The 127,864-nt window shown below is 41.4% G+C and overlaps 1 protein-coding gene and 1 long non-coding RNA gene across 5 annotated transcripts; one reads left to right on the top strand and one right to left on the bottom strand.

Moving 5' to 3' along the window:
* Positions 1–16,611: 16,611 nt before the first annotated feature.
* Positions 16,612–36,555, top strand: LOC119889337. 2 transcript variants are annotated; one of them, XR_005442044.1, is made up of 5 exons: positions 16,612–16,902; positions 17,012–17,035; positions 30,880–30,973; positions 31,334–31,440; positions 35,628–36,555. It is a non-coding gene; the product is annotated as an uncharacterized LOC119889337 (long non-coding RNA). The 2 variants fall into 2 exon arrangements; XR_005442043.1 differs by lacking the exon at positions 17,012–17,035 and having other exon boundaries at positions 16,629–16,902.
* A 30,126-nt stretch (positions 36,556–66,681) lies between these two features.
* Positions 66,682–77,244, bottom strand: pcdh18b (protocadherin 18b). 3 transcript variants are annotated; one of them, XM_038699703.1, is made up of 4 exons: positions 74,388–77,244; positions 73,866–73,954; positions 73,387–73,502; positions 66,682–68,188 (listed from the first exon to the last, which is right to left on the bottom strand). In XM_038699703.1, the coding sequence occupies exons 1-4, from the start codon at positions 76,809–76,811 to the stop codon at positions 67,230–67,232; spliced, it is 3,588 nt and encodes a 1,195-aa protein (XP_038555631.1). In that variant the 5' UTR covers positions 76,812–77,244; the 3' UTR covers positions 66,682–67,229. The 3 variants fall into 3 exon arrangements, with proteins under 3 accessions (XP_038555631.1, XP_038555630.1, XP_038555629.1); XM_038699702.1 differs by having other exon boundaries at positions 73,333–73,502; positions 73,866–73,921; positions 74,388–77,243; XM_038699701.1 differs by having other exon boundaries at positions 73,333–73,502; positions 74,388–77,242.
* Positions 77,245–127,864: the final 50,620 nt, after the last annotated feature.

The following is a 127,864-nucleotide window of genomic DNA, read 5'->3' as shown; positions in this document are numbered from 1 at the left end:
CCCTCTCCTCTCTCTCCTATCACTTCCTGCAGGTTTTCTGTCTCTGGAGCTGTGGAGTCTGGATCTGTGGTTTGCGGGTCACCTGCTGCCCCCGTGTTCCTGCTCGGCACCCTCTGCTGCAACAACTATTGTTACCAGTCTATTGTTATTATTGTTATTATAATCATTAACATTATGATTATTATCATTAACACTACTTTAAATATCTGTACCATTTTCATTTAGTCTATAGCAACATCACCTTTACTGTCTGTACCTCTGTGTGGATATTGTGTAGGCTGCCTCCCTCCTCTCTCTCTCCTTCCATCCCTCTCTCTCTTTCACTCTGTTCCTCTCCCGCCCTCTCTCTCTCTCTCTCACTGTTGACCACTGCTTCCTGTACGATAACAATTGGCCACATAGTGAGAAGAGAAAAAAAAATCAGTTTATAGATTAATTAATTATTAACTACAATAACATGGTTAAGGATGAGAGACAAATATTTATCACCATGTAATGGTATAAACAAATTCTTTGCTGCCACGCTTACATCTAAATTGTCTCTTGAGTTAAAACCTGTAACCATCAAGTTTACACTGAGAACATGTAGTTAGGCTTTTTTAGTTTTTTTAATATAACCATTATAACCTTAATCCTCTAGCGTTTAGTCTTGTTTTGCTTGTCTTTATCCGAATGTTTAGAACTGAGTATTTTTCAAATGTTGATATTGTGGAGAGAGAGATTAAATGAAAATACCACTTCCTCCCACTCTCCAAAGACATGCAGGCTAGGTTAATTGGTTTCTCTGAAATTGTCTTTAGGTGTGAATGTGAGTGTGAGTGGTTGTCTGTCTATGTGTGGCCCTGCGATGGACTGGCGACCTGTCCAGGGTGTACCCTGCCTCTCGCCCAATGTAAGCTGGGATTGGCTCCAGCCCCCCCTCCAGCGGTTGACAATGGATGGATGGATGGATGGATGGATGGATGTTCCCACCACCTGTCAGCGTTGGTTTCTTTTAACCATATCCACGACCTTTCCCTAACCTTAACCAGATAGCTTTAGTTGCCTAAATTTCAAATCTAAAAGATATGGAAGATGAGAAAACAGTACTGGTCAAAAATGATGCCTTCTTGACAAATAGGGGTGATGTCAGAAAATGCTGTATGGGATGTTTTCACTTTTGTCGTTGAGTTTCGAAGACTTGTAGCTCCTACCAACAGTCAGCGTTGGTTTCTATTAACCATGATTGTGATCCTCCCCCTACCACAACCAAGGTGCTTTATTCATGTTAACCAAACATCCATAAGGTGTACAATCAGAAAATTGTGAATAATATGAATCGTTTTGTCACGGTCATTAATAAACAGTGTATCCACCAAAAAGTGTGTCAGATAAGTAAACACTCATGTGGGTCATTATCTATTTTCTCATTTAGTTTCAAGGACTACTAAGAAAAAAACAATATTATCTTCCATGCCAGGAAGTCAAACAAACCAACTGCATCCTGCCTTCTTAAGCTACACAAACTGTGGCATATTGTGTTTCTATTTCTGTCTGTTTCATCTTGTTAATCAATTGCGATGATCAATAGCATGGTGGACCTTGCTACATCATGTTTCCAAGGGGGACTATGTATCAGCATAATCAACATGGAACAGAAGCAGACCGAGAACAGAGAGAAGGCCGCCTCTCCTTAATGTTAATGAATGAGGCGAGTTGCTTGTAACACATCACAGTGTAATTAATTGATACGGGCTGAGCATCAACGAGCACAGGGCATATTAGATGTGCTACTTAATGTGACCGGGCAAATCCAAGCACCTTATCGATCAGCCGCTTAATGTTCTCAAGCTCAGCTTCAACCCTCAACCTCCATTTCATTTTACAGTCAGGCAGGATTTAGTGCAGCTGCAGGCAATACAATGTTAAAAAAAAAAAGTATATTGTCACCTTTATCCCTCTCCTCCCAGGTTCAAATCAATGAGTGTTGCTGATGGCTAAATGCTAAGTATATCCACTGCTACAAGAGAAATATGTATTGATAAGTCCCTGATTTGGGGTTCTGGAGGGTACAGGAGCAAAGACTGATGGTGAGGAGGAGACAGACGAGAAAGGAAAGGTATTGATTAGCACTCCCGTTCAAAAGGTCCAACGACAGTGACTTCTTGGCTCCGCATTAAACAATCCGATGAGTGGAGATCAATGAGGTGTCAGGGAGGGAGCTACCTCTAAGAAAGAGGTGGTGCTGGTGTGGTGTGTGTGTGTGTGTGTGCGCGTGGGTGTGTGTGTGTGTGTGCGGGTGTGTGTGTCTGCTTATACACAGGTGGGAGCAGTGAGTCATGACAGTTACTAAGCTTTATTCATTAATTAGGCTAGTCTTTTTAATCAGGACACATGGCTGGATTACGGAATGGGCCAACCCCTCAGAGATCCAGCGGCCCCATGGGATCAGGTGGCCCTAAGCCTCAGCCTCTATGAGAAATAGCAATTTTTCACTGGATAGTCAAAGGGCACAGTCAAAAACTGAAGGAACAGCATTCACATTCACTTCAAATATTAGATTCTTGTTGGGCGGTACGGAGGCCCAGTGGATAGCACTGTGGCCTCACAGCAAGAAGGTCCTGGGTTCAAACCCGGTCGTCCCGGCCTTTCTGTGTGGAGTTTGCATGTTCTCCTCCGGGTGCTCCGGTTTCCCCCACCATGAAAAACATGTTAGATTAGACTGCCCACTGCTCCCTTCAGGGATGGGTTAAATGCACAGGGTGAATTTCGCTTGTATACTTGCTTGTATAGATCTCCTCCTAACTCAGACTATTAGCACAGTGGGAATGCACATGTTGAGCCATGCTATACGTGTGGTGGTTAGTCAATATCCCCGTGTTCCATCCCGCCCCGCACTGTCACACCTTGGCCATGCCTCATGCCGTTGTTGCCCTCCAACTCCTGTTGCACTTTTTGTCATGCTACTGCCACCATCATATCAAAATGTATTTTGTCCAGTAACATTCTGCAAAATTTACATTCCCATCTGCCTCACCTGTAGGCCTACTTATAGTTTAGTGCTAATTAGCAAGTGTTAGCTTGCTAAAATGCAAAGCTAAGATGATGATGTTATGAGCCAACAGTATCTCCACCGTCACACCACACTTCACATCGATGCCCACACATGCAGGAAAGTTTGTGGTACCAGAACAGGCTTTTTCAGGACCCCCAAGGTGGACCATCATACTCTACTTCGAGTGCTTGCCGATGATGATGTTTGTGTGTGTGTGTGTGTGTGTGTGTGTGTGTGTGTGGTCAGCCCAGAAAGAGACACTGGGTGTAGCTTTACTCTCCGGTCCCGCTGCCAATCATTCTCCTGCACACCTTGCCCTGCATTCCTCTAATCAACCTCTGCAGTATATCAACCTCATTTCTTCCCCTATTCTCTGCCAGATTGTCAGTTTCCCTCAGTAAGCTAAACATGCTGCTCTAGAAGTGATAAATGTGTGTCTTTATTAGTATTACCACAGTGCACATGTGTACAGTCTATGGTGCAGACACAAACCATCAAAAGTCTCTACAGCGGTTACAGACAACTGACAGCTGATCCAGCTGCCGGCATTATCAGAACCACACGTGACCCTTTGGAGGAAAGGACTTCTCACTTCTCTAAAAACATATTTCCTTCCTATTTTGCTTCTCAAGTCTCTTAATTGCATCCACGTCTCTCTCACTTGCGTCTTTTCCAAGCCAGGAGAGAAGGAACAAGAGAATACGTTTGTAGAGACATGAGACGTCCTTTCCTCCAAAGGGTCAGGTAAAGCGACGTCCGTTTCTGATGATGGCGGCAGCTGATCACAGCTGGATCGGCGGTCAGCCGGCTCTAACAGCTGTAGGCCGAGAGACTTTTGCGGAGTTGGATCTACTGTGTTGGTACTAATAAAGTCTCACTCGCGGAGCCGCCGGCTGCTTTCATCAGATGCTTTGCTCGCTTCATTAGATACTTTGGTGCAGTTTAGTGACTTATCCGACTCCTTACGTTATGTTTTATCGTCGTCTATTTGGACTGAACACAGGAATGAGCAGCCTCACATGTGACTGAATAGAAATGGTGATAAATGATGTAAAACGTGTTTCTTGCTGACAGACTCTCCGACTCTCTCTGACTTTAATTGTCTCCATAATAAAAGTTGATGGGAGAAATAAAATAAAAATAAAATCTTTCTAATAAATGAAGAAAGTTGTGTGTGGGGCTTTTGTTCAGATCAGTCCAATCAGCTGCAGCGTCCGATCAATATCACGGCTACCCAATAAAAGGGCGTGTTGGTCAGTAAAAGACTTCTGTGAAGGCTGCACTAGTGTATCCTCGCTCATAGCTCCTCAGAGATCGCTCCTCGTTCCTCGGAGCACAAATAAGAGCTTTGGGACGGCCTGCAGAGCGGAACAACTTCCGGTTCAATGAGGAGCGAAGAAGCACCCCTTGTTTCCCTCACATGGTTTTTCTTTCTGTGGTGGGACTAAGATGCAAGGAAAAGACACACGTTAGGGAAATGTGAATGCATTTACAAGACTTGAGATGCAACCTATGTCTGGCACTTTCCCTCTCCCCTCTGCCTGATCATCAGTGTTGCCTATGTCCTGTATCACCTCACCTGAAGCAAAGACCCCCTTTGCCAACATCAACTTTAATACAAACTTTAATGGAAAATAAAAATATTCATCTTTAAAAATGAGCAGAGGTGCTATTACACACAGAAAAAGCTGTTTCATGAATAAGGCTAGTGGCTGGTTTAGGCCGTAATCTACCAAATAGATAACAAACTCAAATTTTGGGGTTTCAAGTTTACCATCTTGGCTGGAACATCAGATCCAGACTTCTGTTTAAGAAGACTTCTGTTTTCCTGTGTTAGAAACAGTGTGGTTGTTCACAGTAAACTTTAAAATTGTAATTTACATCAGGAAATAATACTTTGCCCAACCAGTGGCTCCTCTTCCTTTAATTCTGCCAGGCAGGTTGAGAGAGGCTGCACCAGTTATATCAAATAACTAGAGTGCTTTCCTTTCTGCAAGAGCATGATTATTAATGAGGCTCCTCCAGGCAAGTACAGGCATGAATGTACAAGTGTCTCTTTCTGGGCTGGAAATTTTGAAGCTTTGAAGCAAAATGTGTAACTTTTACATATTAATGGTGACTCGCAATGAGAGCAATTGCTGTTGACATCTAATAACTGGATGTTGCTGTTGTTGAAAGAGAAATCTAGTGCAATAAAAGGTCAACTTTTCAGAAACTAATCTTGATGAATATTACTTTTATTCACTCTCAGAAATCACCCCACTTGAAGTAACTGTGAGATGAAAATGTAGATCAGACAATGAAGGTCAGATTCAGGGGCATCTCAGCCTTAATAAAAGTTATTGTTATTCCTCTCCCGTAGTTGTGTGCTTTCTCGCCTCTCTCCTCTCTCCTTCTGTCGCTTTCTGCAGGTATTGCTTGCACTGGAGCTGTAGAGTCTGGATCTGTGGTTGTGGGCTTCCTGCTGCCCTGTATTCCTGCTCAACACCCGCTGCTGCAATTGTTATTATTGGTCATATTATTGTTGTCATTACTGTTGGGAACGTGTACTTGGTGGCCAACGGATTTTCGCTTTGAAATGAAAAAAAAAAATAAAAAATGAAAAACGTCTTGTTTCCCAATCACCGTTAGGAAATAGGGAAACAAAAAATAGAAAACAACCCATTTTTCATTTTGATATTAAAAGATGGTAAAGGTAAAAACTTTTAAAGTTTTAAAATGTTAGCACAGAATTGAAGTAAAAACAGAACCCTCCTGCTTTGTAACTCTATTTGAACAAACTAGATAGCCTATTTGGTCAGTGATTCAGAGGTTTGGAGCCAGGCTAACTTATAGCAAAAAACAAAAAATAATTTTAGATGATGCTGAGATGGCATAAATATAGAATTAAAATGAAAATACAAACAGTGGGATGAGATGTTTTGGAGCTTAATGGAAACATTAAAGCCGATATAAACTCCCCTGCCTTAGTGCCTTGTGGAAAAGAGAAGGAAACAAAGGTTGTATCTTTGGGCCAATTATATATTATATCTATTTTAGCACAGGAACATTTCCCAAACCAGAAATGACTGATGCAGAAAGAAGAGGTGAGCAACATCTCCTCCCCTTCCTGTCCCAATGTTCCAGCAGTCATCCTGTTGGAGACGAGTCTGTGCGAGAGATAATGCCAGCTGGAGTTAACATACGCAGGGAGGAACAGGGAGGAAAGACAAAGCTAAGTGAACAAAGAAAATACACAGTTAAAAGGGCAGTAGGCCAGTCGATTGTGCTCAGTCACTTGAATATTTGTGATGCTGAAAAATTTCTTTCAGTCAGCCTACTCACGTGGAAAAGAATGTATGAGAATGTAGAATATGCATTAATGTTATTGTTTGGCGTCTAGGCTGACCTCATCGATCCCCATGAGGAAGCACCACAGCAGGTAGACTCAGAGCCTACAAGGTGGAGGTAAAGCTTTTGAATGGGCTCTATGAACAGCAGCGGTGGAAGTAGCAGTGTCAGCATAGCTTTGAGGTTAGCAGTGTGGCAGCAGGCATGCAGCTAAAGAATGAGCAGTGACGCTTCGAGACATCATTTTACCGCTATTTATTTAGCAATTATTGATGGGTTTTTGCCCAACTGTGGCCACTACTTCAAAATCACCTCATATATAGAGTGGTTATTTGAGTGACTGTTGCCTTTCTGGCATCTCGAACCAGTCTGCCCATCCTCTTCTGACCTCTGACATCAACAAGGCATTTTCGTCCAAGCAAATGCCGCTCACTGGATATTTTCTCTTTTTCAGACCATTCTCTACAAACCCTAGAGATGGTTGTGTGTGAAAATCCCAGTAAATCAGCAGTTTCTGAAATACCAACCATGCCACGTTCAACGTCACTTAAATCCCCTTTCTTCCCCATTCTGATGCTCGCTTTGAACTTCAGCAAGTTGTCTTGATCACGTCTACATGCCTAAATGCATTGAGTTGCTGCCATGTGATTGGCTGATTAGCTATTTGTGTTAACAAGCAATTAAACAGGTGTACCTAAATAAAGTGGCCGGTGAGTGAATGTTCTTTGGTAATAACAGCGGAACCTGTTAACATTAACACAAAGACTTTGTGTAGTAATATATAATTTTACAAAACTATTTTGAATACGCTTTGGCAGGAGAAACAAGTGAGGAGTCACAGAGAAAGGGACATGCAGTGAATACAAAGGGTGAGAGAGAACAAAGAGTAGATGGTGTCTGTGGTGTGAATTATTTATTATTATTAAATTATTAATGTTGTCAACATTCATTTTTAGATGTTTCGTGATCATGTTGGCATCTTCTGTGTTTCCAGATTATAATGTGGATCATTCATTGTAACATTTAACCAGATTCTCGTGTATTACTGCTTGACAGATCATTTATGCTTGTCACAGTTTGCTCCTCAGTCACTCTCTTCAGCCACGCTCTTTCCTCCCCGGCCCTCTGCATTGATCTCTGTCCCTGTCTCCAGCTCCAGTCCTCAAGCTGTCCATCTGATGCCATGGTCAGCAAACTAGTTACTAGTGGTTTTGGCCCTGTAGGCAGGTGCTAAATCCTGCTGGAACAGTCTCCATAAAGGTCGTCAGCAGATGGAAGTGTGAACTGCACTAAATCTCCTGGTAGATGCTGCATTGACTTTGGACTTCATAAAAGTGGACCACCACCAGCAGATGAACTTCATACTGGACTTTTGGATTCAGAGAAGTCCATCCCTTCTCTACTTGTCCTCTAGACTCATTTCTGAATGAAATGCAAAATTTACTTTCATCTGGAGGATGGAGGACTTTGGACCACTGGCTCTGGTTCAGCAGTGGCTTGACACTTGACACTAGACTATGCTTTGCTTGACAATCCCCTCAATGCTGTGGTCATCCCTGTAGCTTGTGCATCTTTTTCGACCACACCTTAACCTTTCTGTCAACTTTCCATCAATATGAATTGATACAGCACTGTGTGAACACCCAGCCCTTTCAGCAGCCAGCAGTTGTGTGTACTGAAGAAGTTCCAGTAAACCTTGTCAGGTCGATATTTAATTCTTTTTTCTAATATTCTAGTATATTGGGATATGGATTTTTTTCAGCTGTAAGCCGAAATTGTCAGGATTAAAACAAAAAAGGCCAGAAATATATATATTAAAGTTTCACTTTTTGAATAAAATTACCAAAATAAATAAACTTTTCCACATTCCAAGAGATGCGCCTGTTCACTTTCTTTCTACATCTTAGTTGCCTTGTTGGTTTTTGCATTTAAGTTTTTGTTATTTACATCTGTATCTGCCTGCCTATCAGTCTGCCTCTTTGCCTACTTGTTCTGCCTGCCTACCAGCACCTGCCTGTAAGCCGGTAAACAATAAATCATTGCACTATACAAGTTTGCCTGTTCTGCTTTTGCCCTGCATAACCCACCATGACAGAATGAACTGGTCAACCTTTTTCATGGATTGACTTTGGTATAATAATAGTAATCTTTATTTATAGATGTCTGTGAAGATTCTCAGTCATCCAGGTCATAGTTATCCAACGAAGGTTAAAGTCAAGGGCAACTGGACTTGGTTGAAGATACTGGTAGACGTTTCGTCCCTCATCCAAAGGACTTCTTCAGTTGTGCGTCTTTTTCGACCACTCTGTCAACTTTCCATGAATATGCTTTCCATGAATTTCCATGAATATGCTTTCCATGAATTTCCATGAATATGCTTTATTTATAGAGCATTTATCAAAGTCCATTTTACAAAGTGCTTTTACAATGGCAAAAACAGTAAGACACACAAAACAGACAAAACAAGAAACAAGATAAAAACAAGAATACATTTTAAGTGTCTAGTAAAAAGGCTGTTGCAGTATTTGCAGCAGTTCTAAGATGCTAAAAACATGATCGCACAAGATTTGTGGTGTGTGCTCAAAAGTCTAATTAGTGTGAAACCAGACACCAAGATTCTGCAACAGGCTTGATGTGATCCACTAGGGAACCAACAAATGGCAGAATTTGCTTTGCCATTTACTGGGACCCAATGTCCAGGATCTCTGTTATGTTGAGTTCAGCTGGAGGAAACTTTTTGACATCCAGTTTTTGACCTCACAAAGGTAATTAGTGAGTGAACTCAGCATTTCTTGGTCTGAGGCTCTGATGGGCATCTATGTGTCATCAGCATGAATATAAAAAGAAACACTATGTTTCTAAATAAAAAGTGGAAGCACATACAAAGAAAATAATATAATTCACAATCATCATCACTTTCAACGGAAGCACAAGGAGGGGCTGGATGTAATTAATGGCTGATCCATAGTCTTCAATAACAATCTAGGGTGATGTTGGTGTGCAGAAATAAGTTCAGAAAAACAGTGTTTCCTTGCATCCTTAACCATTACATTTATTCATTTATTCACACTTCAAAGCGACCTACAATAGCTGTAAGTGTCAGAGGTCACACGCCTCTGGATGGACAGGTCTCCCACAGCAAAATCATGGGTCTTATCCAACGCAGCATCACCACACCCCTTCATACTAAGGTAATGTACTTGGAGATGGGATTTTTTTCCCTTTTGTGTTCTGCTTTCCTGCATTCCTTTTTACAGCTGCTAATACTGCCATTTACCCAGGGCTGCTTTCTTGCTGAGGACTTCGACCTAACATTAAGAGTTGCAATAATGTTCAATGAAATCCAGCTAATCAAACTGAAATGGTCTGCCAGATCATTGGTGTGGGAATCAAGACAGGTATAGGCTTTGACTATCAAACAATGTGTGGCAGGTTGAGGGTTTTTCTCCCTCCCGCCACTATATGGCACTGCGCTGGTGCCTTGACAACCGGATGCCCCTGCCGTGGCCTATAAGTACAGGTGGTGATGCCCTGGTCAGTCTGGACTGGGCATTTTGGCTGTTGGTGACGGTGATCCGGCATTGCGGTGTGCTGATGCCAGTGCTGTTACAGCTGTTATGGCCTGCAGCGCAACAGTTTAGCCGGTGGTTAATACCCCTAAACCTGCAACGTCGCCGGGCGGCGTCCTGTATGCACGCGACATTGCTCTCGGTCCGTGTGGTAAGTGTGCTGTCTGCTTGCATGCTGATGGAACTGTCTGCTGTGAACAAACATGATGACACAATGCTCCCTTGATTGTTTTAGAGCGAATCGTTGCTGTGCGGGCTGTCTCGATCTGGCCTTTGGCTGGTTATGTGTGTGCGCTGTGGAACCGTGGGGGGTATGTATGCATGTCTCGTATTGTATTCCATTTGATCGAATATATACCATGCGAAATATAATATAAATGGTGTGAAATCTTCTGCTGCACTGCTGCCTCGGCGGGGGTTTGAACGGCAGCTCGGTCTGTTTTTTCGTGCCTTGGCTTTGGGTGTCGCTCTCTCTCCCCTGTGGGATTGCCCTCTGCCTGGTCGGCCCAGTTCCGGCTGTGTCTTGGCTCTAAGCAGGCTGCCGGTTTTAGCTTCTTTTTTTTTTTTTTGTTGGTTGGGTCTAGTTATTGTGTATTTAGTTTATACAGTTGGCATTTTGTGGTGTGTTTTCAATTTTGGTTGGTTTGAATTAATTGATCTGTACGTTTTGATTAATTTTGGTGTGTTTTGCTTTATCCTTTTAGGCACTGTGTATTTTAAATAGTATATTGTATATTAAATTAGGCCCATACTTTTAATTTTATTCAGTAATGACATGCCTTCTTAATTAGTATATGTAGTTGGTGTGGTCTCTTTTTTGTTAAGTTACTTTTGGTTTGTTTTTTTTAATCAGTATTTTGTTAATAAAATTATTTGTTTAAATGTGAAACACTCTCTGCCCTGGCCTTATTTCATACGAACCTGTGTGACCTATCAATATTTCCTAGGGCGAAATTCCCTAGGTGGCGTTGTTGGCAACTTATTTAAGTTAGTATTACGTATTTAAATAGAATCACACCCTCGTCTTGCTACAAATGCACAAAACTTTGAGGTGCTGTTGAAAACGGACACCCTTTTCCTGGAAAAATGCCCCAAATAAATCAGTAATATCTACTCAACCATTAGGCCTAGATGCATAATTCTGGTCTCCTTTGAAAGGTCAGAAGCAAAGGAATATAAATCCATTTACATTTATTTTACCATTACAGACTACATGGAGATGCAATACAGAAAAAATATTTTCATCCTCACCTTGTAAAAAAAAGCTATACCGTAAAACTTCAATTAGTAGCCAAGTTCCAAATAGCCGCCTCCCTCCTTTACTGGCCTGGTGTGGGAACACATTTTGACAAATAAACGCCTGCCTCAATTTAACGCCTGGTCTAGTTTTATAGAAGTTCTTTGGATGTATAAAACCTCTTAAACCCCGTGGGGTTACCTGCTTTTGTGGCTTCTTCTACACATCGTTAGATCGGTTAGATTCTCCACAATTCAATAGTTAAGTTCATTTACAACAAGCCCCAAAGTCTAATTCTGGTGTAACCTGCCTGGTACAAGAGTGAATGCCGTTACCTTTGAAGCGCTCGTTAAGACTGAATGAGTCCATTCCTTGATTATTTACATTCCTTTAGTCTATAAGGGTCCACTGATCAAAAGAATCATAACAGCTTTTCATAAAAATTTATCCAAGTTGTGAATCCTGTCATGTGAAGTCCATTGCTTCTGTCTGCAAACTTCTGGCACTTCTGTTGTCGTGATGTTACTTCAAAATAAAAGCGCATAAGCCGTCTGTCGGAGCTAGATCAAATGAATGACGTGTAATTGATATATGATAGTTTTTATATAAGTATTATTCTGTTATAAATGTTAAATAAACTGTTTCATAGTAGTTTCAGTTTTGTGCAAAAGGAATTAAAGGCCTGTCCCAAATATAGGCAAGGTCAATTCAGTGATTTTAGCAAATAAAAGCCCGGGCTGCTATTCAAAGTTTTACGGTATTTTAATGTGTTGGGATTGAGGATTATGTGCGGGGGTGAGGCAGTCCCCGTCAGTCTCTCTTGCAACAACGGACCACTACTTCTACCCAGTTTGACAGGTGAATTGGTGTTGAGCAGGAGGAATGTTGTGGACAGGTAGAGGGGTCCCATAGCATTGTGTCCTGGATGGCAGTGCTGAAGCAGGCAACTTGTTTGGCCTGTCCTAAATCCACATCCATGAAGTCAGTTGAGAGAGTTTCAACATCCAGACAACTGTGTTCCCATGCACCACACATGGCTGATCTTCCAGACCCAGGACAGAGAAATAGACAGTTTCCCCACACAATATACAGACAGTTTGTAGTGTGGCAATAAGGAGCACTTGGACAGGGTCACAGAGTCGTGATACTGAGTTGCTGTGTCTGGAAGATAAGCGACTATTATCCTGATCCACTAGAACAAAACAGCGGTGATACCCGAGTAGGGAGTAAGATGTAATGTCATTAACTGCTATACAAATAGTTTCATCAATAGATGTTCTGGTAATATTTTCATTCTTTTTAAATAAAATATTTTCTGTACACTTGCAGCATAAACAATCAGAAGCTACATTTATATCTTGTGTCTCAAATAATGACAACCAAATCATATGTATCACATATTTTATTACTACACTACTAATACTACAACCAATATCCAGGTACGTGATTGGCAAAGGGCAAAAAAGCAGGAAAATATACTGAGACCCCCCCCCCCCTCCCCTTCCACATCAAAGTGGCTGCGGCTCTATTATAACATGGATAGTAAAGCAGTCAACTCTGACAGCGGGCGTGAGACGAGAACGACCGCGACAGTTTCACGGGATTGCGGCAGTTACGCAGAAGCCGTTGCCAAGGTTACCTCGCGGAGCGCTTGTTTGCCTGTCTGTTGATGAGGAGCGCGGAGCAACCCGTGTGAAAACCCTGTCACAACCATTCACAAGAAATTAATTTATAATGAGCCAAAACCTTTAACATAATGACGACTAAAAAAGCAACCATTCATACAGAAAAGTGTATGTAGCCTATATGACTGATCAATCAACAACAATGTCAAAGTAAACAATAGCCTATAACAAGCAATAATTAAAACATACCCAATTTATCCGATCCTTATTGTCAACTCAGTGTTAGGCAAGTTACACAGAAATAATATAGTTATTACCTACTAGTTACTTAGCATATACTCCTTTAAAAAAAAGTAATATTAGCTACTCTGCTTACTACTGGGTGATATAACGCCACTCTCTCCCGACGAGTCCAAGCATCACTGGCAGCAGCGGCCGGAGTTTCTTTCTCAGTTTCACGGTGCTGTGTTGCTTTAGCTGATGCTTTAATTAAGTATAGATGTAGAATTGTTCGTGATTGAAAGCTTTTTACTGGTCGCACAAAGTTTACAACGGACAATGTTCTTTGCATCTTAGACTGTGACACAATATTGGCCATAACGTTACTTACAGCAGTCGAAAATACCGGTCTCTTTCTCCCTGTTCTCCAGTCTTCCTTTATCATTTTGGCTAACAGCTGACTTTTACAAAAGGTCTGGTGCCGCTGAGCTGCCGCGCAGTCGCACATTCACGTCAGAGATGGTGCGTTCAGTAGCGCAGTGTTACTGATTAGTAACTGTAATAATATATAACTGTTTAGGAAATGGCAATCCGTTACATTACTCTTTACTGGAAAAAGTAATATTTCTATTCAATTCAATTTTATTTATATAGCGCCAAATCACAACAACAGTTATCTCACAGCGCTTTTCATAAAAGAGCAGGTCTAGACCGTACTCTATGATGTTATTTACAGAAGCCCAACAATTCCCACCAAGAGCAGCACTAGGCGACAGAGGCAAGGAAAAACTTCCTTTTAAGAGGCAGAAACCTCGAGCAGAACCATGGCTCAGGGTGGGCGGCCATCTGCCTCGACCAGTTGGAGAGAGAGAGAGGAGAGGAGAGAGAGAGATGTTGCTATAGACTAAATGAAAAATGGACAGATATTTAAAGTATTGTTAATGATTATAATAATAGGACTAGTAACAATAGTCGTTGCAGCAGAGGGTGTCGAGCAGGAACACGGGGGCAGCAGGTGACTCGCAGCCACAGATCCAGACTCCACAGCTCCAGAGCCAGAAAACCTGCAGGAAGTGATAGGAGGAGAGAGGAGAGGGACGAGAAAGCACAAGACTACCAGAAAGGGGAGAAGTTGTGTTAGTAACATGCAATAATGGGATAAGGTTGCATACAGAGGGAGAGAAAGTAGAGGAGAGAGGAGCTCAGTGCATCATGGGAAGTCCCCCGGCAGTCTAGGCCTATAGCAGCATAACTAAGGGATGGTTCAGGACTCACCTGAGTCTCTACTTTTAGGGACAATGGTATGGTCCAGGGTTTGTTTTATTATTTATTATTTTTACCGTATTCCAAAATGCTTTTGAATTCGCACCACAAAGTGTGAACTGTTCTTAAAAAAAAGCCAGCTTTAGCCTCCCTCACTGCTTGTGTGGCCTTGTTCCTGATTTGACGAAATAAAAGGTTGTCTTTGGCAGAATGTGACTTGCGTGCTCTGCGCCATTCTATTTTTTTTTTTTGCTGAAGCAGAACAACTAGATCACAATTAATCCATGGCTGTTGTGTTTTTTTATGCGTATCTTTTTGCTTGGGGCATGTTTGTTGATCACAGCAATAAGAAGATCTTTAAACAACAACCAAGCATCATTCACAGTGGGAATCAGGCTGACTCTATACCAACTTACTTGGGCCAGATCACATAAAAAAGCTTGAGCATCAAAATGTTTCAGAATACGTTTAGTGGTGATTACGACAGGCTGTTTGACAGAAAGGTGTTTTCTAACACAAGCAATGAAACAGTGGTCGCTGAAGTCATTGCAAAAAACACCCGATAGGTACATGAGTAGGGCATTTGTAAACATCTATCAATGTGGCCTTGTCACAACATTTTGGGTTGTATCTGGTAGGTAGATTTATGATTTGGTGAAGGTTTAGGCAGTCAAATTGTTGTAGAACTTTCTCAGGGGGCTTAAGCAAAGCCCAGTTTAGGTCGCCAAGTATAATCAACTCAGACCTAGTGAAAGGCGCAAGAGCTTTGCTTAAGGCCTCTAGGGTGCATGCTGGTGCAGATGGAGGACGATAGCAATCAGCCACAGATAAAGAAAAGCTGTTTGATAGTTAATTTTAAGAACAAGTAGATCATGCTGTTTGGGTATAGACTTTGCCAGGGCTATGCTACATTGAAGATGTTCTTTGGTGAAAATTGCACCCCACCACCCTTAGATGACCTATCCTGCCGATACAGTTGGGTCAGAAGAAGGATACCTGACAGAACCCCATGTTGACGAGGATCACCAGATCTCCTGGTTCTGCTTCTAGGCATCTCCTGAGTAGCAGACAACCATTGGAGGAGGAAAGCTGTAATTCTTCTCCACCTACAATGAGTACAAGTCCACTGGACTTTTTGTTGTACTCCTTGCTGTACCTGGCAATACACAAAGGACAGGTCAGCTTAGTGAAAAGTCTGCAAAACCTGAAATTGATCTCTTATACAGCAGTTAGCATTTCCGTTTAATATTTTTTGACTCATCAGTTATAAATGTATTGAGTAAAATATACTGATGAAGTTCATGGTTATAAAACAACAAGAGTAGAAAAAAAAAACATACAATACTTTCTGGTTATATAATTCATGTCATAACAGCACCAATTACAGTAAAATATTTTCACACATTAGGTTTAACAGTATATAATGTCAAACTATATAATAAGTAGCTTACATACCAGAAACGCAGATACTTGGTGACGACCTGTAGCCAGAGTTATTTATGTAACGTTACACTAAAGTTGATGTGTCCTTCTCAACTACAAAAATACCACAAGTGTCAAATGTCTCGTTCAAAGATATGACTGATTAACATACAGTCAAACAACACTTGCTCACAACTACATTGCAGACACAAGATAATATTAAACGCACAGATTAGATACAACATAAAGGTAGGTGTATACATAGGTTGAATAAATAAACCAGTGCAGGCACCGACGAACATATACACACAGCTTACAAAACAGATGACACTAGGTATAAATAAAAATAGCTGTTTGACAAAATCTGCTAGCGTACATCTACATTGTCTTACCTAATGTATGTGTTGGATAACTTCTCCCCCAGCCCTCAACTGGGCTGCTGTTTTCTAACTCAACTGCAGCTCCTGAGGATTCATGGCATACTTCATGGCTGGCCTCACCAAGTACACCAACACTGTCGTAACTACCGTTAGCGGCAACTTACACTAGCTACAGCTAGGTAGCTAAGTTGGCTTGCGATAAATACTTAAAAGAAATTACCATCAAAATGAAAAAAAGCTAGCTTACTTGTCTAGCCGAAATAAAGCGACCATGGTGTCACTTTTCAGTCCCTTGGGGTCCCACAGTTATAGCCTTCGTTAAAATAAGTCCTGCACATATTGCCTCGGGTTTGACCTCTCCCAGCCTCGTCAGAAATTGGAGAGCTGATGTAGGCGGGTCCACTAGCAGCAGGCTTGGTAGCCTTGGTAGTGAGGTAGAGTGACAGTCACACAGCCAATAATTAGCATTTGGTCTGAATGGAACATGTGTCTGTGTTTATTGCAGCCCTGTGAGGACTACAGACACTCGATTATTTTCTCTCTTTTTCAGAGCACTTAAGCTTAGCCACAGCAGTATTTAAGTAAAGAGTTGTCTGATAAACAAAAGCAGTTCCAACTCGCCAGGCTTCTCTCCGGCCTGCTAGCAACCAGCCTGCACTCCAGTCAGTTAGGCCCACGTTGTCCCTGCCTTTCCTGAGTTGGCTAGCCAGCCCACCTGTTCTTGATTTGGCAACCTGATGCTTGCCTTCCCTGAGGAGCCGCAGCCATTGCCCTGCAATACACCCTGAGACAATGCTACTGCCCACTGACATAGTTTTAAAAGGTATTGAGATCCACTTTTTGCTCTTCAATAGTCACAGAATGCACATACCTAGATTAGGCTAACTAAGAACCCCACTAGCAAGCTTTATGATCCTCTGTTTTTCTTAAAGCCTGCATGCTGCTCTGAAAGTAAGGTAAGGCAAGTTTATTTGTATAGCACATTTCAACAACAAGGCAATTCCAAGTGTTTTCTATTAAACATAAAAGCAACATAGGGAAATTGAAAAAATACACATTAAAATATAATTTTGGTGAAATAGAAAATAAAAACAGGATTAAAAATATAACAATAGTAATTATAAACAGGGTAAAACAGGACAGTAAAAGTTACAGTGCAGTGTACAATCAGGGTTAAAAGAGTTAAATTGAAAATAAAAACAGGCTAAGTGGTTGAGCAAATAATTGAGTTAGGGTGCTTTCACACCTGTAGTTTGATTCATTTGGTCCGGATTGCATTTCAGTTCTGGTCCGGTTCATGTTCACACTGCAGTTTTACAAACCAACCAAGAGAATTAACCATGACGTTACACAGACATACAGGTGACTTATTGACAGTTGATTGAACAGCTTTGGCAATTGTCATCCTGCATCATCAGGACCCACGTGGGGAAATCAAACTGTGACTGACAGACATTTGTGCAGGACTTTAATGCTTCTGATCTGTATCACAAAGAGTTCACAAAGTAATAATTTATTATAAGCATGAATGGTGGCCTAATGTTAGATTGACCGCATAATAACGTAAAAACAGGACATGTACAGTAATAACTCTGAGCTTATTCGCCTATAGTATAGGCCTACTGTGGTATCGCTGTCACACATTTTTTATGGACTTAATGAACTGACAGGATAAACAGATTTTAACCTATTAATCAGTGAAATACCTGCACTGGCAAGTAGGCTATACCTTATAAAATGATTTTCATAAACATAGTGACTTACCATTAACCAAACTAAATGAGGTAGGTGTGAAAGCACCCTTAATCTACTCTCTATAGCTAGTCTGTACTCGGGTCCAAAGCAATCTTCGGGTCCACTGAAACTCCAAAAACCCTCGGACACTACAGAGAAACCAGGACATGTCTGTCCGCAGGCCACTTCGATCAAGTTATACTCTGGACCCACCTGCGTGTTTGCAAGTGGACAGAGGTTCCTGCAAATCACTCAGGCGTGAGATTTAAGACCACTTCCTTCACTCTGTTCAATCTCACTCTCATTATCTTTTCACTCAATTACCTACTCATTTCTCACCGTGTAAATATTCAATTAAAGGCAGTGGTAAAAAGAAAAGTCTTAAGTCTTAATTTAAAAGAACTGACAGTTTCAGCAGACCTGCAGTTATCTGGGAGTTTGTTCCAGATATACGGAGCATAATAACTGAACGCTGCTCTCCTTGTTTAGATTTGACTCTGGGGACAGAAAGCAGACCTGATCCCAGACAACCTGAGAGGTCTGGATGGTTCATAACGAAGCAGAAGATCAGAAATGTATTTTGGCCCTAAACCATTTAGTGCTTTATAAACAGCAGGATTTTGAAATCAATTCTTTGACATACAGGAAGCCAATGTAAAGACCTCAGAACTGGAGTGATGTGATCCACCTTTTTGGTCTTAGTGAGGACTCGAGCAGCAGCGTTCTGAATCAGCTGCAACTGTCTGATGGATTTCTTAGGGAGCCCTGTAAAGACACCATTACAGTAGTCGAGTCGACTGAAGATAAATGCATGGATAAGTTTTTCCAGGTCTTGCTGAGACATAAGTCCTTTAATCCTTGATATATTCTTCAGGTGATAGTAGGCTGACTTTGAAATTGTCTTAATGTGGCTCCTCAAATTCAGGTCTGAGTCCATGACTACAAGATTTCTGGCTTGATTTTTGGTTTTTAACATTACAGATTGAAGCTGAGCACTGACTTTCAATCGTTCTTCCTTGGCTCCAAAAACAATAACTTCAGTTTTATCTTTGTTTAATTGAAGAAAATTCTGGTACATCCAATTGTTGACCTGCTCAATACAGTTACTCATTGCTTGTATGAGATCATAGTCCCCTGGTGAAATGGTTATATAAATGTGTGTCATCTTCATATTTATGGTAACATATTTTGTTGTTTTTCATAATCTGAGCAAGTGGAAGCATGTAAATGTTAAACAAAAAAGGCCCCAGAATGGAGCCTTGGGGAACTCCACATGTCATTTTTGGTAGCTCAAATGTGTGATTACCTATAGACACAAAGTAATCTCTGTCCTTTAAGTAGGATTTAAACGAGTTTAGTACTGTGCCAGAAATCCAACCCAGTTTTCAAGTCTGTCTAGTAATATGTTGTGGTCAACCGTGTCGAATACTAAGACTGACATTTTGCCAATGTCAGTGTTTAAATGAATGTCATTGAAGACCTTAACAAGAGCCGTCTCAGTGCTGTGGTGTGGTTGAAATTCTGATTGGAAGACATCAAAACAGTTATTTAGTGCCAAGAAAGCATTAAGCTGTTGAAAAACAGCCTTTTCAATGATTTGACTTAAAAATGGGAGATTTGATATGGGCCTATAATTGCTCATTAGTGACCTGACTAGATTGCTCTTTTTTAAGAGTGGCTTAATGACTGCAGTTTCAGGGCCTGTGGGAAAATACCTGAGGAGAGACATGTTGACAATTTGTAGTAGATCTGAGGCCATGCATTAAGAAATATATTTGAAAAAAACCTGTTGGCAGAATATCAAGGCAGCATGAGGAGGATTTCAGATATTGTATTATGTTCTCCAGGTTTTTATGGTTAATAGAATCAAATTTTTTCATGCTATATAAATTGTTTTTAAGTGGACACAGGGACAAGACATATCCTGTTACTGACATGGAGGCACTGATTGTTTGTCTAATTGTTTGAATTTTGTCTGTGAAGAAGGAAGCTATTTCATTGCAGGCCCTGGTGGATAGAAGGTCAGAGGCCACAGACACAGGAGGGTTGGTTAGCCTGTCGACAGTAGCAAACAGGACACGTGCATTATTAGTGTTTTTGGTGATGATGTCAGAGAAGAAGTACCGCCTTGCATTTCTCAGTTCTAAGTTATAAATGTGAAGTCTCTCTTTATAGATGTCATAATGAACCTGGAGATTTGTTTTCCGCCACCTGCGTTCAACTATTCGACACTCTTTTGAGTTCTAACCAGCGTGGTATTTCTCCATGGAGATCTTCGCTTACCAGAGACCACCTTCATCTTGGCTGGTGTATGGCATCAATAACATTTGTAATTTTGGAACTGAAATTATCTAAGTTCATTCACTGAGACCTGTGAGAGGGCGGGTGTCGAGGAGAAATCCTCAATAAATTATATATATATATATGCGGTTTTGTGATTACCTGTTTGTACATTTGTGTGCAGATAGCACTCTCAAAGAAAACACAGGAATGATTAGAGAGAGCAACATCAGTCACCACAACCTTGGAAATGTTCAGACCCTTGGAGATGACCAAGTCCAAAGTGCGCCCCTTATTGTGTGTGGGCTCTGTCACATGTTGAGTCAGTCCATAATTATCAAGAACACAAGACAGTTCTTTAGTCCCTCTGTCCTGGGTGTTGTCAACATGGATGTTAAAATCACCAACAACAACCACACAGTCAAAGTCAATACAGATTATAGACAGCAGTTCACCAAAGTCATCAAAAAAGTTTGCACAGTATTTAGGGGGCCTGTAGATATTTAGAAAAATAGCTTGAGAAGAGGAATTCAGCTGAAGAGCCACATATTCAAAAGAAGCAAAATTCCCATAAGACATCTTTTTGCATTGGAAAGGACCCAGATAGCAGCTGACTCTGGGCCGGATCCGCCTCCAAACCGGCAGATCCGTGTAACAGTAACGCCCGTTTTACTGCCCCGTTCCAGATACGGCCCGCATGTAGTCTGTGTACACTCAGGAGTGGGCGTGAGCATCCATCAGTCGGCGGAATCATAATAGTTCTGGCCCGGACTCGTCAGAACGAGCGCGCGAATTGTTTCTTTTTTTTTTCTTTTGAACCGGTTCATACCGGAGCAGAAGTCAGTCAGCGGAATCGTAGTTGTTCTGGCCCGGGGCCGTCGGAACGAGCATGCGAACTGTTTCTTTCTTTGGATCAGTTCGGACTGGAAGCTTTGTGGAAAGAGTTTATAACGGTAAGTTGAACGATGTTACAGTCAAACAGTTTAGTGAGATTGTTTTTAATAGTGGTGTAATGCTTGTTAACATCATTAACATCATCACATCGGAATGTTTTGACCGGGTTTTAACTTCTTAAAATGGCTAAAACTGTTGAAGAGGCATTGGCTAACGTTAGCTTTTTAGCTGGGCTAGCTAAATTAACTGAATGAACGGATAGCTAAGCTAGCTAGCATTAATAAACAACTTTGTGTGCAGCTAGCATAAAACATTAATGCTCTTTAACATTAGTTAACTTACAACGATGTAACGTTAGTTTCCAACAGCACCAATTGACAGCACCTGTCTCCTTTTTAGGTTCAATCTTTTCTTCACCCCTGGCTGAGAGCCCGGGATTATAGGGTAAGTTAATTTAAGTATTTTTGGCTTTGATTTTCAAATCTTGGCTATATTTAAGCATAATGTTATAAAGTTATGATAGGTAAGTTAAGTGTTTAAAAAATCAAAGCCATCTAAAGAAGTTGGAATTTTCATCTATTAATCAAAACGTAAATTCATTATGACAAATAAGGTCTATGGGCGGGAAATCGCATCTCTCCGTGTCTTTTCATTGACTTTGTATGAAATCACACCACGGCAATATGGTTGAGGAGCAAAGAAAAGAGAAAAGAAATATTTTAAAGAAATGCTAACAAGAACTCTGTTGATATGTAAGTATTTTAGTATACGTATTATATGTGGAGGTGACTAGTAGATGAGAACGATTTTTATGTAAAATAAAATATTTAAATAGTATATTTTAATATATCAGGGATGTAACTTTAAAGCCAAAAAATAAAAATACTTTGATAGCGGTGGTGAAATAGATCTCAGTCATGACAGCACCGGTTACTCACATAATCACTTCCTCTTTGTAGATTTGCCAGCAAAATAAAAGCACGAGAAGCTTGTTTGCTGTAATGTTTTACATGGAGTTGAATTGAGAGCTTTTACTTTTTTACTAAACGTGATTCCCCTAAATGTCCTCTTCCTGGAGATACTGGGGAAATGTTGGTACCCGCCAATGCCTTTCCATGACCTGATACAGAATCCACACAGATAAATTTGTAATGATAAGATGCACTTATTTAAGGCTGATCCAATACAATCCAGATGTGATTTGATAATTGTTCAGTTCATAATCAGTATGATTTTTTAATAATTAGTTATTCATGAGTGAAATTCTATTTGTTTTGAGTTACTAAATTAAATGCTATAGAAAATTAGGTCTACTGCCACACCAACAATAGTAAACATGGGCATTGAGTACTTTTTTCAACCCTCTAAAGCATTTCTCAAAAAAGTTGGTTATTAGCTTGGCTTACAGGTAATTTTCAAAATGTCTGTTAATGACAGCTCATCAACCAATTGACTTTCTCTCTTAACAGAGGCTGTATGGAAGAACCAAGCTGCTAGCAGCGCATCGGACAATGAAATTAACCAGCACGCCATCCGCTGGTTCAACCTGGCCTCTGACCGTGGAGGTGGCTGCAAAGAACGTGCCATGGCCAGAGAGGCATTAACCGTGGTAAATCTGTATTTACCCTCTTTTTGAAACGCTCCATTTTAGCACCTGTCTCGTTAAAGCCCCCATCCTGAAAAAGCTCAGTCTGCTCTGATTGGCTTGCGAGAAAAATATGCCACTGCTTTGCAAAGATGGTACTTAACCTTGAGTGGGGATACTCAGATGGGGAAGGCTGTGGTTTAATAAAGTTGTATCTTATTTTATCTTATATTCTAATAAGCCTGCATGTGACATAGGAAGGAGAACCAAATCTGAATGGCTTGTTGAAGCACATGTTTTGTGATCTAGGCAACCCACAAAAATCTGTCTGGGTTGTCTTATTTCACAGTTTGATACCCAAATGGGGAGAGAAAAGGGGAGTTTTTCATGATGTCTCCCCTCTAGGGCTGGACGTCTAATTGAAGTAATTGAAACCCAAATTCCGAGCTCTAACGGCTGTAATTTTACCATTTCAGTTATTTAGTTGTTTTATTTCCTGTTAAAATGTCCCCCAGTGTGTGTGTTATGTACTTTCCCCTTAAAAAACTGTGTGTGTAGTCAGTGACTCCGCCCTGTCCTGCTCAGCTCCCAGAGTCTGGAGCACAGGGAGATGTTAGCTAGTGCTAACTGCCTTAATTTTCCAGCAGCATTTATTTATGAACACACTTTGACCCACACTGATCATTTACTGCCACACTTACAACAACCTCGCTCACTTTCACCGTCACTTTCAGCTGCTCACTCTCTCACATTTGGTCACATGCACACAACACTGTTACACGAGATTAATGCACATTGATATTAATTGATCATGTGAAATATTAGTAGCGGCACTCATTCAGTGAGCAGTGGCGATATGCCAAATTTAGGGGGAGTACGTCTGTTGTGTGCACTTCAACATTATCTTATCAGTTAACATTTACTTAATCGTTTTTTGACATTTGTGAGTCTAAAAAACCACCCCACCTACAATAGTTGAGCATGTTTGCGGTACAAGCCTGGTCAGTGAACTAGGAGGGCAAAAACACGAAATAATCATTCATTAGTTGTAATCGCGGTAAAATGTTCACTTAATCGGGATTTTGATTTAAGGTCAAATCTTCCAGCCCTAGTCTAGTCCAGCCCCCTTTAAAATGACTAATCTCTGTGGATTTTATGTAATTTGTGATTGCCATTATCAGTTGAGTAATCACCCATTCTTTTATCCTTCGCAGAAATGAACACATTGGCCATCCCCCACTCTTCCACTACTGATGATTTGTTGGGTGTCATGTGAGGGTTATGGCATTCCCACTTCTCCACTTGCCTCATCAATGTTTCCCGTAAAGCCACCAAACAATGTGTATGAACATTTTACATTTTTTTCAGGGTTTCACATGACTAGTTGCAGTTGGATATTGTATTTTGGCTATAAAATCTTTGTTATTTATACCAGGGTCATGGAAAATGGTTAAAATCTAAATGGCTGGCAGTAATCATCTATCAAGACAAACTTATTGCTTGTCGCTAATTAAAACGTTATCTTGTGTGTTTAGGCCGTAGAATCTCGTGTGTCTCCTGGCTTTAGCTTTATATGATTCTCAGGGAGAAAGAAATCTTACTTTCTTACCATCATCATTATTAATGGTACACTACACTATGCAAGACTGATAGCAATGTCAATGTATTGAGCTTTTTAACTAAGCCACACTGTTGCTATTATTAGAGTTTAATACTTCTGCATTCATTTAAAAATAACACCTGTGTCATAGGTGTGTGGTTACTGTACGGTTAGTAGAAACTAATCACCTGCAAGTCAACTAGAGTGAAGTTTCTTGTTCCTACAGTTGTTAAAGACAGAAATGAGCTGTAAAATGTGTTTATTAGATTGATTGTTAGTTTGGCAATTATCTACTTTGTTTTAAGTTTCTGTCCTCTCTTTTTATCTCAAACATTTCAAATAAAATTTAAATGTGTATTTTAAATAAATTTAAAATGTGTCACTCATCCGTTCTATCACTTTCTTTGTTGAAATTCTGTGTAGGACAAATAGAAACAGTCTTTGTAACAGAGTGTAACAGTAGTTTTGACTGTCCATGCTTTTTAAATTCAAAAGAAAAAAGTAATGGAGTTTAAAATGCAAGGAAAAAGAAAACGAAAGTTAAACAAGAAATCTTAGTGTACCTTAGTGATATACAAGTCACTATTTGTTATACATTATATAGACCAGCTCCTGCCATAACAAAAACCATTTTTGTATATGTTTTGTGGGTATAGATCAAGGTTATGAAAGAGGCCAGAACTAATAAGTGGAGCTGGCCCAGTGCCGGCCCAGTGCCAGTCCAGATGTGAAAACCGATCCTCAACAGTATCTTAGAGACTCTGGGCCAGATCCAGTATGGAACTGGTCCAGATCTGGCCCACATTTGGGCCAAATGACTACATAATAATTGTCATCCGTTCTGGACCTGGAACAGTGCCGGCCCAGATGTGAAAACCGGATCCGCGCCGGCATTGGCCCGTTGTGCTAAAGGACACCGGCCCGGGTCCGTTTTACAGATCTTTCATAAGTTCTGGGCCAGATCTGGGCCGCATGATTTTTGCTATCTGGGGAGTCATTAAACAAAATGGCAACTCCACCTCCTCTCTTATGCACTCTAGCTTCACTCATGAAACTGAAGTTGGGAGACTCGATAAAGTCAGCTGCACTGTTATCTTGGTCCAACCAAGTTTCAGTTAAAAACATGAAATTAAGATTGTGAGTTATTATAAAATCATTGATTAAAATAGTTTTTCCTGCCAAAGACCTAACATTTAACAAAGCTAATTTTAGTGTGTTAAAAACATTATCTGGCCCACTTTTCTCGACAGGCTGCGGCTGACGAGGAATTAATACTAAATTTGCAGGATATGTTGAGTGCTTCCTGTTTCTTAACACATTCACCATGCTTTTTCTGTTACCTGTCAAGACAGGAATCCTGGGAAGAGTCATGAGTGCCATTTTCCTTGTAGCCTGGACCCAGCACATATCAGACAGAGCTTACTGGGCTTTTTCGCCATTGTGGAGCTGGAAGGCGGGTTGGGCGCTGTATTTGTGACACGTGTCAAACCTGGAGGACTTAGAAACAGTGGTGGTGGTGGATGGTGAGGGGGGGTTATGGTAGAGAGGATGGGAGTAAAGCGAGGGAAGGTGCGGGGAGTAAATTTGGTCCCAGCTCTAACCAGGTCTTCCATGTGATCAGTGAAGTCCAACAGGGGGGAGAGAGGGATGTTCAGCCACAATATGCAGGATTCCTTCTGCCAAGTCAGACACAGAGTATTTGGTGTTCTTACTGCACATGCTTCTTACATCGTTTACAGCAGAGTCACCCACAATCAGAGTATGAGGCCCAGTCATTAGCTTTCCCTGCAGCCTTTTACTTTCTGATTTACTCTCAGTCCTTAAGGTCCTGGAATAGTGGTGAAAATCTGTTCTGCTGTTGATCACTCGGTTGTTGGGGAGGTTTGTTGCTAACTCTCCCTTTCGCAGCTGTCCACGGCTGTGTCCTACTAAGAACAGGGGTTGAAGAGGCGCTCTGCCTGGATGATAATGCAGGCCAGCCAGTCGCATCACAAATCAAAGGGTGCTGGGTTCTGCCTGTTACTCATCCTCCAATTTCCCAAGGAAATTATTTACTCTTACGCTTTGCACCAAGAGCATTCCAGGGAGGACTCCCCCTTTCAGATTTATTACCCAGTACACTCCTGCTTCTTGGTAGTATTGTTGGTGCTAATTAGCCATAGGTTAGCATGCTCTTGTCCACTGTTTTGGGTCCACGGTAAAGTGGTGTCATTCCCACATAGTCCATTCACTTCCACATTCACTTCTAACCTGTGGATCTTAGTTTCCAGCACAGTAATTTTCTGTAGAAGTTTGTAGAAGTCGTCCTAGGAGAAGGGGGGCATCTTGTTGCTAATTAGCATTAGCTATAACTCCAGTCTCTGCAGTACAGGCTAGTGCTATTGATAGGCTGCACTCACATAGCACTAAGATCATAAAAGTGTTTAAAGAATGACAATAGCCTACTTTATCTGAGCAGAGGTACAGTAAGAGCAAGCAGCAAAGTACTGCACTGTAAGAAAGCAGGAAGCAGTCAATAGCCACCAGTTCAATAGTTATCAGGGACATTTCACTCAAAACAACAAATGTTAACCTCATGGCGGAGCTACGGGAAAAAGACACGGGATCCAATGTGTATTATGAATGTCTGTAACAAATTTTTACTGCAGTCCATGTAATATACAGTAATTTTCAGTCTGGACCAAACTGGTCGGACCAAACTGGTCATACCATTCCTCGCGAAAAATCTGGCCTTAGCTGCATTAAACTGTGATGATCCTATAACGTCCTTATAAACCCTCCCATGTCCAATCACACATTCCCTCAAATTGCTGCCTGAGGCAAATTTGAAAGCACACAAATATTCTGTGGTGACGATTCTGGCAAAGGACCTTCAGCCTCTGTGGATTAATCTATGATTCCTCCCTCTTGACTCACTCTGCTTCATCTAAAAATATATCTCCTTCTATTTGTTTTCTCCTGTATGTGACAGCATCAATCTGAGGCCTCAGAAATATTGTCCAGGCACTTTGTCCATGAACTTTTGCATTCCTCCTGTGACACTTTGTCAAAGAATTTAAGCTCATTCTGATGTTGCACTCCATGTACGTCACTCATATAAATGCCCAAATATATGTTATATATTATAAATATAAAATACAAGGGAAACAAGCAGAGAAGCCATAAATTTGAATATTAGGTAGAAAGAAGATGGGCAAGAAAGAATAGGGAGAGGTTGGGATAGAGACAAGTAAAAGGAATGTTAGGAGAGGTTAGAGAAAACATCTTGCAGGGTTTTTAAGTGTGTTTTGAAAGAGTGAGGGAGAACATGGTTAGAAGATGAAGTGAAAGGCGAAGAGACAGAAAGGCAGTGAGTGGAAAAGGGCTCAGCTTGACTCAGAACATGCATTGGTGTAGTGGAGCACAAATGAGACAGACGGAGAGAGGAAGAGGAGTAGTAGGCAGAGCATGGAGGGAAAGAAGAAAAGGCCTTTAGATCAATGTAAGATCAGAGTCTGTTACCAGGAAAGGTGTGTGTGTGTGTCTGAGAGAGGGAGAGAGAGAGAGAATATGGGCATGCATGCTAATGTATAGTTACTAACCAATACGGCTCTTTGAAAGTTGATTCTGCATCACAGTTGCACCCATTTATTGGGTTTTTTTTAACAAATATGTATTAATTGTTGTCTACATTACGATTACTGGCAATGTTTTTCCAATCAGAAGTCATAGATGGGAAGTGGGGATTAACACAATTCTTTGACACCAATGACTGTGTTGTTATGGTTTAGGCTACTGAAAAGTAAGTACTGAAAAATTTAGTTAGTCTCGTCTTGTGACCCAAGCCACAAGGAAGAAAGGAGATAAAAGGTCATATGACTGAACATAAATTAAGGTCACAAGACCAAACTAAAATAATATGGAAAAAGTAACATAAAGTCTGACGACCAAACATAAATTAAGTCTGGTGACAAACATAAATTAGGGTCTGATGACCAACAGAAAATACCATGAGCCACAAAATCATCAGTCAGCGACTGTATTGAATTGGACTGAATGAAAAGGTCACGAGGACCGAACAGAAGTATGTCATAAGTCCAAACAGAAATTTAGATCACTTGACCAAATTAAATCAAATTGTAAAAATAACCTAAGGTCCAATGACTAAAGATCATTTAGGGTCCTCCAAAGAATGGCCTCTCCTACAGCACATCATCCCTGTCGCTGCACTGGGGCATTGGGATCTTATTATTAGGACAGAGGGAAGACTATCCCCTTACTGTACTTATCAAGGTACAAGGTTGTTTATTAGTCATTATACAGCTGCATAACGAAATGAAATTTGTAGTTTCTTCATGCTATACCCACAACATATAATTAAGTTCAATTTTTGGTATGGCTGCCAGCATAATGTAAATAATGTTGTCATTCAAAGTAACATATTTACACAAACATTACATTCATCTTTGCATGTACACCAGGACCCATGTCTCTCAGTACATGACAAATCACTCGACCTCACTTTGAAAAGGCACAATCAATATTATTACTGTATACGTCACCATGCTACAAAGGAAGCAGATTAGAAAGGCAGGTGTTCTGCCGAGGACACATATTTATAATGCATATTTTGCATATTACTTACATACATATACTTCTATACAAGCCTTCTGTAATAAATGTGAAATCTATGAGGGCCAAATCGACCCTCTTAAGAAATGTCACTTGAGTAATCTTCTCAGACTTATCAAAGCCCACTTCCCCAGAGCCACATAAGACATTAAACTGTGTTCACAGGTTGAGTAGTACTCTTCAAGACAAGGAAATTGTGATTGACATATTAAATCAGTGGAGTGCCCTTTAAGCTTAAACCAATGGACTATCAGTTATGGAGAAGAAGGCATTTTGATTTGGCTTTATAGGAAAGAGAAAGGTAGCATTGTTTGTATGTTGAAAGGCAGGAGGCCTTTTTAGACATGAAAAAACAAAACGGAGATTGAGGTAGCTCCAGTTAAAATGGGAGAACAAAGTTTTCTGTTCTCTCACAGGCCACATCACAAATGGATTTTAAACACTTCCCAAAAAAAAATAAATAAACACTTAAACAACACAATGTAACTCTAAGTCAATCACACTCCTGTGAAATCAAACTGTCCACTTAGGAAGCAACACTGATTGACAATCAGTTTCACATGCTGTTGTGCAAATGGAATAGACAACAGGTGGAAATTATAGGCTATTAGCAAGACACCCCCAATAAAGGAGTGGCTCTGCAGGTGGTGACCACAGACCACTTCTCAGTTCCTATGCTTCCTGGCTGATGTTTTGGTCACTTTTGAATGCTGGCGGTGCTTTCACTCTAGTGGTAGCATGAGACGGAGTCTACAACCCACACAAGTGGCTCAGGTAGTGCAGCTCATCCAGGATGGCATATCAATGCGAGCTGTGGCAAGAAGGTTTGCTGTGTCTGTCAGCGTAGTGTCCAGAGCACGGAGGCGCTACCAGGAGACAGACCAGTACATCAGGAGACGTGGAGGAGGCCCAGCAGCAGGACCGCTACCTCCACCTTTGTGCAAGGAGGAGCAGGAGGAGCACTGCCAGAGCCCTGCAAAATGACCTCCAGCAGGCCACAAATGTGCATGTGTCTGCTCAAACGGGCAGAAACAGACTCCATGAGGGTGGTATGAGGGCCCGACGTCCACAGGTGGGGGTTGTGCTTACAGCCCAACACCGTGCAGGACGTTTGGCATTTGCCAGAGAACACCAAGATTGGCAAATTCGCCACTGGCGCCCTGTGCTCTTCACAGATGAAAGCAGGTTCACACTGAGCACATGTGACAGACGTGACAGAGTCTGGAGACGCCGTGGAGAACGTTCTGCTGCCTGCAACATCCTCCAGCGTGACCGGTTTGGCGGTGGGTCAGTAATGGTGTGGGGTGGCATTTCTTTGGGGGGCCGCACAGCCCTCCATGTGCTCGCCAGAGGTAGCCTGACTGCCATTAGGTACCGAGATGAGATCCTCAGACCTCTTGTGAGACCATATGCTGGTGCGATTATCCCAGGAGCCTCATTTTGACTTGTTTTAAGGACATAACATCAAATTTGGATCGGCCTGTAGTGTGGTTTTTTACTTTGATTTTGAGTGTGACTCCAAATCCAGACCTCCATGGGTTGATAAATTTGATTTTCATTGATAATTTTTGTGTGATGATGTTGTCAGCACATTCAACTATGTAAAGAAAGTATTTTAGTAGTTGAGTATTTAATGAGATTATTTCATTCATTCAGATCTAGGATGTGTTATTTTAGTGTTCCCTTTATTTTTTTGAGCATTGTATTTTGCCGTTAAAGTCTTAATTAACAACCAACTTAAAATATACTTATCACAGTGTTTCATGGTTTATTTAACAGATTTTGTCTAGTTAGCTTGTCACTGATTTTATCTGTCTGCTGTTTGGTGCTGGGCAGGTAATGTGTGCAGTGGGTTCATCAGTAGTTTTTTTTTTTTTTTTTTTTTTTTTTTTTTTACTGAAAACAGCTGGCTTCTGCTGCTGTCCTGATAGTAAATCACGAGATATGCAACTGTTGAATGTGTGTGGATAGTATTATATGGGATACTGGGCTTACTTGTCATTGTGCTGCTGCAGCCTTCACATTACTATGAGCTGATTGTGATAACTGAAAGGACCTGGGCCCAGTGTCTTGTAACCTGTTGTCTCATTCTGCAGGAGGCTGCTGTGGAGGCCAGGTCAGACCTCCCTGCAGGCCGGCTCCCTGGTTTCCCCTTTAGTTTGGCTTCTTTGGTTGGACTATTGCTTTGTGGTATTTATCTTGTTTTTGCATATGCACCTTTACATTCATGCAACCATCATCCTGCACAGACACTACTGAAACTACAGACTACATACCTCATACTTTAATTATGTTAATTCGAAATAACTATTTATTTGGCTTATTTTTGTTAAATAAACTTATGTTAACCGTTTACCCTGGTGTGTCTCCCTTTTGTTGTGGCCCTTTGATCCAGGTCATAACATCATCAATAGATATATAAAAATAATCAAAAGTAACTAAGTAAAATAAATAGTAACTGTAAAAAATTTAATAGACAAATCATAAGAATAAACAGTCTAATCTAAATAATTTCATGAACGTCTTTTACCAGTTGGTTTGGTTTGTCAGTACATGTTTGACCGCAAGGGTCGCTTTCTGGATGTCCATGTGGGCTTCCTTGACTGTGTGCACGATGCCAGGTTCCCTTCCATGTGCACCAGCCTCCAGGATAGAAGGTGAGCACACGACTCTGCCTCTCTTCTCTTACTCTTCCCTGGTTCCATGCTAATGCAACAATTCCATGTTGTTGGTTGATTTATTTTGTCTTGAGTGTGTGTGGCCTATCCAGCTCCACTTCCTTGTCCTAATTTGAAGTTGAATGGGTTCTTGCCTGATGCGCTCCCACAGGTTGGTGATGGTGTCTCGCAGGTTAGCAGGCCTATCAAGCTGAACAAGAACCCCGTGTTTAATAGGAGTGCTTACACAACATTTTGCACACTTCAATGTCTGTATAACTTTGGGCTTTTTCTATCCCAAAAAACGTTACTTCAGTAGAGCCAACTTTTACTTAAAAGTGACCAGGCCGGTCGAAGACTTGATGCTTCGATGGGCGGAGCCTGATTCAACTGTCAATCTCAGTCGAAGATTTGCAGCAAAACAAGGATCATTTTGGCGATATGGGGGTGCTCAACGTATAATTTTACGTAGAACTACCAGTTTTCTCCCAATAACTTAATTTACTGCTTATTACAATATCCATTTCAACATTTAAAGCTGTAAAAAAATGAGAAAAGAAAAAAGCTTTCAATAAATGTTTTTAAAGTGCGTTAAATCCAAAAGTATAATCCTAACCTTGGGTCAACAGTGCGCACGTGTAGGCGTAGCGTGTGTGTGTGTGTGAAATGGCAGAAGAGGAACACTTGCTGACGGAGCCCCAGCTTCACTGGTGTTGTGCAGAGTTGTCCGCACCATGCGGATGAACCACACAAAGATTATTTTATCCTTTTTAAATAGCCGGCTACTTGAAATGGACCCGAGATAGCTGTCAGCAGCACGGCATGCACACAAAACTCTGCGAAAGAGAGAGAAAAGGGTCATTAATAAGCCTCAGTTTAGCTGGAAATGCACAGTGTAAATTGAATGAATAGAGAGCTCTGCAGCTTCTCAAGATTAAAGCGCAGCCACCATGTGTCGCCGTGCACAGAAACCCAGTCGGGGACAGGCCTGAAAGTGACTGAAGGTACAGGACAGGGTCACATTAGATAATAATGCAGGACCTGCCAGTTCATTTTATTTTAATGTTACATGTTCTTAAATAAATATCAATTAATCAAATTACCAAAGCCCAAATTCCATGAGTGATGGTTTCAGAGGTCTGGGAGGTCACCCGCTTTGTCCAGTTGGAAATTCTACTTTTTCTAGAACCCATGCGATTCTGTTACATTCAGTAATATCTTTTCAATCTAGATTCAGTAGATATTCTTAAAGATTTGATGGTAAATTATATTGGATTCAGGGACTATAATCCACAGCTGATGGTTTAGTGAGGTAAAACAGAAGTCTAGTGTAAATGTGGATATGCTTATTCTGGCATTCACACATACAGACTTTCTATATTCTTTACCCAGATTTCAAATTGATTGAGGTGAACTGTGTATTAGTGACGGTCATTCTGTGGAGCCTTGTAATTCGTCACAGAAATCACCCTTCATGCAAGATTAATTTCCCTCTGAAGACCCGTGCTGTGAAAGGTTATAAATTGACTTTAATATTAACTGGCCTTGCCATAAGGATACGAAACTCATTCTGGCTGGTACATTTTCCCATTTTTCCCCCTTTCACCCTCCCTCTTTCTTCTTTGTCTCTCGCCCGCTCTCCCTTCTCCAAGCATGCATCACAGGCGTGCAGGCGTTCTTGTAATAGAATGTGATAACAAATCCAAATTATACTGCAGAAAAGTGCTTTCATTTGTCTAACAGTCGCTGAGCGGGAGCGCCAAAATGGAGCTTTAGTAAAAGTAAAGACCTTTTTTTGCTTAGTGTGTATGTGTGTGTGAAAAATAGATCATTGTGAAATTCCATGTGTTGCATTTTCCCTCCTAGTAGATTTATAATTTTGTGTCCCCTCTGTCAGCCATTATTACCTCAAACAAAGACAAAGGAGAATGCATAAGAATGACAAGGGTTTTCTTTGCTGTCTGTTCCCGCTCTACGTGGGGTGGACGTCTATGCTTCTCTGAGCTTCTGAATGACTTGTGCTTGGAGTAAATACAGAGCTTTGTTTTGGATTTTTTGAAGTCTCTTGACAGAGCACATCAGCCGACTGGAACTCCAAATCCCTCGCTGTGTGTGAAAAATGATTAGAGAAAATGTACTTACATTGCATTTCATCACTAATGCTCTCTGTGTGCACTTGGCTGAGGTCTCGTAGTCAAAGCCAGAAAAATACCTGGAGTCTCTCCTTGAGCAGATACACAAAAACATGCAGACAAATTCAAGGCAGAGCCAGGATGGTGAAGTGGGCGTAAACTTGTTGAGGGTCACAAAGTGTGTGGAATCTGAGTGTGGATTAAAGTAGTCAGAAGATTCAAAGGTGTGGAGCTTATCACTCTTTCTTTGGCAGCAAAATGCTTGCACGAACATCCAATTAGCGTGTCAACATTAAAGAGCCATTGCAGCTCATTTGACTGGCAAAGCGTTTTTTCTTTTCTGCTCTCATTTGTCAGGTTGATGGGAACACAAGAAGAGGGCATTGCTGCCGTTCACCCAGAGCCACTCTTACTGGCTCGTTGGCATGACAATAGCAAGTGTCAGACTGCCTGGATTAACAAATGAATCACACTACTGGGCAGGGGCGTTTCTAGGATCTTGAAACATTGGGGGCTTAGCCCAGCCTGCAGAATCTTTCATGTTTTCACCTGTTTTCATCCACCATCCAGCGGCTGCTTAATCAAAGTAAGTCTTTAAAGCAACAGTAAATGACCCTGCAAACTGAACCATATACCTTCTTTAGCTACATTACATTTTAATTAGTAAATATCATAGGCCATATAAATACACTGATAATATTAAGGGGGGGGGGGCTTTAAACACTTAATTTCCTGCATTCTGCACCAATTCATTGAGGAAATGTCTTAATTTATATAAAAAGAAACACAAAATTCAGGGGATAATTCAGAATGAAAAAACATAGTGTAATATAATGTAGTAAGGCTCCCAGGCATTCTGTAGTGGATCAGATCTGTTTCTCCTGTAGAGCAATTTTTCTCATTTAATTTCATCCCAAACACACATGTAGGCGTGACTGAAGTAACATCTTTAAATGTGCATGTGACACATATTCACGTCAATAATTAATTAATTAATTAATTTTACTAACTTTATTAACTCCTGTTATTCAGCAGGTCATGTTCAAAACTCTCTCCATATTCAAAATCTCTCCCACATATCTGTGTTCTGACATTTGCAGAATTATATTTTGAGACAAAAGCCATAATATTACGAGAATAAAATGGCAATCTAATGAGAATGAAGTCATAAGATTTTAACAAAATCTACCTACCCCTCTGCTGTGCATTACCCTGCGTTATTGCTCTGCTGATATGGTTGTAGGCTTCTCCCTTTAGACCGTCTGACAGACACAGAGCCCGTCTGGGACTGTACTGGATGACATGAGCACACTGCTCTTCATCAGAGGTGGAAAACCGAAAACTGAAAACACAAATGTTATCTTCACCACCTCTGATAAAGTCCAGCTAACAGCCACTTCAGAGGGAAACATGCTGGAGCAGAGAGACAGTCCAAACAGACCAAAGGTGTCTCTGAGCGAGGGGGACAGACAGCAGGACACAGAGCGACATGATGATCATGAGGATAATTGCATATTAACGGAAAATATTTCTGACGTTGTCGTGTTACATTCGGGGCTACAGTCAAAACATCCGGGCCTGGAAAAAATGACACCGATGCTACTGGGTCAGGGTGCAGTTAGCTTAGCTCTGCATAAAAACAGAAAGCAGGGGAAAACAGGACCGAAAGTTCAAAAATACACCTACCAACACCTCTCAATCTCAGCATTGTGTAACTTGTTCATTTAACCCTTTAAAACCTACAGGAGCGCCCGCGCTGTTTAAGAGTCAATAGAATGGTAACCACGTGGGTTGCAACAATATTTCTTTTTGCATAGGAATTCGGAGACGTTACACGTTCGTATCAAGTCCCAGCATGGTCCTGTTGCGTTGTTTTCACCCTTTAATGAGTCTTCACAAATTACATAATATTCGCTTTGGAGTTGGAGAATAAATGAAACAAACATAGAACTAACTTAACTGCACGGCGCACTATTTTACTCTTTGTCATTACAATATTGTTTTCGCCTCAAAAGCATCTAACTTACTCACCATTTTACTACGTCTTTGTTTCAGGCTTGTGGGAAATGCACACCATTCCTGTGTGAAGCATGCCAAGTGCCCCTCTGTGTTATTCTGGACAGAGACTGTCACAAGTATTTTCACAGCTAGGGTGGCCTGTGTATATGTAGTGGTGTCTTTCTGTTTAGTTCTGATGATGTACATTATTTTTTATTTACACAAGACATGGTCTTTGTTTTTTTTCACCATTTAATTGTTTAGTCAACAATCCTCTCAAAAGCAATATGTTATCTTTTTGATTATACAAATTTAAAGGCACTCTTATCACAGTCTTTTGCATGTTCAGTTCCTATAATGTACAGTTTTAACCCCTCAATTGTATAGTGAGTATATATGTATATATATTGAGTATAGTGCATAATTGAATATATAGAGTATTGTAATTGAATATTTGATAAGGTCTTCTGTTTTTACCGCTTAATTGTGTAATCAACATTGCTCTCAAAAGAAATGTATCATCTGTTTCACTACACAGCTAAAAAGGCGTTAATTGCACTGTTTATAAAAATGAATGTATCTTACAAACTAATTTATGTACATAGTTCAGTGTTTTATGGAGGTTTTTTACACTGACAAGTTTGAGGTTGGCATTTGTTATATTTATGTATTTTAAAAAAATGTGAACGATTAGAAACGATTAGAATTTCTTTGGGTGTTTATTGCAATTTTCAGCTATTTATTGATTTATTAGTAATTTATTACATACATAGCTTTCAAATTGGGGTTGTAAAACGCCTCTCAATCTCAGCATTGTGTATCTTGTTCATTTAATCTGTACACAAACAGAAATGTACAAATAAAAATTTGTAGTTTTACAAGAAGTAAAACCTACTAAAGCCAGGTGCAGTGACTTTCTGTACATTTGTTTTCACTGTGAAGTTGCCAATCCTATGTTCTCTTACCATTAAACAGCATCACTCCTGATAAAGTTTCAGAATTGTGGTAAATTTTTTGTATAAGCCCCTTATATCAAGGTGGGTGAACTCACCTTATCCAGAACCACTATAATTTTCTTGGTTTTAGCAGGTTAGCTGAGAAATGAAACTCTGGCTTTCTGTGAGTAGAAATATTCTCAACACTTTCAGCGCACTTTCATCCTCTCATATTAATTGAAAACCCACACATCTGATTCCCTAATCATTCATTGGAGAGGAAATTGACTTTTCACTTTAGAAAGAAGGGAAGAGTAAATGTAGAAAATTAGAATAACAAATAGTGCTCTGTTAGAGATATGCCCCAGGATATAGGATCATTTATCGCATAGATGGTTTTATATTAATAATATGGCAGAACAGGCTCTGCTCTAGAGGGTGCTCCCCATACAACCCAAGCAGCAGCAAGAAGTTCAGCAGGGAGTGTAATAAAGCCCTGAGGGTTCTACAGAACAGAAGCCAACAGACACATATCACTCATATATATGACATACTCCCTGATTTGATGGAACATGATTGGTGACTTGTTTCACTGTAACTGATGAATAGTCAGCCCATTTTGACTTGGGGCACAGCTGCTCTCCTCTGCCAGAAGTAACAGTTTCATTAATAAAATACAATTTCTGTTTTTTTGAATATGTTATGGTAATTTAAATACATCACTCAACATCACTGAACAATATTCTTAAGTAAACATGTGTACTTTTATTTGCCTGTGTACGTTACTGCAGTCTATCTCCTGGTTCCTTCCATCCTTAACTTCCTCACCTAGTTTTCCCTTTAACCCATTTCCCTCCCCACTTCCTGAGTGGTGCATGATCAACAAATCTAATAAATAAAGCAAGACAAAGATAAAATCCAAGATATACATATAAGGGCTTTCAGTGATAGTAACCAAAATTGTATTACAGCCCGCAGCTAAGCTGGTCCGGACCTCCCTGGGGCCCTAAGCTACATTCTGCTATGGGGCCCTCCTACCTGACTCATGAGCCATGTAAACAATTTGCCATTGCTCACTACAATGCTCCCTCCTTTGAAACAGGTTTACATTAAAAATGTTCATCATTTGGGAAACAGCGTCGATCCACTGTCTGCGTTCAAGCACCAAGCATTATTGAAGGAAACACAGAGTCTCCCTCTTCTCCTCTTGCTGGAGTCTTGAGCTCTGTCAGCTCAAACTCAGTCCCCCAGTCGAGTGCTTAATAGGGGATGTTGATGGAGCAAGCCCCTGTAAAGATGGCACAACAGTCTCTGATTTCCTGTTGCTTGGCCAGTTCCATTTCGTCCACCCATACATTAGCCAGGAGCAGCCTGGCTAGGCCAGCATGCCAGCAGGCTGGGCCAGCATCGCTCCTATCCCGGCTATCTTTGCTTTTCTCCTGAAACGATCCCCACGCCTGTTGTGGTGCCTGGTCCAGTTGATCTGGCAGGGCGGCTCATCTCAAGGTCCATTGCTTTAATCCAAACTCTGGCTTTCTATTCTCCTAAACCCCATCCCAACTAGGCTGCTTATAGAAGTTTTACCCTTAGCACTTCTTTACTAGATATGATCAATCTGTCTTAGCAGGCTATGTACCACAGTCCTTTAAAGTAGCTGTTATTAAACCTCTTCCAAAAAAGCCCTCTCATGATCCAGGTGTTTTTGCCAACCAGATCTAACCTTCCCTTTCTCTCTAAGATCCCAGAGAAAACAGGAAGCAGGAAAGATTTAGGGTGCACCATAACACAAAGACAGCACTGGTGACAATTACAAATGCGTCAGACAAAGGACTTGTCTCTGTTCTTGTCTTGTTAGATCTTAGTGCTGCCTTCGACACCATTGACCAGCACATCCTATTGGAGAGACCGCAACATTTAATTGACATAAAAGGAACCACTCTAAGTCCTGTTTAACAGATCAATCTCATTTTGTGTGTTTGGTACATGCCTCTTCAAATGGTCACAGTTTGGTACATTTTCTGAGGATACTAAAGAAATGATAAAAGATAACATTCATTTAATAAAGTAAATAAAACATTGTTTCATTGGTGGTGGATCAGCTGCTAGAGCAGTAGACTACAGCTCGTGATTGTTTGTACAAGGCAATGGGCAATTCTGGGTTGTTTGTACTCATTTATGCAAAGCACTGACGGCAGTGGAGAGCTCCTAGATAACTGAAAGTTGTATTTGTTTATAGCAAGCCCCGCACCACACTACACAGCTCTTGGCTATGAAGTGATTTTGGAGTGGTGGCATTGCAGTTTTATCTGACACCCAGTGGCCCAGAAAGACCTTTTCACAATCATAAAATGAATGGCTGTAAAACAAGATTTTTCTGAGTCACAAGCAAGCTGAAACCATGCTTTTAGGGAATTGCATAATACCTGGACAACTGCATCTCATGCTTATTTACACAGAGCAGGCATTACAGCAGGAATTAATCCCTGTAATGGAAGCACTAGCGTGACGTAGTTGCACATGGTTTATGCATGTTTGATTGTGTTTTCAGATGCTTAAATAATGTCGGTTCAGCAAGGATGAAAAAAAAGTTTTTGTCTGATACGCCACACTTTGTCCAATGGCATTGTAACCTACTGGGAAACCATAACAAATACTGTCATTGTACCTAAATGACCAGAAACCAGAAAATGATCAGCTCTGGTTTCTAATTTGAGTTCACCATACCATCCATATCCTATATAACTCATCCCTTGACGACATTTGTCTCTGATTGGCTGGCCATTTATAAATTCTGCAACATACATGATGCAGCGCTAAATATGATTGTTGCACCATTCGGCAGTAGCCTCGAACTCTTTTGACTTTTCTAAATTTGTGTCCAGGCAGATTCAATGTTTGCAAAATACACCTGTGATGTTTATGCGCTGACACCAGAGTGTAAAGTCTCTGAGTGGTCAGAAGACTAGAAAGGCGCTATAGAGGTACAGTCTATTTACCATCCCATGCAAATGAATCCCAAATCAGTTGTGAGAACACTACATGAGAGACTTCCTGTTTGTGAATATTTGACTTTACATGGACTGCTGTGATGCAGAGCCATGCTAGGTATGGCCAACAGAGCAAATGTTCTGTCTTTTCAAAATGGCCCTATTTGATGTAAATGATCAAATTTATACAAATATTGTGTTTGTATTCTTGATAAAGCTTTTGTTTTTTTATTTATGAAAGATTTAAGAGGGGTATGTTAATTTTAAGCCTTTGAACGAAAAATGTTTAAATCAATGTCCTTTGTAGGGGATGGAGGCATTTGCTTCCACTTATTTTCAGCCATTTTCCATATTTTTAAGGGAACAGAGCACTGAGTGAGGCGCAACAGATTTTGATGACAATCAATGAGGGAAAGTCATCCACTGAGCTGTCAGGAGATGAGAGGAAGATGGTTTGGCAGTAGAGCAGGATATTGAACTTTAAGAGGAGGACTTTGTGTCTCAAAGACCAAGAATTGCTTCCTAATGTGCCACATTGAATGTGTAATGACTCATTCTTTTATTAAAAAGGTTGCAATATTAAAAAAAAGGTTTCTTAAAATTGGAAATGAATTTTCCATGATAAAATGTGTTTTACATTGTTTTATTTTTTACATTTAAATTTTTTTTTACTGAAAATGTATTCGAAATGGATAGCAAATGAGTTCAATCAAGACCAAATTTGGTGGCTTATAATTTTTTATTTTTTTTTTGCATCAAATGAGACCTGATGTCAAACATAAATAAATCATCATCAAAAAAATCTGTGATATGTTTCCTACATCTCAATAACTGGAATTATGAAATACAAATATGTTGAGAATATGTTTTTCTTCCGGGTCTCAGGAGGATAACTTTTGGAAGGTCCTCATAAGCATAAGACAACACAGCTTTTTGTATTCGCAGATACGTGCAAGTGTAAAAGTTGTATGGGTGTGTTTGTTTGTTTAAATCCACATGCACATCTGTGCATCCGCTCTGCTTGAGTATACAGGAGCAAAAAAGAGCATGTATGCCAAGTCCTCCAGTGGAGAGGGCAGAGCAGCCATTTGTGGTCTGGACAGATCGCAAGAATCTGGAATACATCTATTTACCTATCATACTATGATATTAACACAGTCACACTCACTGGTGTTGATTGGTTTTCCAAAACCACTCAACTCATTCCATTACCCAATGTACTTACCATCAAAGAAACTGCTGAAATCATGTTGCACCATGTGTTCCAGCTGCATGGTCTTCCCAGTGACGTTGTCTCTGACCAATTGACTTCTTGCTTTTGGTCTGATTTTTGCAGGCTGCTTGGGACCGCCCTCAGTCTGTCATCTAGTTTCCATCTTCCGTCTAATGGTCAGGCCAAGTGTATGAACCAAGAGATGGACACAGCTCTGCGCTCTACCCTCCTCCTGGTTGAAGCAATCCCTGTAGATCTAGCGGCTGTACTAGAAAGGGTTTTATGGGCATAAAACCCTTTCTAGTACAGCCGCCACCTTTCTAATGCCAACTACCAACTACCGCGCTTCCCTGAACGTGAGCCCAGTGTCCCCTCAGACTAGGCGTTTGTCTGGCAGTGTCAACGCACTTGGATGCAGGTCTGCTCTACACTCCTGCACTCCTCCAATCGTTACCAACATCCCACCAACCAACGCCTCTCCTTAGCGGACAGAGCCTTGGCGCTTCCAGACTCGCTATGTGATGATGATGAGTTGAACATAAAGTAAATGACAGTAAAGTGCTGCGGCATGTGTGGATGTCTGCCAGTTTTTTAGCCATTCTCCAAAAACTGCCCAAGACTAGTTATTTTTAAATTAGCTTTTTTAGCAACAAGAGCGAATATGAAGCTGATGATACACGGGGCAACTTTTTAAGCAATGTTGCTGGGCAATCTTGCTAGTGGCAAGTCCGACTATGTTTTGAACGGATAGCAGCGGTGTGGGGCGGGTGGGGGAAGGGGATTATGGTAGTAATCTTTACTCATTACCATTGACGGCAACGTTGCCCTGCTCTGGCAGAAATTAGCTGTGCCGACAACACTGCCTAGCCATCCTACACCAGTGGCTATGACAATAAATATTTCATATTTAGTATTTAATATTGAGTACTCAGTAATGTTCCATGTTTCAGGGATGTAATGTGGAACACTATTTCCATATTTCTATATTGCATATTTCCCTGGGCCCTGGATACATTTTTATAACTGGAGATCAATCAAATATCAGAAAATATGTTTTGCAGAGCGCTAGGAGGAGGGGCCGGATCCAGCAGCAGATCCAGTAAATGAAAACATGGACAATTGAATACTGATTGTTGATTACTTAGCCACAATGATTTGTAACACACACCAGCACACCAAATTAGTAGCCAGTACACAAAATACAACAAAAATCAACAAAAGGCCCCTTTAAGTGGTGGCTTTATCGCTTGCTCCCCCTGCTATCTCTCTCCCCGCCTGACCTCTGCCTAATCTCTGACTTTGGGTCTATCACAACTACGTCCAGATTCACCCAAACTGCGGTTTTGCCTGAAGCAGTCCGACACAGTCTGCTAGACTCTCCTGGACATTTTGGATGTTAAATGTCTATTTCAACTGTCATCTGGTGTGAAGTGATTAAAATACTTTCATCAATGTAGGACTGGTTTGCTAATCGCTTTAGTGTAAGTTAAGTGTATATATTCGTAGCATGCCTTTAGTATGACACTGTGGCATATAGTTACATTTACTTTGGGTTAGTTTGCAGTGTTACTAATATTAATGCACTGAATGGCTGCATCTTAGGTGCAGGATGGAACTCAACAGCTACGTAGCCAAAGGTAAATTTACCTTGCACATAAGTGTTTGGCCAGTAGAGAGCAGTGCTGCTTTGCTAATGAACATGAACCAGCGGCTAACGTGTGATTAGGCTGTTTTTAGTTTCAAAGATGTCACGATGTTATACTGCTGTTAACCTGTTCGCACTACGTTGCACAGTGTAATCTGCATATACTTTTAGTTGCATTTTACATGTACTGTATACATTCCTTGTGTTCTTTACAGCTATCTCTATTGTGGTTTTACAGATCCCTTATCCACCACACAGATGTGTATAGGAGAATGTTGCTATGGCTTAATAAAGCCATTGGAATTTCAGAAATCTGTGTGGTTCTAATCGTTCACCTGCAGTGGGAAACTAATTAAATGAATCTAGCATACACACAGCGGGAAAGGTTTAACTTCCTCGTTGTTTGCAACATCAGACTAGAGCAATCAGAGGACAATGTGACTAACTGGCTTCCTTGATCACTCTGGAAGCTAAAAATACTGAGCCAGAGCCTATTCAGCTAATTTTACAGTTCAGGGAACGGAACTCATCCGTGTCCTGTGTACTGCTGAAGTGACACTGTATGAAGAGCCAAAGTAAAAACTAAAACTCATAGACTGAAATACATTTTGTAACTGGAGAAATGGAAAACATTAAAACAGTGAGGGTGAAGCAACTCCCCATTTTTACTATTTAACTAATTGTATTATTTTTTGTGTATTCAGTTTTTTTTTTTAATTATCTGTTAACCTTTTTCAGAAGGTGAATGTCTCTGGTTTTTGCCTCTTGGGTATTTATTTGTATTTCTTTGAGAGAGAGCAGTTCTAATAAAACTGTTCACAGTAGGGTATGTAGACTATCCAGACTCTAATGGATATCTAATGGATACTGGTTGACATTATTTTGTGCTGTGAGCACCACTTTCTATATTTCCTTTCACACCTATTATATTGGGGTGGAGTCAGAAATCTCACAGGTGGATATCTCACCTTGGCCAATAAAATTGTATACTACTAACAACAAATAAGAACACATGTTTCTTTGTAATTTCAAAACAAAAATGACATGTAATCCTCTTACAAATGAACTCAATGTGTACACAAACTAAGGGTTTTAAAAAAGATTTATCTTAATGAAGGTTATTGGTGTGTGTCATTTGATGTATCTCTTCATAATGAGGTAGGGTAAAGCCCTGTGAGGCTCAAACAGTGATTAAAACTATGTTTGTCAAGATGTTGTCATCAAGGATGGATTAAGGGATGAGGATGCCCCTGGACACAGAGTCTTTACTCCACTACACCAGCCTGCGACTGCTAAACCCTGCCAAAGCCCAGTCTGACCAATATCCATCTGTCATTCAACACTCTATAATGAAAAATTGAGAAAAGAAAGAAAAGGAAGTGTCACTTTGTACACTTCTTTACTTTCTTTGGGGAAGGAAACCCTTTGCATACATCTGTTACACAGTTACAGTGAAGGTCCATCAGTGATCCTAATCCCTGACGACTGTCTGCATTTCTGCAAGTAGTTGAAAGTATTAATTTCTTACAAGCCAATAAACTACTGAATTACTTTATAAATTGTTCTTATTAAGGCTTTATAACTAATGTGCATTAATAAAACAATAAAAGCAAAATCAAAACAATTAGCCATTAATAAAGCCATCTCTTCCATCATATTTAAACACTTTAAAAGGGTTGCAGAGTCAGAAAGTGCCACTCTAAACTCAAGGCTCACTTGCTAGCTTTTTGCAGAGCCTTTGACTCGCAGCATCCTTTGAGTCCTGCAATGACCTCCTGTCAGTACATGAGCACTCTTGTTCATGTATAGTATGCACACTTCTTTAAGTACTTAAAGAAAGCTAGGAGATATGGCCATACGTTTATCTAGAGTATGTTTTCCCAAAGTCAGTAATGAACCTCCATTCTCAAGTCAGGCCCTTAGACACAACTGAAAGCTAGTAAGTGAACCTTTAGTCTACAGTATGTTATTACAGATGAGAGTTTTTTGTATTCAACCATCAATATCATCAAGAACTGAAAGTCGCTAAAAATCATTAGCTGAAGAAAGATGGTATCACACTTAGTCCGACCATGGAACACAGGAGCTAGGGCTGTCCTGTCTCTACTCATTCAACTGACGCTGTAAGTTTCCAGCTAAACTGAGGCTTGTTGAAGACCCTTCTCTCTCTCTCTCTCTCTCTCTCTCTCGCCTGTCATTCACTGGTCTTGTGTGAGTTTTGCGTGCATGCCATGCTGCCGACAACTGCATGCACGTCGCGGTTCCTCGCGGGTCTATTTCAAGTAGCCGGCCATTTAAAAACGATCAAATATTCTTTGTGTCTTTCATCAACGATGATAAATTATCAAAAGTCCTGCGAGGTGGCAACACCAGTGAAGCCCTAACAGAAATACAAGGGATGGGACCCAACTGCAGACACCAGAGGCAGAGCAGTTAAATTATTAATGTGATTTATTTACAAAAAGTGAAACTGACAAGTGATGTGAAGTAAGGTTGGCAGTCCAGACAACACAGGAAGTAAACCCAGATCAGGTAAAACAGGAAACATGGAACACACAAACTCCAGAACCGTGACAAATGGGAACCAAACACTAGGGTGCTTCTTAAGTCTCTTAATTGCATCCACGTTTCTCTCATTTGCGTCTTTTCCTTGCGTCTTAGTCCCGCCCACCGGGGGGGAGGAGAGAAGGAACAAGGAAATGTGTTTCTAGTGACATGAGACGTCCTTTCCTCCGAAGCGTCACGTGAAGCGTCACGTGAAGCGACGTCCGTTTCTGATGGCGGCGGCAGCTGATCACAGCAGGATCAGCTGTCAGTCGACTCTAACAGCTGGAGAGACTTTTGATGGAGTTTGTGTCTGCACACATGTGCACTGTGTTGGTGCTAATAAAGTCTCACAGTCATCAGTGCAGAGCAGCAGGATTCTCTCTGTAGCTGTTACCTGTTTAACAAACACCTGCACATGAAGAATTATACTGTCCTACTCAGAGGCACTGGATCATTTCTACTGGCACAAAGCTGATATTATCGGCATTTTGATTTAGTTTTATTTAGTGACTTGTCCAAATCCTTAGGCTAGGCTTTTAGTACGTTTTATTGTCATCTATTTGAACTAAACACAGGAATGAGCAGCCTCACATGTGACTGAATAGAAATGGCGATAAATGATGTAAAACGTGTTTCTTGCTGACAGACTCTCTCACTCTCTCTGACTTTAATTGTCTCCATAATAAAAGTTGATGGGAGAAATGAAAGAAATCTTTCTAATAAATTAATAATAATATAAAAATAAAGTTGTGTGTGGGGCTTTCGTTGTTCAGACCTACAATGAACACATATTTTAACTAGACAGTGAATCATTGAATCATCTGATGTATCAGATCAGTCCAATCAATATAACAGTGTCGGTCAGTAAAAGACTTCCGTGAAGGATGCACTCGTGTATCCTCGCTCATAGCTCCTCAGAGATCGCTCCTTGCTCCTCGATCTTCGGAGCGCAAATAATAGCTTTGAGGCGGTCTGCAAGATGGCAGAGCGGAACAACTTCCGGTTCAAGTGAGGAGCGAGGAAATGACAAATAAGAGACTTGAGAAGCACCCTAGGAGAATGACTGCAACATTGCGACCTCAGAACAGGAGTCCTCAGGCGGACGGCCAGAGGGATAGACCAAAGGCCTGAGCAGGTCTGAAGGGTGACCAGGTAGCCAGACAAAAGGGCTGAATAGGACTGGAGGCTGTCAGCTAAGGTGAAGCCCCTCTGGAGGCTGGTGGAGAAAGTGAAACTCCCTGAAGGCTGGCAGTGAAGGTAACACTCCTCAGGAGGCCGGCAGCAAAGGCGGTACCCCTCTGGAGGTCGGGCAGGAGGCCGGGAACGAGATCAGGTCTGATGGCATGCAGAACCAGAAACTGGCACCAGTGCAGCTTCGTGGAAGCCCGAAAAAAAAAAGGGCAGCAGGGCTGTAGAGCTGATCCGGAGGTTGACGGCTGAAGTGCAGAACTGGAGGCCAGTGGCTGCTGCTGTTCAGCAGGAGATTGTTGCTGCTGCTGTTCAGCAGGAGATTGTTGCTGCAGTTCAGTGAAAAACAGAGTTGGCTACAATTCTGGGGCTTGTAATGAACTAGGCAGGACTGGTGGTATCTCTGTGGTACTGGACAACTGAGACCTTGGGGTGCAGCTCAACCTCAATGGAGCTGACGAGCAAGGTTTCTGAGGAGCTCGGTGACAAATTCTCTGGAAAGGACGAGGAGCTGGGCAGCGATGAGGCAAGACAACGGTGAGCGCCACACTTCCTTCTGGAGGGCTTCCCTGAAGGTGGCTCTGGGGCAGGATCAGGCAGAACACTGACTAGATCTGAGCTAGCAGAGCCACTCAGGTGGGAAGGTAGCAGGCTAGGAGTCAGTTTGTAATCCACCCAGGAATTGAACCAGTCGGCCAAGGCTTAGAGGACGATGTCTTTTGTGTCTGAGCAGCCTCTCTGACTTCATCACAAGGAGCATCACTCCAAACATCTTTAATGCACAGGAGGAAAGCAGCCCAGTCATAATCCAAATCATCATCTTCTGGGTCCAAACTGGCGAGCTCATACTATCACACTACACGTGGGGGGCAGAGCAGGTGCAGTTCAGTGATTTATTCAAACAACAGGAGTAAAACCGGGAGGAAGAGAAGCAGAGAGTTGATAACAAAGTAAAACAGAAAAGAGGACTTCCCAAAGACACAAAAAGAAGGGTTTAACAAAATAAACCAGGAAATAATTACACTTAAACCCAAAACCATGAGAGTTGTAGTGTAAGTTTTAGTCAGATGTTCCTGAATGCTAAAAAACCCAGAATGACATCTGGCTATATGAATACAAGTGAAGGGAAAGCTGTCACATACACAAAGATAGTAAAATAGAGCAGAATTAGCAACACTGGATTATCAACAGTAACATAATACAGTATACTAGTGGGAGAGTAACAAAAGATATTAATTATTAATAATTGTTTACAGCCTAAAGATATGAAAGAAATGTGTATTTGGATTAGGCAGTGTCAGCATTTACAGAAACACATACTCTTTGCTCCTGACCTAACTGTTACATAGTTATTGAGTACAGGTAACACCTGTGCCTTAAGTTGATCTGGAGCAGAGGTGTGTAAACTGTATGTCACAGTTGAACTCAACATTTATGCATTGCTGTTGATGTAAAAAGGGAAAACGACAACAGATGTGCACAGCAATCTGTTGAAGCTTTGGAGAGGGGAACAGAAATCCAATTTAAGTGTGTATACCGGAGATGCATTTTAACACCAGGTGTAAATGTAATCCGGCTAAATCAGAGCAGAGACACATGCCAGATATGAGACATATCCTAGTGCCAGCTGGAGAGGAGGCCAGAGTTGGAGAATGAGGGGATATTGAGGGATCATATCCATCCTTTTCCTTTTGTTATTCCACCGCTGATCCATTTGCTGCTTTAGTCAGAGAGCTGGCAGCCACATCCACAGGGAGGGAAGGGAGCAGAGAGTGAGGGAAGGCTCCTGAGGAATAGGAAGAGCTCCACCTAGTGGCGGGAAACATCTGTTAATTAATGCAAACACAAAGCGAGAGAGAGAGAGAGGAAAAGAGAGTGACTACACACTCCTGCCATATAATGGCGGTGGCACAAATAAGATGTGAATTCCAAAGACTCTTTAAAGCAGCAATGAATAAGTCTGTGTGTTTTGTCCAAGTGCAACCTTCGCTTGCAACACACACGTGCGTAGGCTAAATAACACTATCTTTTTCCAACACCCTCTTTTTCCCCCTTCTCTTTGTGCTTTTTAATAGCAACCAATTTGCTCATCAGGCCGGGTTCAGCCCCTGCTTTTTACACAGACACATTCCAGCACACATATAATTTCATATCACCATTACACACAGCACTGTAGAATGTGACAGGCTGGTTTGCTTTGGCTGATGACAAACATGTCTTTATTAACATGGGAGGCAACTTCGTTAGCTGATTAAGTTCTCTCTAGCAGGGAGAACAGTTCTTTGGCAATTTATCAGGCGCTGTTGATGCAGCGCTGCGTGTACAAATGTATGCTGCATAGCAGGTTATACTGTGCAGAGCTATGGTTTGCCAAGTTTTATAAGGGGGCTTCTTGGCAAGTGTGACACTCTGACTCAAGTGAGAGATAAATATGTTGGTGTACACACATAAACACACAGTGTTTGAAGCAGATCATTCAAGCTGCTGCTCAGTCACTGCTGATGTGGAAGCTGCAAAGTGGACAGCTAAACAGCAGCTCTGAGCTCCCATTACGTGTGACTGGGAGAATACTGGGAGTGTGGAAAAGAGCATGTATGTGTATGTACTGAACTTGCCCTTGAAGTGTCAGTTCACCTAAATGACAAAAACAAACACATACGCTCTGACCTCTAGTGGTAAATTTTGTACACCCATTTTAATGCAGTGATTGCAAGGTGTGTGGAGGGTGAGAAAGCAAGGTTTGAACTTCTCTCCCATGCTGTGTTTCTTATTCTTCACACGACTCCTTCCATCTCTTCCCGTGTGCACAACCGAGTGCAACACCATGAATGTCTTTGAGGAGACTACAAAGTCACACAAAAGACAGGGAAATGTATGAATGCCGTTGTACAGACTAGTTAGTTTTAAGCATACTTTACTTTAAGCAAAATTCCAAAAATAACATGTGTTTAAAGTAATAAAGCCCTCTAGCAGCCACTTGAATTTTGACACCTGTCCTATGGAGCAAAGAAGGAATTAGTGCGAGTCCACAGAGACAGGGGGTCGGGGTTGACGGATGGGTCAACTAACGTTGGACCTACAAACAGTCAACGTGATTTCTTTGAACCTTAACCAAGCAATTATTTTGTAACCATTAGACAGTCCCCCTATCCAGAATGCACCCTAACCAAGTGGTTTTTGTGCTGAAACCTAAACAAACCTGAACCTCATAGGTACAAGCCTAAAAAATATTTTAAAATTGTTTTTTTGAAACAATTACTTGTTACGGTTGTGGACAGCACACGTGACTGTTGGCTTCCTCCCACACCTGACTCACTGGTGTTGTTGGATAAGGAGGCAAAAGATGAGTGAGATTTGAATAAATTATAGCACAATCACACTCTTTTTGAAAATGTTGTAGACGATGGAAAACTTTTGTGTAATATTTTTACTTTGTTTTAAAAAATTGTCATCATTACTATTACAGTGGTTTAACTGGCTATTACAGGAAGCCACACACAAGGCTGGTGTCCTCCAAGGCTTTTTTCCCCCTCTGCAATTCAAGGCTTATCACACACACACAGTGAGAAACCACATTCTGTTCATATAAGGTTGGAAAAGCCCACACACACAAACACACACATACTTCCATCAGCGTTGTCGCCCCACATGCGCACACACACACACACTCAAACAGTGATATCAGACAATACTATCAGGCAGATAGCAAGCTAGCAACCCAGGAAGGTGTTTACTGCCATATACTGGGAGATTACACTGGTTTATTGAGCCCTACTAATACACAAACACGCACACTTGCACTACCACCGCTGCTGACGCACATGGATGCTCACAAACACTCTGGTGCATCAAAGCAAATACATACTGGACATTGTTCGACCACACACACACACACACACATAATTACACACAAATGTGTTACACAAAACAATTGAGAAAACAAAATCGCTCACATTTAAAATGGACACAGCAGCTATTGTTCATCTGATGGTCCATTATCAAACCACTGCCAGCCCTTGTCACCAGTGTGTATGTCTGTGTCTGTCTCATACCCACACACACATAAATGGATTTACACACAAAACAGCTACTGCTGCAGCTATAATCCAAGTGAAAAATATCTTCTGGTATAGCTGGAATGAAAACAGGAGCACACTGTCTTGACAACAAAAAAAAGCTGTTGTTTTGCTTTGTCAGAGGTGGACAACAAAGTGAAATGATGCATGCCACAGTAACATGTTCACTATAAAGCTTGAGGTATCTCAACAATATTATTATTACAATTACATACTCCTCTGTGGAATTAATGCAGCAGCTGCAGATGTCATATCATGGCACAACATACAGTACTTCACACTGCCTATGGTATTTATGATAAGATCTTTGGACTATAGTGAAAATGTGTGAGTGGAAAGTGTGGAGGTTCATTCTTCCCCTTGGTAACGCAAATACCTTTAGGATACAGCCAAATGCTTCTGGAATAGCTAAGTGAGTGAAGCTTGAGTTTAGCATTTTTATCACAGTACCCTGATTTAATGTGTTAACATGTTTTTTATGATTCAGATGTCACAGTGCTGCAGTGGTTAGCACTGTTATCTCTGTGTGTATGTTCTTTCCATAGGGGTTTCCTCTGTGTGCTCCAGATAGGTAAACTACAAATTGCAGAGATGACCAATCAAGTATGGACAAGTCTACTGGCAGCAGAGTGGCATATATTAAAAATGAACAGCACACTGTAGCCTGTCGGTAGTGTCGGCATTTCTACATTAAAGCCTCGAGCACTGAATAATTGGTCGTTCCAGCTCACTTTTAAGAACTTCTCGTCACTTCAAAAATCTGATTCATTTATTTAATGCAACTTTGTGTTAGAAAGATTGTTCTACATAAACTTCATAAAGCAACTAAACGAAAAATGCCTTCATGCAATGGAAGGTGCTCAAATAGTGGTCGAAAGACTGTATCACATTACCCGCGCCCAAACTGCAAAAGCATGACCACGCTCCATAATAGGCTACAAGACACCTACTAACCTAAAATAAACATATTCACATTAAACTTAATTTCAATAGGAAATAAACTAAATGCTCATAATCTTCAGCCTCACATCAGAAAAATGAAACCCATTTATTTTAAAGGCTGCAACAGGCAGTCTGTGTGAAAACCAGATGGTGATGTCATTTACCAAGAGAGCTGATTGGTCAGTAGGTGGTGTTTTTATAGAGTTGATCTGCTCCGGAGCAGGTTAGCCATCCAGCATAAGTTACCATGGCGATCTACCCCAGTAAGAAGTGAACCACTGCCGTGGTGCTGAAACCCAGGGTTAACCCCAAAGTTATCTGGAGAAGCTCAAATCCTGCTTCGTGGTACAGGCCCCTGCTCTGCCTAAAGCGTGATTTATACTCTGCGTTGGGTCTTCGGATAGCCTACGCCGTAGCTACATGTATTTATACTTGTGCATCAGTGTCTGCGTCGTTCTCCAATTACACCGTCAAACGCGTCCACTGTGTGGTTTAGCCCTCGGCTGACCTGAATGGGGGTAAAAATGATATACGTACGGCTGTTATAGTTCTTTTCATGTTATCGACCGAATGGATCACATTCCTGATAGTGAAACGAGTCATTTCACCCGGGTTGTGACGCTCAGATAAATTGATCCAGTGTTACAGCTGTTGGACTAGTAAAATTTACTTCAAAGAATGGGGCACTTCCTGTCAGCTCAGAGGCATTGCGAGGCTACCCTGCTGACCAATCACAGTTCTTACGGCTCGTGCTGTCGATTCGACGCATAAGAATACATCAGGCATAAGTGTCCTGTATTTTGGGTCCCAGTCCCTCATTACCTGTCTACACTTGACACCTGGCAATGCAATCTGCTACATAACAACCAATGAGCATTCAGCATTGGAGCAAGGAAGAAGGTGGAAACTAATTCACCACAAAAAATGTGAGCATTGTTCATTTGACTTATTATTAATCCAACAAAGTTCTTTACATTTCAAGTAATACACATTATAATTAGAAATGGAAAGTTATTGCAGTATCTCTAAGTGGCTTGTGCAATATCTACAACCTTGTAAAAAAGATTCTCTAGGATCTAAGATAACACTCTGGAGATCAGGGAAAGATCATGGACAGTTGACACAGATGTCATAGAAAACCTCTATTGGATTAACAGAGTTGAACAAAAGTAAAATATCTACTCACAGCTGATAGAAATTACTTGCATAATTATGAGTCTCTAATGCACCTGTGTGAACACTTCAATCAGCAATCAGTCCCCATCCGTCTATAAAAGATGCCACTTCTGTGTTTCTGTTTGCAAGTATGATCAAAGAGGCCAAAGGCACGTTAGGAGAATAAAGGCAGAGGGGGCCTGATTGCACTGCAACAAAAGTTTTTGTTTCTGATTTGGTTTGAAATTCATTATTGGTTCTTTGGTGAAGAAAGAATGCATTAAGGAAGCTTTACCATAATTAAAGATTTTGTCTAGTCTAGGTATTTACTGTATTTCTAAACATGTCAACGCCAGTTAATGGTCACCGGAAGATCTGCACACAAGAATAAAATGAATAAAGTTGTTCTTAGCAAATGCCTCCTTTTTACAGTATTTCAACAGGGTGTCTCAAAAATAATACAGTTCATGCTCGCTTGCCTTTTTTTGGCACATACTATAACTATGTAAATTATCAACAAATGGCACAGGTCTATCCAACACATAAATTAAGGTTGAACTGGTTCATATTGATAGCTGTATTCTGTTGTCCAGTGTGTAATGATTGATTGGAAGTTGTGTTGTTTGATGGATATATTAGCTGTTTTCGCATGTTCTTAATGTTTTGCAACAAAATGTGTCAGTTTGGCCAGCGACATTCACTTTAGGCCTGTGTGTGAACCGTCACGGTCCATCCATGACTCGTGTTATATTTTAGCGGTGTGTGTGTGTGTGTGTGTGCGCATCCCTGGCTCACCGGCACACCTACTGATAATAAGTCAACTTTCTGCTGAAATACCCCAGAGCTTCTGTCGACGCCAGATTGCTTCCCACTCATGTGTTTTTGGTACCAGTGTTGCCCACGCCATCAGTCACACCATGTGAAAACAGCAGGACCTTCTCAGCGTGCCTGCCAGCAACATCAAACAGACACACTTCCTCAAATCCTCAATTCATCTTTTTGTCGTTAAAAACCTTTTGCAATGTCCACCTGTGAGTGTGTCTGCTCTTGGGTCCAAACAAACTAAAACTTAACAGTAACTGCTGAATGTACAAATGTGTGAAAGCAAATGAGAAACTGTATTTCTTAATGAGATTTTATTTCACAATGTCCCTTTTCATGACAGTGATATTGTCACCGCCCTCTCACCTTTCAGCCAACCACATCTCCTCTGCCTCGCGTAAGTTAGCAAGCTCAAAAACTGCCAATGGTATTCTTAATCGACAATCTAGAGGCAGCTGCTGTAAAGCCAAGTCAATAATCAAGATCAATGATGAATTTTTACAGCCATCAGACATCACAGTCTACATCGGGTGACCAAACAAAACCAGGGTATCTGGAGATCTGAAGAGAAAAAGAAGAATCTGCAATTTAGTGAATTTATGGAGACATTTTTGTTGCTAAAATGTGGAGTCAGAAGGACGAGTAAAGAGAAGACAAGTAAAGAAAACAGAAGGGTCCTCTGAAAAATGGGACACTTTCAGGAGACAGTGAAGGATTAAATATGATTGGATTTTATCCCCCCACGTATATTGCTAATGGATGCTTATTGGTGATTTGAATTTTATATTTATAGCACTCACCTCAAGGGCGTAACGTTGGTTTGAAAATGTGTGTGTGTGTGGGGCGGGGGGTTCCTCCCCCAGGGGAAAAAAAGGATTTTTCTGCATTTCTACATGCTTTTATCATATTCTCAGCTACTTAAAGCTTTGGTAGGAAATGTATTTCATAAGTATTGTCATATTGAAATTTGTGTCAATCAAATTATTGACACAATAATGAGAAAAATCCGGTCTCTGTGGCTGTCACAGGACGGTAATAAGCACGGCCAAGGGGTTGGGTCACTACTTTCAAAATATCGCTGTCTCTTGCTAGTTTTTCCAACATTGCCTACCCCAGCTTTATAAGCAGCACATTATGACTGAGATGGCTATCAAGCTAAGTTTAATCATTCTGCCAGAAAATGGTAAATATACATCTGAAGTGACTCACAAATCTTCTGTGAAGCCACCTGCTGTGCTATTCAAGGAATATAAGCTACATTTTAAAGAATATGGCACATTATTTATGACACTATCAACAGATAATGTTCCATTTACTTCAATCATCAACATTTATCTTTGTTATTTTAAGGTTAATCTTATTAGTTGTATATTTGTGTAATAAAACTTTACCATTATTACATTTTTAATTATACACTGCAATGAAAACACAATTTCACTTCAATGAATTAAATACAGCCTACATAAAAAACTAAACATATTTCTATTCTGCCGTTTAAAACAAGTCATCATTTATAATATGAAAGTTTGAAAATACGTCTTTTTGGAAGTGCTGCTGCTGCGTAGCACTGCTAGTAATGACACTTGGATTATCTGCCTGCCAAATTGTTATTTGGAGCAAATTAGTTGCAGGATGTCAATGCAGAACAAAAGACTGGAGTTGAGTGTTTAATACACTCCATAGGGGATTAAATAGTGCTATAGGTGGATAAATATTTGTCATTGTGTTAAAGTAGTTTACTGAAATCCTAATTGTTTACAGATCACAACCTGATCCCAGAGGGCATAAAGTTGTCCATCTTGACATTTTGTTAATTCTATTGGTTATTACCAACTTGTCAGCCTAATCACTAAGGTAGAAGGGTGGGATGTCACATGATAGTGAGACAAGAACAGTGTTAGTTGTAAAAGCTGCCCAGGAGTAACTTCATTATGCCCATTAAGAGTTTTCTTTCACATATTATATCCTGCAGTAAGTAAATACCTCTGTGTGTGAAGGCCCCAGGTTGTCCAGGTGTTGCGAGGAGTAACTTATTAAAATCACCTGGGGTGACTTTCTTGAAACCAAACAATGGGGATTTTACTACAGAACAGAACAGAAATTGAGTAGTTCCCACAACATTTGATTTGATGGAAACTTAAAATTAGCTTTCCTTTTAAACCCAGAAGTGGCTCTCCACAGACTATAGGTAGTCAGTATTTATTTGACAGAAGCCGCGTCAAGCAGCACAGAGCAGATCGAAGCAGGCAGGAAGTCAGACACAGAACGGCCCAATCGTAAAACAACAAAAACAGACACAAAAACCATTTAACTACATAGCCTACTTAATCATAGGACAAGCACAAAAAGCAAACACTGATTACCAAATCAACAAAATATAAACATGTCAGCAAAATCAGGCAGGCAAAATGCTCTGATTCTGAAAAGCTCCTTGTGGGAAATGCAGCCTGATGTTGACGGAACAAAACGGGGTTACAGAGAGCTGTGAAGAAGGTAGTAGAAGCACGAAAATGACAAATTAATAACAAGTCAATAACATGGGGCAGGCGCCAATAGACTCTGACGCTGGGCTATGGATGCATCAAAACCGGGGCGCAGCCGTAACGTGCCGTAGGAGCAGAAGGAGCAATCAACGCTGACATTAACATGATCAGAAAAAAAAGGTTTACATGTAAATATAAACACAGCTAGCTGACTGATGGCTCATATAGCCAGAACTGTGTGTAGTATGTCCTATAATGGCATGATGATTATTGACAAATCAGATAATTATTGACAATTACCTCTAGTTCACTCTGCAGGGCAGGTCTTCCCCTTAAGTGCTTTGACCGCAAAAAAGTAAAAAACATAAAATAGAAGTCCACAATAGTGGGCAACATGTTTCAGCGTTTAGGTTAATCCTTAACTTTGGTCAGTTGTTCATTCATTCTGTATGCTCTATTTTGTTCTGCTGAATTTGTCCTCATGACTGTTTAAGTTTTACTTAACCTCGTTGATTGGCGTTTTTTCCTCTTCCGTCTGAGTAGTCCTCTTTGTCTTACCTGTGGTCAGATACCCTGCACCCTCTGTTGCTCTATGCAGGTTTGCTTGTTCCCTTTGTTCTTGTCAGTTCACTGTAGCTTGTTGTTGCTCTGTCATCCCAGTAAAGTGTGTCCTTGCCTGTTTTGTGTGGATTTTATCGCACTTTTGCCAATTCTGGATTTTGTTTATTATATATATATTTGTTTATTTGTTTGCACTCTGCTCTCCTCTGTAAGAGTGCTCACCCTTAGTTAAATAAATCCAAGAACCGTACCTGAGCCCCGTTTCAGAAAGAGATTAGTGAAAATTCGGAGTATGTTTAGCCTGAGATGAGGGAAACTCTGGGTTTTCTGTTTCAGAGAGCGAGATCAGATAAACCCCAGATCAGTAACTCCGGCAACCGTCAAAAGCCGTCAGTTTCTCTCTAACTCCTCCCCTCCTGCGGAGCCTGAGGCGCGTCTGTCTGACACACGTTTCATTTCCTCTTTCATTCTGTCGATATCAAAGCACACTGAAAGCATTTAAATAATTCTAGCGCCACAGGAGTTATAGGCTACTGATCAGAGCACTGACAATATAGGAAGGAGGTCGGACATGGCATGTCCTTTTTGGAACGATGTGGTTGACATGGAGATTAGACCCCCGTTAGAAATTTTATTATTCTGGAAGGAGTATTTATGTGAACGTTACGGTTTCTCTACAGCTTCAGTAATCTACTTAAACAACATTCTGCACACTAGGGCTGCGCAATTTAATTTTTTTCAATAACAATATAACAAATGTTCAATAAATATTTAATAAATGATTGATTTTAGGACTTAATATTTCTTATTAAGATGTTTATTCTGTTGAGGAAAAATGACTTATACTTAAAGATATTTGTTGACAAAGATTTTATCATAAATATTTTGAATGTTCTGTCTCAGATTTGTGATGTGATCCACTGTTTGGCATCAAGTGCTGACCATAAAGAAAAGTTTAAACCACAGTTAACCATCAGGTTTCTTCAACTTTCACTCAGGAGCAAAAATCAGCCTTTAAACTAAAAACTATTTGATACTTATCGTGATAATTATCGATATCGAAAGATTTGAAACTTTTTATCGTGATAACATTTTTGTCCATATCGTCCAGCCCTAGCCACACATCGCGGATTTGCGCTGCCTTCTGAACAGACTTTATTCATTGCCCTTAGGTTCTTTGCTAATGGCAGCTTTCTGTACAACATCGGAGATGTTGAATACATTAGTAAAGCAACTGTTGGCCGGGACATCAGAAAAGTGTGCCTGGTGCTCAAACACTGCACATTTGAGGTTTTCCCTAGGCATAGGCCAGTAAGGCTCATTAAAGAGGAATTTCACAGAATTGCAGGTTTGTCATGGTCAACATTTTCAGCTCCATGAAGATATTAGGCAATGATTTATAAAAAGGCTGCTTATCATATAGTTCCATTGCAGGGTTTCCCTGTGTAATTGGCATAGATGGATCTCATATTCCTATCACAGCTCCATCAGTCAACGAGGGTAAAAACAATATGCCTATTGTCTTTCAGAAGTGTTGCTGTACAATGTAGGCCTACTGCGACTAATGACAATTACTATTCTATACTGAAGGTAATATGTGATGCAGCGCGCATCATAACCAATGTTGAAGCCAAGTGGCCAGGCTCTGTACATGACTCACAGATTTATCGTGAGTCTACACTGAGCATTAGATTTGCACAGGGTAAGTGAATATTTCCTTGTTCTTCAATTCTTGAGGAAATAACCTGTCCCTCCAACACATGATTACAGGACAGTTTAATGGCATATTACTTGGGGACAGAGGGTATCCCTGCCTGCCTTCACTCATGACCCCTTACCCTGACCTTGGACCACAGCAATGCTATAACGTGGCTCACAGCAGGACTCGAGCCAGGGTGGAGATGACAATTGGCATTCTGAAGGCCCGGTTCCGGTGTCTGCGCAGGCTCAGGGTCACACCGGAGAGAGCATGTGACATTATTGTGGCATGTGTCATAATCCACAATATTGCAACATTGAGCAGAGAGCAGCCCCCTGCCATAGAAATGAATGAGCCCAAAGAAGACCCTTCAGAGACCATTCAGAGACACAATATGTCAGAACCACCTCGCAAATTAATCCAGCATCCCCTTTCACCAGCTCCTCTCTAAATAAAAGACAGACATTGTTATTTGTCTCAAACAAACTTTGCTTTAACTTTCACAACACACCTTTACTTGGTGTTCAAGTAATGTAATTTCGACTCGTGTTATCTTAATTTGGAGTTTGATATGGTCCATTTGCAGATCACATTTTGCTATTTGTTTGCTTAAATGGACTGCACGGCTCCTTCACAGGAAGCTAGGGAGAGACAAAAATGACACACTGTTAAGGCTACCGTGCTCAATTGTGCTGTGGAGGTCGCTGGACCCTCCTCCTCATGGTAGGCGTCAGGCATGCTCTGTTATAGGATAAGGACGTGCGAGTTCTCTCGTGGGACAAAGCAATCTCAAATTGTCATAGCCTACATAGATTCAATATGGATACTGCCTCAGTATAATCTAGCAGTGGCAGCGGATATAGTGTCTTCATCATCCTCCTGTGGTGAAGACGAGCATTAATGTTCAATATAGGCTACTATAAACCATCCCAAAATCTGTGGAATATCCAATTACTTACAACCACATGGAGCTCTGTTGTGGCAGGAAGCTCTATGAGCCCAACCACTCCATCAGTAACTGTTGCAGTAACTGGGCTTGGCTAAACCCCTTTTTCTAGCTGATAGTTTACTTTCTTTTAATTTTCTCCCTTTTTCTTATGGGACATAGGTAGGCATGCTGCTTAATTGAAGAAGCAGAACCAACATCAATAGCCATGTTTCCATCCAATTGTCATGCAGATTTTAAACAGACTTTTAAAATGTTGCAAAAAAAAGAAACAAACAAGTAAATGAGAAATAGTTGCATCAGCTGGTTTGGAGCAAAGAAATCAGGCTGCGTCGAGCATAGTTACGTCAGTTGTTGACGTTACACATGGCTGTAATAAACAAGACGTATGGGTTCCAAACCAGAAACAAAACCAGCCACATAGACCTGAGAACCATTGATCTTAGAAAAAGGGAGAGAGGTCCTCAGCAAACAGCTGATCAGACGTGAGTTACATATTTGCTACGTCAGAACTTCGGGAAGTGTTTCCATCTCCCATTTAGGCCATACTTTTTTGACAAAAAAACACCACCTCAAGCGAACTTTTTTGCTAAATTAAGGTTGTTTTTTTTCCGTTTCCCTCAATCATTTCTAATGCGATACTTAAAAATGCGCATAAAAAAACATTGATAGAAACACGGCTAATGTCATGCTGTAACACAATAGGAATGATTTGAACATACTAAGCAGGTCCCCTTGCTGGAGTATGCTAGGAGAGATGTGACTCTGCACTAGACAAAAACTCAGAGTCAGATATATAATCTACCACACTGTAGGCTATCAGAAAGCGCTGACAAACCATCATCAGACAGAGACACCCCACAACAATGGAAGCAGAGATTGAGGTCAGGGGCAGCCATCTCCAGAGTGTGTTTTTGTTCCCCCTGTGCAACTTCTCGGAAATGATAAGACTTTAGCATGTAAATATGACACAACCGTTTTTTTCCCCTTGTGTGTTCAGGTGTATGGATTACATAATCTTTATCTGACACTTTGCTTTCCACTACATAAGGGCCTGAAAAATGGACGGTGAGAGCAGAACCATCGTAGGCTTGAAGAGCCAGACATAATGTGGTCCTTCAACATGCCACTGACGTTGTGACCAGAAACAGGTTCAGCTGGGCTGATTCCTGGGGACCCCTTCTTTGCATCAGTAGCATGACAAGACTAGCATGCTGGAGTTTTGGAGGCTGGAGGCTAACTAGTTGGATGCTAGGGCTGAATCAGAATCAGGCTGGCGGACGGCAGGCTGAGGTGCAGACTGCAGGCTATCATGCTGGTGGCTAGTTGGCTGGGAAGCTGGCTGAGGTGCTGAGGCACTTTGATCGACTTTAAGCTTGAAGGGAAGAAAGGTTAGGAGCAGCCAGGACAGGAGCGCTGCAGAGGAGGGAGCATCAAAGGCATGGCCACATTCATCCGTCCACACAAAAGAGACAGCTGGACTGCACACTTTAGTAAGAGGAGCCACCACAGAGAAGTTCTTATGGAAACATTTGCAGTAATCAGTCATATAAAAGAACAGCAGCTAGGACACTTCCCTGTGTGCAAAAGACAGAGTTGCCTCTCTGTATTCTTCAATAGGGACCTTTTTCCAAAAATCATTGTATGCTCAGAAGTTCATAAAGTTCATTAGTGTGTCTGCTGGGTCCTTCCTGGCCAGTTCGTAATGTCACGCTTGTGTTAGTTAGGAACAAAGGACACAAGGAATAGGACCCAGACACAGAGGCAGAGGCAGAGCAGGTGCAGTACAATGATTTAAGTAAAAGTCAGAGCACAAAGTGCTAAAAATCAGAAAGTGATCCAAATCTGAAGGGGGGGAGGCAGAAAATCCAAACACCATAACACAGGCATGGTCCAGGAAAACAGTCTAAAAAACACTAGAAACAAACACTGGGGAACTGGACTAGGGACACAGACTGACACTGACTACACTAGAGAGGTGATGCAAACTAGACACAGGCAAAATTAATCAGAGCAGGAAAACAAATAAAGGCAGGAAGTAAAGTAACTCAAGTCCCATAAGGATGGAAAGCTAATGATAATAATAATAAGAAGAAGAAGAAATAACCAAGCTAAAACCAAAAACCATGACAGATTTGTTGTTGCATTAAAGCTAACAGGTATCAGGTAGCAGTTGTTGAGCTAACTAGCTTAAGAGGCCTGGAACATGTGCTTAAAGGTAAGAGGGTGGTGCTTACACCACTCTCATTAAAAGTGACATTATGAAATAAAAAATACTGGATAACTAAATAAATGCCATTATGAAGTCAAAGCGGAATTTCACAATAAATGAAAATAAAATCCTAGGGTCCAAGGGTGAAATGACACTTTGAAGCACCATCTGCACGAGACACCTATCATTTTTATTATTACTATTATTATTATTAAATAAAATATGGTTATTTTGACTCTCAAGTGCACAAAACTATATGTATATGACTTTTAAAAAGACTCGCATATTATAAACAATCAGTAACAAATAGTGACATGTAAGTTTTAAAAGAAAACAGATTATAACAGCATGCCGTACTTTAGGTTGGATGAGTAAGCCAACGGGAGTGGGGGCGAGGACTCATAATCTCAGTGTTTCTTCTGTTCTGGCTGTGGCTCTATCGTCACTGATCACCTGTTGCAGCATTTCCCAAAAAGGAGAAAATATGAAATCTTGTCATTGGTTAGACTAATCAGACTTGGATAGCCCTCTAATGGTGCCAACTCACATGAACGAGCAAAATCCAGGGTTTCAGCATGTTTAGGTCTAGGGTTATGATAAGGAATTTGGTTTGGTGATGTTACTATACAGGCGTTTTGCGCAGGTATCACCTACAACTGCCACCGGAGAGGAAAAGATAAAATAAGCCCGTCCAAAATCCTTGAGACAGCAGAGTATCTCACCAAGATGAATGGCTTTAATCGGCTGCTTGCTGTCATCCTCTGTCTGTTGTTGGGACAATCAGTACAAAGTTGATAATGGCAGCCTACACACCAATGATACATATCCATACACGCACACACACCCTGAACAACACTGCGTTAAATCTCACATTCCGCACGCATACAGTGTGTATCAGAGCACCAATGACAGTGGTAACATTGGTTGCATCATTCCTGCTGTCATCGAGGTGAGATAACAAAATGTGTAAAATGTGGTAAAAAGGCTGAACTGCATTAAAAACTCTCTACTGTGTTTCTGTCTCTCTCACAAATTCTTAATTTTCCTCTTTCTTTCTCTGCAGTCACATTCCCTCCTCCTCTACACTCTCTCTCTACCTCCATCCCTCTCTCTGTCTCTCACTAATGCTCACTCACGTTCTGTCTGTCTTCTGCTTCAGACTGTAGAGACAGAGACACTGAAAGAAAAAATAAGCGTGAGAAGAGTCAGATTGATTGCAGCAGTTGTGTTTTCTGTCATTTTTTTTTTTGCACTGAAACTGAAATCTATTTCAGTCCATCAATAATAAAAGGCGTTCACTTACCAGTTCCCTACTGTTCCAATGTCTACACACCAAAATAGCATTCGGATCATTCATTTTTGATCATTCAGCTTTTTTTAGCACTTTTTACATGTTTTTTTTTTCAGTCCTGAAAGACATATTTCTTAAATATGCACATTTTTAAAAATGACTTGAGAGGACAACAGTACCTATTTTCAAGTTATAGCACTGTAATTCTTCACTGCTGTGAGTAGCTCCTCCATTTTCTTTCTTCGTTGAATCACAAGGCTATATTGCATAATCAATGGGCTTGTTTGAGATGAGCCGGGCCTGTGCAGAATCGATCTTTGGCAATCCCCACACAATGCATGTGAGTTGTATTTCTATCCAATAATCTCACTAGGTCAAGGCTGCAGTATCTAAGAGCTAGAGCCAGCCTACAGCTGCTCTTTACTGTAACTTACCACATTTAGTCCTTTGGTCCTGAAATGACACAAAACTTTAGTTAACAAGTGGGACATGAGGATTTTTAAAATAACATTTATATAAACTGATGTTCAGTCCTGACAGTCTAATTATGCCTGACATTCTATCAAGGAATCTTGTATTTCTTCTTTTCCTCTCCCCGTGTATGTCAGGAGATTGACTATAAATTCATGTTTTGAATTTCTCTATTTCAGGATGTGAAGGACTTTGAGGTAGACGATGAAATATCTATGTATAATAATTTAATTGATATGAAGATTAAAGAGTAGCATAAATGTGTCGTGGGTGACATATATTGATATATGGTGTATTAAAATACTTGATCAAAGAGAACATCATTCAAACATTTATTGTTGGTTGATTAAAAGATCCAAAAAATAATTAATTGTATTTCCTTTGCGAAGAACAGTACATATTAACATTTAACAGACACCACCAGAATCTAAATCTAACCACAGACGGGATTCTAGACGTGAACCCAGGACTCTGGTGTCACAGTCTTGCGCTTTGTATGCCTGTCCCACCCACCCCAACAACCTCCCAGTGATTCCAGTGCTGTTCATAAATGTAGTGGCAGCTGTGGCTCAGGAGGAAGAGCGGTCATCCACAGATCCCCGGCTCCTCCAGTCTGCATGTCAAAGTGTCCTTGGGCAGGAAACTGAACCCCAAATTGCTCCTGAAGGCTGTGAATGTGCAGTATAAATGTGTGTGAATGATTAGTTGTTTCGGGTGTGCAGTTGGCACCTTGCATGGCCGCCTCTGCCATCAGTGTTTGAATGTGAATGTAGTGTAAAGCACTTTGAGTCGTTGCAAGACTGTAAGGCTTCCTGGCACTGATTTGTCACCACAATGTGAAAGGGAAAACAATTTAGGACTATATTTAAACGTAATATCTAGGAGACAAGATTGGTTAATTTTGTGTTATTTCATGAAAGCACACGTTAACCAGGGCTGCGTTAAAACGCTGTTTTTATTTTCTATTTACACCAATGACACCATTGGAGTAAAAATGTGTACCATAGCAATACAGCAGCAGAGCAGTGATGTTGAAAATGCTGATAATATGGTCTGTTCCATAAGAATGACAATATAATCACCATCATTTTGCCCAGGTAGCTACGCTGGAAGAAGTATGAAATTTAACTCTGTGCCGATCAATTTCGACAAAACTAAGGGTAACATTTTCAATCACAAAAGTCCATAACGGTCTTTTTCACCAAGGCTGTCAGAGGCTCTTTCTTATCAGGAAATTAAGTCGTTTAGAGTCAGCCACAATGTTCTGGAAATAGTGTATGCGAGCCTGATACAGAGCATTGTTGTGTTCAGTAAGGATGGTAGGGTAATCTGACTGTGGCAAATAAAAGCAGTTCAGTAAGAACATCTGGGAAAATTGTTGGTTGCCAACAGAAGTCATTAGATGCGCTGTATAATATTACACAGTGTCTGCTGTTAATGACTCTGAACACTCCCTCCACTCTAAATTAAGATTATACAATGCATCTAACCACAGACAGAACTCTGATATAGGGGATCCTTTCTAACATTTGTCATCCATGTAATGAACAAACAGCATTAAGATATTCCTATACTGGGAGATTTCAATAATGTGTATCAACTTTTGCACATGATGAGTTAATTTTATTTTTTATTTTATTTTATTTTTTTACAAACTTTCTTTATTGGTGAGGCAAAGGCAATTTCCATGACCTGGTTGGACAATAAATTTGGGCTTATTCTATTCTATTTTTATTTTTTATCTAATACCTTTATATTTTGTGATATTGACCCCTTGTGATGGACAGATGGACAAATTATCTACAGTTTGCTGATCCTTAGCAGGTGAGTGTGTCTGCTTGATTTCCCTGCAGGCCCCAAATTGTGCAGTTTCCCTGAAAGCTGCAGGGTGGCGATTTCTCCTCCAGGGGGCTCTGTCTGGTTGTCTGCTCTCGCTCCTCTCTGGTTCCATGTCAGGGCTTGCTGCTGCTGGTAGTAGTAGTCATGCGGTAGTGAGAGCTTGGTCCTGGAGTCATTGGTTTACAGTGAACATGGTGAACCTCTAGGTGTCACCCATTATCTAGCTGTTAATGCAACAGAGGAGGGAGGTGTTGCCATTAAATCCGAACCCCTCCATAAAGCTCTCAACACCTCTCTGTGTCTCTTCACAGCAGCTATTTCCATCCGCCTCAACAGCACATTTCTCCCATTAGCCGCCGCACATCCAAGTTTGATCCTTTTGTTTTGTGATTTCAAGTTGCTCTGGTTTTGCTGACAGAATGCAGTATATCTGTGTTTTTCTGGGCCGAGACAACAATCCTGGCTGCATCAAGTAATTTAGCGTTTGTGGAAATGCATCAAAGCTTTCTCATATGAGCAGGGGCATGTCGCACAAATTGCAAACACTGACAAGGACCCAAATTTGCTGATGTGGAGATGAAGACTTGTGATGGGTTTAGTGAGGAGTAAACCTGCCTGTACTGTTTATCCACAGTGTTTTCATGGACTATCACTCTATCTTTTTAAGCTTTATGAGTTTAGAGAGGACATCACATGACATGGTACTGACCAGACAATTTTCAGTAAACAAGAGTAGGGCTGCAGCTAATGACTATTTTCAATCATCTGTCATTATATGTTCTGCTATATGTTTTGTCTACAAAATGTGAATGTGGAAAAAAAAGCCTATTACAAGTTCCCAGAGCAGCAGATCCTGATATTTGAGAAGCCAGATCCAGAAAATACGTCATATTTTTAAAATGTCCTAATTTTGATGAATGACAATTAACTGATTGTCTAAATGGTTGTCAATTCATTTAATTCATTAAATAACGGTGTCCTTACAGGGCTCCCTAAGAAATCCATCAGACAGCTGCAGCTGATTCAGAACGCTGCTGCTCGAGTCCTCACTAAGACCAAAAAGGTGGATCACATCACTCCAGTCCTGAGGTATTTACATTGACTTCCTGTATGTCAAAGAATTGATTTCAAAATCCTGCTGTTAGTTTATAAAGCACTAAATGGTTTAGGGCCAAAATACATTTCTGATCTTCTGCTTCGTTATGAACCATCCAGACCTCTCAGGTTGTCTGGGGCAGGTCTGCTTTCTGTCCCCAGAGTCAAAACTAACAACAAGGAGAAGCAGCGTTCAGTTATTATGCTCCGTATATCTGGAACAAACTCCCAGATAACTGCAGGTCTGCTGAAACTGTCAGTTCTTTTAAAATAAGATAATGAGAGTGAGACTGAACAGAGTGAAGGAAGTGGTCTTAAATCTCACGCCTGAGTGATTTGCAGGAACCTCTGTCCACTTGCAAACACGCAGGTGGGTCCAGAGTATAACTTGATCAAAAGTGGCCTGCGGACAGACATGTCCTGGTTTCTCTGTAGTGTCCGAGGGTTTTTGGAGTTTCAGTGGACACAAAGATTGCTTTGGACCCGAGTACAGACTAGCTAGAGAGAGTAGATTAAGTGTACTTCTGTTTATTCTCTTTTCAGAATAATTGTAACTCAGTTATTTGCTCAACCCCTCAGCCTGTTTTTATTTTCCATTTAACTCTTTTAACCCTGATTATACACGGCACTGTAACTTTTATTATATTTTAATGTATATTTTTTCAATTTCCCTATGTTGCTTTTAAACTTTTTATATTTCCCTGTTGCTGTTATGTTTTATGTAAAGCACTTTGAATTACCTTGTTGTTGAAATGTACTATACAAATAAACTTGCCTTGATTTTCTGTTGATCAGTTAATAGACAACATTTAATCTTTATTTATGTAGCATTGAATCCGGCCTGTATTTGTAATGATTATTTACTGGAACGGTTTTACTTTTTATGTATTATTTCACGTCTTACTTCACTTTTTTTATTCACAGTATTTAGTCACTTTTCTAAAGTACATAAAATAGAACCCTCTCAACAAAACTTATAAAAACTTAACACACAGACACTCGAATATACTTATGTATTATTGTTTTTTATTTGTGTAGCGCCTGCCCCACAATAATCCACAAAGACAAGTGTCCATTTATATATTCATGTATATACGTATTTCATAGTGACAAATAAAAAAGAATCACAATAAAAAAGACAATTTAAATATGTAGAATGTCGATCGCATGTCAAAGTCTTGATTCAACGCTTTTGTACTCAACATGCATTTAAAATATAAAAATAGACTTCTGATTAAGTTTATATACACTTTTTTTTTTATAAATATAAGTATACAAATGTATTTTTAAAATACAAAGATAAATACAGTCACATAGTGTACATTGTGTACCAAATCAGCAATTACAAACAATTTTTTTGGGATATTTAGCATTCACAAAACACAATTATTACATTAGAAATGTAACTTTAAAGACAACTGCAAGTCTTATTTTCCGTCTGTTTTTACTTCAGATTTTCTTCTGACCTTCTTTCTGTCCCTCACTTTTATTCTGAAGTAAAGGAAGCAGTCAGTGAGTGGTGAATAAATAAAGAGGATTAGAAACAGGAAGTCTAGCTCTGTCGGACATCCTGTAAGAGTTTGTTGATCTCAGCCACCAGTTCGCTGGCGTCTACCAGCTCGTGTCGGCTGTCACTGCGTTTGCCCTGAAGGTGGCTGAGCACTGAGTCAAAATCGTCCTCTTCGTAGTTCTCTGGGATCTCTTCCATGGCCGGCAACCACTTGGACGAGGGCCCGGGGAGTGGCACCGACACTGGCACCGTGGGCGGCAAAGGCTGGACCATAGTGGGGCTGACCAGTGCCGTGAGCATGGGGCTGCTGTGAGTTTTGGGGGTGTGGCCGCTGTTTTGGGGGCTGTTTTTGGGCGCTTGCAGGCCCTTGTGGCTGCTGCTCTGGGAGCCGAGCTTGGTGCTGGGTTTCAGGGTGTGGTAGCTGCCAGCCTGGTGGTGGCCAGATGGGCCGATGCTGCTGCCTGGGTTCTGGAAGTGTGTGTTGGCTGCCCAGGCTGCCACGCCCTGCTGGTGAACAGAGGGGTTAGGCTTGCCTGGTAGATGGCCCCTTCTGCGATCTAAAGATCCACTCATGGGAACGCCCACCCCGCTCAGACTAGTTCCCTTCTGGTTCTCATTGACCTGGACGTACGAGTCCAGACCCTGGGGTAGCAACCGTTGGAACACACTGCTCATCTCTGACAGCAATGACGTGGTCCCGCACAGGTCTTCATCTCTGGCTTCGCCCTGACTGCCCTCTCCCCCCTCCTCTTCGCCACCATCCTCACCGCCCAGGTCCTTGCCAAAAGTGGAGAAGCTCTGGTTCCGGGCGGGGCCAGTGTCAGAGCAGGGCTGGGGGGTCTTTTCCTGGGAGATGTCGGTGGCTTGGCGGGCTTCTTCCCCAGGGATGTAGAGGTTGCTGCGGTAGTCGGAGGAGGACGAGGCTGGGGAGGCCAGAGGGGGCATCCAGCACTGATCTGAGTGACCCAGGACACGACACTCCTCTGTGCATAGCCTCATAGCTGAGAAGAAAGACAGAAATACTCATGAGTAATCAGGAATCCTGAGCTGCACATGTAGTCACTGTAGTCAGAGATGGACAGAGCTGGAAAATAATCCTCAGTTTGTTTTTCATACCAACCAAAATGTTGGCGTCGAGTATTAAAATGACAAAGTACTGAATGCTCGCACTGAATATCTGGTCAGATTCTTACTCTATTGTAACTATTCTTTGATCAGTTAGTTCCTGACTTTAATCACAATTCTGTCAATTTAAGACTTTTCATTCAGGTAAAGTTCTTTGCTTGTGTTTAGACCCAGTTTCTACCGGTATCAAAGAGCTGAATTATACCCAGCCCTTCTCATTGGTGTTGAAAGGGGGAAAACTCTGGACTGGCACTGTATTATTGCTCTTTGTGTCAATAAATAATTTAGTCTATCAAAAGTTAAAACACCACAAGGTCCAAGAGCAAAAATTGACGTCTTCCTATGTATTGTTTTGTCCAACCAAATTGTCCAAAACCCAAAGATATGCGATTACAATGACACAACAGCAGCTTACACAAGTATATAAGTAAAGAAAGTGACAGCTTGTGACAAGAACTGTAAGTAGACATTCTCTCCGATTTAAATTGTCATAAAACCCAAAAAGACTCCTGTCGCTGTCCAGTGAAAATAATGGATCTCCATATTTGGTGGACCAGGTTTGGCAGTATCCTACTGCTCAGGCTAACATTCTTAAAAATACATTGTCAGCACTTAAAAGTAGGCTATTTTTATTATTTATTTATTTTAAGTTGACATTTTGAACATACAGTCCTAGGTTATCATGTTCCTTATATCTAAGAGAGTGGTCACATACACCATGGTGTTTATATTATATGTATCTTGCAGATAATACTAAAAGAGTCTCTGGAAACTTGCAGGAACACTGCCTGCTAGAGTACCTTCAAATGTGTTTACAACGGAGAGACAATTCAGCAAGGCCGATCAATGCCTATTACCCATTCAAAATAACTCCCATAAAAGCCCTGCATTTTTCCCTTTCAAGTCGATCTTTTCAATATTAAATCTTCAAATAGAAAATCTCTGAAGAATAAATTAGACAAATCAAATATGCCAACTTAAAGCCTTCATTAAAGGAGTGTGGCGCTTTTCAGTCGTACTATTGAGGGACTTCATTATCCCCTCATTAACATGAAAGGAACATTTATAATACATCTTAGAGCAGATGAAAAGTGCATTTGCACTGGAGCACTGGAAGGGGGAAAAAACAGTGCGGGGGCAGCAGCAGACTGGTTGCCCTGCTGATGAAAGGGGAAAAATGAAAGATTTAACCCAACTGATTTTTGTGTAAAAATGAAAAAAAGAACGTGTTAGGCAAACATTAACTGAAAGACTGCCTGCCTGTCTGACTGACTGTAATGTCAGTTTAGCTGACTTACTGACTGATTTACTTGCCAATTAAGTTATCAAACTAGTTTTATTCAGAACTCTACATGGCTCGCTGCCAATTATGTGCTTGTTTACTTAGGAGCTTTTCTTTTATCGAATTATATCAGAAAACAATTTCTACTATTAGCTCTGATAAGAAGCTGCAGGAGGGTGTTGCTATCTACTGAGCAGAGGGGAAGACGAGGACTGTTGGCAGTGAGATGTAGACTACACTGTGAGGACAGACTCAAAGGGACATGCCAACGATTTAGTATTGCAGTTCCATGACGTTTGAGGGGTTGTGGGAGAAAGATTAAAAAAAGAATGGTCAAAATTGAGCAAGCAAAAAGTGTGGGTGGGGTGAGATAGCCTGACTTTTAGAACCTTTGTTCAAGCTCCATTAACACTGGATCCTGCGCTTCCCTTAATGCAACTCAACAGCACTCACTGCCTGGTAATTGCCCACATCTTTCAAACTCCACGCACCCAACTTGTGACACAGGCTTTACAGACTTTGACATGTAAAATTGTTGGAGTGCTCCTTTAACCAATTTATAAGGGAAAAAAGCCTTCACTGTATGTACAGTACGTGCAATCCGTCACGCCTGCCTGTATGTGACAACACTGTTCATTCAGTATGCAAAGAGAATGGGGTCAGGCTGACAGAATATTTTTCAGGTTATCACAGACAAAATGTTCACAGCAATCTGACCTTCTGTACATCAGTGACTGTGGACAAGAGGTCCACTTCTATCTGTAACACTGACGAAGCAGGAGACGTTCGGTCTGAAAAATGTCTTAAATTTCAAGTGTGATGCCATTTTAAACAGTGGGTTTTTGGTGAGGCTCCTGGACCTTTATGCTATGAAGAGTCCAAATACCCCCAGATTTGTAAAAGGAATTCTTTAACATTTCGGGAAATAGGTTAATGCATTTAATTTTCAAGAGTGAGATGAGAAGGTTGATGTCAATCTCATGTATATGTTAGTATGGGGTTTGAGGGTATGTCTAGCTTAGCATTCAGGCTGGAAGAGGGGGAATAAGAATTGGTTCTGTCTGAGTAAAGAAAAAAACATTTTATCCATCCACCCAGTACTGCTCTCTATATCTCTGGCTATGGCATGGGTTGAGAGATTCTGCTTTCTGAAGTTTGGACAGAGCCAGGCTAGCAGTTCCCCTCTGCTTCTGTCTTTGTGCTAAGCTAAGCCAAACCACATCCTGACTCCAGCTCTGTACCTAACACACACAGACGTGAGAGTGGTACTGATGTTCTCATCTCAATGTCAGAGAGAACGTGTTTAGAAGTTTATTTCCCAAAAAAGCTTGCTGTTTTTTTAATAAGCAAATTAGTTTTCATACATTTATTTTAATCCTGTTGTTTTGGAGAACTTCCTTAGTTTTCTGAAAGGGTTCTTCAGGCATTTAAGTATGGGTTTTGCAGTGTTTTAAGCCTGAAGGTGCATTCCCTGGTAATATACTGTATACAATCTTGTCTGTGTACCTAGACAGGCTACAAACAGTTTCTCCCTTGAGCGGGGAGGGCTACCATATCCAGCCATAATGACAGGGAACTGACTAAACACTGCGTGAAATCACCCATGCTGCAGTGGACACGGGGGCGGGAGGCAGGCTGAACATACAGAGGTAGAAAGGTGAGATTTGAGATGTAATTATGCTCTCCGGGGCTTAATCACGAGTGCAACTCTGTGCCGACTCCATAGCAACTATTCGTCACATGCCAATTAAATGCCTCCTTTTCATCACAGAAGCACGAGGGCTTCAGTTTGGATGGCTGAACGTAAAGGCTTGAAGGTGGGAAAAAAGGAGAATGACTAACGAGCTGAGCTCCTGCACAAAGCTATGAAGGCAGGAAGGGAGGGAGGGAGGGAGGAGGTGTTAGTGATGAGATTGTCTGCCCGTCTGGGTCGACTTTAATTGGGATGTTGCTCAAATGCAGTGTCGAGTGATGGCTGTGTGGGAAGCTGGCTGGAAAGGGGCGGGAGCGCTGGGAGGAGACGGATGGAGTGATAAAAGAAGCTGCGGCGGCTTGCAAACCTGTGTGACGTTAGTTAGGACAAGCTGAGACGGAGGAATTTTAGAGTGTGTGACCAAGTGTTTCCAACTCAGCTAGTCAGTAAAACTTGCCCGATATTTGATGCTAGGTGGGTAATATTTTAAAGTCAGTAGGGGTCAATCAACATTCAACGAGTGTTCTTCCTTTTTAACTCGACTGTGGAGAGGAGGGGAAACTCCGTGCAGTGTGACAGTAGGGAGAAGAGATGGGTGACGGTAAAGGAGGATCAGTTGAGCTATCTGGAGAGATATCTCAAGAACTTAGTGACACTGAGATGAAACTTGGTGGTGGAGTATGTACAGCATCATTCACAAACCTCCAGGGCCAATGCACATGCATCCACTTGTAATGCAGAACAAAAAAGCATGCAGAAATTGCAGTGTTTTGCAAACCGAAAGCAGGTGAATAGTGAGTTGTGGCGCTATGTCTCAACCCAGGGTTTCTCAACCTGTTGGGGCCTGATGATAGGTCACAAAAATCTAATGATCTCAGCAATTGGCATGTTACTCGGTCATGTGGATTTGTGTATGGCATCCGATTGCATTCTGTTTTGAGTATGCAGGAAGCTCCACATGTAATTATACAGAAATTAAAAGATTAGTTTGTCTTAATGTTAATTTGGTCAGTGGCCCTGAAAGTGATCTCGTGATGATTGACTCCACCAGTGATGAGGGACAAATTCCACAGTCCTCATTCTGTATAAAATGCATTCTTAAGTTCTGGTGCAGCCAATGTGAGACTTTAGCAGTCTGAGTGATAGAAAGTGGGTATCTTTCAAAGTTAATGATAAGCTGTATGAGACCCGCTCTTTATGTCCAGGGACACAGTCCAGGAAACTCCAAGGTACAGTCTCAAGAGGGACCACTTCAGGTCCAGTATGGATAGTAGGACGGACTCTTTCATCGTACATAAAGCAGCTTAAAGGATGATATCCTTTAAGATTTCTAATTTAAAATTACTTTATTAAAACTATATTGCACACTTCAACATCAGTAAGTCTAAGCAATCTGCCTCAGTCTGTACTCACCAGGTGACCTCTAGATGGTGTTGCTACCCCAAGGTTGAGAAACTCTGGTTTAGCCCAGTTGAGCCATATTGTAAGATTAAAGAAACCAGTTAGTGACATGGATGGACTAATTAACTATTCTGAGCAGATGTATCCTGTTATTTTTTTTTAGAGCTGAACAATAAGTTGATTACTCAATTAGTCAATTGACCGACAACTAATTGGCAACAATTCAAGTAAAAAATATTTGCTGGTTCCAGCAAACGTCAAGATGTCCTGCTTTTCTCCATTTTACATGATACGAAATGTAACATGTAGGAAATTTTGGGGTTTGGAACTGGGCATTTATCATTATTTTCTGACATTTCCAAAGTAATCTAGTAATTCATTATTTGACAAAGTAATCGTCAGATTAATCAATAATGAAAAATTGTTCAATCATTGCTCAAAAATGTCCTGTAAAATTTAGCAGCTACAATATAACATGTTTTGGAAACCTACAATATAACATAAGGATTTCTTGAATTGCACTGTAAAAACTGATGAAGAGACTGCGCTTTGGACTCGGCCTAGATGCTAAGGAGACAGGACGGGAATGATGGGATATGAAGGGAGGGCTGTGGGGTGTTGTGGATGGGGGTCCAGGGGTGTACCTGCATGCGTTCTGTGCTGGACATCAGGGGCATATATCTCAGTAAAGCCCTCACCAAGGAGCCTATCCATGGGTGACTCCCTGCCAGGTTCGTAGTCGCTGTCCCCGGCTTCACTGTCTCCACGCCCGCTGTCCTTCAGACTGAACTTATCCATTTCATTCAGGGCGTATCTGCACAGAGAGACAGTAAGATATTTGATACATTTCTCATGGTGGACTGGCTAATCATTGTTGCCGTGGTACTGATGGATAATAAGGTGCACAGAGAGGCAGAGAGCGCGCTGCAGAGGAGGTTTTACATAAAATTATGCAAATGTGAAGTTATTGAGCATACAGTTTGACTCTAAACCAAAAAGCTACTGGATATGGATATAAGGGACTATGTGAAAGTACTGACAACAGACAATATCGAGTGGAAATGTTTTACTATAATATTATAGAGGTGTACAGACGAGTGTCCCTTCATTTTGACCTTAGTTCTGTCCATGTCTGACAATAAAGGATTTAAAAAGTGTCATTTTGTGTGTGCATTACCTGTAGCTCCTGGTGTATTTGTTGCCTCTGAAGCTTGGTCGTGGCTGGTACTGGCCCTGATGGAGCATGGACAGAAGCTGTGAGACTTGCTACAATCCCAAGAGGAACAAAAAAAAAAGACAAAAAAGAAAGAAAAAAGACAAAAATAAAAGGGAAAAAATGAAGAGGGGAAAATGAATGGAGTAAAACAAGCAAGGCCACAAGACAATGTTGGGTGGGTGGGGAGGGCATTGTGGGGAAAGGCTAGGGGAGTGGGGTGGCATGACTTTGTGACTTGCTCCTAAATGTGATGGTTAACAAAAACATGAAAGGTAACAGAATATATATGGATTATACTGAATATAAGACAAAAACGTGAATGATCCAGAACTATTAAGTGTGTTTGTTCTTTTTGTTTTAACAGATGCATAATCAATCCCTAAAATCAATAAAGCATTTAGCACAAACAACAGTCATGATGAGCATCTAGGTTTAAAGAAAACTAATTACAAGCATGGAAGGACTGGAATCCCATCGCCTTACCTCTACAGGAGGGGTGGCATGGGCCAGTTCCAGGGCAAAGTTTTCTGGCACATGATTGGAGGAGATGGTCACCAGGCTGTTGAGGGACTGCCGGCTATGATGGCTCTGCCTGCTCCCCAGGGTACCCCTCTCAGGTGTAGGGGAGGCGGAGGGGGAGCGTGGGTGGGCCCGGACAGGCAGAGTCCCATTGACGGTCGGGACCAAGGTGATGTCCGTCTTGTGGATCTGTCTGGTGGGCTTCTTGGGGTGGTTCTGGTAACTGTTCTCCGCCACGCGGCAGTTGTAGTTGTGTCTGGGATCTTTCTTCTCACGGCTGCAGCGGGCAGTGGCGAACATCACCATGACGATGAGCAGCAGAGCGCAAACAGCACCCAGAGAGATGATTACGATGAGGGAGAGATCCAGTGGGGCCTGGCTGGACCCGGTGGGGTAGAGAGGGGGGAGGATGTCCATATTCTCCTGTAGTGAGAGTCTGAAGAGGGCCCCTGTGGACAGCCTACTGGTGCCCCTGTCCTGCACTTCCACCCTGATCTCCATCACGTCCCGTGGAGCCTGCTCCAGGCTGGCGTTAGTCCTGAGCTCACATCGCCGTGCGTCCATCACAAACAGACCATCCTCGTTGCCACCGACGATGGCGCAGCTCACCTCTCCATTGGCGCCGGTGTCGCGGTCTGTGACTTTAAGGACAGTGATCAGCTGACCTGGTGATGCATACTTCCACACCGGCAGCTCAGCGGTGTGATTCCGGAGGGAGGGGGAGTGGATGATGGGTGGGTTGTCATTTTCATCCAAAACAGTCAGCAGGACGGTGGTGTTGGTTAAGAGTACTGGGTTTCCCCCGTCACGTGCCTGAACTGTGAAAGTGATCCGGCTGACGTCTTCGTGGTCAAAGCTGCGTAAGGCGTAGATGGCACCATTAGAAGGGTCAATGGTGACGTAGGTGGAGATGGGGCTCCCCTGGACCAGAGCTTCTAAAACGGTGTAGGTGACCTGGCCATTGGTGCCAAGATCTGGATCAGAGGCCACCACGGTCATCAGGTAGGCTCCCGGAGAGTTGTTCTCTGATTTAAAGACCTCGTAGCGGCTCTTCTCAAAGGATGGAGGGTTGTCGTTTTCATCCAGCACCTGAACGGTGAAGTGTTTAATGGTGGAGAGGCTGGGGGAGCCCCTGTCCTCAGCTATGACCGTCAGACTGTACTCTGACCTCTTCTCCCTGTCCAGCGAGACATTGGTGAGGATCATGTAGTTTTTCTCGTAGGTCTTCTGGAGTCTGAAGTGGCCGTGGCCGTGCAGCCTGCACACCACCTCGCCGTTGAGCCCAGTGTCGCTGTCGTCAACACGCACCAGAGCTATGAAGGTGTCCACAGGGGCGCCCTCTGAAATGTAGGCCACTTCCTCTTTACCGGGCGTCATCAGGTTTATGTTTATCTCTGGTTTGTTGTCATTCACATCTACCACTTTCACCACAATTTTGCAAAGTCCAGGAATGGAATTAGGGCCCATGTCCTGAGCCTGAACATCCAGCTCATAGGAAGCAGTGCTTTCATAGTCCACTTTTTTAATAAGAGTAATGTGGCCATTTTCTGGGTTTATCTTAAATGTTTCCAGAATCTTTGGAGAGACATGACTGCTGAAAGAGTAGACTATTTTCCCATTAGTGCCCTCGTCTGGATCTGTGGCGTTTAAATCAATGATAAGAGTCCCAAGGGGAGAGTTTTCCAGCAAATTGATGATATAAGCTTGCTCGTCAAAGGCTGGGCTGTTGTCGTTAGAATCAGAGATACTTATCTTGAGCAAAGTGGAGCCAGACTTTGGGGGCACACCATTATCCGAGGCCACGAGCTGCAGCTGGTAGCTGGACTGCACCTCCCGATCCAAATCCCTCATCACCACCAGCTCTGCGTACTTGGCCCCGTCCGTCCTGGTCCTCACGTCGATCTTAAAGAAGTTATTTGGTGTCAGGGAGTATGTGTGCAAGGAGTTCTCCCCGACGTCGGAATCCACGGCGCCATCCAGCGGGACGCGTGTCCCCACGGATGCGCTCTCGGAGATCTCAATGGGGACGATGGCACGGGAGAAGTGCGGAGAGTTGTCGTTAATGTCCAGCACTTCCACTTCCACATGGAACAGCTGCAGGTACTCGGTCGGGAGTGTGACCACGTCGAATTCAATCGAGCAGTTCAGGTTTTTCTCACAGAGCTTTTCACGGTCGATTTTGGTGCCAATGCTGATCTCCCCGTCCTCCTCCCGGACAGACAGGAACGGCGTGCTCCCTCTTTGCATTGCGCGGAACCGAAAGGTCAGGGAGCTCGGTAGTTTGGCTAAAACCCCGGCTACATCCTCCTTTAACCGTGCAATAACAGTGCCCACTTTCTGCTCCTCGTAAACTTTATATTTCAAAGTCTTACCACTGGCGCCGTGCATAAGCGCGACCAAAAGCAGTAGTTTGAGTAGTGCCGAAATAAAATATTTCCTTTGGACTTGATCATTTTTGACCCCATCTTCTGTGCGCTCACTGTGTGCCGATTACTTCCACAGAGGTGGAAAAAATCGGGGGTTGGGGACAGATGTATTCTCAGACGTCTGGCATGTTAAATCCTCCTACCGCTGCTCACTGTCCGCAAAAACTCCGCAAAATAGATTACAAAATAAATAAATAAATGGATAAATATATAAGTAAACTTTCCTTTTTTTGGAAATGAACAGCACACAAAAGCAAACCGCGGCGCTGTCCTTGCAGATCGCTCTGTTGCATAAACCAACATATGCCCGTTGCCCCGTGTGTGCGCGCCGGTGAATGAGTGAGTGTGTCTAAGCAAAGAAAAGGCGCAGCTTTCTCCCACTCTGTGCGAGAGTGAGTGAGAGAGCGAGAGAGAGAGAGAGAGAAGGATGGAGTCCTTGTGTGTGTGTGTGTGTGTGCGCGTGTGTGTGTGCGCGCGCGCTCTACTCAGTGCGCTCCAGACAATCTCTCCGCCCGCCCCGCACCCAAACTGCGTCTCTTTTCCACACAAAAACACTCCCCCCTCTTCTACTCCCTCACCCCTTCTCCTAAATCACCAGAATGGCCTCCTCCAAGCAGCACAGGAGGCACTATTGATGGTAGCTCCAGCCCCCCCCCCTCTCCTCAACACAGAGGACACCCCGGTATTAAAAGTGTGCCACAACAATGGGCCAGAGAAGGAATTATTCTGGGCGCAGCCACTTTTAACACAACCACACACTGACCCGCGGCAGACTTACATTGTTATGGTTGCAATCCACAACGTGTGCCAACTCGGGTCTTTTGTCATGTGTGCCTAAAACGCGAAGTTGTCGCTCTCTGAGCAATAATTCCAAGAGGAAGGACATGATCATCACTCAGCGGTGGTTTTGTGACTGGGGTGCACAGTTTACAACAAAACTATGAGCCTATATAATATAATCTCGCCATTGTTTGTCTGTCATATCCAAAAGCCAACTCATAGCTAGCCTACATAACTTTATCATCCAACTACTCTAATATTGCCTTAATTTTCTTTTGGGGGCTTTTGCTTTGTACCTGAATTATCCTTTCTCTGCTTTTTGTGCTGACTGGTCTACACTAATTCACAACCTACCCCTCCACTTATGATTCTTATGCCACTTAGATCTCAATCTACCTCTCTGTCTGACCCATGAGCAATTTGTTCCAGCTTTAAGTAAGGGGGCCTGACATGTCTGAAGCCAAATATGCCCATGAGTCTCTGTGACCTGGGCCCACCTTGAGACCAAAATAGGTCAAATATTCCATCCAACAGTAAACTATTTGCCAGTTTACACAGTTTAATAATCTGATCAACATAATAGTGCCTTGCTTTTCTTTTGGGAGCTTATATAATATTTCTATTTTTCATGTCTCTGCTCTCTAATCAGATTTTTTGTATACCCGACTAAAGAACAAGTGAATTTGGCTCTTGGTCATAGATTAGGCAACTGAGCTAACTTTATATAAGAAATCAGTGTCAGACAGTTGAAAAAAGCAAAATCTATTGTGCATTTCTCCTGGCACCTCAGCTTACCAAACCAAGAAAACATAAAATAAGTCCACATTTCTACTAAACACAAATTTAACATAAAGTCTGATTGTTTGGACAGAGTGACGAAAAGAGATATTTTTAAATATTAGTCAGGAGGTGTTTAGTGATCTTTCCATTTAATTGCGACAGCTATAAAATACATGATCACACCCACTAAGGGTTAAGGTATGGCGAGTGCTTTGCCATTCACCCAGCTGACCCCCACGTGTGCTCTTTTCACAAGCCTCCTCCTCTTGCAGCATAATAATATTTCACGGAAGCCCACATCTCCTGATCCAACCAAATTACCATCCTGCAAACTCTGTGTCGCTCAGAAAGCAAACAACTGGGCAAGCAGAGTTGTATGAGAGGAGCACCAGGCCATCTGGCTCAGGCCTCAGACAACCCAAACCTACAATTACCATCTATTCAGACCCTGCCGCACCCGGCCGAGCAACACCAAGAGAGAATTAGCCCCAACTCATGTCGATAAAATCTCATATCCTTCTCATACTGCTGTGGAAAAACTCTTTTAAACCAGTCATGTATGAGTTTACTATTCAGAAGTAATGATAGGCAATCAGTGAACTTTGGATTGACTTTATTTGGATGTGTCATAGCTGCTGATATGTTTCAGTAGAGGAAAAAAGGGCATGACGATCAAAAGGGCTGAAGTCTTTTTAGGGCTTGTATTAATCCATTATCCGCTCTTGAAACGTATAAAAGTTCACATCACAGCAAACATTTCTATACTCCTTCCTCATCAGTGTGTGGTAGACACCAGTAAGCCAGCTGACACCCATTTTGAAGAATCCCAAGATTCCATTTTCCCCAAATCAGTCAGAAAGTAATGAGTCGTGCAGCATAAACCTAAATTCTCAATAAGCTTCATTTGGAGTGTGAGCCTTATCTGATAACCAGCGCGGTGATTGGTTTCAACAGAGCAAATAATCTGGGGCCGGCATCTTTGAGAGGATGCGTCTCTGTGATGGATTTTATCTGCATTTTAAATTCCTGTGTGTGACCCGTGGGAACAGGCTCTCTGCGCCGCCATCTGTCTCTGAGCAAACACATGGACCTCAGCTCCCCAGCTGATATATACACACCACACACTGATGCTGAATGACTCAACAAGGGCAAAGTGTCCATTCAGTTCGGTTCATGTTTTTTTAGGAAGGACTGTTGACTGTTAGTGTTGTTAGTTCACAATGTATCAGTCGTCATTCTGTGATCAGGGGGACAACATTCCAGTGAAATCCTGGCCATTTTACAGATTTTATATTCTGATCATAACTGCTTTAATTGTCTAATTGGAGTTTAGGATACTGCTAATAATCCAGACTATGTCCTTCCTCTGTTCTCTCTGTATGCACAAAAAGCTCTGTCAAAGCACAAAATCCATCAAGTGATTCTGTTGTCAATGAATCCCAACTCCACCTGTCTGTCTGGTCTGTTATTTATTTATTTTGCATTTCCTCAGCAGCTGTTTGGTAAAAAGTCCCTGCACCAAAACTGAACTAGCCATAGCTATCACAGTGGACACTGAAGCCATGTCCTTTATAGTTTTTAATTTTTCAATAAAAAGTGGTTAATTTTAAGACTGATTCCAGTGTTTTTCAAAATCATCACATTTTCAGATACATGTTTTCACTGAACAGCTGGAATATTTTTACCTCTTTTGGTAAAAATAATAAGAAATAAAGAGTGGAGATCGCTTTGAAAACAGCATTAAGAACTTTATGTTGGGAAATAAAGCTGCCAGAAAATATAATTATGTAGTTGAATCAATAAAATATGAAAAAGAGGAGACTTTCTTTTATGCGGGGCCTTTTGGGGGGGTCTTGTAATATCAGTACATGTAAAATCATGGCTACGGCCCTGCCCCCACTCCACGTACAGGCCAAATTTTAGTAGACAAACAGGAGTGATTACTAATAATAGGATGTTTCTGGCAATTGTGAAAAGTGAGGTTATCAAAGCGTCAGCTAATAGGGAACACTGTCCTGAATAATGCTTCAAAAATGTTTTTCCTCTTTGTTAAGCTTCCAAATTAATTTAGAGGATTTCTGCATGCAGCAAGAAGAAATTTGCACACACTCAATATAATTTATGGTACTTCCATGTAAGCCGTAAAGTCATAGTTTCACTGAGCCGATTACGCATTAAGACAACCATTACGCACAGTGCCAAGCTCTCTCCACGCGCAGCGACAACACTGTGGGCTCTCTCTCTGGAGCAGACGCTGTCCCCCGGCATAACTACAATAGAATAAACTGTGGATGAAAGAGTCCTGTAACAATGTTAGCCACGGGCCGGTGCCCCTGCACATATAGTACTACAACCCCCCTGGTGAGGAGGCATCGGTGCCCTAATGGCATTACTGGAGTCAGGAATGCACGCAAATCACATTTCCTCTGCAAAAAAAAAAAAAGCTTGGCATGTTACAAAGATTCCAGAAAATAAGTTTCTTTAATCCCAACAGAGCCGCTGCTGCAGAGCTGCACCGAGGGACTGAGCTGCGTGTGAAACTGTCAGGCCTAGTATAACCCAATTCACATACAAGATGTATACATTTAAATATGAGACTAAATTCAAATCAATAAGAAACTTTTTATCAACTGATGGTGCCAATAATAATTTGATGGTGAAGTTGATGAGGGTGCAGTCACATTCCACATGCCAATGCTCAGGTTCAGTATATTGCGCGTTCAGAAAGTGCCATGCTTTATTTTGCTTTAGAGCGAAGGCAGAAGGGCTGCTGCCTCATCCCAGGCTGCTCATATGGCCAGTTGGAGGGAGGCTGACTGGGTGGGTGATGGGGTGGATGCCCTTGGGGACCATAAAATTACTGAAAGGAGTTCTGAGGGGAGTGTTGAGGGGGGCCAGGGTGAGGGGCTCAGCAACTTTGTCATTGAAATGGAGCAGGAGATCGTGGTGACAAAGGCTGCGTAGCAGGTGGAGAGAGTGTGATGCGGGCGCCCCTCCCCCCCTGGTGGGGGTGGAAGCTGGGAACGGTGGTGGAGTTTGTGTCGTCTGCGTGCTTTTTTAGATCATGGCAGTATATGCGCTCCCTCCATTTCCATTCCTTTGTCTGATGATTTTATGGATATAGGAAAGAGTTAACACGAGCCTGTATGAGTGAACAAACAGTAATGGATAAATGTTACTGAGAGGGAGAAGCAGTAAGAAGCAGTGTTAACAGCAGTACTAAATTCTTCCCTTACAGCCTAGTTAAAATCAATAGTTAGAAATGAATTTTGATCCCTGTATGTAGATATTCAGCACAATTCTGTCTTCATCAGGCAGAAGGGGAGTCTTGGCGTGCGTCGGGGGGTCGTTTGGATTGTAAAGGCACGCGAGCATCTGTCACCATCTCATTACCATGCAGTTAGCTCGCGCGAGACGGAAGAGATTTGGGCTCAAAGAGAGGGGAGCCAGGATCTTCTCCTCCACCCACCAAGCCTGGCCAGAGATGACACACCGTAAAGTGCAAGTTTAAATGAGACGCAGCAGATCATTGGTTCAAGTGCTGTTTGTCACAATATGAAGCGTGACTCAGTCTAAATTAAAGCCGTTCAAAAAAAAAAAACAGAGCATGACCTTCGATGGCACAGCATTAAAGGAAAATTCCTGCCTTGTAGGTCCCTGCTGCAAAGCTTCGATATAGGGCTAAAAGTATGTGGGCTCTGTGCCGGCCAGTTGTGTTCTCCCAATGCAAACTGGGAAAACCATTTCTTTATGCACCTGGCTTTGTGCATGGGTGGGGGGGGGTTATCATGTTGAAACAGGAAAGGGACCACTGTTGACAAAAAGTTGGAAGTACACTATTGTCTAACACATTATTGCGTGCTTGAAGGTTTCCTTTAATCAGAACTAAGGCACTGAACCCAAACCAGGAAGACAGACCCAGATCAAATTTACCTGGATGGCATGTCCACATACTTTTGGGCATATAGTGTATTTCATCCATCAATTAGTCATTTGTTTGGTTATTTTCTCCAGATTTGAACATAGATCAAACCTGGCAACCGTACTTTCAAGACAAGAAATCTACAAGGAAGTATACTGTCACTCAGCTTGGCTGTGGTTCCAGTTACTCTCTCTAAAACTACAAACTATGACTTTTACTTTACTGTTTGTGAACTGATTAAATAAACAACATAATAATCAGAGGTCTTGGCAGGTGTATTTTTGAACTTTCAGCAGATTCAGGCTAGCTGTTTCCAGTCTTTATGCTAAGCTAATTGCATCCCAGCTCTGCTTTATATAGTTAACCCGGGGACATTGATTGATATCCCTCTTCTTATCTAACTCTTATAAATATACTGAATAAGGATATATTCAAAATGTTGAGCCAATCATTTTAAGAAAAATTCCACTGTCTCTCATACAAAGTTATGTCTCTTCAATATGTGATGTTTTTCAGGAATTATTTTGCACAATTTTATTTTACCTCAGTCTGCATTGTCTAACACTAAAGCAGAAAGAGGTTTCCCACATTTCTGAATTGTTGTTCCCTCTCAGAGGAAACGCGCTGCTTTGTTAAGATGTGACAGTGAAAAGAAGATGTCGCAAAATTACACAAAAACAAAGACGACATAGAGCGTTGTGATCTGTAGCCATGCAAGCTGCCAATTGGAATCTTTGTGTCTTCTGGAGTTCTCCGTGGGTAATTGCTAAACATTGCATTTTGATTAGAGAGTTGTCACCTTCTGGTGTCAGTGCCTTAGAATAAAACTCCATTGTAGTTGTGCAGAATGTAGCTCAGCATGATATCAAGTCTTTACACTTGCAGACATCCACATGAAAAACAACAGAAAGGAGCTTCTGTCCACATACTTTTGGTCTGGGTCTGCTTTTCCTGGTCTGCTCTCAGCCCCTTTGGTCTAATGAAGGGACATCTAAATGTTGGTGCATTCAATGATATTTTACACAATGGTGTGCTTTCAACAGTGTGTCAACAGTTTTGGGTTTGGCCTTTTCGTTTCAGCATGACAGTTACCCAGTGCACAAAGCCAGCTCCATAAAGAAATGGGCTGCTTGAATTCACTTGGGTATTAGACATATTGACACACAGATTGGTAAGGAACCCTTCCCAGAAGCGGTGATCCTAAATAAAATTTGGACCCACGGCCCAACTATTGGCTATGGTTGAGACCTCTATACGTGTGAACAGTAAATACTGTAAATACAGTAAGTACAGTAAATACGAAAAGTCTGTTTTGCAATGATAAAATTGTACTGTCATGCTTGGTATAACCCCTTCCTGTCTGTTTCTACATTGTGGTTTTGGTTTTGGCTCTTTCCAGAATCTGAATATTTGTCACAGTTTGAATAGCAATCTACTTTAGCATCAACATAACTGTCATGTGATTCTAAATGTTAGTGTATAGCAATCTGTGTATTTTTGAAGGAAATACTATAGGCCTGTGTGACGTGAAAAAACACAAAGAAAGACAGATTATTCATGGAAGTTCAGTACAAGTTGTAATTACCACATTGTTTACATCCTATGTAGGAGGGTTTGTGCTGTTGTCATGCTGTAAAGCCTATTATTAGCCTTTGTCTGCAGCAGAGAAGCTTGTTTGCTCTCCTCTTGTCTTTGATCAGCTCTGATTGTCTTCGCTGGGATTGCCAGTCCATCCATAAAGCACCTGCTTCTACCTGGGGTGCAGTCTTGTTAACTGTCCCCAGGACTACATTCACATTCGGAGGTATTGGAGGAGCTACTTGACTTGGTAATGGGGTTTTCGAGCTGTATACAAGGCCCTTGTTTTGTTAGGTATGTGATGTGTGCCGCCACCATTTACCTTGTTGACTTTCTCCGAGCTTTGAAAAGAAGCTTTTATGTGTCCTGTTTCGCCTTGATGAGCCGCCATCACAAAGCAACCACACAGAGTAAAAAAGGTCTCTGGGTGCGCTAGGATGATTTGCCCTGGAAAAAATAAATAAAATGCTCTTCATTTCTACAGGGGGACTTGAAGAAAGACAACTTTGTAGCCTTAGCTCAGAAGTTCCAGATTTTAAACTAGGGCTCTCGTTGAAGTCTTTTCACACATTAAATATCCATGAGCTTCAAAAATCAGGAACACCTCATTGATACTCTCTGCGAGCAAGTTGTCATCCACCCTGCTCTGTAAATTAGAGCAGGGCTGACAAACAGCACAAAGGTATTCGTTTGCGAGGACTCTGCCCGCTGGTTTTGTCTGCACACAAAGTCTAATTGACTTCTCTTGCTTGTTGCAGTAACAATAACTTTATTCTGCGGTAGACTTATGTTTCATGCACAAATAGCCTGTTTAGGATGATCACAGGCACTTTTACAGCGGGCCCTTCCCTGCATTCATGTTGTGACAGAGCCAAAGCCCTCCTCTCTGATGGACACACGTCTGGCATATGCTGTCCTGATACCTGATCACTTGTTTGTGAAGTTGCACAATGGCCTCTCCTGGTCAACGCCCTCTTTTCATGTCTTTGGACTGTTGTCCCAGAGTAATGCTCTGAACCGCCAAATGCTACGCTTTTCTAGTAGCCCACCTTTATTCATCTTACCCCATCCCTCTTTCTCTTTCTCTTATAAAGGGTAGTTTTAAGGAGTACCTGCTAGACTGTAAGCAAATGCCTTCTTATTGTCTGATTTTGGTTACATTCCAAACCTCTTCTCTCTGGGCTACCCTGCTCAAACAAAGTAGCAAAGCAGTTGTATTTGCTTTGGTGCCGATCATAAAACCCTCCAAGTTAACCAGGTTTTGCGCAGCCGTTCCTCCTCCTCGCGTTGGTCACTTACACACAGTTTGCCCACAACCTGATGTCAACTCATTAGGCTTGCTGACAAAGCTGTCTTTTTTTTTGTCTGAGAGTGGTGGTTGACGCATGCTAGCAGAACAAAAGAGGGACGACAGCAGCAAGTAAGGAGATCTTCTGTGCCGATTCGAGTGTTGGGGGGGAGAGGGGACCATACAAAGGCCCCCTATGCGGCTCTAGTTGAATGTTTACCACGTGCAGGGCCAATGGGTGACATATTTTTGGGAGTGTTCATTCATTAGACTAAAGATTTACTACCCACCAGCCCCCACCTCTTCTTTTCTGTTTGTCTTGGCAGATGTGTGGCAGACCCTGGTCTTTCTTTCTTTCATTTTCCTTTGCTTTTTGGCGTGGGGGTAGAATCCTTCTGACCAAAGCACCACGTGTTCTTAATTTGGGGGCCATTTGTGTGGAAACTCTTATATACATCTCTGGGTCAGCTTTCTCTGCAGACTCTCTTGTGATTTGGATATTGGAGTTTGGCCTGAGACTTAGTTTCCTCCAGTTTAATCTTTGTTCTAAAATTCCTCCACTTAGTTGCTCTTGTGTGTGCATTCCCTGTCTCTGTTTGTACTTCATCGGTGTGGCATTGCAGGGGCAATCAACTGGTTATTAAACTGTAAACGGATTACTTAATGCACAAATGTAATTAGCAAGCATCTAATTTATTACAACAGAACTAATAAGCTGATGCAATAACAATCATATTTTCCATTTTAATGATTTTTTAAAGTGCTGTTATATTGCAATTAGATGCACCAACTGTAAAGTGGCGGCTAGTGAGATTTGTTTTTCATTATCAGCTATTACCTTACCAATTTTACAGGCAAACAAATTTCCCAATGAGTACTTGGATGCACCATAGTTTTAGATTCTCAACAGGGTTTCACAGTAACTAGCTATTGCAGGCAATCTAGTGCTATTAGTTATCACTGCAGGATCTTGTTTTACGACCTTAATTAAAAGGTCCAGACAGTGAAAACAGCAGTTGTGTTTATCATGGCGGCCCAAGGGGAAGGGGGTACTAAAGGGTATACTTATTACACGGCCCAAACCAGGCCAGTCCTAATAATTCTTACATCCATGTGCTTTATCCAAACAGTTCCAGCTTGGTCCTGGGGAGGAAACTGCAAGGGCCTCATGTAGTAGGCTTCAGCGTTTGACTAGCTAATGGCCTTGGCATGACCCTCTGCTTTGTTTGACCGCCATTAGAGGCACGCTTTTTAGGTCTAAGTCAGACAACCTAAGAGAATCTCTTAAGTCAAACACCATCAGTGAGACTGATGTGACACATGCTCAACCAAACACCAGCAAAAGCCATTTCTTCCCTAAAACATTAAAGTTGGGCGTGTAGAAACAACCGTTAGTGTATATTTGTTTGAGTCTGCTCTCACATTCGCCAGCTGGTTTGAGTCGCTAAGAGAAATAGACAGGGGGAAAGCACAAGTGCAGGCGGTACAAGTTTTTGGAAGTGTAGCAGGGATGAGAAAGCCCCAGAGTGGGGCTATGGCGCGGTGTAAAAATGAAAAGTAAACAAGATTTTCTGACAGCTAAAGAGTCTCCTGGCATGTATCGAGCTCATGTTCTCCAGACAGACCCACTCCCATCTACTGAGGGAAGTGTACAGGCAGCCGCAGGGCACAGCGACAGGAGCCTGCACTGTGCGTGTATGTCTGTGCAGGTTTTGCGTGAAATCATATGGCTGAAATGTGGGCCAGAGCCAGCGCTACGCCGAAAGCAGTACCTGTGTGTTGATGAGGAGGGACACGTTAAAAGCAGCCGCTGATTTGCATGAAGAGCCGCAAACACTTAGCAGCTCCTTCCTGAATCATTCATAAGCAACTCCACACATACATTCAAAAAGAGACCGGGACGCGGGGGTAGGGAAGGAGAAGAAGGTGATTTGCATTAGGAAAAGTTGAAACGTCAGACGACTGAGGAGCATGTTTCTGGTCAGCTTCTTCTCAGACTCAGAGTTCTGGCATGCATGTTAATAGTTGGAGTAATTGACTATTAATTTGAATCAGAGCCCTGCACGGGATAAAAATAACTTTGAGAAAACACCCTAATGATCTGATTTGGTGCGTTGTGCTCTCTCTTTCTCCTCAGTTCTCCCTGCCGCTCTTTTTCTTCTTCTTCCCCATTCATCCCAGTGGGTTTGTTAATGAAAACTTAAGGCTCAAACAAATCCAATACTCCCAAGAGTGATTCTCTGGTGGGGTAGGCTGGAGAAAGAGAGCGAGATACCCCAGAAGCATCTCTTTGCCTAGCTGTGTTTAAGCTAATGAAAGAGCTTCCTAATTACTTTGCCAGTGTTGATTTCCATGAGAAAGCCCCAGTCATCAGTCACAACACCTTATTCATTAGTCTTGCCCCCACCCCTCGTCTACTGCTTTCATTTCTAATCTTCTCTTCCTCACTCTTTTGCTTTTCCTCCGATTATATTAAGCGATAGTGTTTTTCGAGAGAGAAAACGGGAGAGGTGCAATAAAGAGAGGCACTTTACTTGGACCACCGCAATTATTATACACAACGTGATGGAGGCTATAGGGATGAAGTCCCTTTGTGGAATATCCTCATGTCAGACATAGTGTGCTGTAGGACATTGTTTTAAGCCAAACTAAAAGAGAGAAAGATCGTTTTGAAGATGTAACTTGACGATCAGCCTGTTCTCATGCCAGGTGTCATATGTACATACTTGACAAGCGTATTTATTTCACGCAAGGCGTGTCTGTTTGTAGCTAGCTAGCTACCTAGCTACAAACATCGTTGTGTTTAAGCTGTTGACAGTCCCCTGAGGCAACTTACTCACAGCAGTTAGTGCCTAAACCTAATTCAGTAAAAATGCATGTCCACCGGCTAACCCTACCTGCTAGCAGGTAGCCTCCTTTGTGTGGCAACACTATAGCAAACTGCAGCATATCACACACACGCAAAATTGATGTTTTGAGTACAATAGCCACAGTTTTGTCAAAGCGTGTATATATGACGCCTGTGATGAGAGTGGGATGTGATGATACAATGCTGGAAAGAGCAGATTTTGTGGACAACAGGGAGCTATATATTTTAATCTGTATGTGAGGGAAAACTAGTGGAACACACACATGTCTAAACCTACTCTATATGAAAAGTGCCCTGAGATAACTTTGGTATATAAATAAAATTGAAATAGGAATGTTGTCTCTCCTTCCCCTCGAAGGTTTACCTCATTTGGTCAGATGCCTCTGGTTAGGGGTTCAATGTCTTGCTCAAATATTCTCTGGAGGAGCCGGGATAAAACCAGGAACCTTCAGATGAGGTGGCAAAGAACATTTGTGTGTCATCTGTATAATTGCGATTGTTGCTTTTATTGTGTTTATTTTTAATAATTTGGCATTATGGAAGTATAAGACAGGACTTGAAATATCCAGTCTAACCCAGGTTTCCCATCTGTCCAGTAGTGTTGTATGGTCAAATAAGATGCAAGATGAATCTATGTTTCCCATGGCCAAACTTCTCAAGGCTAAAACAAATACATTTTGTGAAATGTACCGTCTTCTGCATAAAACAAGTGACATATGCTTCTGCAGGTCACAGTGGTTATATACTTTACACCCAACGTTTCAGAACGTTCAAACAGATACACCCTTGCACAACCAGACTACATCTCGGAAGTTTTTCGTATGAGATTTAAGTTTGGTGTCATCAATCCAGCCGGGTCAGATACACACCTGACTAATCAGCAATCAGTATTAAAAGTTCACTTACAGGTATAATACACAATCCTGCTATTGCATGACCTATCTGGTACTGTACAAGTAATTGCTGGATAGTTTTAGATAAATGTATTGTTTTTTAATATTTATTTCTTTTCCTCTGACAGCTCAGAGAGGCCGCCCTGCATATTTTCAGACATGATAAGAGCAGTGAACTGTCAATCATCTGTTGTACAGCCTCTCTGAAATGACATCTGTCTTGAGATAATTTATCCATGGCTGTGCCAGATAACATGCGCCAAGTCAACATTTTAGGATGGCTCTCACCTCCTGTGAGATTAAAACATAACTCAAGCTAATCTCATTTTCATAGTTTTGGCAACATTCCTATTACAAAAAAAAATGTTGGGGTCACTCATACCATTGTACTACCCATGAAAGTTAACAAGTAAGCACAAGAAGATTATTGATCTTCCCAGTGTTCCCAAATCTCAGCTATTACTTCAGGGAGAACAATGGTGTCAAAATTGAAAGAACTGCAGGTAAAAACTATACAAATATAACCAAAATGATCTACACTTAAAGGTAAACTTGCTCATTTTATCCAGAGATTTCAATCACATCTCAAATGTGACTTGAGATTTAATCATCTGGAAATAAATAAGCTAACAGCAAACTCTGTTTATTGATAGACAGTGAGATGTGACTGAAAGCTGAAGACCTTGAGTGTAGATTATTTTGACAAACTACTATTCCCGTGGTCAAGAGCAAGCTTTCATAATCAGAATAGGAATTATTCTTTAAACTTCGATTCAACTACATCATTTGATTGGCATCTAAAAAGCGATTTTAAATTACTATTTAACATGTTTCCATTCATCACTTTCTGCCTAGAAGCAGCAAAGAGTTGAACAGGCGAAAGTGACGGCCCAGACTGACAAAGGCTGAGCTCTGCACTGCACCTGTTCATCTGCTGGTTCGTGCAGCACTCGCCCTTCACTTTAGGGTTATTTTTTTTTCCAACTGGACTTAATGAATGAAATGCAGATGGATGGCAGTCTAAGTCAGCCGATCTGCTGATGCTTGACAGCAGGCGCTGCTCAGCGTCACAACATGCTGTTACATATCTACAGATGTCCATGACCACCTCCCCCCCCTCTCCCTGGTGTTTGCCGTCACGGTCTCTCTCCCGCTGAGGGATAAGTGTCAGTGTCGGGATGTACAGATGCTGATCCGTCATTGTTAGAGGCCAGGCGAGAGCTGATGGTAATAAGTCTTCTCCTCCCAGCCCCCGCTCCCAGGCACATGACTTTTTGTGGGGGCTCAGGCCCCTTTTGTCAGGCCGCAGGCGACCCCTGACCCTTTAGCCCTTCCTCCACCGGTGACACATACATATAGTTAAACCCTAACTCACACGTTCTCACAAGTCGCGTGCAGCGTCACCCACCCACAGACACACTTTCAGACAAAGACACTTGTTCGCTGCCACTGATTCAGCCCTCTCCCTCTGTCTATGTTTTTCTTTATCAGTGCTCTTTGTGGGAGGTGCAGCCTCCTGCAGGTCATTAGTGTGCAGTGTGCTGAGATTAAGAGAGCCTCCTCCCTTAATTAAGAGTAAAAGAAAGGGGAGCGACACAGGGGATGGATAGACATAAGACATTAGAGAAAGAAAAGAGAGATGGATTGACTGAACCATTAAAGCTTACAGAGCAGAATACCTCTCACCAGACGTTCCCCCATATTAGCCCGTCTCCATCACTCTGTGCTTGAGGTTGCCTGTAAGACACACACAATTCAGTATTATTGTATTTCCACCCATTAGCATTAACATTTTAACAGCTTCCTTGGGGAGATCCCACGTACATAGTTTTCTCGGGGAGATAACACATTACTCTGTCGATAACCGAACTAAGAGCACTTTTTCTTACCTCTGCATTATCAAGAGGGTTTTAGCAGAGTGCAGTTTAAAGTTTTAAGCGAGCAATGAGTATTTATCTTTCTTTTCCAGAAGCAAAGTAACTTTAACTCACAGTTTGAGGATACACAGGGAGCTCAAGTAGTTTGTATTCCACTGAGGCCCACCTCATCGCCTGGATTTTAAGACATTATACAGAACGCCTCACATAGTAGTGAGGAGGGGGGGGTGGCGATGGTGGAAAACAAGCGAGAATCGAAAATGTAAAAAGATGAAAGTGGGCGACTTATCGGGATGAATATTGATGTGGAGCCTATTTGGAAATCGCCCTACTTACTCTACATCAAACCGGAGGAAAAACAATACTGACCTCCTTTTTACCTTCTTCCTCCTCACTCAGAGTAAGAGGAAGTACAGGAAAATCAAACAGTAAAGTAAATAAGTAAAGCTTGTTTAAGCTGTTGCCAGTTTTTTGGAAGAGAGACTGAATAGGCCATTAGTAGGAGGAGTAAGGATCAGCAGGTGGTGTTGGGGCGAGCTTCAGTAATGACCAATCAGATGAGCTCCTTTCATCTCCTTTAAAAGCAGCAGACAGCCTAAAGCCGTGGAAAGGGGCTGACGTGTAAGGGGAAAACCATAAAGCTTATAACATTCAAAATGTTTATGTATGAAAAAAGAGACAGAGACCGTTTATTATGTATTTCTGGAAGTTATGTCACAGTGTACACATTGTGTCAGTTGATAAACAGAGAGGTTTACAGGAAATCCCTCAGATTCTAACATTTAAGGTTCACGCTTCGGTTATTTATTATTATACAACACAAGGTTGTACAATGAAATAGAAGTTGTGGTCCCTTAATGCTACACAAACCTGCAAACCTATTATGTATGAAGGATTTATTTGTGTGAGGGCTGAGTGAAGGGCAGAGGAGATCACTGAGTCCTCTGAGGATCTGTTGGTTCAGAAAGCAAACCGGGATGTTGTTCTTTACGTGCTGGAGAACCAGTTTCTCAATGCACTTCATCAGAATGGGATGAGGGTGTGTTTGATTTATTTAAAGGTACTAAACCCTGGCAGTTTTTTTTTTTTTTTGTAAACACGAATGGTTTCATTCTTGATAAAACATTTGCGAGAACCGTATTTTTTAACCTTGCCTTTTCTGTCACATTGCTTCATTTCCTTACCACCACCAACAAATGTCATACCCAAAATAAAATGACTGTAGCTCCTGGACCATACTGACTTTATGCACACAAACATGGCCTTCCCCCCAAAAAACTGTAGGAGTTGAAAATCTTATCAGCCTAAAAGACAGTAATTGTTTAGTATTTTCTTCACCCAGGGAACAAAGCTCACTATAAAATAAATGTGGTATAAAAGTGTGCCATATTTAAATTCATATGAGAAATTCACAGTTTTCTAATTGAAATAAAAACAAGTACTTAGTGTAGTACTGATCAATTCTCTATATATAATAAATCAAACTGTATCATGATCATCATATCAGAGGTGATTGACACCGACTGGAAGATATTAATAGGAGCCCATGTATCCGTCTCAGTGGAGGGTGCACTCTTTGTTCTTTTTCAGTCTGAGCAGCACCTCAGCTAATCAGCCCAGCAATCAGCCTGCTGTGTGTGTGTGTGTGTGTGTGTGTGTGTGTGTGTGTGTGTCCATTCATTCCACTCCATTATTTGGCCTCCCTCCTCAGCCACCTCCCCCCAACTGTCTTTTCACATTCTGTCACACGTTTCCTTAATTTCTTTCTTTCAGTGGCTGACCCCGCCCCTCCCGCCAACGGGCTGTCGGCTTGACAAGAACCTTGGAGCAGCCGAGTGTATGTGTGTGTTAGATTGTGTGTGTGGGGGGGTGCAAGGCCACCAATACACAGGCTGAGATAGACACATGCAAACGAAAAGCCCACCAGCTCAATCACGCACACACACACACACACACACACACACACACACACACACACACTGACTCAAGGCGTACAAGCTGTAGCCACATGCTTATTGACAGCAGAAGGAGGCCAATCTCCACACACACAGGAATGTATGCAGACCAAAAAGTGCCACATCACAGGCACGACACCGTACCACATCACACACACACACACACACACACCCCACTCTTCCTCTTGAGGAAATCAGTTTCATCTGGAGCCTTGCAGCTCTTTCTTTCCATTTCTCCTGCTTTCTCTCTCTCTCTGTCCTTTATTAGAGAAGATCAGCTCCAACTGCATCTCAACGCACGGGGGGTCCCAACCCAAAAAACACAAGTGCTATTTAATTCCTGCATAGACTGTAACGTGCTCTTCCTCACCACCAGCACGCACAACACTTGTCCGTGAGTATACACGGTAAAAACGTTTAAAAAGGTCCCATATTATGCAAGTAAGTCTTTAAACTAAATATGTGTCCCCAGTGTGTCTAAAGACCCCCAAACTATGAGAAGAAAAACAACCTCTCACTTTTTCTCTTGCTCATTCTTTTATTAAAGAGGTCATATTCATCCCTCTCCTTTATTGAGTTATATACCTTTTTTGTGCATGTAACAGGTTTGCAAAGTGAAAAAGTCCAGCCCAAAGGGAGTTCCCATCTCCCACAGAAAGCTCTGCTCTGAACTGCCTGAAAACAGCTTTGTAGTCCAACCACTTCCCTTTCATCCCTGTGACATCACAGGGATCAAAGCTAAATGCACCTCAAATCACGCTCGCCAAACGGCTACTCCGGCACGGCTACTCCGACACGGCGTCAGAAACACTCACTGGCCCTCTTCTCTTCTCATTGGCCCGCCCTTCTCTGCTTCTGATTGGCTAGTAGTCCTTAACTAGGAACTGCACATGTACAACTCCCAAGATAATTTAGAGACAAGATGTATCACTCCATAGCTAAAACAAAGCGTTCAACACACAGGGTGAAAAGAGGAGCTGCAGCAATGTGTAGTATGACAAAAATATGGTGTTTTTTGAAAATTAAACCATGTAAACCTGTTCTGGTACAACCTCTAAATAGGATTTTGAATCTGAAAATGAGCATAATACCACCTCTTTATCATGTTACCTGTGGTGCCTTTTACATGTTCGCTACTAACTCATGAACTATGAGGATTGGCAAAACAGTGTGTTACTTGGATGAAGTCGCTTCAACAGCAGTCACACACATTTTCTTCAGGAAATGCTTGACATTTTATGAAATTTGTTTGACAGTGCTGGCTGGCCATAAATGATACATTTTAAGAAGGAAGCCGCCCCCATGCCATGACTGGCCTGTGGCCCGGACTCATTACATGACATGTAAGCTTTTGATTCTCACATTTGGCCTAACTCATGTTTTTAGAATATTGCTTGTTATATTTTTCAAGTTATTGTTGTACCTGCAGAGATTTCCTAAAGTCCTTTTAATGCTTTGTTTAATCATGCGTGTTCATGTCTTTAGCAGATTCTTGTGCTTTAATGCAGGGCTTTTCCTTTATCACCTTTTAACTGTGATTACAACACTAAGCCTTAAGTGTCTTGTATTTGTACATCAGATGTTAAAATGTAAGATGCTCTTTTTAGATATATATTAAAGTTTTTTAAATGTTTTAACCCATTGTCTGTATTTCAGTTCTCCCAGTTGTATTAGCAACATATGGCTGATGGGGAGGCAGGACACTGGGATGAAGGAGCAGAGGTCAGCGCGACACCCACCACTTACGCATAGACACATGCAGCTAGGAGTGCGACCCTACTGCATAATGATATCTATGAATGCATGGGGTCACGGAGCAGCAGAGGGTAGTGTGTGTGTGTGCGTGTGTGTGTGTGTGTGTGTGTGTGAGGAAAGTGGAGGGGTTGACCTTGGTGATGTGATTCACACACAAATACCACAGGTGTGACTCCAATCTCTCCCTTTGTGTGTGTGTGTGCAGCGTGACACAAAGAAAGAGTTTGTCTACCAGCTGGACACACAATTCAAGTTGACACACATGGGCAAATACAAAAATACAAACCACGTGTGCCACGGCCCGTTTGAAATGTTCTCAGTGTTTTCTCCCGTGGCTGTCTGTGCCCTCAAAGACCCCTCACTTTGAGAACCACTGCTTTATGTGACCAATGAGTCGTTAATTGCACTGACACACACGCACAATCATTCATTAATGGCCAATTTTTGGGGAGCATTATGGGTACCATGTGGTTGCTAAGTGGATGGATTATGTGTTCTGTGAGGCCTTTTGGCTGTTGCCTAAAAATGTTAATAGGCTTGCATTAGATTCATTTCTATTCCGGGGCTCAAAGGAGCTTAAAGGAAGGATATATTTGGGGAAATTAACTTGTAACACACACATCAGTTTCTCAGACTCATCTCATCACTTTCATCTTTGTGTGTCCAGTACAGATCCTGTAGGTCCAGGAGCTCAGCAAGTAGACTGGAAGCAGAGAGAAACAGCTAGCCTAGCCTCCCTTTCCCTTTGGATGTGACAATGCAGTTTATATTTTTATTATCCTAGGATTTGGAGGTCAAAAATAGGTTAAATCATCAAAATGACAAATACTAAATTCATCTCCAAAAGTCTCAGAAACAATGTACTGTGCAGCACTGTAGGCCAAACTATTGAGAAGATCATTTCCAACTAGGCCAAGGGTGGCCATTGGATTTGGGGCTCTCAAAGTTAGCCTGAATTTTTGCGAGTGGTAGGGGGGCTAAATTTGGTTTTTAACCTTCATAGATGACAATTCACTGAGAAACAAGCCCCACTGGCATTTCCACTTCTGCGTATCAGAGGTGATCTCCATCTGTTGGCCGTTCACGTACACTGGGCATGTGCATGCCGGTGTAAACATGAAGCAGATGGTCTATTCTGTAGTTACAGAAGATTTGGTGAAAGAATTAACAAATGCAGATGAAGAATAAGACCAGATTTTTTTTGCATGCACCAATAACGAGCTGGGATTGTTACTGAATGTAACACGAGAGTTAAAAGCGGCTGTGGTGGTGGAAAACAGACTGGGAGTCATTGGCGTCAGCGTGATGCACAGTCGCCTACCAGTGTAGGCAGATAGGCCTAAGTGTTATTTGCACGTACGGAATATTTTAATAAAAATACCAACTCAAAAACTCTAAACTATCAGTAGCATCGTGATTCTGCTTTGCATGACTTATAAGACCCAATCAAAGAGCCGAGCATGAGCATCTGCGTCATCGTTTAAAGTCCTCCGTTTTTGCCCGTCTTCACTAAAACGTCCTCCGGAGTTTCGAAACGCAAAACGGGGTCGGCAGCGTTTCCAAACTTCTCCGTTTTCAACATTTTTGTGTGGACAGGAGGTGCAAACGTAGCAAAAGGTCTCTGTTTTAATCCGAAAACGCAGTAGTGTGGATGGGGTCTGTTGCCGGTTTGATTGTCTTTTGTTCAGGTCAAAAATTGATGTAAGCATTGTTTATAAGGTTAATGACTCAGCAACTACATGTTTGCAGCAGACAGTTATTACATTATGAAACTTTATGTGGATCTAAGGGTCTTTCAGTGAGCTTTTAACCAGAGAGTAGCATATCTATCCAGCACATCTGGTCTGAGCTGTGGTGCTTTCACTCACTAACTTCAAATGCTGAAAGCTGCTGATTCAGTCAGTGATAATTGAGAACACTCAGTGTTAAATATTAGTTTGTCCACATACTCAGCACCTCTGTTTCAAATGAATCATTTGGGTGTAGCGGACATGTAGGCCAAACCAGAAGGAAAATTTTAATGAATTAACACTATTAATTAAGTTTGATAATGGTCAGAAAATAGCCATTAGTAGGTTTCTGTACAAAGGAAAAGCTCAGAGTCCAGAACAAACAGATGAAGCTGCGGTGGAGAAATCATCTCCCACCTCATACTGCTCATTCCACACATACTGTTGCTTCTGAAACAAACAGTAAATACTTGTTAGGCTTTGAAGTAAAATAAAACTGGCTATAAAATGTTCTCATGCATACGTTCCCACTTGTGCACACACTCCACTCCTGTCTTTTGTGTGTGTAGCATATGTGTATGTTAATACAAACCTTTTCTCACAGAACAACCAAGCTGAACACAGAGAAACTAAGGAAGATGGAAGATGATTTAAGCATGATGAAGCAGCAGAATTCCTGCGTGTAGCCTGCTGACTGTGTGTGTGTGTGTGTGTGTGTGTGTGTGTGTGTGTGTGTGTGTGTGTGTGTGTGTGTGTGTGTGTGTGTGTGTGGGAGGGAGGGAGGGATTTTGATTGGAAATATTTATTTTGGAAACCTATGGTTGGAAACCACCGTCTCTCTCTCTGTCTCTCTCTCTCTCTCTCTTTTTCTCACCCTCGTCCACCCTCCTGGTGTCCCATAACCAAAATGGACCACTCCACACCACTTGTAACATAATACCGCCTCCATTCCACCCCCACCTCTCTCTCTTCTCCCTTTGAGGGAATTCAGAACAATAAGATCCTTTATACTTTCTCTCTGTCTGTCTCTCCAGACATTGGCCGACCCCCACCCCTCCCTCCACCCACTGCATAAACAGTGAAAAAGATCGCCTGCCTTTAATAAAGCATAGACTTTCTCCGGCAAACATGCACATTCACATAAACACATATGCACATGTGCTGTGCCTTTCATGGTATGCCTGCCTATCAAAGAATACAAACTTTAGTGTGTCAACAGACACACATACACACACACACCAGCTGTCTCAAGGCAGGGAAGTGTTGTTGATAGAGCACATGTCCATGTAAAGCCTAAATAAGGATGTTGCATTAAGTATCTTACAGGGTTTTTGTTCATGTAACTAATTACCTGCTTACAAAAAGCTAGTCTATGCGCCTTACAGCTGCAGTCTGTAACAAGTGAATCCAAGCAGAAACCTCCGGGTCTGAAGAGTGCAGCCATGTGCAAGTAACTTAAACCCGCATTCTTCCTAGCGGCCAGCAGGGGGCGACTCTTCTGGTTGCAAAAAGAAGTCAGTTTCAATTAGAAATAATTAGCTAGCCAAAATTAGCCTCCCGGTACAGCTGCTTGCTACCACCAAATATGGTCACATCTGGTGCCCGGTTGAAAAGAATCAACATGGTGGCGGCCAAACTGCCAAACTGAAGGCTTCAAAAACGGCAGTCCCCAAACCAATGGGTGGAGTCACGGTGGCTACATCCACTTCTTTTATACAATCAATGCTCGTATCACTCCACTAGGCCCCTCACACCAAACCCACAAGCAGAAGCTGGTTTCCCTGCAAAGCGACAGCCAGCGCGTGGCTCGCTCTCCTCGGCGAGAGCCTCGCCACGACCCCGGTCCCTCCCAGCGCAACTCGTCTTCTCAAAGACCCTTCTCCGACGCTTCACAGCCCAGGACAGAGCGCCCCAGGTGTTAGAGGCAGCTGTGACAATGTCTAACAGCGTGACGAGAGGCTAGCACACCCATGTCTCCCTCAAAAGTTCTTCCCCACTGTTTGTTATCATGCTCTTTGCCACTCATTGATACAAGCGTCAAGGCATCGAATATAATGAGCCTGAAGATCCGTGTGGATGTCTCCACGTGTTTTGTATCCCAGTTGTTGGCAAAGGAGGGATGGGCAGTTCTTTTATTGCTGCTGGTTGTTTCTCAGACATTGTGTTTGCAAAACTTCTGAAGCTGCACTGAAGATATTGAGCTTGTCTGAGTAAGAGGAGGAGTCGGGTTGCCCAGCGTGTGCATGAGCAGTGACTTTGCATGCTTTAGAGACTGCTCCTGGCTCTGATTGGTTGTTTTGTTTCCAGGAGAGTTGGATTCTAGAAAATGGCATCAGGAGCAGTAGAAGGAGCCCAAGGAACCTGATTTATTTTGATCTGTCTCATTTACTGCAGTCAGAATATAGTGACTAGTGAATTTCAGCAAGTATGCCAAAAAGTTATTTTTAACAGGATTCCCTACTGCAGCTTTGGTTGTGAAACTGTATCTCAATCCACACGTGTATGCTCAGATTTGTGAATGTGTGTTAGAATCAGTGAATGTGACATATGTGCCCCGAAAACCTGAATGGAAATGACCTATTGTCAGTGAGAGAGATTTAAATTTGAGTTCTCATTCAGAGATTCTTGTACACATTAATGGACTGAGATACACACAAAGTCTCCCATATTTGCAAATAATATTGCTACAATATTGGTCACATACGCCTGTCAGTGTTATATTCATAAATATTATATTATTGAATCATTTCTCTGATACGTTACTGTGTAAGCAGCGTTTTGGGTCACTTTCTCACCTGTAGTTTGGTTCATTTGGTGCAGACCAAAGAAAATGAGACATTGATGTCTTGTTAGTTCTGGTCTGTGTCATGTTCACATTGACAAACGAACCGAGCTGTACGCATGAAATCACTTGGACTGACAGATAATTCATTCATTTGACAGTTCTGGGAACTTTCATCCTGCATCATCAGGACTACATGGAATCCCCATTACTGACAACAGGCCATGAAGCACTTTACTGTACATTATGCCTTTATTTCTCTCCTGGTGTGGCAACAGGACAAAAACGAGATGGCTTAAACAATGACATGTCATTTCTTTGTGACTGCTTGTTTTGCTCACTTTGCAATGACCAGAGGTTGGTTATGTAAAGCTACCAAGAGAATCTAAGAATACTTCATTACAAGTAGAAATCCTGCATTTAAAATTTGACAGTACAGCCAAATGTATTTTAAGAATCAAAAGTAAAAGTACTCATTCTTTAGTACAATGTCCTCTGTGGGTATTATTAAAGATGTCATATTCTTCTTCTTCTTCTTCTTCTTCTTCTTCTTCTTCTTCTTATTATTATATACGTTGTCATTGTTCAACACGGAGCTACTACTAAAATATATATGTATAGTATGCCAGTTTTCAATCTAGTTGAAGGGGTCGTGGTGTACGTAATGTATGTTTCTTTTTGGACTGTTCTCAAATTTTTTGAAGTTTATGTCAAATATTGGAATATTGGATAGTTAGATTTATTTTTATAATAATACGTATTATGATTAATTAAATGAAACCATCTGAGAAATTTAGAGAGGAATAGTTTGATAACAGTTACAAGTAAGGCAGTGTGTTAAAAATGTTTCAGAAAGTAGCCCTAATTAGTCATTTTCAGACGCTTCGGCAATAATCTCATGAACTAATCATTCAGTCTGCCTGAATTAAACTACTGCACCATTACATCTCATGTTATCCTAAATATGCTCTGTATGTGTTGATGAGCCTGCTGTGCTTGAGGTTTCTGAGGAGCCAGGTCCTATTTCAAAGACCTTCCATGATGCCCAAACACAGTGGTCAGACCCAGCAATGGAGGACCCCACTTACTCCAAAGGACCTGTCATCACGTGGTGTGACAACTACCCCACCCCCTGAGAGGTCTCTGTCTGTTGCAGCTGTTACAGTGAAAGATGATGCAGGCTGTCTGCTGTACAAAGGGATGACGGTTGTAGACCAAATCCTGTTGACACTGATGAAACGTAGACAGAATGTGTTATAGCTGATTCAACAAGAAGCTTCAAAAGGTCGTCTGGTCAGGTCAGTAAAATACTGACACTCAATAACTGAATCTTACTTTCACTATATGCCAATAAAACTATTATCTAGCAGCAACTGCTCCATCTGGAATACATTGTCACCAAGTGCTTGGTCATGGTGGGAATTGTTGGGTCTGTGTAAATAATATTACAGAGTACGGTCTAGGCCTGAGATAACTTCTGTTATTGGCCGATGGCTGTGCTGTTCAGACTACACAACTTGCCGTCTTGTGACGGGAGTCTTGAAGCCGCGTTCACACTACTTGACTGATCGGTGACAGGGGGTCACGCACTGCACAAGCTCACAACGACTCTGTCACCCAATGACTGGTCTCCAAACCACGTTTTGTCAAGAAAACAATGATGTTAAATGACGCGTACCAACACACGAAACAGCTGTTGTTTGTTATTATAAAGATAGCAATTATAAAGACAAAAAATCTGGGTGACAGAATGGATCAGCACACGCAGGTAGCAGGGATCGTCTGAGCTGGAGGGGAGTAAAATGTGTTTTGCAGTGAAAAAGTAGCTGCCTGCTCTCATCTTCTTGTGATGTGGTTGATGGGCCTGGACCTGTGTGGTGTGGGCTGTGGTCTTTAAAGTTTATGTTTTTCACCTTCCTCAGCCCTACATTGGTTTTCACATCAGAACTTCCATTGCACATCAGTGTATGACATCCACATCTCGCCTTGCCTGACAGCACTCTCAACCTACATCGAAGGAAACAGCATTACTTTATTACCCAAGCAACCAAAGGCTGAAGCTTTTACATGGAATTACAAGGCTACATATTTTAAGCCTGATTTTACCCAACCAATTCTCAAATGATATTTTGATCTTGCAAGATTTGAAGTTGGGTGCCAGACTAACAGACTTTAGCTAACAGCATATTAGGCGGTGAAAAAATATTATACAGTACATTTATTAGTAATAATATTACAATAAAATCACACTTAACATGTCCTTTTTTGTCGTTACTTCACTGACCTTTCACAGAATTGCTGCTGCACCTACCCTACCCTGTTTCCTGGCCTGGTGTGGGAACACATTTTGACAAATAAATATAAATTATAGATGTTCTTTGGATGTATAAAACCTGTTAAACCCCGCGGGGTCGCTGTTTTAGCTGCCTAGATCGTTAATACAAATATTAATGTTTAAACGTATGATCAGTATGTCAGTATGGACATGCTACACATCGTTCCATCGGTTAGATTCTCCACAATTCAGTCGTTCAGTTCATTTAACGGAAACAACGAGGCAAAGTCTAACTCTTATAGATTTACCGGTGTAAGCGGTGTGGTACAAGAGATGAAAAAAAAAAGAAAAGTGCCGACTCCCGTTAACTTTGAAGCGCTCCTTTAGTCTGAATGTGTCCGTTCCTTGATTATTTATATTCTTTTAGTCTGTAAGGGTCACCGATCAAAAGAATCAAAACAGCTCCAAGTTGTGAATCCTTTCAAGTCCATCGCTCTCTGTCTGCTAACTTCTGCCACACTTCTTACGTACTGTTACGTTGCTGCCAACAAAATAAAAGCACATAAGCCGTCTGTCAGAGCTAGATCAAATGAATGACATGTTTTTGATTATCGGATAATTCTGTTTGAAATAAATAAACTGTTTCATAGTAGCCTATTTCAGTTTTGTGCAAGAGGAATTAAAGGCCTGTCCCATATGGACGCCTGTCAAAAATATAGGCAAGGTCAATTCAGTGATTTTAGCAAATAAATGCCTGGGCTATTAATCAAAGTTTTACGGTAAACAGACAGGAGACATATGCATTTGTAAGGCTGTCTTTGCACATGCATTCAAACTGTGCTCAGAATTGACTTCAGACTGGAAACATAAAGAAAACAGCCACCAGGCACGGTGCATGTGTTTGGGATCATTCTGTGAGAGCGGCCATGGTTTGATTAGTCTCAGATTTCTCTCTCTCTCTCTTTCATTGTGTCTTCATTTTCTTTCTGTCTCTCTCTCTGATCTCTCCATCGTGCTCTCCCATCCACACTTCTTTTCTTTTTTCATCCTGGAGTGAATGTTTCCAGCCACAGACTTGGATCCAGGCCTCGCATTAAACACACACACACACACACACAAAGGAGGAGAGAGCGAGAGAGAGAAAGTTTAGAAAGCTTTTTATGCCATATTCAGCGGAAAACCACTCTAAGCCCAAGGGATCCGCGTGCACCAGACATGAAAACTTGCACAAAAATAAAAGAAGAAATAGCAGTTTGGAGGAAGAAATGAGGAAAAGAAGGAGGGCTCCAATGGGAACGGCTTTGGCTCGGCTCTCAATTGCAACCTCTCTCTGTTTTCTAAAAATCACCGAGTGCCACAGAGTTGGGGGACTACAGCTAGTCAAATATTGGTTTTGAATGATGTAAGGAACATGTCATTCTGGAGAGTCACAGCCAGCACTCAGCTCTGGAGACCCAGTCTGAGACTCAAACTGGTAATGTGTCTTCAGGCACAGAAACATAGCACGGTCTCCCACTGGCACTTGTCGATACAGAGAGCAGGAGGAAAGAAAATCCTGCATGTTGACTGTGGATCCCATAAGACAACTCATCTTACTCCTGCTGATCCCTTACTATCTGGGGCTGAGGGGAAAATATGGTTTTAAATGGGAAATCAGTGATATTTAAAGTTATTACGTCTGCAGGGGGTTGATTTATTCTTGATGATTGCCAGCGACTCGACAATTACTTGGCCTGCTGCTAAGATTTTTGCCTTTGAGAATTCACTTTCCAGTCAGTGTTGCTTCCACCCCTCACTGCAGTAAACACTCCCATCCCGAATGATGTTTTGATTTAAATATACATCCTCTGCTGCCAAGACTGTTACCTATTGAGGAGTAATTTCTTTATCAATTGTGTATGCTAGTTTACAGTTTATGGTATGCAGTAATATATATCATGGCAGATTGGCTGTTGGATTTGGGGAGGTGCAGAAAATATGACTTGTGCAGTCTCTTTTATGACCAGTAAAGGTTCATTTAAAGATAAAAAAGGAACTTTGTGTCCCTTGATCTACCTTTTCATAATCAGTCTAACAAGACACAAGGCAAGGCGAGGACATTCAGAGGGCTGCGGTGGTTCTAGGTTCGCTACATGTGTCCAATACCAGTGCTTTCAGAAAAAGTGACAAATTGTAGTCATTTGACGTTTGTGTGAGACGCTCTGGGGCGCCTCGTACTGAACGGAAGTGCTAGCGTTACCTAGTTACATTCGTGTTAAAGGTGTTGACAGCCCCCCGAAGCCCCCTGCCCTTACCATAACCATCAGAAATGTTAGTGCCTAAACTGAGTTTATGCATGTCGACCGGCAAACCCTACAGCTGTGCACATCGGCCTTACGGCTGATATGCCAGCAGGTAGGGATAACCTCCTTTGTGTTGCTGCGACGAAGCAAACGGTGGCGTTTGATATGGACGCAGAAGGGTACCTTTAATAATTACGCTGTGCATTATTACTTACTTTGTGTGCCTGCCATGCAGAGTGGCCCTGATCTAGTTTTACTACATCTATCATTATAGTATATTTAAGAATATGCACCCTGTGAGCACCATATAAAGTCGTGTTTAATCAAGCTGACCCACAGATACTTTTGGGGTTTGGTGGATTTATTCCAACACAAGAGGACTTGTTGATTTCTGGCAAAGACAGAGAGATAGCTTACTGTTTTATTTATTTAAATATTTATTTTTTAATATTTATTTTTTAATATTTATGTATTATTGTTTTTTTACACTTTACACTTTTACTGTTTTATTTACTTTATTTTTAATATTTTTTATTTATTTATTTTTACTTTTATTTAATGAACTGTATGAAATGAATTGTTCTTTTGTAATTTATTTGTAGCTTTGGCAATATTGTTGTTTTACATTCATGCCAATAAAGCTGAATTGAACTGAATTGAGAGAGAGAGAGAGAGAAGCAGCCCAACATAATACTAGCACATCAACACAGGAAAGCAACAGTAAAGGTGACAGTTGTACAGGCATCAATGAAAATGAAAATAATAATAATGATATGAGCGGGTGTCGAGCAGGAACTCTGCTTGTTATTCCAGCCGTCTGTAATTTGCACATCAATTGACATAAAAGCTCTGTAATCTATCTAATCTATTTTTCCTCTTATTTATAGCACTGTGTATTCAAAAATGTAATTCCTACCTGATGCCTCATGGAACTGAACAGGAGCTCTAAACGGTCCTGGCTGGAGTGCTATATGCAGACACTGTGAGTGAAGCAGCTCTGGCATCATCAATTTTACCTGAAACAATGAAACATTTTGTAGGGAAAGGCAAAAACAGTCCCTACACTGATTTGAACCCAGGTTCCCTGTGTACTAAACATTCAACTTGACCGAAACAAACTAGGTGCCTAGTGCCAGGGTCTAATTCCTTTGGAAATGGAGCTTATAAAGCCCCTGTGCCCTCATCTACTAGTTTACAATAGACTAGTGTTGTGACCAGGGGAACTCTACAGATTCATTTCTTCATTTGTGTTCTGAATCTGAGCCACTCAGTTTCCCACAATCCTCCAGACAACATAAACAAAGTCAGTAAGCTTCATCCTCTGGGGACCTTGAAAATATTTGCAGCATTTCATGACATTTCTTTCTGTTGGAGTGGCTTCAGATGGCTGCTCTTCTCTGCTTTTCTCTCAACAGCTTGATACTATTAGCCTCAAAGGCAGGCCATTCATCTTCATTTATGTCCTATGTCCTTTCAGTGTGTGTGCATGTGGGTTTTCAGCGATTGATACTTCAGTAGATTTCTAAAACATCCACAAAACACACACACACACACACACACACACACACAATGGTATGACATAGTTTGGAGTGAAAAATAAACAGACTTCAACAAAACATTAGAATTCAAGTCTCACTTGAAGCCAAAAACCCACGCAAAGTACATTCAAAAACCCGGAGTCATCAGTTTAGTTCCCAAAAGAAAGAAGAAGAGAGCAGAGAATGTATACAAAACCCAAATTATAAAACACTCCACTTCCTCTACAGCAGAGGGTTTTTCCACAGTAACTTTCTTACCAAACACTCCAACATCAGAGCGATAATGAACTGGCTTTAGGAGGAGCCAATATGAAAATATGGAAATGTAGTTATGGTTCCCTGTAGTAGTTCTCTGGAGCTGTTGTTGCATTAGGGGGCCCTTATCATCTGCATGTGCATGAGGAGGCACTTATATGCGCAATACTCCTTCCCGATATCACACCATTCCACTGATGGAGAGGTGGAGGTAGCACGCCAACATGTGCTGCAATGTTCCAACAAAGACAGTAAGAAGAAGACTGCTAGCGTAGAAAGAAACGTACAACTTCTATACATGTCAGAGGTCTCTGGAGGAACTAGGGGTTAAGTGTCTTCCTCAGGGACACATTGGTGGATGGGTCACCGTTGCAGATTGAACCCGGGTCTCTCACACCACAGGCATGTGGCTTATCCATTGCCCAATTAACACCCCCGCTTAGCAAATGTTCATTATGAAGGAATTGCATTCAACACCACAGCTGCACCATGAGAGTTGGTGTAAAATGTTAGTTACATTGGATCCTTATATACCTGGCGTGCCTTTTCCTCTTCCTATACTAAAATCCACTCACACACTTACATGTTGTATGTGCATTCACACATGCACACCAGGAACCCATACACAGTGTGTAGCCTAAACTCCAGCTCTGCTCCACACCATTTTGACGAGGAAAGATAAAGTGGATCAGCCACTTTGGTTCCTAATCCCTTTAGCTTTATCTGTGCTGAAGTTTAATAAACTCTACTGTACCTTTTTAAAGAGCAGTTGCCCCTTGATGCCCAAAGTGCCCTTTTGTCAAGGCAAAATTTCATTTATTTATTGATTTATTTTTACTTTTGTGAAAGCCTGCCCAGTGTTAGTAAATTGAATGAATAATGACCTACATCTGTGACGAGCCCTCACGCTCAGACACCTTCGGTTATTCAGCAGCAGTCTCTGTGAGCATCTCCCTCTTATTTTCAGGCAGCAGTCAGCCTGGGCAGCAGCTGCAGCACTACAGCAGGTCAGTCACTGTGAGCCAGTTCCAAACACTCAACGATCTTTACATCTTGTCACGGTCACATAATCAATTATTAATCAGCTAATATATCTCCTATGTATGTTTTAAATCACAGATCACCTCCAGTAGGATCAGCAGCAGCAACAACAGCAGCCCACAGTGTTTTAAAGCTAGAGCTGGGTAGTCCGTATAATCTCACTGGAGCCACGTTGATTTTGAATAATGATCAGGTCCTACAGAGTTTACTATAACAGCTTTATTATTCTGTAGAACAGAGAAGGAAAAGCCTTAAGGTATGGACAGCTTCAGTTTCTAATCCCAGGGTTTTTAATAGGTGCAAATAAATAATAAATACAATATTTTTAAACTTTTAAAATTAAAATGGTATTTTCTGTTCTGTGTTTCTTTTTCAAAACTGCAGCACAGCATTTGCTGCTGTATCAATACAGAAGCATCCATATCTATTTCTATCCTTTTTATACTTTGAGCACCTGCCCCTCCAAAGGTCTCTGCACGGCCCTGTTGTGTTAATAAATGCTGGCTGTGATGGTCAGTGCTCAGATTTACCCTTAACTGTCCACCTTATTAATGTAAAATAGTGTTTATACATTTATAGGTGGGCAAACCTCTTTGACACTTCACATATGTATTAATTGTTATTTATCATTTCTGTAATATTAATATTTCCAATAGATCATTTGCTAATTACCAAACCTGCCCCTACCAGAGCCCAACAATACCTAAATATGAATGTTATTGTATTACTGTTGTTTTTTTGTCTATATATATATTAGTTTTACATTTTAGGGGAGTAGTAGCCTAAAACCTTTCAAAGATGCAAAACTGTGTGTTGGCAAGCTCTCCCATCTCTCAACAAGGAGCGGGTCACTGCACGCAGACTTATTGTACTGGGCAGCGCTGAGTGTGAGTATGTGGAACTCTGTGTGTTTCTGGGAAAAAGCATGAAAGCTGAGCTGATTTTCCCTGATAAAAGTTTTTTTTTACATTTTTTAAATCTGTTTTCATGTCTTTTATGTGTGTGGGTGTGTGTGTGTGTGTGTATTCACTGTTGTGGGCGATACTCTGTGATTCGTGGGTTGACTCCCCAGCCTGCATGTTTGTTCCAGTTTCTATTTTTGCCCGGGATGTGGGGAGGAAATGGGAGAAGGAATTTGTCCCTTGCACAGAGCATTTAAGGATATATTTTTGGAGCACAGTATTAGTAACTTTACTAGTAGCTTTATTTACGCGCTCCACAAATGTTCCTGTTTTATATTCTAAAGCAAATCTGGACCATAATAGAACAGGCGATAAATGAAGGAGCTTATAAGACCATAAGACCTAGACCAAAGGTCTAGCATGTGTTTACAAACACACATTATAAAACGTTGAACTGTTCATTTAAGTTTGAAATACATTCACTAGCACATTACATTGACATACTAAAATGCTGCAGTTCCCCTCAGCTGTATCTTTCCGCTCATTTTTTGTAGATGAAGTCACTGTACACTACCTGCCAAGCACCAAAGAGTCACGGTTAGCCCGTGTTCACACTAACCATGTGCAGTCCGGTTGAACTGAACCCTGGAGGGTTTACCCCCTTGGTGTGGTTTGTTTGGGGTGGTGTAAATGCAGGACTCAAACTCTGGATCAAACAAAGTACTTCGGGATGGTCCCAGCCCGCTGTCAAGTGAACTCTAAAGTGAAGTGAACACCAATCGAACCAATAACAGGGCTTACTATTGTATGTGCATTTTCTCTTCCTGTTTTGATGGATGGTGAGCTAATAGCGCTTTAGCCGGAGACAGACCTGGCGACCTTACGACGACGTGAGCTGCCTCCTGAGTATTTGGACTGAAGAGAATGTTTCTCACTGAGGTAACTAAAATATTCAGCGATAAAATGAAGTAGAATGGATCCAGCGAACTGTTGAGCAGTCTTGTGTGAATGTTAACAAACTGCGTCAGTACCGTAGTGTGTAAGCATTTGGAGGTTTTTTTTTTTTTTTACCTGCCAACTGTATGACCAAAAATCAAAACCCATTTCCACTACATGGCTTTTGTTTACAATTTCTGGACCATTTGAGTTTTGCCGTTGTTAACGCAAACCAGACCAGCTAGAAACTGGACCTTTAGGTGTGAATCCGCCCTTAGCCGCTGAACATAGTGGAGCTTTAAGCAGCTAAAGAGCCAGATATTCTCCTCAGAAGCTGGTTGAGACCAAAACAGAGCTAAAAGAGAGTGAATATTGGATTTGCATTAATCAGGTGGACACAAACACGACTCCAGATGAATGTTGATGTCGCTCTGTGTCTGCTGGGTGTGTGTGATCAGGCAATAGCTAATGTGTTAGCCATTTCAACTTTACATGTGACAAATTTGTCCACAAAAACGGACAATTGCAGCTTTAACTAAGTGTAACCATAGACATGAACCACATTGTGTTTTGGCTGCCAGGAGCAGATATTGTAGAAAAATAAATACTTTGACGGTGAATCAATAACTGCCTACAGTGCTGTTAAAAAATGCAAACCATGTTCCTACAAAAAAAAGTGAAGAATTTTGAATTTAAAACGACTCAAATTTATAATTTTAACATATCTTTGGGATAAAAAAAAACTCAACTCACACATTCATTTTCGGATTTTTTGTATTTCTCTGTATCATGCAGATAATAATAATGGGGTTGTTTTTTGTTTTAGTTAGTTATGCATGTGTTTATCTTTTTTATTCACTCCATTCATTTGTTGTGGTGTTTTTGCACTGCTATCCCCAGAGATCTCCTGTCAATCACAGTGTGTGGGCGGTTCTCTGATCCTTTTCTTTTCTGTCAGTGGCACTCTTTTCTGCATACCACAGGATTTTCATAATAAACAGCAACCATCAGAGATTTATAAGATTGATAAGAACTTGCAGTAGCAAAGTGAAATAAATATGAAACCATTTATTGAGAGTGAGTTAATCAATGTCTCTTTGTCCAATTCTTAATCATAAAAGCAAAACACCCCAGGCCACCACACAGCACTCTGTGTAGGATTCTGCCTACAAAGCAACATGAGGTCAGAGCCTCCAGCGAACTTCCCACTGCTGCACATACACTGGGGCAGTGTGTGGGGGGAGGTGTGGGGGGGGGGCAGTGAGGGAGTCAGTCTGCAACACCAGAGTGTGTGGAAGTGAAAGAAACAGCCGGTGGCTGAGGACAGCATGACAGATGCCCTTTTCACCGCCAAACGCAGGCAGTCTGCCAGAGGTCAAAGGTTAACCCGCCTGCAGTATCCAAGGGCAGGCAAGGGATTGGGCAGATACGATGATCTGGGGTCACAGGATTCAGCTTGTGGACAGTAAAAATATTGTGAGGAAGCATTAGTATGATTTGCCACAGTGCACTAACTACACACTCCAACATGCAAAGTATGCATGGGCACAAACACACACACACACAAATCCAGACCCACATGTACACATAGGTAAAAGCAACACTAAAGCCTCTGCATGAAAGATTTATTCATGAAGAGAACAACATTCAACCCTGAGGCCTCTCCTCACAGGAAATTGATCCTCTCTTCATCTGTGCATGTGTGTGTGCACACGCACGTGTGCATATTGTTATGTGCATGAATGACTTGTTGTGAGATGCTGGCAGAGCATGCCTATGCAGACATACACAAAGACCTGGATGTTGGGAGGGGTAAGTAATGCATACTATTTTTAGAGGTCTGCCCCAATTTGTGCTCCACTCCTCTGAACCCAGAGTCAGAGCTAATCAGCGCTGCCTCCCCACAGCCACACAGTGAGCAACAAGACCCAGCCTGGTTGCTCCTATGTGGAGAAAATACTCTCCACACCTTCACCAGCAAAACAAGCATTCACAACTTTTATAACTGTGATCTTGCCCAAGTCTCCCTTTTATTTGATGTCAGGGTTTGTTAGTTTTTTATTTCTCTACATGGCACTTGTTGCTAAATGGATTTTAATGTAAAGCTCATTGAGTTCATTCTTATTGAAATTTACTAAATATATAAAACTGCCTTGCCTTACCTTGAAAAAAGGATTTTAAACTCTTTAATGTGTAATATTCTTGTCACAGTGGAAAGGCTTCAGTGGGTGTGTTTTAGCAGCATCTTACAATCCATTTTGCAGGTGTGATGGAACACAACATTTCAACTTTAATAATTACCGCTTAATAATACACAGTCTGCATTTTAGTCACGTAACCATGAACCAGTGCCTTGTTAGGCTTCAAGTGATTTCAGCATGTCTGTTAAAGGCAATACTGACTTTAAATCCATCTGCTGATCAAGAGCTATCAATAAAGTGATCATCAGCAATCTATGTATCAATGTATATAATTATACAAAATAATTTGCTAACCATGGTTTCATGTATGCACATCAGCATCAGTGCAGGGATTTTGCAGAAAGAAGATAAAACAGTAGCAAACAGTTTGTATGTTAGCAGCTCATCCTAAAACTAGCAACCACTCAGTAACTGCTCACCTGTAATATTACAGTATAGAAAACCTCTTTTTCATCTTGTTTTCACCAGTTTGTCATTATTCATGTTATATAACGTCTGTTTGCAACCTTGATTAATAATGCTCATTATCACCTGTGTGCTCAATGTGACACCAGAAAGGATAAAGTGCAGCATGACTTTTTGTCACCCAATGGGTCCATGACCAGTGAATGAGTTACCTGTCAGTACACCATGTTTCCAAGTCAGTCTGATATAAACCTTTCATTAAAATTCAACAGTGAAAGCTTGTCATGGACAATGTCAGTGGTCTGTTAGGATATTGCTCAAAGGACCCAAATGCTGGACTCAGTGCAGGCAGGTTGAAGAAATGAAAGCGAGCTTTAATAACTAAACTGATTCCAGCCAGCTCCAGTTTTAAAGTAAGTGGACCTTGAGTCAAGATTTTGTTTTCTCAAAAATGATTTAGCTTAAGGGGGAAACAAATCCATTTCCTTCCTTCCTTTTGTTTCATAGGCTCATCACTCTTAAATAAATTATAAGTGCATAAAATATACAGCTGGTTCGAGCCCTGCGTGGACCACTGCCGAAGGTGTCTGAGCAAGGCCCTGAACCTCAAACTGCTCCCCGGGTTCTGCAACAATGGCTGTCCACTGCTCCTAACTGGGTGGGTTAAACAAATTCCGCATGTGTTGTACTGTGTATAAAGTTGATTTTCGATTATGAACGTATGATATTGAGAGTCCTACTCAATACATTAAGTGCAACTGATAATATTGTATAATACTGTATGCTACGTGTGTGACAGAAGCCAGTTTCTTGGGCAGTCAAGTGTTACTTGTGGCTTGGCTCCGACAATCTGAGGCTCCAAACTGCACAATCACAGTGCAAACAGCCATTGGTAGCAGTGTGTGTGTGTGTGTGGGGGGGGGGGTGGTTGGAGGAGAGATAGAGTCTGGCTTTAATCCACTTCATACAGAAATTCTAATATATCATTACGCTCTATCTCCACTTGCTTTCTTTTTTATACACCATGACTGCAGTTGGGGTTTTTGTGAAATATAGGACTACTCTGTTAGAAGCTGTGCACCTCTGATATGATGATATGTGTGTGTGAAATATTACATATTTGCTGAGGAAATGGCCAATATTAAACTGGTTTTGGAGAGACTCACACTGTGAGTGAGCAGAAAAATGTAAAGCCCTGTACAGTGGAAACACCTTTCAGTACCATGGAATACATCTCTGTTCATCTTTCTATTAAAAACTATTTATAAAGTTTTCTTTTGACTCTGTTATTGACTGTATCATTTTTGATTTTTAGTTATTGTTGGAATTATCGTGTTTGTAATACTTTGCATCTAAATGTACAGACATGTGACAAATTAAAACCTGAATAAATCAGCGCCGAAACATTCTGAATGCAAACGCTTCCACACAGAACACCAGGGCTCACTGAATGGTTTAACTAAATAAGTACATTTACTGATCAATTCAATTCAATCTTTATTGTCCCACAGGGGAAATTTGATTTGAAAGGGTTAAAACAAACATGAGACATGAACAAAGATAAGAACAGTGGTTACCGTATACAATATATATTTGTTCGTCTAAAAGTCTGAAAGTACACAAAAAGTTGAAATGGTAGCCTCAACACTGTAGGATGCTTTTGAGCAGCAGCCCAGGCTCGGTGCAAATTTAGGGCATTTATTGCCATGGGTGCAAAGGAAAATTTGTATCTGTTAGTTTTTATTTTGAGGAATCTGTATCTTCACCCAGAGGAGAGAAGAACAAATTCCTCCAAAAGAGGGGGGTCAGAGCGGGCTGTGATAAACCGAGCCTTACGTATAACTTGTCTTTTATAGATGTCTGCCAAGGAAAGCTGATGTCCTGTGAGGTTTGGCTGTTGGTCAGACAAAACAAGCCGTTTGAAGGTGTCACTTTGGTTCTGAAGTAATTGTGACGGCATCTCTTACTATTTATGTTGAGTTTATAAACCGAACAATCATTCAATTAATCAAGAAAACAATAAGAAAATTTGTCCCTAATGAAAATAGTCATTAGTTGCAGCTCTTCTGTATCTAAAACAACATTTACAATAGCAACATTCTGCTTAAACACACATGAGTAATACTGATAATGTAATAATATAAAAGGGTGCATTTCCCTGAATTGGGTATTTTTCACTTTTAATACTTTCTGTACATTTTTTTTTTGTCTACTTATACTTACATACTTTTGTTTAAACGGGGAGTAAGTGTTTCCGGAGAAATCCAGTATTTTCAGTGTGGTATGAGCACTTGTACTTGAGTAATAACATACTTCCTTTCCCACTGTTGATGAGTATGTAAATTATATCCTCTCAACCCGAGTGAACATCTGCGGTAGATTTTGGAGTGAAGCGTTGGACAGCGTTCTCCACCGCCATCACCGAAACACCAAATAAGGGAAATATATTTTGGTAGAATGCTGGTCATCCCTCCAGTAGAGTAAAGACCCTACTACCCTTTTAAAATGTTGATTTTCCATTTTATTTGCCAAGAATCTCTGTGTAGATACAGTGGACATGATAGTACAAACACCTCTAAGTACAAGACAGAAACGTGTGTGTATTTTGAAGGGCTAGAAGAGCTGATAACTACCCAGACTTATACATTTCATGAGAACAAGCAGCAAATAATTCCTCATTCTGTGGTGGGTTGTGGTTAAATTGCTCCGTATTTGTATAGCGCCTTTCTGACCACTCAAAGCGCTTTTACACTACATCTGTATTCAACATTCACTCACTGAGCCTAAGTGCTCAAGCAGAAACTAACATTCACAGACATTCAGAACAGCCACCAGGAGCAATTTGGGGTTCAGCATCTTGCCCAAAAACACTTCGACATGCAGTCTGGAGAAAACGGGGATTGAACCACCGACCTTTCAATTAATGGGCAACACGCTCTACCTCCTGAGCCACAGCCTGGAGAATAGTGCTTACACATTAGCATTAAGGTTATCACAGACCAGTGTCCTAGGAATTGCTTTCAAATTTGCCAGTTGCACAGGTCACGACTTACACCCATCGCTAACATTCAGTGCCACTGCAGGAAGTAATGTGTGCTTTATATAGAGTGATGGAAAGTAAAATAGTGGGCTGGTGGATGGGACTGTAGCAAGTCAGACTTTAAATCGGTATCAGAGTTTGCATCCTGTCAAAGACCTACAATTAATGGTTTTTTTTGTGGTTATTTTTATCCCCAAATCTTAACCATGCCACAGTTGCTGCGTGCTAATATGGTAAAAAGCGACACTGGGAAAAACACTGGCTTTGGACATCCTCCAATATCCATGTTCTTATCTGACAGTCAACAAGGTTAGGTTATCAAGATATAAACTGAAGTCTAAAAGATATGATAAAAACCCTTCTTGCTCTCGGGTCAAAAGTGAATTGGTTCACAGGGGTTGAGGGGCATGAATCCCTGCTTTAGGCGGAAACTGATTTAACTATTTGCCCTATCATAGAGCAGGATGTGCAGTTCATCAGAAAGCCAGGCAAATACTAGAGTAATAATCCAAGCCAGAACTAGTATCTTTACAAGCTTCATACAAATTGAGCATTGTTTAAATGCCACAGAGTGCCTGTGCATCTTTGTGTATGCCTTTCAAATGGATACTTCCACTATCCTCAATACACTTGAATGCTCATCATCTCAACATGGTTCCAGGAATATAATAGTGACTTTAGCCAAAAACCTTCGAAGGTTTAATCCCAGTGTTCCCTCAGGAATCCCAGACTTTGTTGTGTGAGCCTGACAGCTCTGTGAAGGTTTAGCTGTGCCCCACTGGAAACTGGAAAATAGATGAGGACTCTCCCACAGCCTTTTTGAGCCCTTCATGAACACTTTCCTTAAGTCTGCACTCCTGCACATTTTGCCTCAGGGAATAACCCACAATTCATAGTGTTGCAATGTTAAAAATAGGGATGACAGAGGAAAAGAGCCAGCAAGAACAAGTTTACATGTACATATCTCATCACTAAGCACTGTGTGGAGTTGTTTGACTTATGATGGCATGATGATGGTTTCCAGATGTTTTCCTGCGATTGGATCCAACCAAATGTTCTATTTTGCTTATAAACTGAGAAAGAAAAAATGTCCAATTAAACTACATTAAAAAAACACAAGCAGAAATGCCACAGAAATGTCTCATCTCCAGGTGTCACATGTTCCGTCTCATGTAGCATTCTGAACCCTTGCACCCTCTTGCAGTCACACACCCCACGGACCAAAGTCCTTAAAGGATCATTGCGGTTTCATACAACCTGGGTTGTTTTTGTAGTATTGACTAATACTTAATTAATAATGTCATAATATTGACTAAAGGATTACTATTACAATTACAGCTGTATCAGTTATGATCAGTGTTGGCAAGTTACTCAGAAATTATAATTCTACGTTAGATTTTACTTCAAAAAGAAATTATATTACTATAATAAAATTACCCAATCAGAATAAAAGTGATGGACAACCTTTATAATGATACAAAAGCAATCTAGGGTGGTGATGGAGCAGTGGGTAAGATGCATGCCTTCGGTGTAAGAGACCCAGGTTCAATACCCCACTGTGTCCCTGAGCAAGACATTTAACCCCAGTTCCTCCAGAGGCTTGTGATCTGTACAGTATTTAACAAAATCAAAAACAGAGAAAGTCTCTTCTCACTTCTTAGCATATTCATAAAAGCAGCAAGAGTATGTTTTTACAAAGCTTAGACTAATGTTTCTTAAATAAATATAAAACCAAGTAAATCCCAACTGTTGAACTACTGTGGTAGTTCTGCACATTTATAAGAGCAGTTTTCAGTGTTCAAAAACATATAAAACGTTGCACCACACTCTCACTGGCAGTAGCGGCCAGAGTGTCTTTCTACGGGTTTCTCATTGCTGTATTGCTTTAGCAGATGCTTCAGTAAATTACATGTAGAATTGTTCACGTTTGAAAGCTTTTTGATGGTCACACAAACTTTACAGCGGACGACAAAAATCTTAGTAAGTTAGACTTTATACTTCCAGCTGTCATGAGGACGCCTCTTTCCCTCGTCCTCCAGTCTTCCTTTAGCTTCTTGGCTGAATGCTGACTTGAATAGCATAGTCCCGTGCCGGTAACTAATCCAAGTAACGCCGTAACGCAGCGTTACTTGGATTAGTTACTGTAATAATATTTCTGTTTGGCAGTAAAAAATGTATTTATTAATAAGTGATATCACTGAAAAACTCCATATAGCCCCTTTAAGGTAAGATGTCTGTCACTCTGTCAAAATAAATGACTTCAATGCTCTGAAGGTAACCACATAGCCTAGCATTAAGTTGTAAATGTAATGTTGTTCCATTTATTCAAGGTACTATTACTGTTAAGTAGTTGCATTTTACAAAGTCAACTTTGCAGATTTACCTTTATCCAATATTCTTTTCACCTATGGTGTGTATTGATTCCCATTATTTTAAGATAGTTTGGTTGCATGATTATCCATTCAGCACATCCTGTTACGGTTTCTCTATTGAGCATTAGCACATAGACCGACCACATGTTGTGTTTACACATTGAGAATTAAAACAGATCGTCACTGATCAAGCATTTGATTTTTTAGTAAATAGTAGTTTGGTTTCAACTAAGAAATTACAGCTCTCTGTAAGACGAATTCCTTAAAAAGTCCAGTTCTTATAAGGCAATCATTAGTTATTCCTCAGTACAATCCAAAACTAACATGAGCAGCAATTACACAGTCAGTTAAACCCTTGCTAGTATGCATATAATTACATTAACATTAACATTTTGATGGAAATCTTTGTTGTTCTGTCTGCCTTCACAAATTCATATTAGTCTAACCCCTGTTTGCATTCCTCAACTGCAGCTGCTTACATTAGTATCACGTTAGCATCAATGATTTATCACTCCTGATGTATGTGCTCATGTATTTACAACATGGATTTATTCCTCTGTGCATTCCCATGCACCTGTGGAGCAGATTTATGATATGCAAACTCCCACATATCACCACATGTGTCTTGCACGTTAACAGGATGAGGAATAGTCTGTCTCTTGGACAGTTGTTCATTTAAATACAAGAAGATTTTGCCTTTCTAAATTTGATTTAGGAAGCAGTATAAACCCCGTCATTGTTTATGCAAAGTCAGCTGCTGTTCAATCTTTTCCCACCGATAACAGAGATGAGATCGCTGCTGTGGATCTGCAGTTTTCTGCCTACATCTGCATTATCTGAGGCTGGTGCACACACATGTGCCCACAGGCAAACGCGCACACACACAATCTAATCTGATTGTTCTGGAAAACTAAATGTAAAATTGCAATCAGTGTAGTGCAATTATTAGCCATCCTGCAATTCAATCTGCACTCGTCTCTAGCTCCTCCACTGCTGAAAATCAGCACATTTACTACAGACAAGAAGAGGAACAAGTGGATGGAAGGAAAGACAAAGAAAGAAGTGAGTAAAGACAGAGAGAGAGAGAGAGAATAAGCTGAAAGAAAGAAAAAAAAAAATCAATTGCTGTCACATCCATCGCTGAAAATACAGCGGTAGAAAGACAGAAAGATAGCGCTGAGTATGAAATAGGCACAGAGACAGGGCTAAGGCAGAAAGAGAGGCAAGACGGAGGAGAAAGAAAAGTAGAGAGAACAAAAGCACAATGAAGAAATCAATTAGTGTCACATCTGTCGGAGGAACTCGAGCGGTGGAAAGAAGGAAAATGAGAAAGGTTGAGGAAGGGCATCACATCTGAAAACCCATATCTAAAATTCAGAAAGCTTCTTTCATGAACCTACTGAAATATTCAAATGGCAGTAGCCCACATCCATAGGCCTAATATGTTTGATATTTCCATGTAGAAATAAAAGCTGGGAAGTAAAATATTGATATCTGCTTCCTAATGACCTGCGGAGGATGTGGAAGAAAATTATGATGAATAGAAAGGGAAAATGAAATAAAGGACACAAAGTAAGAGACCTATTTCACTCAGGATGGACTTTGTAATACCCTCCATAGAACAATGGCATACTGACATATACCACAGAAATTGTTAGCTATTTAAAGGAAGTCAAAGTTGACTTACTTAAGGTTTTAAGTTAAATAATGTTGCGTAGGTGACTTAGTTACCTTAATTAATTAACTTGACTTGCTTAATGTAGCCTGCTTATTTTAACCCAAACCATGATCTTTTCCTAAACCTAACCAAGTAGTTTTGTTGCCTAGACATAACCAAATTGTGACCAATTCACAACGTTTACCACGTGTTACACATCATGTACGAGGTGGCTCGTACATGTACAAGTTTCAGGAATGGTCATATATGTCATTGTACTTTCCAACGGCCATATATGTCGTTTTGAGACAACTGACAATCGACCTATTTTTTCGTTTATGTATGAAGCCGTGTTGTTTGGTTTGATTGACGTGTGGCCATATCTCACATGGTTGGATATTTTTGGTGGAAATGTATTCTTGGAACTTTCTTTTATAATTTTTTTCCGTCAGTCAGAACAAGATAAGGGACCAATTTTTGTAGTAGTGCAATGACCAGCACAACCACTGTAAGCCGCGCTACAAAAGTTTGGTAATTTCCTGACTTTAAAATTCTCTTTGCTATCTGTGTAGCATTTCAGTGCAGCACATTCCCAAGGTGGGAGGAGAGTTGGTCCATCCATACATTTATCTGCAACTTTGGTCAAGAGAAAGATATCAACAGTCCCCATGAAGCCCAGAGGGTAATTCCACATGATTTTAGTGACTCCCCAACATTTCCTTTATCTCCACCAACAATTAAACTTGTCAGTACTTTGGTCCATTAAATCTAGAGTTCTGATTTCCATTAAATTTGCCTGAAATTCCATGAAATAAGCATGAACCCTTACATTTTGGTGATCCCTTAACCTTTCCTCCAGCACAATCTATTCAAATCCAGCCAGATTGCTATTAAATATACTGAGCTACCATCCATCCATCCATCTTCCACCACTCAGCCTGGTCCTGCTGCTATTAAGACATTTAATTGCTCATACTGTCTTTCCTTTTCAGTCATTTTTCTTTAATATGTTCTACTGCTGTCGTAAGTGCAATGACCCAATTTAGCTACAGGGATCATTAAAGTTTGATCCCATTTTTTATTATTTTATCTCTAAGTTCAGTCTAATAATGTGCACGCTGATTGAAATAATATGACAGAATCAGTTTTTCCATCTAAAAGGGATACACTGATCGCATCCGCCAGATGAGTGGTGGATATACGGGCAAATACTGATCTTATTAAGCATGTCAGGTATCAGCCTGACAGGACAGATCAACGTCATTATAAAATTGAGTGTCCATCAGTTAGAATAATTCACGCAATGTTGTATAAAAATCTTAACTGTGGTACCTATGACTTAAGCCTCTGCAATGTGTCTGGCAGGAGTTTTGTTGCATTATACAGTATGTCCCATCTCTCTACTGTCCACTATCAATAAAGGTATAAAGTGCCCAAAAAAGACAACACTGGTATTGAATCCAGAATTGGTATTAGTAGATACCCTGAGTTATCACAATTGGTAATGGAAGCAAAAGGTTTGGTTGGGGTGTCCCTAGCTCTTTACTAAGTGGATATTAAAATATACATTAACAGAAACAGAAACTAGGCATAGTTTGGCAAATGGCAAATACTTGCATATGATTCGTAAGACAGACGGTTGCATTAAAGCAACATTATCTAAGATTAGTTTATCTGAGTGATTTGGTGCCCCTACAGTTTCAGAGTGTAATAAACTGAGCAGCACCATTAAACCTAGTGTGAATAACATAAAGCAACTACACAGGCACAGCGGAATCAGTAGTGAAGCTAAGCCTAGGCCCTATACCATAGGAAAAGATTCCATAAATCATTCAAATAACACACTCGTGTTCAGAGAACAAAACTATCTGACACAACCTGACACAGCGAGGCAAACCGATCAATGGGAATCACAGCTGCCTATAGTGAGTGAGTGTTGGCTTGTCATTATAGGCAGCTGTGATTCCCATTATTCCCATATTTAAGAGATATAAGATATTTAAGCCCCACGACCCTGTACGCAGGATAAGCGGTTGACGATGGATGGATGGATGAAGATATTTAAGTGGCCGTTTTCTGGTTGGAGGTATACCAATCGTCGTCGAACCCAACCAGGAAGTAGTGGATCCAATCCTCAGTGGACAACCTTAACATACTAACATAAAGTAGCCTACACAGATTCTCAAACAGAATACAGAAAAGGGAGACAGCTACTGACGGGCCGTAACAATGATCAACACCAGCTCCTTGTCCGACCCTTTAAACACCCCTCATTAATATTAATACGTACTGACTGCATGAAGAAAAGGAGGCAAAATCTGACAGTAAAGCTATAAAAAGAAATATAACCCAGTGTGACACTGATGTTCTTTTTGGGGAGATAGAAGCAAGAAAAATGATGTTGTTTGGTGGGTAAAATACGCACACACATACGCAGTGCTTCTGCACCAGAGGAAAGGGAGCACGGGAGCTCCACCCCTTAATGAGCCATCTGTAGGAAATTGCATCCCTCCTGAGTGAGGGGGACACATAAGAAAGACGCAGTTGATGACCCAGGTACTAATTTGGATTCCCTTGAACAGTCTACTCACTTAATGAGGCTGCTGATGAGTTAAAAGATAAATGACTTGTTTTAGTTGACATAAGCTGTACATTAAAGAGCTACCTAATAAAGAGTTATTAATATTAGAATTACATTTTTTTAATAGCGTGTTTTTACAATTAGCGCATCACATTGACACGCTGGCCCCAGGAGACTCTTGCTTGGTCACTTTCTTTTCCTCTTCCTCTTCTGTCTCTTCGCCTCTGCCATTAACTAACGTTATGTCCAAAGAGGCTGCTGAGCCCGGTTATGATGTCCGTTTTCCCAGCTCCGACTATTACCAGCTAGCCAACAAAGGTAGTAACTGATGTAAGAGCACTTACAGTAACGTTACTGATGTCCGAGTGTGTTTCTAGTAAGTTTGCTAACATCAACTCAAGATTTCGAGCTAGCAGCTAAACCTCTGTCTGTGAAACCTCTGGCTTTTTTTGCTCAGTCAACAACTTTGCTAATACAGCCGAACACCAAGCAAGCGCAATAACACAAAGACACAGCAAAGCAGCTAATAGTCCAACAACAAGAAGGCCAGCTCTGCATCTGTCCTTCATCCTTTCAACTCTTTTAGCTCACAATAACAAATAATCGATATCCATACTGAGCTAGCTTCTGCCAAAGAACTTTCATTGTATATTCTATACTACTCCTTGCTTATTCTTCTAGCTTGCTTTCTGAAAAGAGATTTCAGTGTTACACAGTGTCATAGCAAGCGCCCCAGGCCGGAGTGGGAATGACAGAGACGCCTTTCTCCCTATTAGATATCAGTGTACCATCAAAATGATTTTGAAGCTGGTATTTTAAGATAAAAATACAACATAATGTTGCTTTAAATAGGTTAGGTAGGACTCCCGGACAACTTTCCAAGAGCTGTGCTGTACATTATCATGATAGGCTAAATACTGTTTACAGAGGCTCTTCCACAATGATAAGAATAGAATTCCAGAGAAAACACAATATTTTAATATACTGATTCAATCCCTCAAAACCCATATAAGTCAATGTCATTATTACAGCACATTACTGTTCCATTAGGCTGAGCGACTGCTTGACCAGCCAAGTCTAATGGAAAAACACAGAGTGGTGACCACAGCCAGCGTTGGACGCTTCACTGCACCACCAATATTTTGATCAAATGATTCAATTACTCCTTCAACAGAGCAGTGAGCCAAAGAAAGCAGGCCGCCTTACTCTTTTGTCGGGTGTGTGTGCAAGTCTGTCTATATATGCACGTGCACATGTGGGCCTAAAAGGGGACCTAATTGAAACCAGCTGTTCCACTGAGACAGTGCTGGAACGAGGCCAGAGTGCCACATTAGTCTGACACGGATAGAGCAAGAGACATGTGCAGAGAGAGAGAGAGAGAGAGAGAGAGTCAGTGTTTGATCTAAGAGGGATGGGGGGGATTGTTTCTCTCCAGTATTTGGTGACAATTTCATGTTTTTTGTACTCTGCACAAGTGTCAGAATTAGGAGCTAAGAAGCTTATGTGCAGTCATGGGTGCCTCCTCAAAAAAAGCTCAATCTTTTTTCTGTTATCAACACTTTGACCCAGATATCAGAGCGTTATAGGTGTTTTAGTCCTCCAAAAATTATTTTTGTCATATATATATATAATATTTCGAAAGTTCAGCAAGGTGCTGAAATCTAGAAACATGGCAACAGTGCTTCCTCGAAGTCCATGAAGGTTTAGGTAATATTTTATTGCTGCTGTGTAAAGGGAATACTGCAGGTAAAAAGCACCTTATTTGTTTAAAGTGTTTGCAAACCACATGTAATTGCACTTGTGTATATAGCAGTACATTTAAATTACAAATGCGCAATACACTACTTTAGAATTCATTACAATTTTGCGTGTAACAATGCGATTAATCGCAATAAAATCATGCAATTAATTGCGATTAAAGATTTTAATTATTGCCCAGCACTAGTCATAACTGACGCTTTCAGACAGCGTGACAAAGCGTAAGTATTTTATGATAAAGGTACCCTTCAGCGTCTGTATGAAACGGCGAAAAAGCTGCATGCAGTTCACCAACAATGAAAAAATAATAATCAGCTGTTCTTATCAAAGGAAACAATGACCAACAACACTATATTCTAAGCAGACACATTTTTCATATATCACAACATAAATCACAAAGTAATATTTGTATTTCAAACAAATGGGAAACTTATTAGCAAATTTCAACAAAACTCCTTTCACCTTCATGCATCATGGGAATTCTGAGGAACGGATGTAGGCCATTATGTAGCCTATGGCCCAGGACTCACACAGGCTGTGTGTGCACGGCGTTTTAGTTCCGTCCTCAGACCGGCGTCAACTTCCACTGGAAACCTCTCTGCATTTTAGCAGCAGATACATTAATTTCATGTTCTTGTTTTTTGTGCTTTTTGTCCTTTAGTGCTTCTACTACTTTCTTCACAGCTCTCTGTGGCCCGCTTTCGTTCCGTCATCCCACAGGGAGCATTTCAGAATAAGAGAGTTTTGCCTGCTGATTTTACTGACATGTTTAGATTTTGTTGATTTGGTGATTACTGCTTGCTTTTTGTGCTTCTACTGTGATAAGGCTAATAAAATTGTTTGTTTTTTTTGTCTGTTTTAACCGTGTTAATTGTTGACAATCGGGAGTGTGCACAGGGTATTTTGAAAATTGACCGGATTCTCTGCCGTTCATCTGACTTCTTGCCCAGTCCATCTGGTCTGTGCTGCTGGAAGTCAAGCAGCACATTTGTTGAGTCTTCTCAACCTGAGAACCTTCCCAGAGAGCACAGATTATCTGCTAGCCTGACGCCTGAGCTACTGTTTCTACCTTATCAGTCCAACTGTCGTCTCCCTAACAAGGACAGTTACATGTGAGAAATAACTAGAGCTGGAAGGTCAGTGAACACTGGGTTCAGATAATGTCTCTAAGATAGACCTGTCTTACCTTTCCCCTTCACATCAACTAAGATCCCTAAGAATATTCTTTAACATTATTAATGCAAAAAAATGCACATGGAAATGTGGAAATAATTCTCGAAAATGAGAGAAAGGTAACAAGACACGTGTAGCTGTCTGTCTTCTCTCTTCTCCTCTAAATTTCTGTCTATCTCATCTTTCCGCTCCCCTTCTTATCGCACATTCAACTTTCCATCCATTTGTATTGCTCTCAGTTGTATTGTACAGCATAGATGTTGTTTTGCCTCTTTCGGTTCTCGCTCTTAACGCCATTTATCTCTCCCCTCCCGATTCTCTTCCTTCTTCTCTTCCTCACTCAATCCCCTTACCTCTGTTTTTCTCTCCTCTCCTTTCACCTCCCTCCTACTTTCCCTCCCTACCCTTGCCCTCTTCTTCCTCCTCCTCTCTCGCTCATATTTCTTTTTACATCTCTCTCTTCTTCCTTTCTGTAGTGACAAGCCCTTTTTTGCCATTTTTCAGGCAGACAGCCTCTGATTCATGTGCCCATCATCCTGTCCGCCCGAGGGCCATCGGGCCAGGCACAAAAGACGCAAGCAGTCAAGCATCTCTTTCTCCTTTCTCTGCAGTCGTTTTCATTGCTCTCTTCCCTGACTAGTGTCTCTTTCTTCTCCTCTCATTTGCCTGTCATTCTGTCATGCCTCTACTGTAGGTCTTGCTCTGTGAGGTTTTCTCAGTGTTCTCTATACAGCCACCATTCATCGCTCACTTTGCTCATTTCTTCCTTTTATCTGTTTGCTTTTCTTTTCTTCTCACGGCCTTTGGCTCTCGTCTGGCTTCAGTCCTTTCTCCAATCTCTCCTCTTCTGCTCTGCACTGGTCACTCATCATGTTGCTTTCAGTGTGGGGCAGTCTGAGAGATTATTTACAGAACTGAATTCATTTGGATTCTCAGGTTTGCCTGAGGAGAATGATTGGGCCCAAGTGAGAATCAGTTGATTGTTTAAAGAGTGAGATTCTGGCTTTGGAACAGGTTTTGAAATCTGGCAGTGAATCCAGCTTCAGTCTGCACACTGGACCACATCAACACTGGCTAGAATCTGCCTGAGGCCTCTGAAAACCCAGAGTAGAGGAGTTTGTTAAATACTTAAACACACCATCAAACTTACTTAAAACAGGGCTAAATGCATTACAACTGAGCAGATTCGGAATATGATTTAATGACAGTGATGACTGAGGAGACCAGGTCGGACTGGGTCTGTTCCATTATTGGTGTTGACAGTTGGCAGATAAAATCCTATAGTTTGAGATATGTTAAGATAATAATCCAAAGTCTTAGCCAGTTGTTTGAAGACAGATGGAGGTAATTCTGTGCTCCCCCCCCCCCCACCCTTTTGGCCTTTTTAGCAAAAATTTCACTGCATACAAAAATTGCTTGTTGCTTTCTGTGGTAGAAGAACAACCAACAGGATTTGCAGTCTTGTCTTCCAGAATTTTTTTAAAACCTTTATTTATTTTGGGGAGCTTCACTGAGAGGAAGCCTCTCTTTTGCAGGAAGTCCCCTGATCTCATTCACACTGTTACACAGTTGCACCTGGAAGCTGCCCAGTACAACCGCAGCCTGATCTGCAGGCCACTTAGCAGCTCCACTGGAGCTGTTTGGGTTATGGGCCTTGCTCAAGGGCACCTCAGTGGTGGTGAATGAGGGAGGGAAAGCACTGCTTGATTTACTTTCCACACCCAGATTTTATCCAGCTGGTCCGGGAATTGAACCAGTCACAAGTTCGCTTCTCTAACCTTTAGGCCACCACTGCCCCAATGTGTTTTATGTGTTTTCTAACATATTTACTCAATTGCTCCTCACTGATTATTTATACTTTGTATTACACTGTATCTAACTAAAGCCTTGGCCATATGAATATTTTGTCATTTAAATATTGATTGTTCCATCCTCATTGGTTTCCTCCACTTAATTACCTGCTGCAGAAAAAATATAATGCCGTTTTTCCATTACCAGTACCAGCTCAACTCGGTTTGGACGTGCTCCGTTTTCCATTGCTGATAGTACCCAGAGATAGTACCCCTCAATGCAGCTGGTCGCCATAGCAATGCCACACACAACTGTCAACGTAATTTTCAATGTGACACGCACACAGCTTTCTCTTTTTTAAGTTACGTTTGAGTTTTAAGTACGTTACAACATTCCTCAGAATGTAAAGACAGATAAGCGGTATGAAAAGCTTCCAGCTGTGTTTTCCTCTGCCGTTGTTGCTGCAGCGGTCTGTGTGACGGCAGGAGCAGAGGGCTCTGTGAGCGGGCGGCTGGGCGGCCTCACACGCTCCTCCCGCGGGCGGAGGCTTCCCCCGCAGCCACTTGCGGAGCTCCTCAACTCCGAAAATATTCAAGCATTTTTGTTCCGCCATCACTTCTCGTAAACTGTCAATATTGTAAATCTATACAGCTGATTTCACCTCAAAACTTCTCAGAAGTGGATTTAGTGATAAATTCCATACGAAAACTGTAACATATAAAACTTTCTGTTGCTGGCCTCTGTCTGGTGCAGCAATGATGCAGTGAATAGTGACGATTCTCTCTGACCAATCAGCAGTCTGTCGTGTTTTCACGTTACATGTTAGTATCCCTCAGCTCGCTTGGAACCTCGACAGAGGTGATACGAAAAAAGTTGTTAGCAGGCACAGGTACAACATTTCCACAATGGAAAACCAAACAAAGGCGAGTCGATTCGAGCTGGTACTGTGCAGTGGAAAAGGGGCTTATAAGGCAACTAGTTGCTTTCATCATTTGTTGGTGTCTGTGTATCTTCGTGTCATGTTTGGAAGTTTGGACCGCATTTTAACCCAGTTTCATGCATCTTTAATTTGTGTCTGCTACCAGTCAGCAGGTTTGTGATCATAAATGTTTTGGACAAAATGAAATGTTGAATGATGGCACAAGGTGTAGATGAAAAGTCAGGGGATGACGGAAAGTTATCCCGGGGGGGAACATGAATGTCTGAACCAAATTTATTTTTTCGTTGTGAAGGATCACCTGTCTGAGAACCATGAATGTGTGCCAGCCCTTCTGGTAGATATTGAGATATTTGAGAAGTGAAGATGTGGAACTGCTTGGTGATCATGAAACTCATTACTTTTGAGGACTACTGAGGACTGTGAATGTCTTCCAAAGTTCACCCAAAGCCAATAGTTTAAACATTTCACACAAACCCAAACTGATGCTTGGTCATGATTTTAGAGATAACGTAAGGGGATCGTCAAAGTCAGTAGGATTCATCCTCTGGGTGCTAAGAATGTCAGTCCATTCAACATTTGTCAAGATATTTCAGTGTGGTCCAAAGTGGTAGATTTACACTGCTGGAGCAATGCATGGCAAAAAATCTATGAACACACCTTTTTACAGAATTAGCTGACTAATCTTGACAACTTCGGAATTATTATTAAACTAATTTTATTTCCTTTGTGTGTACGTCTCACAAGTAAGCAACCTGGGCACTTATTCAAACATGAGACTGACATGTGACCAGCCCATTTATGTAAAACAGAGTGGAGGAATACACTTTGTCTGCTACAGGCTGCCGCTGTCACTGTCTTTCATTCCACAGTTTATATTTATTCTTCTGTCTGTCTCTCTTTTTTTATTAACGCTATCCATCCCTGTGCATGCATACGGCCTGTCTCCTAAAATGCTCATGCTGTGTGTGTAATATGATGATGCTTCTCTTTGGTATTTATAAGTTGTTTTGGCAGCTGTCACTGGCAAGGTAGAGTGTGGTTGGTGGTGCCTTCTTCCCTCTGTCTGTGTGTTTGTATGACGGAGTGTGTGTGTTTGTATGTATGACAAAGAAATAGTGTATGTGTGTGTGCGTGTGTATGACAGAGTCTGTGTGTGTTTATGCTGTGTGTGTGTGGGTGTGTGTGTGCGCGCGCGCACATGACAGAGAGTGTGTGTGACATGTCATGTCATGTCGTGCGTTACAAGATAGAGAGCAGCCACAGTGAAGGACAAGCATTTCTCATCCATTTATGAGGCCCTCAGCATAAAAGCCAGCCAGCATCTTAATGACCTATGACTCAATCAGAGAATAATCTACCACATACACACACACACACGCACACACACACACCCACACACAGGGCTGAGTCACACAGTTCACATGTAGCACAAACAGTAAGACACAACCAGCCCTGCTCACAACAGAAAACATCACCATTACCTGGTGGGTACTACAGCTACATGAAGAAACACATGTGATCCTATTTGCTATAGTAACCATTATTCTTCAGTAGCCACTGAACAGATGTCGACAGGACTTCAGTGGCTGTCTGAAGATGATTGTGAAAGTTGGTAGACCTGAACTGACAGTGCGGCTTCCTGCTGACTCCCCGCAAAAG

The sequence above is a fragment of the Micropterus salmoides genome, unplaced genomic scaffold, assembly GCF_014851395.1.
Source record: "Micropterus salmoides isolate LMB-PRFRI ecotype aquatic unplaced genomic scaffold, ASM1485139v1 Ms_hic_scaffold_5, whole genome shotgun sequence".
Taxonomy (NCBI): Eukaryota; Metazoa; Chordata; class Actinopteri; order Centrarchiformes; family Centrarchidae; genus Micropterus; species Micropterus salmoides.
The sequence above is the reverse complement of the archived record's forward strand: the minus strand, read 5'-3'. Positions and strand labels throughout refer to the sequence as shown.

What these genes read in the sequence shown, in the direction of transcription:
- pcdh18b (XM_038699701.1), bottom strand. Translation starts at nt 76,811, where the DNA reads ATGCACGGCGCCAGTGGTAAGACTTTGAAATATAAAGTTTACGAGGAG. An exon ending in AAATACACCAGGAGCTACAG is followed by an intron (nt 73,503 to 73,865) that starts GTAATGCACACA and finishes CTCTCTGTGCAG; the next exon opens with ATACGCCCTGAATGAAATGG. An exon ending in CCAGCACAGAACGCATGCAG is followed by an intron (nt 68,189 to 73,332) that starts GTACACCCCTGG and finishes CTTTCTTCTCAG; the next exon opens with CTATGAGGCTATGCACAGAG.